Consider the following 144,179-nt stretch of genomic DNA (forward strand, 5'->3'; position numbering starts at 1 on the left):
ATTAGCTCACAAAAAAATCCCATCACCGTAAGAGATCATCCTTAAGATCCAACCATGTTTAATAATAATCAAGAGGGAATTGACTATACCATACATTGGTTGTATCCTCCAAGGACACAATGGGATATGTGTAAGAAAGCATGGTCCTTATCAACCCCTTTGGCATTGTAAGCTACAAGAAACCTTCTAATATGTTCTTACATTTCCTCATGTACTTGATGCAAAGCACTAGTGAAAAAATAGACTCACAAATTCATCAAAGTCTCTTATTGTGATAATGAAGTTGAATACAAAACAAATGCGGGAGTTGAATGCATTATGAAGCCAATTTTGATATTAAGAGGTAGTTCATATGCAGATATACCTGATAGCAAAATATAGTAGAAAGAAAAAATAGAGACATTATAGAATCAACAAGAAGTATGCGTAATGAAAAGAAACTTTTAAGGTCATATTAAACTGAATGTCACATGGAACTTTGACAAACAACCATTAAAGGTCACCAGATGGAATGCATTTATAGGTGTCCTAACCCAACTATGGCATTCGTAGAATATGAAGAGTACTCATAGTCTCAGCATCAAACTTCTAAGAGGGGGGGGGAAATCTAGTCAAGTAATTCTCTTTCATTAGCCTGATAGCCTTTACCATAGCGCATTGCTTTGGAAATTTGCACTTTATGACTCTAAGGGACATGTGACTTATCCCAACAACTCATGCCATTCTCTTTTTTAGATACTCTTGCTCTCCAAAATGCAGCAAACACAAATTTACTATTTCTTGTTTCAAGATTCAAGCCCTCAACTTTTGAAGTCTCCTCTTCTGAATCCTCGTCTTCTATGTCCTTTACTTTTCCATGTCCTTTTTTTCCATCGTAATGTCCTCTTCTCGCCTTGAGGTAGCTTCTTCCACGAATGCTAATATCTTTACTTCTTTCTTCTTTATGCTATGACACTTTATGTGATAATGACCCTTATCATTACACAAGTGAGACCCTTACCATGACACAGTTTAGTCTTCTCCCTCATCAAAAACTTCTTTAAGGGTCAGACGGAGCACATTTGTGTCTGAGTCGACCTCTCTGTCCTTATTAACGAATGGATCCCCATTTAATCAATCAACGTCCACTTCCACCGACCGCAAAGACTATTATTTTTTCAAAAGACGAGTTGCAGCAGCTCAAGAAAGACACTGAGCTTGAGTGTTCTACTTCACTCTTCGCTTGCATCCATGGGTCCCACCCTTTCAGATTACAGGCCAGGGACTGGATGCTTTCCGCGTTACCTGGAAATCTCGCAAGTCACCTTACAGATGTACGACTACTTGGATGAGGTCTCTTCCAGGCGGTCTTTGATTCTACGAATTTAGCAGCTATAGTGTTCAAGGACATCCCCTTGGCACTTAGTTCCAAGAGGATTTTATTGATTCCCTTTTCATTGGGATTTGATCCTGTGGAGGAGGATAGCTAGGTCACTTCTCTTTTCATCAGGTTCTCCGGCCTCCTGCAGGTGTACCAATTGACTCCTTGCATCTATTGGAGCCATGTTCGGTTTGGTCACAGAGATCCCACCCCTCCTTGGCATGCCCTCGTCGGCCGTAGAGGTAGTCAGGTCTAATGGGGTGCCACGAGTGAGGATCATTGTTTTCAACCCTAACATGAGGATGACCATATCAACGTCCCGATGGCTCATTCTTCAAATAGAGAGTCAAGATTGCAAGGAGACACGACCAATGTAAGATCTACAAGGTTCTTGGGCGTTCGTTAGAGACTGCTTGAGGAAAGAGAAAAGAGCCAAAAGGTCTTTTGGTGCAGCTCGTCCTTGTACCACTACTTCGGCACCAACTGCATGTTCTACACCTTTGACACGTGCTACCATACCTTCAACAAACCGTCTTGGACCTTCAACACTAGCCATTTGCCCGGGACCTTCAATACTAACATGTCCTCCTCATGTTATCCCCAGTTGGATACTAGTGAGGGTTATCGCTCCTACTTCACCTAAGGAGGAATCCTAGGTACCATGGATCATCTTCTTTGTAGGCAAGGGATTTCCCTGCTGTCACAGTTTCAATGCTGATATGGTCACCCCCATCCCCCTAGTTGTCAGAGAAGGAGGGGTTTTCCACTCATGGTTCACCTGTGGATAGGGTTAGAGCTGACACTCATGCTTATATTCAATCCCTTGAGTAATCCCCTTCCTCTTCTCCTCGTTTTGTTACCTCTTTCAATAGAGGTACAGGGGTTATTTCTTCCACACACTGAGTGCAAGTATTCTTTGCACTCCAATGCCAAACACGATTCACAGAACTCTTTTGTAGCCCTGGTAGAGATGGAGGAGTTGGTACCCTCCACTTTAGGGGAGGCTGTTATCGGTATTCCTATCAACAGAGCCCCCCCCTTTGCAGGTGTGGGGTTCCTTTCCCCCACCACTGATTTTCCTCCACTTTACAAGAGTTTTTCTCAAGAGAGGGTTGTCTCCGCCACCAAGTCGGGTAAGGTTTTTCACCTGAGTTCCTCTCATCGATGAGGATTATCAGCTTGAACGTTCAAGGCCTAGTTGCTATGCCATATTGCCGCCATAGGTAGCTTATTCATAACCAACATCATCCAGGTGTTACCGGGGGGCTGATAGACATACTCCTTCCGCAAGAACACAAAATGGATGCTAGAGATTGTGCCAAGCCAGACAAGTTTCTTTCAGGACATACGTTTTGGTCGCCCACCTTGGACACTAGGGGAGTTACTTGCATTTTTGTTTCTTCTATGCTCCCCTTGGTGGTTGAACACGGGGTTATTGTTCCCTCTAGAGCCCAATGGATTATTAAATTGATTGGTGGGCGTAAGGTTAGATTGCTAAACTTGTATGCCCCCAACATTAGAGGGGATCGTGTCCTTCTATGGAAGGAACTGCTCTCTTGGGCCTCTGTTGCAGAGTCATGGATTATTGGAGGTGATTTCAACATGGTTGAGATGCCTTCAGACAAAAAAGAGTGCAGAAAAGGTCGCATGGAGAGAGCAGCTTGGGATGTCTTCTTGTTTCAATTCAATGGTAGAGATGTTTGGTATGATGATGATTTTAACACTCAATCACAATCACTCCTGTTTTCATGGTCGAACAGGAGGGTGGAGATGCCTATCCATGCACGGATTGATAGATTTTATGTTGATGTTGGGCTTTGGATAGAGGCCGGTCAGTATGCATTAGCACTAGGGTGTCCACTTCAGACCACTTTTTGGTTGTTTTGATGGTTTCAAAGCCTCGTTCGAGAGGCCACTCTGCTAGGATTAGGACTCTAGATGCCTTTTATGCAGAGAAGGGCATCACGAAAGCTGTTTTTTAGATTTGGGTTTCTTGCATGAAGGGTGGATAGCGCCCCCGTCACATGTGGTTGCAGCTCACTGACATTAGCGACTTTTATCACACATTTGCTTGTACCAGGAGATATGAGATTCTCAGGCAAGAGGTTGGCATTTCCTAGCAGTTGGCAACCTTCAGAGGGAAGAGCACAAACGGCCTACAAATGCTTGGATTCAGGAGCACCATACTACAACAAGGGCTCATGACTAGACATTGTTAGATAAGAGAGCAGAGTATGCCTTTCCCACCCAAGAGTCATTCTAGACTCAGATTAGAGGTAGAGTCAAAAACACTTTCTCTAATCTTGGCCCCAAACATAGTAGAGAAAGTAATTCACAGCTTATTGATTCATACGAGGTTCTACAGAGACAGATCCTGATGCCGTCATGCATATTGCTACATATTTGTATATCTCCCTTCTCACAATAGATCCTAACACACAAGCTAGAGATGATGCTAGGGATGCTATTTGGCAGTGTATACATGTGTTGGTAAAACCTGATATGAGAGTCTCACTTGATGCACCTTTCACCAACGTAGAATTCATGACTACTCTTACTGCCCTCCACAAGGGCATATGTCCAGATTCAGATGGACTTACTACCAGATTCAAATGGACTTACTCCCACTTTTTTCATTGCTTTTTGGGATTAGATTGAGGATTACATTACCTCAACCCTACAGGGCATTTGGGACTCTCGTGAGATGCATGAATCACTTACAGAGGGTCTCATTCATGTTATTCCGAAAGAGGATTGCAAGAACTTAGTGTCTCAGTGGAGACCCATTACTCTATTGGGAACTTTGTACAAGATTTTGGCAAAAGCAATCACCCTACATTTGCCGCCCATACTTCCAAATATCATTCATGATTCACAGACGAGCTTCATACATGGCAAAAGCATATTTGATAACATCTTCTCATTTTGGGAGGCTTCTGAGTGGGCCATGCACATTGGCAAAAGGCTAGCCATTCTACTCTTGGACTTTGGGTTGGACTTTGGGAAAGCCTATGACAGGATAGATTGGGAATCTCTAGAGGGAACCTCTTCGTTTTGGATTTACATGTGCCTGGATTAGAGGGGTCTCTGCTCTTTATAGATCAGCCCACGGCTAGGTACCTATTGGAGGAGTCAAGGGAGATAGGTTTAGATGGGGGAAATCTTTTGGCGAGCTTTTTAATGTGGGCTTTTTTACCATTTCCTTTGGCTTTGCGAGCTTTTTTTAGAAATCCATACATGTTTTTGCTATAAGAAAGATGGGGAGGTTACAAAGAGGGGGAGAGAATATAGGATATGTTCATTTTCATAGCATGTGGGAGGGGTGAAAGAGTGTATACTATGCACAAGGGGGGGGCGGATATGAGTGGAAGTAAGAGGCAAAAAATTATGGAAGATATGTCCATATTCAAAGTAGAAGGGAGGAACTATGGGAGATATGTACATTTTAAAACTGTATAATTTGAAACTTTTGACCTCATATTTGGATTCCTCATCGAATTCCGGTCATTTTGAGTACCAACATGACCATATTCCGATAAAAATTGAAAAAATTATATTTTTGTTATTTTGGCCTATTTTGGGCCTATTTTGAGTCTGCGAATCCCCATGCAAGAAAGCTGTCTTGACATCCATTTGCATAAGCTCCATATCCTCTGATGCCACTAGTCCAAATAGGATGTATTCCACTTTCAAGTACTGGGTTAAGATTTGACTATGTGGCCAAATCTTAACCATATGTGGAATTCCCAAACTATTTGAAAATTCTCAAATTCCCTAATATAGTGTGACATTGGATTATGGGGGATAGATTGGAACATTACCGAGAGAGTTTTTGATAGATCACATTCTAAAAAGGAATGTTTCCTCTTGCGCAGACTCAAAATAGACCCAAAACAGGCCAAAATGACAAAAATACCATTTTTTCAATTTTTATCGGAATATGGTCATGTTGGTACTCAAAATGACCGGAATTCGACGAGGAATCCAAATATGAGGTCAACTAGCGCAGACTCAAAATAGGCCCAAAACAGGCCAAAATGACAAAAATATCATTTTTTCAATTTTTATCGGAATATGGTCATATTGGTACTCAAAATGACCGGAATTCGACGAGGAATCCAAATATGAGGTCAAATCTGTCAAATTATACACTTTGAAAATAAACAAATTTCCCACATGCTCTCCCTTCCCCTTTACATTTAGTAGATGAACATAACTTTCACATTCCTCATCCTCTCTCTCCTCCTTGCACTCCTCTTTGCATACCTTATAAGTTCCCCCTCTACGTTCTCCATTATAATAACGAATATATGTTCCAACTCCCCTCCCCTCCCTTCTCCATGCCACCTTATCCATGTGCCCGTCCCTCCCCCTTTCCTTTATCTCCCCTCCCCCCCCTCTCTCCTCTTAACTGCAACCACAACCCAAACTTTCAACCCACCTGACTCCATGAAATCCCCCCCCCCTCTCTCTCTCTCTCAGGTGAATGAAAAGCTCGCAATATTCATGAAAATTGAAAAAAAGCTCATGACAAAAAGCTCACCAAAAAATCACACCCGGTTTAGATCAGTTTGTCAGGGATGCCCTTTAGCCCTCTTTCTTTTTTTGTTTGTGGCTATAGCTATGAGTATCTACATTAGATCTCGAGTTGATATTGTTGGGATGAGACTTACATTGAGGCAGAAAGATGAGCTATTGGTGGACAGTGAGTTGGCAGATTGATACGATTGTTTTTTTAGATGCTATGCCACATGCGCTCATTTCTTTTAGGACAGCCTTGGATTTGTTTTACATGGCATCAACGGCACATATAAATTGGCACAAATCGCATGTAGGAGTTGCAAGTAGGACTTTCATGTTGAGGATTCCTAAGAGAGATTATTCCTAGCATTATGCAAGTACAAGCGGAGCTTTGCCGCTACTCTACACACACATTCTGTACTCCCTAAGTCCATGTTGGCATAGAGACAACATACTCTCAGATCCATTTTATTACCCGTCCTCAGGTTATGGCTTATTGTGATCACGTAGCTGGGTTGCCATGCATGCAATCCAGTGGCCGTGAAACTTGTGTCGTGCCAGTCGATCCTGTTGTAAAGCCTTGGCATTAACTATGAAGAAAACCGCAGAGCAAGCTCAATGCAAAAGTACATCATGTCCAAAAAACATGAGAGAAATCAAAGCTCAAAAAGAGCTAGCAAATAACCAGGGTAAGGCTGAAAATGCCAAGTCAGCCCTAAGACAGAATCAAAGAAGAAAGGAGATCCCTTCCAAACTCTGAAGAAGGTGTTCCTCCTAGTAGAGGTTGCTCTTGATGACCATCAAGGTATGTTTAGTATCAGTAAAGTCTAAGAGGAGTGTACCCGATGCCTCTGTACATCTGGCTCTCCAAATATGCTAAGTTGTAATACCAGCCAGAATCTCCCATGATGTGTCTACGGAAGCATGTGCAGCTATGAAAGGAGTAAAAGCAACATCCTGTAGGAAACATGACTCTACTAAGTGTCGACGAACCAAAAAAGCCCCATCTGAAACATGTCCCTCGAAAAAAACCTGAGGCACCGTAAGAGAAAGCCAAGCCACTAAACTCCAGGTCATGAAGAAGGGTGAAGTATGGAAAGTACATAATATCCTCACAACACCCTTCCAGATCATCCTTGCTTGTCTGCACCCCCAAAAACAATGTTGAACTGTCTCAATCGCAGAATGGCAATGAGGACATGTAGGGTTAGCCCTGAACCTCCACAGGTTCACCGCAATCCCTCCATGAATAGAAAGCCAGAATAAAAGAGTAGCTTTTCTATTCCTGAGGGACTTCCAGAGTCTCCTCCAAATTTTTTTCTTTTTTCTTTTTTTTTTGCAAAAAGAGACTTCTATTAAGTATTAAAGAAAAACCGTTAGAGCAAGCTCCATACGGGATACATCATGCAATGCACGAAAAGCTCAAGAGCCAAAAAGAAAGGATTGAGGCTGATAGTGCCATCTCAATCCGGTAGAAACCTCCGAGAAAAAGGGAGAACCCCTCCAAACTCGAAGAAATATAGTCCTTCTAGAAGAGGCTGCCCGTGAGGGGCCCTGCATGCTAGCCCAAATGGCTATCAAAGTATGAACCGTGTTAGTCCAAATACCCGTGAACACCTATGATGGGTGTATCTGGGTGCCATCCAAGGCCTCAGTACATCTGGCTCTCCAAATGCCAAGAGGAAATGCTAGGCAAAATCTCCCAAGAGGTGTCCACTGAAACATGAGAAGCTCTGAAGGGAGTAAGTGGCACATCTTGCAGAGAGCAGGGCTCTATCACCTGCCGGCGGACCGAGAGTGCCCAAGAAGAAGGCTCACCCTCATAAAACACCTGGGGCCCGGTAAGAGATAACCATTCGACCGAGCCCCAAGTCATGAAGAAAGGGGAAGTGTGACAGATGCTGAGTATCCGAGCAACCCCTTTCCAAACAGTCCTCGCCTGACTGCAGTCCCAAAGCCAATGTCGCACTGACTCCTTTGCAGAATGACATCAAGGACAAGTGGAATCAGCCCCAAACCTTGATCTCCACAGGTTCACTGCAATCCCTCCATGAATAGAAAGCCAAAAGAAAAGAGTGATCTTTCTATTTCTGAGGGATTTTTAGAGCCTCCTCCAGAAATTTCTACACAAATCTACGGTGATGAAGAAGCTTTCCCAATGGGGGGCTCTAGAGGGAATCCAACCCCTACTGTTCAGCTGAAAACTCCTGGCATTACCAACCGTGAAACGAAAGAAGGGAATCCCCCTCTCTCGGTGCCCATGATCTATCCACTCCCACTCTCCTAGGTCCCACTGCAAGCACCTGATAGGTGCACCTCCATATAACCATAACCTCCAGGATCCCAAGGCCAAAAGCAGAGGGTCGGGGTCTAAGTACCACTGCAAGCCCGCTCCATGGTCCACAAAACCAGCAATCCTGACAGGCTGAAAGGCAACCTCAAGAAGAATGCCATCCTTGGATGTAGAAAGTAAACCTCCATCCCCAACATCAAAGACCAGTGTGTCTTCCCCGAGACCTCGGAGAGCGATCACCTGTAAAGGAACTGATGTCCTCGAAAAAGCCCCCATCCAAGTGGTGGAAGTAATAGGCAACTCAACTGTCCATTCCACCGAGATGGCTGCATCTATCTACTGAATCCTGCGTGCTACCCCTCTGAGGTGACTCACGGACTGCAGTCTCTGATCCTCAGGTAGCCTGATAAAAGATTTCCAAGTGCCTACTGTATAGGCGGGGCCTCTCTCCCATTTAGACCATTGCATGTAAGGGGAAGTGCCCAGTGGTCTGGCATGCTCGTCAAGAATACTATCATTCCAAATGATCGGCTGCCTATCAATCTCTTCGACGGTAGAAGGTGGAATCCTTCGAAGAGTGTTCCTGAAGCTCCCCCAAGCTTTCAGGATGGCAGTCATAAGAGGAGAGGCGGGAGATCTGAGAGGGGCTGATGTGAAAATCCATCGAGGGCTGTCCACCCAATCATCTCCCAAGGTTGGTGTGCAAGCTTGAATGCGTCCAAAAAAGAAATCCTTCCAAGGTTCCTGCCCAGGCATGAGTCCCCTCACCACCACCTTACAAAGCAATGCCCTGCACTGCAAGTCCAGGTCAATGACATTAAGGCCCCCTTCACATGTAGGGAGAATAATGGTCTCCCAGGCCACCCTTGCTTCAGCCCAACTCAGATCTCCTTCATCGCCTCTTATGGCTGCCATTCTAAAAGCTTGGGACATCTTCACGGGAGAGTTCTCCCCTCCTCTAGCAAAGAAATTGACACGCAGCCGTTATGTGGAATTAAAGCATACCTGATGAGCATGGCAAACCACTAGGCACTTCGCATTATATGCAGTGGTCCAGATGGGAGAGGGCCCCTATCTCCACTGTGGGATTTTGGAAACAGAAAGCTTCCGAAGGATCAGAGAGTTTTATCAGTTGGTCATCTCAGAGGGAGTGTAGGGAGGATTCAGCAGAATGATGCAGCCATACCTGTGGAGTGGATGGATATAGATGATATGCCTATTACGGATTCCCTATGATATTGAACATCTAAGGATATGCCTATTCATATGAAATCCTTCAAGCGGTTCCCTTCCAACCGGTCAGGATTGCAAGCTATACGAAGAGCATGGTGCAGATTCACAGTGGTACCTGGATTCCAACCCTATTCTTTTGGCCCTAGTTTCACAAAGACTTTGGCTCTATGGAGGTGTCCCCATCGGATCTTTGCAGTGGGACCATGGGGATTTATGAAGGACACCGAGAGAAGAGCATCCCCTTCTTTCATTACACGGTTAGATATGCCAAGAGATTTCAGCTTTGTTGTAGAAGTTGGAGGCCCTCTAGATCTCCTCATTGGGACATCTTTCACATTTCTACAGATGTGCAAAAAAATCCTTGGAGGAACTCTAGAAATCCCTCGGGAATAGAAAAATCACTCTATTCTCTTTTGGCTCTCTATTCACGGAGGGATTGCAGCGAACTTATCGAGGTCCATGTTCGGAGCTGACCCTACATGTCCTCGTTGCCATTCTGCAGTTGAGTCAGTTCAGCACTGCCTTTGGGAGTGCAGACAGGCAAGGACGATCTAACGGTGTTGCTAGAATCTTATGCACCTTCCATACATCACCCTTCTTCATTCTTTGAGGCTCAATTGCTTGGCTATCTCTTACGGGGCCTCGGATCTTCTTCAAGGGACATGATTCAGATGGGGCTCTTTCAGTTCGACGACACGTAGTAGAGTCATGTTCTCTCCAGGATGTCTCATTCACTCCTTTCAAAGCTGCACATGCTTCTGTAGACACTTCATGGGAGATTCTCGCTAGTATTGCAGCATGGCATATTTGGAGAGCCAGATGTATAGAGGCATTAGATGGATCCCAGGTTCACCCCTCTCAGACATTGGCTAGTATGTGGACTAATACTATACATATCTTGATGGCCATTTGGGCGAGCATGCAAGGGTCATCAAGAGCAGCCTCTACTAGGAGGAACACTTTTTCCAGAGTATGGAGGGCATTGCCTTTCTTCTTTGATTCTTCTTCAAGATTGACGCAGCATTTTCAGCCTCAACCCTAGTTATTCGCTAGCTCTTTTTGAGCTTTGGTTTTTCTCATGCATGGCATGATGTACTCCTACATTGACCTTGCTCCTACGGTTTTCTTTCATACTTGATAGAAGTATTTTTTTGCAAAAAAAAGAAAAGATCACGCTTTGTTGATAGTGATCACCAATCCCATAGGTCCTAAAGTGACTCGAGGACTTTAATACAACCTTATCATACCATCACATGAGGTTAACCAAGTTATCCGTGAGGATCTCTTACAGCTACACACATTCCGAACTTGGTTGGGACCGAGTGAACTCCAGTGAAGCTTAGCTTCTACAAAGATCACTGCTTACATATCACAAAGGAGGGTTTCATTGACCCACCAGGATACACACAGATCTACTTACCCCACTCACTGAGGATGTCTATTGGGTAGTTTCGGGCCTCTTTCCATAGACTTCGTATCGAGAGCAGCAGAGCAGAGCGCCTACCCAGGGAGAGGTGGATATGCACATTATGTGACATGCAGGAGGTTGAGACAGAGAAGCACTTCATCTTCAGGTGTCCTGTTTACTATGAGATCCGAGGGCGTTTCTACTGTCTCTTCAGATATAGCTATGGGGTTTTGGCCCAATTCCCCTCCTACCCAGACCAGAGGTGTTTGGCAGGCTTCGTTTATGAGGTACTCAGACACCGTGAGAGGATACTTCGAGCACGGAGACAGAAGCAGACTTCTTCCTTGGGTGATCCCTATCACAGCTCTATCATGGAGTTTTTTCAGCCAGATCACATGGACCCCCACGAGCGAGGCTTCAACATGACCATGACCCAAATCCATTGACCCAACAGCTCAGACAGAGGGTTGACACACAGATTACACTTGGGGATGATATCCCCTCCCTGTTTAGAGTCGGAGCTCAACTGACAAGGGTTCTTGTAACCCTTGTTAGGCGCAGAGCGTATGAGTGGCCAACAGCACTCTATCGCTGATTTCATGCCTCCATTGCCTCATCCACCCTGATTTCCTGATGATGATGATGATGAAATTGATATATAGCCGACATGACTATGTTGTACTTAGTACTTAGTACTACCATTCTGCATTTTCTGCATTTTGCATTGGTGTGGATGCTCGTTTAGTAGCTCCACCACTATAGCTCATTTGTACCTGGATTTTCACAGTCTCATAGACCCATCGGTCTTCCGCAGACTTTAATAAACTCTCTCTCTCTCTCTCTCTCTCTCTCTCTCTCTCTCTCTCTCTGATTTCAAAGCAAGCTTGATCCACATGAGCGGATCTACTTCCTACAACAAGAACTCAGAGATGCAAAGCTCCGCATTGCTTCCCTGGAGAAGACAGTTTCAGAAATGAAGAATGAAGGCAGAGAGGAAGTAATCCAAGGAGTCCTATAGCAATGAAATACTCCAACTACTACACCACAGCTTGTATTGATGAGGAAAAGATTATCCAACTCAAGAAGGCAATGCCACAAATCGGTTGGGATGAAAATGAAGTCTTATCACTCGAAAGGGAAACCAACCACAGATTTATTTCAAAGAAAGGATTCTAAGAACCAAGATCCTTAGACAAACCAACAAGCTCAAGGGTACTAGGATTTGGATATTTGAAGAGCTCACTCCAACCCAACTCAAACAAAGGGCAAATGAACTTATCAAAGTGAAAGAAGCAAGGAAATAAGGCAAATGGGCGGTTTATCGAGACGGGCAAGCACTCATTAGAGATTTCAAACCTAAACTCAAAGACTCTCAGTCTTAAACTGATGTTATTCAGACCACCTTTAATATAGTACTTGAATGTAGTTATGCTATAATAATTTGGGGCTGAGCTGCTATACTCCCCCATAGACTCTCAGTCTCTAACTGATGTTGATGATTTTGGTGTGCATTTTGTCCCATAGACCCGTGAGGTCTCCTATGGACGTTAATCTCTCTCTCTCTCTCTCTCTCTAGACCCGTACCCGTCGCTTTATTTCTAGACGACGGAGGATGATGGCAGATTTTCGAAGGAGATTGCTCCATGGAGACTTGGCACCACCAGCAGCCCATTTGACACTTGCCCAGATCTTCACACCCATGGCAGAAGGCATGGTCGATGGCCATGACTTCCATCATTTCTTTGGATCACAGACCCCTTAGGGAAGACGATGTTCCTCATATTTCATATTTTACATTTTGTATCTAGGCATTTTTGGTACTCTATTTCATTTCATTTTGTATCTAGGATTTTTGTAGCCATTTTTGGCATCTTAGCGGTATTACGATGAGGCCACCTAGTTGGCGCATCGTTGATGATGTATTTTCCTTTCGGATGATTTTGTGTCCCATAGGCCATGTATGGCCTTCCGTGGACCTTTAATAAAATTTCTTTCTTTCTTTCTTTCTCTCCACTAGTAGTTCCTTGGTGTGATAAGCACCTCTAGTTCCTTCCATGGTGAATTGTCATGTTGATTCCATTTTCTTTGGGTCTCATAAGCTGTTTTAACATTGATAAACCTTTGTTTATTTTTTCTTGCTCACACATGATCCATGGAGTCCACATGATATCATACTAGCGTATTTCTTCCTATACTTCTAATATTGACATCAAATGCTTACATGTCTTCCGGACACCTCTAGATCCACTATCAAGAATGTCTTTTCCACATGATGTGATCCGACTTGGTCTCATAGACCTCTTTGCCCTTCCACAGAGGCCTCAAGATTCATAGCCTAGATCAGTCATGTTCTATCTCCGAGATGTACTTGTTTCATAGTTTCTTTCCATTTACATATCATAAAGGTGTAATAGACACCTGTAGATACACTAGAATTTCTCTTTCGAAATGCGTGGGAGGGGGGGGGGGGGGGAACACCTCTAATTCGCCTACATGGGGTGTATAGGCATGATGTATTTACTGCTATGGAACGCCTATTTGGCCTTCCATAGGCATCAATAAATATCCTTCTCTCTAGGCTGGGCTGAGCCCTTTGGCCCAACTCAGGGATTAACACTCATCTAGGAGGCAAAGACAGACCAAGGCCAAATGGAGTGCCCCAAACTGAAGACCCTTGCTGCAAGACACCTGTAAGACTGTCATAGCTAGTCACTGCCGACATGCCTGCTGTATTCTGTTATGAGAAGACGTATCAAAAGGGAAGCACCTTCTTCTTGAGCCCGCATGAGTAGATATTTCAGCTATAGCATGAGATTAGAGATCTCAGGTTACCACCAGCATCACTATAGCTGAGACTTCAGGACATGAAGGGCACTGGTAAGCAGGACAATATTCAAGGTGCAGTGAAGAAATGCTTCCTCTCTCGATAACGACAGCCTTCGCAAGAGCCACTGTTGATCATCTCTTCTAACCTCAGCCAACCAGCAGATTTGGTTCCCCAAACAGCATTCAGAGGTTCCAACACCTTGGTGGATAGCTGACTGACTGGATCCCCTACAAGGGTCCCCCCTGGCCATGGCTCTCTTTTTTCATAGTTATGCTAGGCCGTGTGACCTCCCACAAAGATATTGTGATGTACTTCTCTACTTGTTCCTCTCGTCTCAGACATCAGCCTTGGAAGTGGATGCCCGCTTTAGTGGCCCCATCCCTTATATTTTGTTGTATTTGGTACTCTTGAGTCTCATAGACCCTTTGGTCTTTTGCAGAAATTATGTCTTTATTTCATTATTTCTGTTTATATTTCAGGTTGCAGATTGAACATATATGTAACAAAAGGGAATTTCCAAAGCTTTTATTCAAATCATTGTTTCACAACAGTTCTTGCTATTCCGCACTTTGTTTGAAGATGTCAAGTTAGCCAAGGCACTTGTATCACTGGGAAACTACTAGTTACAGGTCAATATAAAGCATTGTAGAGCTATATTACAAATTATCTCAGAAAACCAGGAACCGTTGACAATTATACTTGACGGAATACATTACTTCTACTTGTCATGAGTTCACAATGGTCAGGACTGAATGTAACATCTTTAATTCTGTCATCACCATATTGGAAACGTCTTATCAACCAACTAGGCGAATGGGAGCACTTTGCCTCCTAAGAGATTGGTGAGAAGGATGATCAAAATCAATTGGCACGCACTGATGAGTAGCTGCTTCAGGATTAAACTGGGGCACTTGAGTAAACTGTACATGACAATTGAAAAAAACTTTGTGAATGCATATCCTTTTGAAGACATCCCCCTATAGAAAATCAACAATTTTATTCCAATATATACCACAGCTCTCTGAGATATTGATACGTTCAAAGCATTGTTTATGCTAACCTTAAGAAAAAGGTCTAAAATTCGTTGACGTAACCCCAATAAAGACTTGGTTGGTCGATTACGATACATAAGATCCGCTTCTCTTTCTATGAGTTGGACTAATTCTTCAGTCAATGGGCTATCAAACTCTTGTACAGTCCATTTTATGTATCCAAGCACACACATTCTTTCGTCAACAGTTCGAGAACACTTTTCCAAGGCAGTGTATAACTGCATACCACAGATAATTTAGATTTTGATTTTTATGTATTAGATATTATTTGCAACATTATATGATACACGCTTCTTAACTAAGAGCACAAAATAAAGCAAATGAAAATCACATGCAATTCAAATGTACATTAAACCAACATGTTAGTTCTATTCTCAAAGTGCCCTTGAGAATCCCACTATCAAATTAAAGTCTCTCGTTCGTAAATGATCTTCAAAGCTTCATCAAATCATCTTTGCTGGACTTAAAAATGTTGAATTCTATGTTATCATGTACCTTTTAGATGGAAAATCAAGTTGGAAAGATAGAGTGAAAATAGAATCGAGGAAGCAAAAGAAGAACTCAGATACGTAATGCAAGCTTGTGTGCAAGGAAGGCTGATGATCAAGGCACGACAAGGTTTTACAAGGAAGGAAATCTCACAAATAGATGAGCATAAGAAAACTTGGGAAAGCTGACAGTGTATGAGCAGTGAAGGGCAGACTAAATTCTGCTACTGTGTGCCAAAAAATGACCATTTTTGGTCATGCAACACTGACCGTGCACTTAGTCCATATGTAGGCTCCTAAAAGTACTCATGGCAGACTGTGCATGCCATCTGGGATCTTGGAGTTCCACCATCTTGCAACGACTAACTTCTAGAGCCCTTGTGGTGAATCAAGTACTTTTAGCTTCTACCTAGCACATCACTTTATAACAATGTATATGGGAATTCCCTGGGTGAGGATTCATTTTCCAGGTAGGAGCTGCTGCTCCCCGTGACGCCATGCCGCCCCTGACTGTTTCGCTGCCTCTGCCCCACGTCCGCCCCCTCTGCACTCCCCCACCCTCCGCGCCGCCTCTTCTGCTCCTACCGCCCCTCCTACGCCCGCTGCTGCACCCCCGCCCGCCCCTTCTTCTCCTACCTCCGCTGCCTCCCCACCCGCTTGCTGCACCCCCCTCCGCTCGCTTCGCCTCCCGCCACCCCTCTTCCCTTCACCTCCGCCTTCTCTTCCTCCATCTCCTCCACCTTCGCCCCCCACCAACTCCACCTCTTCCGCCTCCCGCACCCTTCTCCTCTCCCCCGCCGGCTCCCCTCTCCGCCTCCTCTCCACCCTCTTGCCTCTCCTCGCCTTCTTCTCTCCTCCTCCTCTCCCCCCTCGCCTTCTCACCCTCCGTCCTCTTCCGCCCTCCTTGCCTTCATTCTTCCTCTTATGTCCTTGCCCCCTCCTTCGCCCCGCGTCTCCACCTCCCCCTCTGACGTTCTTTCCCCCTTTTTCTTCTCCCTCCCTTCAGCGGGAGCACTTGTCCTTGTGAAGGCGAAAGAAAAACCTTGGTGGTGACTCTTGGTCTGGCCAGAGGGGCTCTATGGCAGCACCCTTGAATCCCACAGCCGTTAAGGTTCTTCTTTCCCCAGCTGACAAGCAACAGGTACTGCAGGCAGTTTAGTCCCTCCAGGACAGGGCGCTTGTGGGTAGAATTGTGGGCCTCACACCTACACAGGCACAGGTGCGAGAGTGGATCCAAGCGAGCTTGGCATTAGAGGGAGATCACATCCAGGAGGTCACCATCTATGGACGAGGCGTTTTCCTCATCCAGCTGAGCTCCCTCGACACCACCTCGACACTTGTGGAGCAGAGCCCCATACTCCTTGGCCTGCATCTTGTCTACCTCTTTCCTTGGTATCATGGGTTCACACTCGAGGACATGGATACGACACACCAAATTCCACAGTTTCCGGTTACACTCCGCTTCTCAGGGCTCCCCAAGGAGTATCGAGCCATCCTCCCTTTCATTGGTCGAGCATTTGGCACAGTGCTTGAGTCCCCGCCAGAGACGGCCGCCTCCGTTCTAGCAGATGATGGAGTCCCCAGGATCAGACTGGTGGTGGAGAGCCCGGAGTCCCTCCCAGAGTTGATCCTTCTAGAGACCCTGGAAGGGGGCACACTTCGCCACAGAGTGGAGATCTCCGGGTTACCAGGCCAGTGTCTTTGGTGCAGACAGATGGGTCACCTCGCCAGAGATTGCCCCCGTGGCCTCCCCCATGTGCCTCCCCCCCCTCCTCAGCAGAGTAGGCAGAGTTAGCAAGTCCGAGTTTAGCGCCCTCTCAGGCAGGAGCAACACGAGTCTCCGACCCCATGGGTTACCCCCTCAGCAGGGGACTGGACAGAGGTTAAAAAGAAAAAGAAATAAAGTAAGTAGGCCCGCAAACGCCGCAGGCAGAGGGCCAATTGCAGAGAGAAGGATAGGGTTGACCAAGAGGCCTCAAAGGAGGATCAGCAGGAGCCACCTCCTCCAGCGGCAAGGGCCACCGCCCACTCTGCCGATCTTCCAGCTTCGGATGTTCAGCCTTCGCACCCACCCTTGCAGCAACAACGAGCCCCAAGAGCTCCAGACTCGATGACGACGGAAGCTACAGTCGCTAGTTCAAGAGGACTGCGGACGGATCCAGAGCCCTCCATGAATAGAAAGCCAAAACAAAAGAGTGATCTTTCTATTTCTGAGAGATTTCCAGAGCCTCCTCCAGAAATTCCTATGCAAATCTGCAGTGATGAAGAAGCTGTCCCAATGGGGGGCTCTGGAGGGAACCCAACCCCTACTGTTCAGCTGAAATCTCCTGGCATTACCAACCGTGAAACGAAAAAAGGGAATTCCCCTCTCTCGGTGCCCATGATCTATCCACTCACACTCTCCTAGGTCCCACTGCAATCACCTGATAGGTGCACCTCCATACAACCACAACCTCCAAGATCCCAAGGCCAAAAGCAGAGGGTCGGGGTCTAAGTACCACTCCAAGCCTGCTCCATGGTCCACAAAACCAGCAATCCTGACAGGTTGAAAGGCAACCTTTAGAAGAATACCCCCAGCAAAATCACACAAAGCAGTCTTTCTGGGAAAGGCACCCACTCACAGGAGAGCCTTGTTCCCGACGTCCCCGTCCTCATGAGCTGGACCATAGTGAGTTGGAACGTACACGGGCTCCACGACTATGTTCGTAGCCAGCCGCAGTACCTGATACTCCGGCAGGAGTTGCAGAGGGCCGTGGTAGGACGGGCAGTGGACATCCTTATGATTTAGGAGCACATGTTTTCACCTTCAAACATCAGACGACGCCATCACCTTCTCCCAAGGAGAGGTCCAGAGAAGTGGTCTCTTGCGGTAGGACGGAGTGGAGAGGTCTGCATCTCAGTCTCATAGACTTTGGCCCCAGAGGTCTACGAAGGACGAGCTCATTCCAGGACGGGCAGTTTGTATGGGAGTTTGGACGGGAGAGTCCAGGATCGGGATCCTGAACGTGTATGCCCCAGCATGCAGACAGCACCGCCCGGCCTTTTGGAGGAGGCTGTCAGAGTGTCTTCTGGATGTAGACTCCTAGATTGTTGGAGGTGACTTCAACAACCTGGAGTTTGGGGAAGACGACAAGCAGGGAGGAGCCTCTTTTTTTGAGGTGCCATCATCAAAGCATAGCACCTGGGAGCAGTTCATTTTCATGATCAGTGGCAAAGACCCGTGGAGAGAGCCAGATTTCAGCAAGACACCTGGCAGCCTTCTCTTCTCCTTTGGATAGAGGAGACACGATGGAATGCTAGAGAGACTAGACCGTTTCTATGTTGGAGACTGAGCACTACACAGAGGCAGATCTACCAAGATTCTGGCAGGTACCACAATGTCAGACCACTCTCCAATGGTACTTCACTTGGATCAGCCCCGCCGAGGTCTCCCCCATAAGGGAGTCCGCATTCCAGAGGACCTCCTGCAGGACGAGGAGATTCAGCAGGTCATGGCAGGGATTTGGGAGCAGTCAGAGACGGCACCATGTGAGGGCTAGGCTATGTGGGTGGCCAATGCGATTCAGAGGAGAGCAGTGAGGAGCTGCAGGCTCATGCCCTTCGGCGGAGGAGTACCCTTCAGGAGCGAGAGTGGGCTTTGAGGAGAGACCTCGCCTCCATCGAGAGGCTCAGGGAGGAGGACCCAGTGTCTCAGTGGCTTAGTGACAAACTCGACAGCGCTCGTCACGAGCTCCAGGACACGGAGGTGCGGCGGGCTGAGTTCTCCTATCACTCCTCCCGGGCCCGATGGGTGCAACAAGGGGATAGGATGACGAAGCAGTTCTTTCATACCACTGGGCCCCGATCGGCAGGCACACAGCTATAGCGTCTCCGAGACTCGCAAGGCATCATGCACATAGCTACAACGTCTCTGAGACTCGCAGGGCATCATGCACACTGACCCACAAGAGATTCTGGACATGACCACAGGTTTCTACAACTAGCTCTTTCAAACGGAGAGGATGACCCCAGTTGGTCTTGTGGCCCGAGAGCTAGTTTGGGATCACATTCCGCCAGTAGTCTCGCAAGACTTATGCAGTAGACTTGAGGAGCCTTTCACAGATGAGGAGCTCTGGGAAGCCCTCAAGGCTCTCCCGACCTAGAAGTGCCCGGGTGAGGATGGCTTGACTCCGGCCTTCTTCCGAAACTTCTGGGAGATTATCTCCACCCCTTTCCGTCTAGCTTGCCAGGAGATTTTTGACACAAGCCTTCTCCCTCAGTCTTTGAGCAGGGGGTGGATGTGTTTGATCCCGAAAGGGGAAGATAGGTCAGACATCCGACAATCCTTGATACTGCATACAAGATCCTCGCCAAGGTCTTGAGTTTGCGGTTACGGCCCCATCTTACCGACATCATCCATGACACACAGACTGGGTTTGTCCAGGAGCGTAGCATCCTGGACAACATCTTCACGTTCTGGGAGGCAGTGGATTGGTCCAGATAGGAGTCACAGCCGTTGGCCATCCTTCTCTTGGACTTTGAGAAGGCCTACGACAGGGTGGAGTGGTCTTTCTTGGAGGGCACTATGAGGAAATTGGGTTTCTCAGACAGATGGGTCAGAGGAGTTTCAGCGCTATATGCAGGGAGCTCTAGCCAAATGCTTATCGGAGGACACATAGGCGAGGCCTTTCCTCTCTCTCGCTTAGTCCGCCAGGGCTGCCCACTTGCTCCCTTCCTCTTCTTGTTTGTGGCGGAGGCTTTGGGCTACTATTTGAGATCACAGGTGGCCGGTCTCACAGGGTTGAAGCTCCCAATCAGACAGGAGGAGGAGCTACTTGACTCGGAGTTTGCAGACGACACGGCCTTGTATGTTGAGGGCACCACAGCGAGTTTGGAGAGAGTCAAGGGTGCCCTGGCTATTTATTGTGAGGCCTCGGGGGCACGGATCAACTGGACGAAATCTATAGGTTTCTTCACAGGCTTTGAGGAGACACAGGAGATCCGGGAGTGAGGACTTTGGCTTTAGATGGATACCGCGGGGCCAGACAGTGAGATACCTCGGATGCCAAGTGGGTATTGACATTACAGCAGAGCAGCAAATTGCCTCGGTCCTTGAGAGTGTTCGGCGCAAGCTTCTCTATTGGAGCTCGGCCAAACTCTCCTTAGCAAGTCGCGCCTTAGTGGCAAACCAGGTCCTTCTTGCCACGGCCTGGTATATCGCCTCCTGCTGGTGCTTTCACACAGGTTGCATTGGGCTACAATGACAATTGGTACGGAACTTCCTTTGGGCAGGTTCAGATGGCACGAGGAACACTAGGGCCCGAGTAGCTTGGCAGATAGCCGCAGGCACTGGGAGGCTTGGGTGTCATTGATCCGGACATGCAGAGCAAGGCCCTTTTGGGCAAGTTGGTGGTTCGTGGCCTCACCCCAGGTGCAGAGCCTTGGAAGCTCCTCTTACAGCGAGGGCTTCTGAGGAACACCCCACGCACTGGGGACATTGGAAGCCTTCACATCAATGGATCTTCTTAGAGGCCCCCCTTACGGGGAAGGGCTCCCCCCTGATGAGGAGTCTTCACAGGGTATGGCAAAGACTGGCAGGGGGTCTCATCCGTGCTCCACCCAGATGTAGAGAGGAGTTTGAGCGCCGGCCCCTTATGTGGCATCCAGAGATCAAAGATCAGGAGGGCCGTATGCTCGGACAGCGGACTCACATTGGTTGGGCACAGTGGGACAGTGGTCCAGCAGGGTCCTTTGGCCGTTGGAGCAGACTACCTATGGAGACAGAGGCTAGGCTTGATGCCCTAGCACATCTGCGAGGGGCAGGGCAGCGGGGCAAGATTAACTTAGCCATTCCGGAGTCCTTGTGGGAAGGACTTCACGTTTGGAGAGACAGCAAAGGGTTGGCATGTTACAAGATTCTGGCCAAGGCAATCAGCCTCCGATTGTAGCCCCTTCTCCCAGATCTTATTCATGACACTCAAACGAGATTTGTGCATGGCAGAAGCATTTTTTATAACATTTTCTCTTTTTGGGAAGCTTCAGAGTGGGCCATGCAGATCGCGGCCAGAATCTAGCCATTCTACTCTTGGATTTTGAGAAAGCTTATGACAGAGTAGATTGGGGTTACGTTTTGGCTTTACTGATGCTTGGATCAGAGGTGTTTCCTCTTTGTACAAATCAGCCCACAGACAGGTACTTATTGGTTGAGAGATTTCAGATTTCCAGATCAATCCGTCAAGGATGCCCCCTTGCTCCTTTTCTTTTTTTGTTCGTGGCTGAACCTATGAGTATCTATGTTAGATCTCAAGCTGACATCTTTGGGCTGAGACTTCCCATCAGAAGGGAAGAGGAGCTACTTGACAGTGAGTTGGCAGATGACACAGCAGTTTACTTGGATGCCACACCACAAATGCTCACTTCTTGCATTGGATTTATTTTGCTTGGCGGCGGGGGCGCAGATAAATTGGCATAAATCCAATGGCTTTTGGATCAATGATGAGGACACTCCAGTTTGGGGGCTTGACATAGGATTCACTTGGGTTCAGAGGGGTGTGCCTGTCAGGTATTTGGGCTGCCAGGTTGGCTTGGATATTTCTTCCACGTAGTAGTTTGCTCCCGTGTTTGAGAGCATCAGGAGGAAGTTCCTTTTTTGGATCTCAGCCAAGATGGATCTTGCCTCTAGAGTTGTGGTGGTCAACCAGGTCCTCTTGGCCATGGCCTGGTTTGTTTGTTCATGCTGGTGCCGTTCTAGGGACTGCATCACTCAGCTCAGGAGACCGATCAGAAATTTTCTTTGGAGTGGGCTTGATGGCACAGCAGATGCATTAGCCAGGGTGGCTTGGGAGACCCTCATCCTCCCTACACAGAAAGGGGGTCTCAATATCATTGATCCAGATTTGCAATGCAAAGCTTTACTCTACAAGATGGTGGTGCGGGGACTTATGCCAGGGCAGGAGCCATGGAAGGCATTTCTTATTAATAGCATATAGATGTCCACACCTTCTTCAGGAGGAGACTGGATGAGCAGTATTAGGTGGATTTTCACCACAACACACCTCATATCACCTTCGTCCCCTCTCATGGTTGCCATACTGAAAGCATGGGCCAGTTTCAGGAGCACTCTTCGGAGGATTCCTCCTTCCTCTCATGAAGAGATTGATAGGCAACCGATCATGTGGAATGACACTATATTGCATGATCATGGCAGACCACTTGGTGCCTCACTCTACATGCAGTGGTCCAGGTGGGAGAGGGGACCCGCATTTTACAAGAGGCGGTGTTCCTCTTCAAGTTTTGGCCTTTCGAGATGCACATGAGGATGCTTTAGTCTTTAGTGTGCATGATGGCGGTAGATTGCTCAGGTCCACAGAGGACATCTTGCTTGAGTCTGCTTTTCAGCCTATCAGGGTTGTAGGTCTTTTGGTGCCGGGATCAGATTTAGAGTGGTTCCTTGACCCAGACCCCCGGCTACTCTCCAACGGATCTTGGAAGCTTTGGCTCTACGGGGGAGTTCCCATTAAGTATTTGCAGTGGGATCCTGGAGAGTGGGAGTGGATTGACGCAGGGCATCAAGAGAAGAGCATCCCCTTCTTAAGTTACACGGTCAGTAATGCCAGGAGATTCCAGCTCAGTAGTAGAGGTTGGAGACCTTCCAAAGTTCCTCATTGGGAGACATTTGATATCACTGCGGATTTGCACAGGTGGTTCTAGAAGAGACTCTAGAAATCCCACACGAATAGAAAGATCACTCTCTTCTTTTGGCTTTCTATCCATGGTGGGATTACAATGAACCTTTGGAGATCCAAGTTCGGAGCCGACCCTACTTGCCCTCATTGCCTCTCTGCTTTGGAGACTATTCAGCATTGCTTATGGGATTGCAGACAGGCGAGGATGATTTGGATGGGGGTAGCCAGGATTTTCAGTCACTTTGTCCACTCCCCATTCTTTATGACATGGGGCTCAGTGGCTTGGCTTTCTCTTACAGGGCCTTAGGTATTCTATAAGAGACTTGACTCCTGTCGGGCCATCTCAATTCGACGTCATCAGGTTGAGTCATGTTTGTTGGATGTGATACCACACCTTCCTTTTGCAGTTGTACATGCCTCTGTGGATACCTCTTGGGAGATTCTTGCGATTATAGCATCCTGGCATATCTGGAGAGCCAGATGCACAGAGGCATTGGAGGGAACTCAAGTTCATCCCTCGCACACATTGGCTAGTATCTGGACAGACTATCTGGACAGACAATGTACATACCTTGATGGCCGTATGGACGAGTATGCAGGGAGACTCCCGTGCAGCCTCAGCTAGGAGGGCTTCTTTCTTCAGGGAATGGAAGGATTCTCCTTTCTTCTCTGAGACTCTTTCAGGGTTGAGGTGGCACTTTCAGCTCAGCCTTGGTTGTTTTCCACCTCACTTTGAGGGGGTTTATTTATCCTCATGATTTCATGATGTATTCCACTTAGAGCTTGCTCTCGCGGGTTTTTTCTCTTACTTAATAGAGGTCTATTTCTTGAAAAAAAAAAAAAAAAACTTGACTTTTAGGTCAAAAAACACAGTTTCTACTGTTTCTCTCAGATTTCAGCACTGGATTTGCTGTTGAGAGTGTCGTCCAGCAGCAATAGAGGTGGGCAACTGTAGAGATAAAGGAGGAAGCTGAAAAACGACCTCAACCAAACCCTAAATCGTCCAAAATAGTGTGGCGGCTAGTAGAGAGGCCCTAAACTTGAAAAAGGGGTCTAGAGTGAAGTTTTTGCGATGAAGAGCTCCAAGACCAGCAGCTTCACCAATGGCAGCAGCTCCAAGCTTGAATTTGTTGAAGAAGAGCACAAGATGGGGAGAAAGGAGTGGAAGGGAGCTCAATCATGGAGGAGAGGATGGCTTCCATTTGCGAGCTTCCCTCATCCTCTAGATTGAGCATGGAGAAGGGAAAGATAGGAAAGGAGGCTCTGATACCACATGAAGGTACATGGTGGAGAGGGAGAGAGAGATAGAGGGTAGGCTAGGGAGAGAGATAATGATACTCAAAGAGAGACATAATGAAATGAAAATGAAATAGCAAGAGCAATGAACAAAACGAAAGTACTCAAATGTAGACCAAAGAGCTTGTAGGCTTGATACTTGATTGATGTGACAAGTGACAAGTACATCTCTTATATAGAGCACGCACACACATATGAGTACCAATGCATATGGGATAACTCCCAATGTGACACATGGCATCCATAGGACACACTAGACACTAGGACTCACTAGAACAAACCAAAACTAACTCAACTTGACTCCATTTCCTAACAGTATTTGATGCCTTGTGTACTTGGCTCTTTTTCATAATTAATAGAAGTATTTCTCATGAAAAGACAAAAAACATGATAACCTTTACTTAGATATTTGAAAGGTAGCTAAAGAAAGAGGCATCTGATGGAGATAATAAACTCCTATAGTTGGCATTAATGTTCAAATACCAGAACTTAGTAATAGTAGTATTATATTCTCAAAGGGAGCACCTATAATAGTAATATATTCTCGAAGGGATCACCCATAGTTGGTGAGATGAATACAGTGTATACTAACCAAGGACTTATTTAGGGGAAGTTACTCTCTGAAAATAAAGTATATGCTCAAGATTGCAGACTTGATGGCTACATTACTTGGGGTTCTGTGGTTTGGCTCACACAGTGAGGTCCTCAGGTGTTTTACGAGGAAGCAAATACAGACAAAGCCATCTTGATCAACTCTTAGGCTACCAGAGACAATGCAAAGACATCTCTCGGATAAGTGGCATCGTTTTCCATTCATTGCATGTGGCATGATGTCATACTACAAACCGACTCACTGGTTTATTTTAGATATTGCCATTTGGCTCTCAACAATGCTATATATTCATTTTATCTGTTATCAATAACTGGGTTGAATACACCACTTCAAATAAATCTTCTAACGAGTCTGACACTTCAAGATTTCAGCTCTTCCTCGTTGCACTTCACTACGTTGAGAAGTACTTTGACACAAGTTCTAAACAACTAGGAGTAGTACTTATTGAATCTACAGGTTCTCCCATCAAATTCTGTTTTGTTGTTTCTTTGCAAAAAAAGTTCATGTTTCGTTGTGGGACAAGGTTTCTCCTGCATTTAAAAAAGTCCCATGTCTAGTGATCGAGCAACAAAGGTAAAAGACGGTTGGGTTGTAGCCAGAATCGAGCAACAGAAAAGAACATTAAAAGAAAATCACGTCAAATTCAAACAAAACCAAATTCAACCAACTCTACGTTTCATGTTCAAAAACAAATCTGAATAAAGATGCACACAAGATGAATACTTTTTACAATTGCATACCCTCATGAGATCAGATGCACGTAGAGTTGCAGGTGTCTGCACATGGACTAATCTTCCATTAGACATTTCCCAGCTTTTAGGTGCGCTCATTTTACACATTGTCGCCCTGATGTGCTCATCCCGATTTTCTTTCGCAGCCACCAGTTTCATCCTTCCAATTGCTTGCAAGAATTTGATTTCCTAAAATAAATAATAACCATTGATGTATGCAAACACAAAACTGCAGATTTATAATCTCAATCACTCATGCAAGCTGCAAACCTATAGAAGTGACTGTCTGTTTTTAAGGGAGTAATGAAGTACAATGGCACTCAATACATGGATCAGATTCCTATCCCTGATATTAAAGTCCATGAAAGGAATGAACAAAACGCTTTTCATGATTTACTTTCTCTAGAATTCTGTTTTTCTTTCTCGTTATGAGTGTTAATAGTGCAAATCTGGAAAACAGGTTTCGGAAAGCATTTCACTGTATCCCAACCTTCTGCAAGAGTTCTTGTAAGGCAATCTTTCGTTCTTCACATTGTAGACCTTTTCCGTCAAGAGATTTCAGCTCCTTGCCATGGAGATCACAATAAAAATTCTACTCATTAAAGTATAATTTTACAGCGTCTATGGTATTTTGGGCTCACCATTTCAATTCAAAAATATGGTAAACATAATTAGAGATAAAATCTATAACATATTGTGCACATAGGCATGACTAATGGGGACGATGATGGAAATAGAGCATTATATTCGAAACTTCATTTGTGACCTTATATCTTAAATATAACTGATTCAATGTAATTTGCACAAAATATTGCCATCACAGTTCATTCAACACAAAGAAACAGATTGGTTTGAACCTGAAGGTGCCAATTTACAAGCTCCATGTATAACACCCCAAAATCTGTCTTTGTCCGCGGGTGCCTATGCTTTTGTATTTCCTGTTTTAAATGCAGTTCTTCTTCCAATTTCTTTTTCTTTTCTTGTTCGGCAAACAACTGTCAACAATGATTTGTCTATTAAAAATGGCATGTACAGTCAGTCCCTTTTTCACCAATAAAGTTTACAATTCATTCACAAAGATCCATACAGACAAGGAAAACAGACCTTTTTTTTGTTGTTGCAAAAATAGACTTCCATTAAGTATGAATAAACCGCCAAAGCAACCTGAATGTGGTACTACATCATGGTGTGCATGAAAAAAAACTCCTCAAGAAGAGGTACAAAATAACTAAGGTTGAGGCTGAAAATGCCATCTCAACCCTGTGGAAGACTCAGAGCATAGATGCCTAGTGGCTCCGGTCCTACAAATCCCACATATACCCACAATCCAAGTGTTGGATATGCTCTTGATCCTAGGCATAATTGGATAAGACCATTAAAAAACAGTGTCTTAAAATTGTAATGTGTCTTTGAAATTCGGATCCGATCATTCATAGCAGAGACAATACCTACCAAATTCTGCAATACCTCCATACGGACTAAAAGCATTTTTCCATGAGATGAGCAGTATGTTCCATATCAAAGACTATCAAAATTGTGTTGCAAAGCCAGATAAAAAGTTCAAAGGTTATCTTAAAACTAGTGATATATCTCAAAATCTGTGTTCCTTTGAGACATTCTTTGAGATGGGAAGTTGAGCTTCTGGATAGCGAGCTGGCAGATGACATTTGGATGCCATGCCACAGGCGCTCACTTATTTCAGGACAGCATTGGATTTATTCTGCATTGCTGTGGGGGCACATATTAATTGGCATAAATCCAATGGCTTTTGGATCTGTGAGACGAGGACATTTCGGTTTGGGGGATTGACATAGGTTTCACTTGTATTGAGAGGGGTGTTTTTGTCAGATATTTGGGGTGCCAGGTTGGCTTGGGCATCTCTCCGACACAACAATTTGCTCCGGTGTTGGAGAGTATAAGGAGAAAGCTCCGCTTTTGGGGCTCTGCAAAGCTTGATCTTGCCTCTAGAGTAGTCGTGGTCAACTAGGTCCTTTTGGCCATGACGTGGTTTGCGTTTTCTTGATGGTGCCATTTAAGGGATTGAATCCTTAGCTAAAGAGACCGATAAGGAATTTTATATGGAGTGGACTTGATGGCACAGAGGATGTTACAGCCAGAATTGCTTGGAAGACTCTCATCTCCCCGCTTCGGAAGGGGGTCTCAATATAATTGATCCAGATTTATAGTGTAGGGCCTTGCTCTGCAAGATGGTTGTGAGGGGACTTGTGCCTGATAGGAGCCGTGGAAGGACTTTTTTATTCGCAGCATACAGTCATGCACACCATCTTTGGGAGGAGATTGGATGGATAGTACTAGATGGATCTTCACTTGATTGAGCCATGTTCTCTAGACGATGTTTCTGCCTCACTCTTCAGGGCTGTGCATACCTCAGTGGACTCTTCTTGGGAGATACTAGCGAGTATATCAGTGTAGCACATATGGAGAGCCAAGTGCACAGAGGCATTGGATGGATCCCAGGTTTACCCCTCTCAAAATATGGCTTGTATATGGACAAACACTATACATACAGTGATAGCCATCTGGACAGGAATGCATGGGTCCTCTCGAGTAGCTTCTACGAGGATGGCTACTTCCCTCAAGGAATGGAGGGACTCTCCCTTCTTCTCTATCCTCTTTGTGTGGTCTCCTCCGCCTTGATGTCTCCTGTTGTGAGCTGCCCTTCTTCTCAGTCACATTCCTCTAGAGCATTACATAGTCCTGTTGTTAACCTCTGTTAGTCACACTATAGTTTGTGCTGGTCTCCCTTTTACCTTCTTGAGTAGCGCTACAGCTCCCTACCACCTGATGTGTGTAGCCATTGTCCTAGTTGTTTGTTCTTAATTGCTCTAGGCATTCTAAGCGGTCAACACCTGATGTGTGTAGCCATTGTCCTAGTTTTTTTTTCGCAATTGCTCTAGGCAATCTTAGCAGTCAACAGTAGCTCAAGTACAGTGCAACAAATGACCAACAACAGTAAAGCAGATGAAAGCCAGTAGTGCGAGCAACTAGCAGCAACATTACGCGAACGGCTTAGCAGTGCCGACAATTATGTAGTATACAAAGAGAAATCCAGCAAGACTGAGCAGTACAAACAAAGTGCAAGCGGTGAGTAGCAAAACAACAGCTGTTGCAAAGTAGCAACAAAGCCAACGTTGCAGTAGCCATGCAAATGCCAATACATTTAGCGCATCATACACAGCAGAAGCGCACCATAAAGCAAGTGCAAAGCACCGACTCAATTGCCAAAGAGCAGTAGTGACACAAGAAGCAGAGACGAGCATAATAAAGTAGCTTACTTGGACGTCTTCTTTTGCTGCCCATTTTTTGGCCAATCTGTAATAAATAGCTTCATCGATATATACTATCGGAAGCTTGTGTTGTCACATTCGCAGAAGTTCTTTTTGCCTTGCAGCCTCAGAAAATTAGTCTATGCTACTCCTTTCTTTGTGACACACTGAGCTTTTCTGTAGACAACCATCTATCATCTTGTTGCTGGTTTTTACAAGATTCTTTCCAGTTTTTTGGGCTGTTTATTGCATTTTTGGCCCTGCATAGAGTCTTTAGGATGGTGTTGCATTTAGTTGGCTCGACATGGAGGTGTGAATAGGTCGGCTCCTAGGCATTGACATGCCTACTCCCACTACAAATGTGCTGGTGATAATGGGGGTATAAGGTAACCCACCAGTACCCTTGGCAAATGTTGCAAGTTGTGAGGCAATTTGATTTTGCTGGGTTCGTGAACTGGCATATGCTGCTCTTGCGGAACCTGCTAGGACTCCATGGGCATGCCATATAGGGGGTATTTCCCTTCTTGAGTTGGCATAAACTGTGTGCCCTATTGTGTGTCGTACTGCAATGTAGGTGTCATTGTGTTTAGGAAGCTCGGCAAATACCCGCCTCCAAGAGTCACTGTGGGTCTTGTCGCGATCCAAGAGTCACTGTGGGTCCTTGTTCTCTTTGCATGGGTTCAGATGAGGAGGTTGGACAATCACTAGATATTCCATTTGTGCTACTTGTTGCCCTGCAAATGGGTTCACTAGTTCTAGCTTTTCTGACAAGCCAAACCTAGCCTCAAGTCATCCCATCAACTAGTAAAGGGTTCCAATAGTCGACTAGTAGTCGAAGGTGTGGGAGATTGTGGTGCTGAGATGTTCGAGTTTGGTGTCATTGTGGTTGTAGTGTCAGCTAGTTTTCCCATGTTGCTATCCATGCTCATAGTATCGTCAGAACTAGAGCAGTCCCCTTGGTTTGGTCGTGCATTGAGTAAGAACTGACTTAAAGCTTTTTGACCTCAAAGACGCAAAGCTAGGTATGTAGATCGACAAGATTGTATTTGAGGCACTATCCTCACTAGACTCAGGGTCGACTCCTAGGACTCATCCTGTTCTCAAGTGCATGTCTTGGTCAACATAGTTGAGGCCCCAAATAAGGTTGATTCTCGCTCAACACTGGTCAAGGGTCAAGGGTCTGCATGGAAATTTCATCCTTTTTTGGACCTAAGGGTGCCAATTTTCAGGCCACTTTTTCTACGGGTGCAGGTGAGGTGTGTGTCTAGAAATGTCACGATTCAGGATGCTGAATTGTGCTATCTTCGTGCCCTGGCTTATCTCAATGCCCTGTGTTATGCCAACGCCTTGGCTATCCCAACGTCCTTTGTAGACTATCCAAGCGTCCCGTCTAGAGTAGATATTCTAGCAGGTTCTATTTTACTTTAGGGTTGTGGCCCTCCTTTTTAGACATATTTATGCTCCTCCAAGCACTGAAATCTAAATTTTTGTATCATGAGGTAACCCAATCAACTTACCCCATTGACTTAGCTAAAGTAGTGTCCCGATAGGCTAGATGTCTGGTACAAATACTTTGGCTGACCCAAGTGTTGATTCATGGATGGAGGCCACTTAGTTAGACATATTGATATCCCCCCAAGTACTGAAATCAAGATCATTGCATCATGAGGTAGCAAATTCACATCACCCCACTAACTTAGCTATCCCAGCGCCCTTATAGACTAGGTCAGCACCCTTTTTGGTTGGATGTTATTCTAGAGGAATTTTGAGCCAATATATGATTTATCTCTAAGTGTGGAGATGAGGTTTGATGACATCAGTTAATTTTGGAACCTATGCCATCTCAATGCCCTGAGATGCTATCCCAGCATCCAACCTTGTTTTTTGCATTACTTTGATCTGCCGGTCACATGAACTGATGTACTTATTTCCAATGGCAGGTCTAGCCTATATACTTGATCGGGCATAGTGCTAGTGGGGTTTCCCTGAGCAAGTTGAGTTAGCTGCTATCCCAACGTGATGATGTGTTGAGGACCATAGGTTGTACCAATAACTGATGTGAAGTGCCGAGGATACTTTTTAGGTTGTATAAAGAGTGTGGGGACTGTCAGATGACCCTCTAGAGTTTCACCCTAGGGCGTTGGGATAGGCCTATCCCAATGTGATGATGTGCACAGCTGATTTGGGGGTTTTTTTCTGTAGTTTTGGTTGGTCACACACACTGGGGATGAAATGTGACTAGGGCAATCAGGGTGGAGATGCTATCCTAACACCTTGGTTGGTATCTCCACGTGATGATTCCACAAGCAAATTTTCCAAGTTCTAATCAATTTCCGAGTGATTAGCATGAATCCCAGCATCCTGAGATGTTATCCCAACGTCTTGAGATGCTATCTCAGCCCCCTGGGATGCTAACTAAATGTGATGGCTGTTTTGGTGTAATTCAAGGTTCTATGTTGATATTGCAGCCAAAATTGACAAGATAATTTAGTTTTAATTCAATGGGTGACTTTGCTATCCTAGCGCCTTGAGATGGGGTTGTATCTCATTGTCCTGATGAGCTGGCATGCCATCTATGCACATTTAATGTCCAGCTGTTGGATGGTAAATCCATCAAGGGTTAGGTGGTAGTAGGCTAACTCAGCGGCGCTGTGATATATCCCAGCACCCTGGAATGGTAAGTCAATGCCCTGACAACGTCCTAAAATGCTAAGTCAACACCTTGACTTTACCTTTGTCACCGACGAGTTTTTTTTTTTTCAAAAAGATCACTTCATTAAGTATGATTGAAAACCGCAAGAGTAAGCTCTAATGCGGGAGTACAGCATGTCATGCATGAGAAGAAAATAAACAGCTCAAAAAGAGCTAACAAAAATCGAAGGTGGAGGCTGAAAATGCCACCTCACCCTAAAGAAGACTCAGAGAAGAAGGGAGATCCTCTCCAAACTCTGAAGAAGACAGCCCTCCTGGTAGTAGCTGCTCTGGAGGATCCCCACATGCTTGACCAGATGGCCATGAGAGTATGTATAGTATCAATCCATATACTGGCCATAGACTGGAAGGGATGAACCTCTCTTCTACTCTAAATACTATGCTTCCTCTCCTACTGGTGTACTCCTCTTCTACTCTGAATACTATGCTTCCCTCCGTCTCTCTTCGCAACTGTAGCTTTCCTTCACCTCGTGTATTTCCCTCTTCATCCCCCTTCACTTGGTATAACAGTCCTTATGTTATGTGGCTTGAGTTCTCTTGCCTTCATGTTGAAGGATGGCTCTAGTAACTTTGTTTGCTAGGCTTTCATCACTCTTGCACTTGCTCGCACCTTCAGTGATACCATCGTCCTCACGCATTCCGTCGTTGACAACATCGTCCCGCAGGCACCATCGGTGATATCAGTGGCACTTCCCTACTTGCTCCTTGCACCAGTGGCCCTAGGCGTCCGGTAACACTTCCGGAAGTGGAAGGAACCCCCCCCCTTAGACAATTTATGGCGATCACGATGGGCCACTGCTGGTGTTGATTAGCATGAGTGACGTGGTGTTCTAGGGTCCTAACGAGAGAGGTATTATGCCAAGTAATTCTGAAACGTTTGAAGGAGCTAGTGAGAGAACTAGGAGATACTTGAGAGAGTGGAGAAAAGACTTCCTGTAGACCACACCCGGTACAAGAAGCATTATGTGCGATGAAAGTTCGTGAAGTCCTCAGGGTGAGCACAAAGTGAACCCATTGGAACGGTAGCCACAGCAAGTAGCTTCATCGACACTCTCATCGACTTGGATCAATAGGGTCTCTGGTGGTTAGACCCAAACTCCGGAGGAGAAGAAGTCCAAAGTGGAGAGCAGGTGAAAGAGGAAACTACAAAGGACGAAGGCTCCTCAGGGACTCATCAAGGTGAGGACAGCCCCTCTCCTCCTCTTGCAACGATGTCTTCACCAACGACCACTTCCGCGGGGGGAAACTGCCAATTGCTGTCCTCAATCTCATCTTCAAAAACATAACTCAAAAATCAAGAACCCATCCTTTATGTAAGCCTTCATAGAGAAAAACAAGCATCACACATAGAAGATAGTTGCCTTGTAGACTTCAAGGAGGCCTTTCATTCTATGTGCGAGAAATGTTTATGCACCCTTTAGAAAGCTTGCAAATTTTTGGGGCTATGCATCATTAGATTCAAGGCCTAGTTGATGCAACAAGCTTACTTGGATGTACTCCAATTTGAGGACCTCAAACTCTTAGTCAACTTGCCTAGGGCTAAAGTAATGATTTCAGCACCTCTTATGCACAATTGAAGAGTTTCCAGTTTTCTTTTCATGGAAAACCCATTACATCCCACAACTACCTTCATGTGGAGTCTGATGGCTCTGGCTTAGCACAATTTCAACAAGGACCACGTGATTGGGTAAGGGATATAAAGCCCTATCTATGCTGTAGAAGCAATGTTTTGCAGGATCACTTGCAAAATCTCTTTATTTGATTCAGTGTGAGATTAGCAGCCATATATGTTGTTGCCATTGGCGAACCAAAATACGATGCCACTGATGGGTCACATCTTGAGAGCTTGAGGATTATTCAAAGCAAGCACTTGGTACCACATTTGGTAATTACGGTAGAGTTATCCGCACACCTAGATGCAAACTTCAGATGGTTACTTTTCTCGAAACATGAGGGACTCCACCTCGGAACGATCTAGGCTCTTGTGGCTGTTACCTTATCACACGACCACCTGTCGACAGGCGTTGACCACATGACGACATCTGTTGACCACATGTTGACCATGTGTCAACACAAGTTAGCCACGCGATCACACGGGTTCATCCAGGAGTACTATCCGAGGCTGTCAACCACAGGTCGACACATGTCAACCACAGGTCAACCAGGAGTATCGTGTCCAAAGTGATCCCATCAAGAGATGCGGTGAACCAGCTCACCTGCACATGGAGAATTTACACCATCAGGCTAGCGAGTCAGGGAGTCAGAAAGTCGCCGAAGCCATCAAGAGAGACAGCGGCGCAACGGCTATCCTCAACAGCTAAGGAGATAAGAGGATGACCAATGGGAAGAAAGGGAAGGGATTCTCAGCGAAGAAGGGACCCTCCAAGGTGGGGGATGAGGATGAAGGAGAAGGGAGAGAGAGAAAAAGGGGCATTCGGCATTCGGCAGGGGAGCGAAAGAGAGGAGAGTGAGGAGAGATAGAGGCTAGAGCTACGAGCTCGCCAAGGAGAGAATGTGGAGAGACTTGTGTGTACCCTTTGTCTACTATGGGGATAGACCTGTGTATTCTTGTGATTTGTGACTTGTGTATTCTTGTGACTTGCGACTTGTGACCTGGGGACACGTCCAGTGATATGTACATTGGCCAACTCGGTCACTTTCTCATCTCTCTTGTCTCTTCCCGATATGGGGATTGTTCACCAGTGTAGGATTTTCTTATTTTGCTTATGTTGTGAAGTTCACCGGTGATTGTCATTTAGCATAGTGCACTCGTACACGTTGCCGTTCACTGCAGTATAGCATACGACACTCGCACACTACTGCACGGTGCGCTCTGCACGATCCATTGCATTAGAGCATTGCAAAACTCATGCTTCTCATGCCAGTGGCCTTTGGCCTCCGGAAGGATAGGAACCCCTCCCCTCAAACAGTGGCTCTCATGAGCACTCCACCAAGATGGGACGATTGGTCCTTCGAGAAACCATTCATTGGTTTAGTTGCAGGAATGTTCAGTAAAATCTCATATTAGATTTTACTTGAAACAATTCACCCCTCTGGCTTGTATTATAGTATTTTCTTGAGATGTGAAAACTTTGCTTTAAAGCCCAAGAAAAGAGTAAACACGTGCAAAAGTATACCTCAGACCTCTCTTGAGCATACTTTCGTAGTTCCATTGCTTTACGTATTGCAGTCCTTCTACGAGCATACCGCTGAATTACAGTTGCTGCTCTGATTCGCTTATCCTCCCAAAGTTTGGAGTCTTCATAGCATCCTGGATTAAGTATATAATCTTGGCTCCTATCAAGAACAAGGTCACGACGATCCATCTGTGTCCATGTCTCTCTTCTTGTATTCCAACATTGATTTCTATTTTCACACAGTTGAGTCTCCCGTGAGCACATATGTACTGATTCCCGCATTTCTTTATTTCTTTTTTCAGTTTGCTGAGAAACATTGAAGTAGCAAACTCCTGCATAAATTGCAGTAAGCAGCTAAAAATGTATCTAATGAAATAATTATAGCAAAGATGAAAAACTTGTTCAATCACATTCAACTCTTTTCTGTAGAATCCATAGTAATTGCCTGAGCAAGCCTCAAATAGCTTGTCTCAAAACTCAGCATACATACATGATGGGGGCAGGTTAAACTCAACCAAATATGAGAAAGGAATAAAGTAAATCAGGTATGGAGAGACAAGAAAATGGTGGGTCTCAATCCTAAGGAATATCAAACAACAAAGAATGAATAAAAGAGGATGCCACTATCCAACACTTTCACAAAAGCCTTTTTGTCTTGTTCTGCCTCATTTCTGTATAAGCGACGTAGGCTAAACATGAGAGAAGCAGCCTTGGGGAGGACCAAACAGATGAGGAGGGGTAAGTGGGCTGCAGAGAGTCCATTGGAGTTTAAGCAGGAATGCAAAGTCGAGACAGATATGGAGCTGGCAGCACAACCGTAGTCTGATTGGAGCTGCAGGAGAGATTGAAAACAAGCTACAGGAGTCTCATCGAGCTTTGTCACCCTTGTTAGAGGAGCAGTAGAGCATGAATAGGAGGTCTCAGATCGTTACACAAGGAGAGCGAGAATCAGCACAAGAGTCACATCCTCATGCAAGCAGCATGAGGTGGAGTTAGCATCATGCATTCAAGATGAAGCTTACTGAAGATGCTACGGAATCTTTTGACACAACAGGGAATTGGGAGCTATACTGAGAAGAGTGGCAGAATAATGGAAGCTCTATCAGATGAAGGACGAACAACAGTGAGGAGGGATCAAAAGGGGAAAGGAGGGCAATTTCTCTTGTTCTGACGAAGTGTAGGTGACTAGCAAAGTGGGTGCAGACATTGCAGAGGGGACGAGTGTTCGAGGTGGGGTTCAGTACCGGAAGTATTAACAATGGCCAGATACAGTAACACAAAAAGCCTTACCTACTACGTACACCTCCCTACTTCCTCCCGACTATTGTTAAGTAAAAGGTTTGAAAGTGGTGATATGTGTCACAAAAATGTACCAATAGAGGAACATTTTGGCCACCCCAGCTTTGGAAACAGACAAGGAGGGTTGGTCTCACTATAGCTCAGTGAAGCAAGGAGGTCCCGTGTCACCATAGGATTGGCGAACACAAAGACAAGGAGGTTTGCTATCACCATAGGCTCAGTGAAACAAGGTAAGTTTGGTGTCACTAGAGGTGCAGTGAAACTAGGAGGTTTGGTGTCACCACCATAGTCTCAGTGGAACAAAGAAGGCTTAGTGTTAGGCTAGGCACGGATATCAAGGAGGTTTTCCGTCAAGCTAGCTTCGGAATTCAATGGGCTTGGTGTCACACTTTAAGTACAATCCAATAACCTCCCTTTTCTCTTTATCATCTCTATACTCAGCCCTTCTCTCTCCCACTCCCTCTTGCACCCTCCTGCTCCCTCCCACTCCCTCTTGCTCCCTCCCCTCCGCCTGAGGTTTCACCGCCCATCCCTGCTCTCTCCCCCTCACGAGGTGCATTTCATGATGTATTCTGATTCAGGTCTTCATCGGTTGTTCTGGCCTTCCATAGACGTTAATAAAGCTTTCTTTGTTTCTTTCTCCCCCACCCCTCCCAGCCCTCCCCCTCCCGCCCCGCCACTCCTTGCTCTCTCCACCGCTCCCTCCTATCCTCTCCCCTCGCCTGCTTTTTTGCTGCCCTCCCTACTCTCCCTCTAGCTCTCTGCCCCTCCCTACTCTCTCCGCTGCTCCCTCCTGCTCCCGCTCTTCCCCCCCCTCCTGCCTTTTGCCACTCACTTCTCCTACCTGCCACTCTTAGCCCCTCCCTGCTCTCTACCCCCGCCTATTCTTTTGCTGCCCCTCCCTGCTCTCTACACCACTCCCTCCCAGACCCTACCTGCCACTCTCAGCAGCAGCCTCCTGCTTCCCCCTGCTGCTTCCCAAGCAGCTTCGTCCCCCCATCCCAACTGCATTCCAACCTTTTTCTGTCTCTCAATTCCCACAACCACTCCCCCAGCACTTGATCTCCCACATAGCTTCATCGACCGTCATTGCAAGCACTGTCTTCTGGTCTGCAACCTTTGTTTTTTGCCTATCCTTCTTTTGGGCCTTACGACTTGAGGAATGGTCCGAGAAATGATAAGCTGATATATCAAAGAATCAGAAAGATGGAAATTCTCCCCTCCACCTAATCTTCTGATTTGGAGTATTTGACCAAAACCTCCCCACATAGCTCGAGATATGGAGAAAGACAAAGAAAACAAAGAAGATAGAGACAGACCCAAGGACAAGAAGGGCCAGGAGAAAGGAAAGGGTACGGACAGTACAAAAGACCAGCTCAGCACAAGAATGACTCAAGCTGATAGCACTACATACGTACCAGGACGGCAGTAGACTCCTCTAGCCCTAGGGCCCCTTTGGTGATCCCTCTTGGCTCAATCCCCAAACCCCATCCGCACTACCTTTCATGAAGTGTATATACACCCCCCTCCCCTCGTCCCACCCCCCTTCGATACCCATGCCATACCAGACTCCCTCGATTGGATTTTCTACAGCTCACCTTTTTCCATGTTCTATGCATACACACCATGGTAGCCCCTAGCCTTCCCGTGTTGGGACCCTTCCACTAATGTAAGCAGGATAAGTGTATTCACATGCCTAGCAAAGCATGTGTGGTAAACAATGTAGTATGTGTGATCAAACAATGTAGTATGTGTGGTCAAACAATGGAGTGTGTGTGTGTGTGTGTGTGTGTGTGTGTGTGTGTGTGTGTGTGTAGGTACGGAAGAGAGCACTAAGAGGGCAGCCCTGTCTGACTGATCTACCCAATGTCCATGACCGAGATAGATGACTCCCAAGAATGCACTGAGAGGTAGAGCCAAAATAAAGCCAATAAATTGCATTTGCTATCTTGGGACCAAAGCCCAACTTTGTCATGGTTTGAGATAAAATCCCATTGAACAGTGTCAAATGCCTTAGTGATATCTACCTGCAATATGGGCACATCTTGATGCGAGTACTTAGCATATTCAATTGCAGTCAATGCATTGGAGATATTGTCATGGATTTGTCTTCTATGCCATTGCGACCCATCCCCTCTTGATGTATCTTGATCATTTTACAAATACAGGACAGATGACTAGTCTTAAAATCCCTGGGGCTGCATCTTTTTTGGCACAGGCATATGACGATGATTCCTTCTTTATGCCACAGAACTCTCCCCGGGAAGTCCGCATGCTTATGACCACATTATCATTGTATGGATTAGCAGTGGGATTGCATGTCAACTTTGACAAATCCAAATTGCTTCCCCTGAAACAATGTGACTAGCATTCTATTCTCTGGCTAGGTCAGGTAGTGCATTCCAAAGATGTAGTCAGGCATTTGGGATATCCTATAGGATGGCATATCACCAGGAAGCAGCAGCTAAAATGGATCTTCCAAAGACTTCAACATAAATTGGAATATTGGAAAATTTCCACTTGGCCACTTCATGTCAGGCTCAGAATAGTACAGTCTATTGTAATGTCTTATGTCCAGTTCTTTTTGCCTTTGCTACATTGGTCCTCTAGAGATATTTCAGCCTTTGTGTCTCAAGCTATGGAGCTGTTATGGAGGACAAAAACTACTGTGAAAGCATTGAGACTGCTGAAGATGGAAATGGTGTGCTCTCCTAGGATGCATGGGGGACTTAATGTTCTCAATATCAGATATCATGTACTTGCAAGGAAGGCGACTATGCTCCATACTTTTTTCCGTCAACAATAGCCATGGACTTGTATGATAGCATCCATGTGTGTCAACATGAGGACATCTGCTTATGGCCATTGGACTACTGATCATTGGGAGGTTGTCATTGGGAGATTTGTAGGGAAGATTCCTGGCTGCCCTTTCTCTACTACTCTGATACTTGACTGAAAACAAGTACTTTCCAAGGTCAAATGGGCTCCTGATAATCGCTCGGGGACAAACTCAATGAGGAAAGAAAGTATTCATTGGAGTGCCATCTTTGACATTCCACTTGCTTTACAGGAACCTGTTCGGGCATATAATCTCATGAAATTGGGATACATCAATGATGTGGTAGATGATCAGGGCTATGTCTTATCTTTTCCTCAGGCCACTGCCTCCTATGCATTGGGAATGCATCATAGGTTGATATGGAAGAAAATTGCTGATCTCTTACATCCTTTTCTACCTATTCCTCCTGTGGCTGACACAGATAGGCTTATGGATTGGCAATTGCACCCCTCTGCTACATGCTCTCATCCTTTTCCTCTGCCTGCTTTGACCTCCATCAAAGCCTACAAGCTTCTTCAGCCTGCCCCATGGATTCATCAATATGCTAATACTCTGTGGCATATCAGGCAACCCCTCTCATGGTGGCGGAAGAATCTCCGAATATTATGGAGGTGTAAAATGCCTTTGAAACAAAGACTTTTTCTTTGGAGATGCATGACCGGCACATTGTCAGTGGGAATCACACTTGCCAAACGTCACATTGCACCATCCACATGTTTACGGTGTCAGGCTCCTTCAGAGACTGTCCCTCATTTGCTTTGGCACTGCCCGTCTTCTCGGAACCTCCTTGGGAGAATTTCAGATCATCTTCGCCTCCGTTTCCCGAGTCACAGATTTGGGAAACATTTTTGGTTATTTGGCAGATTTATGAGGTCTTTATCTCAATACTCACTATTTCTCTCATGGGTGAGATATTGGGCTCTTTGGACAATCTGGAATGAGCATAATTTGGCATACTTGGGCTGCCAGATTCACAAGTCATATGAATCTTTCAGAGCCTCATTGCGGCAATCTTTATATGATGCCTGCCATGAGGGTGATATACATGCTTCTTGCATAGAGTTTTTCTTTTTATGCTTTTGATCTTTGGGATACTCTCCATTTTGGAGACTTCCCATCTTGTAAAGTTATGAGAATATAAATACAATGCATTGGATTTTACCAAAAAAAAGTGTGTAGGTACGGTGTGTGTGTGTCCTCCGTATATCCGTACAGTCCCGTCTTGCCCGTACAATCCCGTACCTTTTCCATACAGTTTACCCCGTACAAACCCTGCCGTACAGTTCTGGTTTTTTGCAACTTCATCAATCCTGCCCCGCTTACCTCCATGGAGGACCATCTTAAAAGTTATTCCCGAAAGGACTTGTCCCGGGACCCCAAAAGACAGCAAGTCGATTTCTCTACCTCAGCCGTTGTAGATGCTCACTATGTCTTCGACATGCTCAAGGATGAATTTCACCACAGCCGGAAGGAGTGGGCCAAACCTCCCCCGGCCCTTAAGTATAAGCTGAAGCTGCCCTCATTGGTCACTCCTCTCCGGAAGTTCTCTCAGCAAGCAATTATCATTTTCTTCCCTGGGAAGTTACCTTCTGCAAATGATGTGGCTCAGTGGGTTCAAGCTTTGTTGGGAGGTTGCTTTGTTGAAGGAGTATATTTTGCTTCTCGAGGTTTTTATGAAGTGCACTTTTTGGATGCCTCATATCGTCAGCAGATATTGGAGATGTCCCCTCTATTCTATGGCAGACAAATGGTGCATGTCATGCCATGGTCGCCAAATAAGGATTATCACGGTCTCATTCGACATCACTGCCCTGTATGGGTTGAGGTAGTGGATTTTCCGGATTATATGAGGGCTGAGTTACCAAGTCTGGCAGCTACTTTGGGGCAAGTTGTATGCCCACCCCGTCCTTCGGGTAATCGAAATCGGTTTTGTGTTCTTTGGGATACAGATCACCCAACCCCTCCTTCCATTGCGGTAGAGGTGGAGGATGTTCCCTTGGGCGAAAAATATTTTGACTTGAAATGGGGAGTATTTGCAGGTGCTTGTTTCACATGTCATAAGTTTGGCCGACTAGCTTCACAGTGTCCTGCAGTCCTGCATCAGCTCCCACCTATAGCTATTGCTCTAGAAAATACTTCCCCTCCAACTTATGGTCCGGGGCCTAAGGCTATGCCTAGCAAGTTGGGTGATGTGGCATCTAAATCTATTCCTCCCAAAGAAAGTGTGGTCCAGGTTTCAGCCAAGCAAAAGGATAAGGGAAAGGGCAAAATTTTAGAATCTAATGCCTCTCCCCAGGGTGCCTGGCAGCAACCCAAAAAGGTATTTGCGCTTAAGCCACGACCGTTACAATCTTGGCATTGGGATGCCTCTACTTCCACCCCTGGTCAGGCCTCTACCCCTGCTGATAGCCTGACTTCTCGACCGTGGGTTGATGTGCTCAAGAAGGGTATTCCTGTATGTGACAATGATGAGGACTATAGAGCTAATGATCTAGGAGGCCAGGTGGACGTCGATGTCATGGCTGAGGCCTGACAGCTTATACCTTTACTATGTTTTTTGGTTCGGCTGTACATATCTTCTATGTCTGCTTCAATTACTTGCATTACATACAATGTTCAAGGTCTTTGCAATGTCAATAAGTGGAGACTTTTTTGGCACTATGTACATAGAATGCACCCCGATGTAATTTCCTTACAGGAACACAACCAACACTTCTTGGCTGGCCAGCAAGGCCACTTTGCTGGTTATGACATTTTTTATGCTGGTACAATGCACTTTTCGGGGGTATGCATGCTGGTGAAACATGATATGCAGCCCACGGTTGCTCACAATGACCCCCAGGGTCGATGGATGGTGATCAGATGCATCTGTCATGCTGATCTTTATGAAATAGCATCTGTTTATGCCTCTCAAACTTCTGTGACAAGAGCTCAAATGTGGGCCTCCCTCAAACAATATCCATGGCTGTCTAATGCCTTTTTGTGTGGAGACTTTAATAACTCGCCTGCCATCCAAGACAACACCACTCATCGTTCTCACATGATCCCCACTGAGCTTCGACATTGGGAGGATATGCTTTCTTTCTTGCATGCAGAAGATTTATGGCTCTCAACAAGGGATAGAGATATGGGTTATACATACCGTCACAATGCCTTTACTCATTACTGGGCTCGACTTGACAGATGGTATTTGTTGCATGCTCAGCAGTATGCTAGTTTCACATGTGCATTATGGGTTGACCACTCCCTCTTGCTATCTGATCACTTTCCAGTATGCTTGACATTATCTATAGCACGTTTGACAGATGATATGCCTTTTTTTGGTCGTCGCCTACTCCATGTTAATAGTGCTTATTTGCTTCATCAACAATTTCAGAACATGGTGAGAGTGGCTGTCCGCCCCCTCCTCTTACATGCTCAGGAGGACATGGATTTCGCTTGGATCAGTCTTGCCCATCGCTTGCAGGCTGTTATTCAAGATTATGGATGGAGTTACATGGAAAACCTCAGGCTTAAGCTGAAATGGGCTCAATCTCACAAGCAACAAATGGATGTAATCAGCTCTTATAGGCAGCTCACCTCCTCTGAACAAGATTCTTGCGCTTATGCGGTTCATATCATCCATCAAAATGATCTTCGCAAATTAAGAAGTGGCAAATCCGAGCTCGCATGAAACCCCTTTTGGATAAGGGCTGCTCCTCCAAAGCCTTCTTTAAAAGCCTGCATGCGGATAGGCGAAAGGAGGATATTTGCAGGATCAGGCAAGATGATGGCACCTGGACCACCTCCAAATCAGAATTGGAATCGCAATGCTCTAGTCATTTCCAGCATCTCTTTTCTCCTCAGCCTGATTATTCGATGCAAGTGAATGCAGCTAGGTCTCAATTTCTTATGCATGTTCAGCCTATATTGTATCGGGAACAGGCTCATGCATTGGAGCAGCCCTTTATGCTTAATGAACTAGATGATGCTTTGAGTCATTTACGTAAAGGCAGATCTCCTGGTTGGGATGGATTGACTGTTGAATTTTTCCGTGCATTTTGGGGTGATCTCAAGAACACTCTTCTTCTTATGATCAATCATGCTTGGGCAGAACAATCTCTTCCTCCTTCTTGGAAACATGGCCTTGTCAAATTGATCCCCAAAAAAAGGTTGTGTGAGACAATGGCTGATTGGCGGCCCATATCTCTTATGCCAATCATTTACAAACTCATTGCCAAAATGATTGTCCTCAGGGTTCGATTTATCTTGCAAGCAGGACTTCATCCCAGGCAGTATGGGTTTGTTCCCAAAAGGCAGATTACTGACAATATCTCCAATGTTTTGCTTGCAATTGAGTATGCCAAATATTCTAAACAAGATGTTCTCATTCTGCAAGTGGACATTGCGAAAGCATTTGATACTGTCCATTGGGATTTTATTTCTCAGACTATGCATAAGTTGGGATTTGGCCCTCGGCTGGTCCATATTATTAACTGGTTCTATTCTCATGCCACTGCGCAGTGTTTGCTTGGTAGTGGGTTGTCAAGGACATGGACTATGACCCGTTCAGTGAGACACGGTTGCCCTCTTAGTTCGCTACTGTATGCGATTGTTACTCATCCGTTATTGTTGCATATGGACCATCTTGCAGATACAGGGCAGCTTCATGGCTTGCAAATTCCAGGGGCACAGCTGTTTCTTGCACAGGCATATGCTGATGATTCATATTTCATGCCCAGGAATTCTCAAAGTGACCTCTCTCATTTGATGCATACTCTGAATGATTTTGGCATAGCTGCTGGACTGCATATCAACTTTCAGAAATTGAATCTTCTAGCATTGAAAGAAGCTGATTGGCATGCACTTCTCTGTCTAGGCCACATTATTTCTTCCCATACTATTGTGAGGCATTTAGGGTATCCCATTGGCTGGAATATTACCCCTTAACAACAGCTCAAATGGGTGCTTCAAAAGATTAACAGGAAGCTGGAATACTGGCACTTGTCCACTTGGCCTCTACATGTTCGACTTCGGATAGTAAGTCTATCATTATGGCATATGTGCAATTTTATTTGCCTCTTCTTCCCTGGTCTTTTAAGCATTTGGCTTCCTATATGTCCCAGGCTATGGAGATATTTTGGAAAAGCAAATCTCACAAAAAGGCTTTGCGACTACTTCCCATGCAGTCTGTTTGTTCTCCTAAGACTCATGGGGGACTGAATATTCTCAATCTTCAGTTTCATATGTTGGCAAGAAAGAGCACTATGATTGCTGATTTTTTTCAGCAAAAACAGCCATGGGCTATTATGTTAGCAGCTATGTGTGGAAACATGACGTCCCATGCATATGGGCATTGGATTACAGATCACTGGGAAGCAGTCATGACCACATGTAAGGGGAAAATTCCTGGCTGTCCTGTTTCTACTGCTTTTATTCATGATTGGAAGAGAATTCTCTCTTATGCTAAATGGTCAGGTGCTTCTTCCCATCATGGTAATTCTCTTCGCTTGGAAAGCATCCATTGGAGCAAGGTGTTTGAATCGCCTCTTGCTTTACAGGCACCTATTAAAGCATATAATCTTATGAAATTGGGCATAAGATTTGTCGGAGATGTTGTGGATCAACATGGTTATGTGCTTTCATTTCCACAAGCTTGCAGGACATTCCCCTTGGGTCTGCATCATAGGCCCATTTGGAGAATACTTACAACTATGTTGCAGCCATTTGTTCCTGTTCCTCCACTGTTTGTACAGGACAGATTACTGGACTGGAATCTGACTTCCTTATCTCTTGCTATCTGTTCACTTTCAATGCATAATTTGGCCTCCTCGATGGTCTACAGATTTCTTCTTCCACCGCCATGGATTGATAACCATGCCAACACTCTTTGGAATTTGGATAGGCCTTTATCTTGGTGGCAATCACAACTCATGAAAATTTGGAAAGCTAAATTGCCATTGAAACATAGGCTTTTCTTTTGGAGATGTATAGTGGGAGCTTTTTCCCATTGGGGTGAAATTGGAAGCACGTCGTATTGCTTCCTCTTCCTGCCCCCGTTGCTCTCATCACCGTGAGACAGTTCCCCATTTGTTATGGTCTTGCCCGCACTCTCGGATATTGATCACTCATGTCTCTCATTTGCTGCGGCTTCGGTTTCCCTCTATCAGATTCGGGAAACTCTTCTGGATGTTTGAATGCTTCTCATCTCAGATGTCTCCATTCCTCCTTTTCTTTCACTGGGCTCGTTTTTGGGTACTATGGACTATTTGGACACAGAGATTGCATTTTAGGATGGGACAACAGTTTCCTCAGCCATATGCTTTCTTCAGAATGTCCCTCAAGCAATCTTTATATGATAGTTATGCTGCGAGGGACTTGGATGCTACTAGCCTTGAAGTGTTTTCTGATTGTTTTTGAGTTCTTCCATTAGGCTCTCTTTTGGAGTCTAATGTCATGTACATTGATTTCATGTTAATTTTATAGTTACTGGTTTCACCACAAAAAAAAAAGTGTGTGTGTAGGTGTGTGTATTGCCAAAGCCTTTGATACTGTTAAGTGGGATTTTATTTCATCGACTATGCAGGCATTGGGATTTGGCACAAAAATGCAGCAAGTTATCACTTGGCTATATCAAGATAGTAAAGCTGCCTCCATACTTTCAGGGGATCCTGGACTCTTGGTTGTTCTGTTAGGCAAGGATGTCCCCTAAGTGCTTTACTTTTTGCCATAGCCACTCATCCAATGCTTCAATATCTAGACCACCTTTTGGACACTGACCAATTGCACGGTTTGGAGATTGCTGGCAGTCATAGCACGATCGCTCAAGCATATGCTGATGATTCATTCTTTACCCCAAAAAATACTCGGAGTGATCTGTCCATGATTATGCAGGCTCTTTCTACATATGGATTGGCCGTTGGTCTTCGGCTAAATTTTCAGAAATCAAAATTGTTGCCTTTGCATGAACAAGAATGGCACCGTCTTCTGTGGCCTGGGGAATTGTCCCCGCTTCTCAATTCATTCGACATCTTGGCTATCCTCTAGGTTGGGGACTCACCCGTTCCCAACAAACTGATTGGGTGTTAACAAAGTTGAGGGCAAAACTTGAATATTGGAAGCTTGCAACTTGGCCACTCCATGTTCGTTTGCAAATCGCACAATCCATTTTGATAGCATACATACAATTTTATATGCCTCTCATTATGTTCACTAAGGCAGAGCTGGTTTCCTTTATGTCAGCTATCATGGAAATCTTCTGGTGTGCAAAAAATGGCAAGAAAAGTCTCAGATTACTCTCTATGCATCTTCTCTGTTCTCCAAAGATGCACGGGGGTCTGAACATTCTCAATATTCAAATGCATTTACTTGCTCACAGAGGAAAAATGATGTTGCAGTTTATGCAAGGAGATCAGCCTTGGGCTTTCATGATCCGCTCTCTCTTATTACATATTCATACTTCTGCCTTTGGGCATTGGCAGCCTGCTCAGTGGGATTTCATCTATCCAAGGCAAGATGAGAGGCTGCCCTTTTGTTTCTCGCTTGCTTCTCGATTGGAAACATATCTTATCCCACTTGGAATGGCATGGCCGAGATTCTCTGTCGGGAAACTCTTTGAGGGCTGAGAATATTTATTGGTCTAAAGTATTCCACCCTTCTTTGGCCATTCAAGAACCCAAACGTTCTTATTTTCTCTCCTTCAAAGGCATTTCATCTGTGGCGGATGTACTTCAGGATGATGGCACACTTTTATCTTTTTCTATGGCTGCCAACAAATACGGTTTGGGAGCTCATTATCGTCCTTTATGGCATAGGATTTCAGCAATGCTTCAACCGTTTTTGCTAGTACCTCGCTTGGAACTTCAGAATAGGCTTGAGGATTGGATTTTACACCCTTCCTCCTCTTCAGCCCGTCCCTTGAAGCTCTCACATATCACAATGTCATCTCTGTATAAAGTGTTATTACTTCCGCCTTGGATTTCTGATAGAGCAAATACTGTTTGGCGTATGGATCATCCATTAAAGTTGTGGAGAAAACGGATGCGTCTCCTTTGGCATTACAAAGTCCCTCTTCAGCAACAACTTTGCCTTTGGCGAGTTCTGCTTGGCATTTTTCCATCTGGCCAGTTACTCGCACACAGACATATTGCTCCGGCTGTTTGTCACAGATGCCTGCACCCTACTGAATCTGTGCTTCATATCTTTTGGTTCTGTCCACATACTTGTGACTTCATCGCTCTCATCCGACAGAGGCTTCGAGCGAGATTTCCTACTGTTACTTTTGGTAGGCTTTTTTGGTTGTTTGGTTTTCATCCAGCGAGACAGGGTTTTGACTTATTTTTTGTATGGGTACGCTACTGGGCACTATGGACTTTATGGATGGACAGAAATCATAGAGTCTTTGGTGATCCACTTTTTTCATCCTTTATTTTTTTCAAACGATCACTGCAGCAATCATTCTATGATTGTGTTTAGACTCGTTTGATTAATGAGGATGTGTACATAGCTTATACTGAGATCTTTAGTTGAGTAGTAGTTACTCCATTTTCGAAGTAACTATGAATGTAATTATTTTACAGCAATAAAAGATTTCTTCTCACAAAAAAAAAGTGTGTAGGGGTGTGTGTGTGTGTGTGTGTGTGTGTGTGTGTGCACGTAGTCTGTGAGAGGAGAGAGAGAGAGAGAGAGAGAAAGAAAGAGAGAGAGAGAGAGAGCTCTAGAGCCTCCCGCAACCAGCCCATAAGCCTCAGCTCCCTGTTGCGCTGCATCAGAGCCCAAAAACCAGAGTTTTGGAGCAGTTATTACCTGCCGTACAGCCCACCAGAGTTCCGTACAGATTCTGTACAGGCGTACGGCCTGTACAGACAGTTCCGCCTGCTGCAGTTTGCTGCTCCCAGTTCCTCTCCAGTTCCTGGATCGTTTCCACACAGGGATTTGCTTCCGAACTACATCTACGCGCTGATTTTGAAGGCTTTTGCTCCCGTTTCTCTCCTCTTGAGTCTTGGGGTCTGGTTAACCTTTCCCATCGCCAAAATCTTCCCTTTTCCTCTGAAATATAGTTCATCTGGGTTTTTTTACTGGTTTTTTCTCTCTTTTTCCTCTACAAAACTGTTTTTTATCTTCTCTCGACCTCTACACCCCTCTTTCCCTTCTTTCTCCTTACAAATATACTCTTTTTCTCTTCTCTGTGGGCTTTTTTTGGGACTGGTTTTTTTCCTCCACTATCACTTTACAGGTACCTCCTTTCTGGGTTCCACTTTTTACAAAGCTATGGCTGAATATTCCTATGAAAAAACTTTTCAAAAGGAGCGTTCGGTTCACTGCAAGAAGCAAAAGCAGGCTGAGGGTCAGCATGACCCGGTACATGATACTCTTGAGGCTCAACTGGTCTATGATGTCATGCATGAAGGATTTGCAGACACAAGGAAAGAGTGGAAAGACTCGGTTCCATCGGTTGGCCTCATGGTTGAAGTAGATGAAATTGTGGATCCAGTCAGAGAATATGCTAAAAATGCAATCATTTTATTTTTTCCAGGCTGGATGCCACCTACTGCAGAGATAGGCAACTGGTTGACTCGCACACTGGCTGGCTCTTTTGTTCGCAAAGTACACTATGCAGCCAGGGGTTCTTTTGAGGTTATTATGGTGGATGAGATACACAGACAAATGCTTTTGGAACATTCGCCCCTCTTTTTTGGGCAGCAAATGGTGCATGTATTGCCATGGTCTCCCACAAGGGATTTTCAGGCTTTAATCCGACACAGATGTCCGATCTAGGTTGAAGTTGTAGACTTCCCACAATGCATGGCCTCACTCTTGCCTAAAATTGCAGCATCTTTAGGCAAAGTGGTCTGCCCACCACGGCCTAATGGCAACTCGAATCGATTTTGCATTCTCTGGGATACTGATAATCCCACACCAGACTCTTATTCAGTCACGGTGAATAATGTAGACATGGAAAGTGTTTTTTATAAACTGAAATGGGGATTATTTGCAGGGGCTTGTTTTGACTGCAAAAAATTTGGACACATGGCTTCACAGTGTCCAATGAATCAGCATAAAATGCCTCTTGCTACTTTGCCGGTTCAAATGCCTACTAAAGATGCTCCTACCTTCATTGCAAATAAAAACAAAGGTAGTAGACAGTTTTCTGCAATTCAGGATAAAGGCAAAGCTCCAGTGGTTTCAAATGGGAATGTTTCTTCACATTCATCTCCTGCTATTCAACCCTCGACAAAAGGACAGAAACCTCCAACTGATGGATGGAAAAGTCCAAGAAAAGTTATTTCTGCTCGAAGACTTTCCCCCCCTCGCACTTGGAATGGTGCGTCTTCTAGTGGAAACACCCCAAAGGTCAATACAGGAATTGGGATCACATGGTCTGCAGTGACAGCTAGCAGAACACTCTTCCCTGAAGAAGAGGTTGCTGCTTTGCTGTCTACTCCTCAAGTGGATACTTCTTCTCAGGGAAGAGGCCTTGACCCTGAGATAGAAATGCAGGGCTGACATCATGAAGTTTGCTGTTGTACATAGTTGTTATATTACTATAAATATATGTAAATATGACTGCTCATATCAAATGTTTTACACTCAATGTCCAGGGGATGTGTGACAGTAGGAAATGGAAATCTGTATGGCTGTATATCAATAGATTTCAGCCTGACATAGTGGCATTACAAGAACACAACCAACATGTCTATGCAGGAAAGACAGGACACTACTGTGGCTATGATATTTTCTATGCTGGGGAGCACTCTTTCTCAGGGGTAGTCCTTCTGATCAAACATGAGCTTCAACCAGTTATTGCTTTAAATGACAACAAAGGCAGATGACTTGTTCTTCAATGCATCATTCGAGGAGAGGTGTTTGAATTTGCTTCTGTTTATGCACCTCAATCCTCTAGAGAAAGAACTGCAATTTGGGATGCCATGCAACAATATCCATGGAGATATCATGCCTTTATATGTGGGGATTTCAATAATGCTCCACAACAGGGTGACAATACCTCCAGACATACTCATATGTTAACCCCTGAAAGGCATGCATGGTCTCAATTACTGATGCATCTGGATTTGGTTGACCTTTGGAAGGAATTGCAGCCTTTGTCACCTGGATACACCTTCCAACATAATGCCCTTTCTTCTTATCAGGCACGTCTAGATCGATGGTATAGTGTAGCTCCGCAACAAAATGGTGATTTTACATGCAAAATGTGGATTGACTATGCCTTTGTGCATTCAGATCATGCACCTCTATGGCTGCGGTTATCCTTTCATACTATGCCAGATGATAGATTGCCACAAAGGCGACATCTGATCGTGAACAATAGCTATTTGCAACATGCTGCTTTCAAGGCTATGGTTACTGAAGCATCTCATTCTCTGTCTTCTCGCAGCCATATTCATATTGATGATGCCTGGGATTCTTATGGGCAGCATCCCGTTTTGTAAGAGGATATGCCTCTCCTCTACTTGGAAGGCAGAAGATCCTCATCCATATGGACTTGTGGGTAATCCCGAAGAGTTGCACCCTTGCGGAGTATCGCCAGTTGAGCTTAGCCATTCGTGAATTGTATCACTAGGGGCTAGTCTCTAGTGGGGTCACGCCCTATGTGCCAGGCACCCTCAGTACGGTGGAGGTCACAAAGGTAGTAGCATTTGTGACAATGGAGGGGGTGTGGGGAATCCTACGGACTTTGATGTTTAGAGCCTTAGTGGCTTTCTGTTGCTCAAGTAAGATGACTGAAATGGTTGCCTTTGCAGGCTCACATTTCATGACATCCACCCACTTGGAGGCCTTCTCGATTATGGCTGCATCATGACAATCCATTCCTCAACAACTGGGCTACTCATGGGGCAACTCTGCTCGACGTCGAAGGTCCGCTACCTCATTCCGAGGATCAATGGTCTGAGCTTGGATCAAGAGAAAGTCACACGGGAGGATGTTTGTCTCTTGTCATGCATCTCTGTGAGGAGCGTTGTAAGAGATCCGGGGTGGTACAAATAAGAGAGGAGTGAAAGGGGATGGACCAAAATGTGAGAGTTTGGAAGAGATAGCACTAAGAGCTTGGGAGAGAGAGCCATATCCAAGAGAGGAGAGAAGAGCTTGCACCAAATTCTTTGTACAATTTCCATTCTCTACCACACTTCACAATATATACAAATGTTAGGATATATATCCCCCCCAACTTCCAAAGGATGGTTCAGTGAGGGCCACTCAAATATTGCATCTTGTGCATAGTGATATACGGACCCATGAATGTTCCTATGCATCGAAGGGCAAGATACTTTGTCATTTTTATTGATGATTACTCTTGATTCACATGGCTCTTTCTCACGAGATAAAATTATGAGGTATTTTATTGGTTTTGTGAGTTCAAGGCTTTTGTTAAGAACCAAACCAATTCTAGAATCAAAGCACTTAGAATTGACTAAGGGGGATAGTACATGTCAGATGCCTTTAAAGGCTATTTGCCAGAACATGAGATGTTGCATCAGAAGACAATAGCTCACACACCACAATACAATGGACTTGCAGAGAAAGAAAGAAAGAAAGTTTATTAAAGTCTTCGGAAGACCAATGGGTCTATGAGACTGTGAAAATCCTGATACAAGCGAGCTGTGAGGTTGGAGCTAATAAACGAGCATCCACACCAATGCAGAATGCAAAAAAATGCAGAATGGTAGTATAAGTACTGAGTACAACATAGTCATGTCGGTAGTTGACTACATATCAGTCACATCATCATCATCATCATCATCATCATCATCAAAACATCAGGGGTGGGAAGCATAAAGTCGGCGATAGAGAGAAAGAAAAAGTGACTTATGGAGATGACACGGTGCATGCTCAAGCATAAGAAGTTGCCAAAGGCATTTTGGGGAGAGGCTATAACTACAGCACATGCATACATAATAGATGCCCTACAAAAGCACTAGTTAATGTTACACCTTTTCAAGAATTCTATGGCTATAAGCCAAAGGTCAGGCATTTCAGAGTGTTTGGTTCAATGGCATATGCTTGGGTTCCAGAACAATATAGATCTAAGCTTGATGATAAAGGTATCAAATGCATTTTTGTGGGATATAGTAAGGAAGGGCTTCATACTTTACAATCTTGCTACAAGAAAGATCATCATTAGCAGAGATGTTGCCGGGAAAGTGAGCGAGCAGGAGGAACAACCCTTGATTTCTCCTAAACGGGCACCTATTGACACACCCACCTAGGGAAGCAGGGTCTACAAGACTTGCACCATTTAGAACTGTAATGGAACCTTGTGGTTAGAGACATGGAGCTTCCCGAGTCATACAAAAAATGAGACATTGTCTTCTACATGGAAACTCACCAAAGCCCAAAGCGTCTGCTGCTACCACCAGTCTATGGATATATATATATATATATTTTTTTTTCAAAAAGATTACTTCATTAAGTATGAATGAAAGCCGCAAGAAAAGCGGGAGTACATCATGTCATGCAACACCCCAGGTGTAATGCATACTATCCAACCTCTGTCCAGAGCCTAATCATCTACATAAAATCTATCAGTCCATGCATGGATAGGCATATGCAACCTCCTGTTCGACCAAAAAATTAGAGTGACTACGGCTGAGTGTGGAAAGCATCATCATGCCAAGCATCTCTGCCACTGTACCGAAAAAGGAAGGCATCCCCGAGACTGCTCTCTCTAGGGAATGGATGCCACCTTCCCTACCTCCTCTTTTGTCTGTGGGCATTTCAACCATGTTGAAATCACCCCCAATGATCCAAGACTCTGCAATGCAAGACCAAAAAAGCAGCTCCTTCCATAGAAGGACATAGTCCCCTCTTGAATTGGGGGCATACAGGTTTAAGAAACCAACCTTATGCCCACCAATCAAAATAATGATCCACTGAGCTCTAGAGGGAACTATGATCCCATGTCCAATCACCAAGGGTAGCAACGAAGAAGAAACAGAAATGCAAGTACCTCCCTTGGTGCCCAGGGTGGGTAACTAAAAAGTATGGCCTGAGAGAAGCTTACCCGACTTGGCACAATCCCTGACATCCAGTGTGTGTTCCTGAATCATAAGAATATCAATCAGGCCCCTAGTAACACCTGGATGAAGTTGGTTACGAATCAACTACCTATGGTAGTGGTGAGATACACCCTCGAGGCCCTAAACGTTCCAACTGACAATCCTCATCGGCAAGAGGAAGAGGCCGGATGAAAAACCTTACTTGACTTGGTAGTGGAGATATCCCTTTCTTGGGAAAAATTCCTCCTATCAAGAGGTGTGAAGTCAACTAGGGAGAGCACTCCCACACCTACAGAAGGGGAAGCTCTATCTATGATGGTCTGAACAAGCTGCTCCCCAAGGGTAGAGGGTACAAACTCCCCTAACTCAAACTTTGCCATCTCTGCCAAAACTGCAAAAGAATTCCTAAATGATGCTTTTGGCGCAGGACTGCGGAGGATCCCTGCGGATGGTGGAGTAGAAGCGATAATCCCCTTGCCTCTGTCAAGAGGTGAAGAAAGAGGAGCAGAAGAGAAAGGGAGCTACTGACGGAACTCGGTCTGGTGCTGATGAAGCTTGGTCAAATAAGTATCATTAGCATGGAGTATGGCATGGGCTCCATATATGGAAGCTCCTTCACATGAATATCTGAGGGGCCAGGAGAAACCACATCAGTACTAGGAACTAGGACAGGAATATCTCTTGCCTGCAAGGAAGGGTCCGTGGCACCATCAGTAACCTCTTGAGGTGGAACTGGCTCAATAACTCTGACTGGCACCCAACGTGGGACGACTGGAACAGGACGTGTTGACGGTCCTCTGGTCACACTCTAGAAGAAGGTCTAGGACAAGAGGCTGTAGCCGACGGTCCTGGGCGAGAGTTGGAAGGTCGAGCGGCACGAAAAGTGGTAGGATGTGCAGTAGATCGAGAAGTAGGTCCAACTAAGGTGATGCTATGAGGCGCTACACCCATGGACCTTTTAGGCCTTTTCTTTTTTCTCTTCCTTGGGCAATCTTTGGCAAAGTACCCAAGGGTCCTGCAAATCCTACGCTAATCCTGTCTCCCAGCGATCTCGACTCTCTGCCTGAAGAATGAGCCATCTGGACGCTGGAGCATGATGTGGTCATCCGTGATGTTAGGGTCGGAGACAAAGACCCTAATACATGGTGTCTCGTCCGACCTGACTGCCTCTGCTACCAAAGAAGGCATCCCAGGGAGGGGAGGGATCTTGGTGACCATCCCAAAAGCAGCTCCAATGGAAGATAAGAGTTGATGTGGTACACTTAAGGAAGCCGGGGAATCTAAGGAAGGGTGAAAACGTCTGGCCATCCTCCTCCACAGGGTCAAAACCCAACGAGAAGGGTGTAAAGAAAATCCTCCTGGAGCTCAATGCCAAAGGACTAGCCTGAAGCACTGTACCTGCTGCATCTGAGGAATAAAAAACAACCTTAAAAAGACCTCAACCAAGCAGCAGACGAACATCTATGAGGTGCCCTATGAGGTCTCTAGATAAAGCGGCGAGCATCCAGTCCGTGGCCCTGTACCTGGAAGGGTGGTACCCATGGATGCGAGCAAAGAGCGATGTCGAGCTCTCTTGCTCTGTATCTTTTCTGAGCTGCTACAACTCATCTTTTGAGAATGTGATGGTTTTCGTGGCCGATCGAGGCGGGCAAATATTGGCTGAAGGCAGAGCCAATGTCAATAGAGGTGGAAGGCCGACTGGAACACTGTTGAGCTCCGCCCGACAAAAAAAGCTGCTAGGATAGAGAAGAGGGTGCTGAAGGGACTAGGAGGAGGGGCTAGAGAGGGGCAGAGGAAAGGATGCAGGGAGAGGGGCTGAGGGAGGAGGGGAGGGGTGAGGCAAGGGGTGGGGGTAGGGAGGCGGAGAAGAGGGACTGAGGGGGTGGTGGTAGGGGCCGAGGGAGGCGGAGGTAGGAGGCGGGGCTAGAAGTTGAGGGAGGTGGGTGTAGGGGCTGAGGGTAGCGGGGTTAGGGGCGAGGGTAGGGAGGCGGGGAGGGGGCTGAGGGAGGCGGGAGAGGGGAGAGGGGAGGCAGGGAGGGGGCTGAGGGGAGGGAGGAGAGAGGGGCGCGGAAGGGAGGCAGGGAGAGGCTAAGAGAAAGAAAGAAAGAAAGATATATTAACGTCCACGGGAGGCCTCACGGGCCTATGGGATAAAGTACACAGAAAAGCGAACTCATACAAGCCTTAGTGGGCTGAAGCAAAGGGTATGCTAGAACCCTTGCTGAGTACTAATCTATGCTAACAAAATCATAATCATAGAAAAAAAAGTCAACTACAACTGCAGAGTGGGCCATATCAATCAATCAATCTATCCATGCGCTAGGACGAAACCGAAGCCTGGTATAGTGATGGCTCTCTAGTGTGCTGCGAAGATATCTCGTATTTTCGTCTGTCTAACCATCCCCTGCTGCTCTCTGATCTGTCGTAGAAGCATCTCCCTGTGTTCCACATCTCCATCAGATAAAGCCCGCCGATACAGACCTGGTCATGGAAATGGATCAGTCGTGACAAAGGACCGAAGCCACTCGCCTCTAGGTAGAGATAGTGGTAGCGTCCCCGAATCTCATAGTAGGCTTGGCAAACACAAAGAAAGTGCTCCTGTCTCAACCGCCCCCAGCGTACATAGCATGCAGACCCGTTGCTCTCTGGGTACACCCGCTGCTCTCCCTGCCTCGATCCTCAACTGGTGGGATAAAACCTGCATCTGACCAATGGCAATCCTCAATGCATGGGAGACTCCTCTATCCTCAAGACACTGGGGTCTGATAATGAATCCCTCCTCTGATACTCTCAGGAAGTGGTCGCGATAAAACTAGGTCTTGGTGGGGAGCTCCTGGTTCTCCCCCCAAGTCCGGGATGTGTGAAGCTGAAGGAGGTCTAACCGTATGATACGGTTGATCTCATCTCGCGGTATCAACTCAGGAGGTGCATCCATGCTGTACTGAAAGGGGGGAAGCCTGTCCATCTGGATACTGTGCCTGGCAAGCCATGTAGATATGTGTGCATACCATGTGTCTGGCCTGCTCTTTGTGAGTCTTCTAGATGACTCTAGGGCCAACGTCAGAAGTCTCCAATGGGGTAAGTCCCAGACTCTGTGGATGAAAGTCACTGTCTGAAAGATGGTATCAACCTAGAGAGGTGTCATGGCGAACTTTGCCTATACTATCTCATGTGGAACTGAGGGCTTACATCGAATTATCCTGGATCCCATCGTCACCTGTAGCCGCTCGAAGCTCCTCCAGTCTGTCCTTGGAAGATCGCATCCTCAGAAATGTGATGCATACATGACAGTCGGCCACACTAGTGTGTCGAAAAGCCAGCCCTTCATTGGTGGATCCTAGAAGTGCACCTCAAAACACTGCCGCTCTAGTCTAGCCAAAGCACTACGCCCTCGTGTGAGCCGTGCCTGGGTTGCATGTTTCATCGTGGAGATGGGTCCTGTGAAGACTGCTCCCAAATATGTGTATGACTACACTATCTCCACTCATTCACCACGATAGGTGAAACTAAGTCGGTGAGTCACTGCTCGTGAGGTGTTGAAGATCATAACCTTAGTTTTCCCAAGGTTGACCGTCATATCTCTCTCTCTGCAAAACACCTCTAATGCCTCCAGATATCTCTGCAGCCCCTCCGCTGAAGAGGATATTAGGACTATATCATCAGCATATAACAATATCTGTATGAGGAGATCCCCTAGTAATGAGCCCTCGCCACCTAGGCGATCTATGAAAGATGTGATCTCATCAATGTAGAGTCCAAAGAGAGTCGGTGAGAGAGGGCAGCCTTGCTTCACCCCAATGGTGCTCTCGACCCAATCAGATAGACCGCCTGGGGCACGGACCCTGCCTCTGACTAACTCATATAAGCTCATCACACCCCAAATCAGCATCTGAGGGATTTGCATCTCCTGTAGTCTCCTGATCATGCGGGATCGTGGAACAGTGTCAAAGGCCTTTCAAAAATCTACGAAGCATGTGTAGACTCTCTAATGTCTGGACCTTGCCTCCTCAATGATAGCCCTCAGAGTGAAAATGTGGTCTAGAGTAGAGTGATGCCTCCTGAATCTTGCCTACCCTAGTGCTCGTTGCCCTCGCGCCTCTGTATGACTGCTGATCTCTCTCTCTAGTACCAATCCATAGATCTTGGCCAGTGTGTGGCCAATCATGAGGGTGTGATAGTTCCCGGTGTCCATGAGGTCTCCTGCTTTGTGTATCGGTACGATAGTAGTGGTGCTCCATGCTGGTGGGAAGCCGTGACAAACTGCAAGGTTAAACATATGTGCAAGGATCGGTGCTAGGACCTCCTGGCCATGTGCAAAGTCCTCTTTCCGAAGGCCTTTGTGATCCTGTGCTTTTCGGTTGTGGAGCCGGCGAAGTGCAGCCTGCACATTTTACGTAGAATAGATGACAGATAGTGGGCCTGGGCATAGAGGACATGTCAGGCGGTGTCTGCCTCAAGATATCATATAAGTAGCATGCATAAGTGTGCCACACGCTTGGATCAGTGATGGGGATGGGTGGCTTCCCCTCCGAGAGGAATCCCCACCCAGTGGTTGGGTCTCCTCCGCAAAATGATCTGATGATCTCATCCATCCTATGTGTGAGGAGGCTCGTCTCTTGCGGCATGTCAACCGCTGAAAGATCTTGTGTGCCTTATGTGACGTCAACTGACCCAAGGCTCGCGGACAACAAGGGGAAGGTAGGGAGCAGCAGAAACTCCCTACCATCTATTTGACGGTCCTTGCAATAGCTAGTATGATGATAAGTGTAAGGCCTTGTGCCATCTACTTGGATTTGAGACCAAGCATCACCTTCCGACCGAGACATAGACTAAATGAGAATATCATCATCCGGTCCATCAGAAAGAGAGGAACTTCATCTGCCTAAATGAGGAAAACTTACTAAACATTCTGTTTAGCATTAACTCCAGCAACTTTTGGTGGAAGTTTATCAATCGAAGGTCGGGGTCGCCTACTTCATGTATCGATACTATGGTGGTGGTACTCCACGCGCGGAGGAAGTCGCAGCACACAATATGATCGAACATCTATGCAAGGCTCGGGCCAAGCCCTCCTACCCATTTGTGAAGTGCTCGTCTACAGTCTTTTATAGTCTTGGGCTTTCCTGTTATGGAGTCAGCATAATGCAGTCTGCACATTCCATGTGGTAAACAAGGTGGATGTTGTGGGTATGGGCAAGGAGGACATCTCAGATGGTGCCTAGTTTGAAGCACCATAGAGTGATATGGTGTATGTGCACCAGATTGCTGGGTCCATGATGGGAATGAGTGGATTCCCTTTTGATAGAAGCCTCCCCTACTTCGTGTATCGATACTATGGTGGTGGTACTCCACGCGCAGAGGAAGTCGCAGCACACGATATGATCGAACCTCTGTGCAAGGCTCGGGGCCAAGCCCTCCTACCCATTTGTGAAGTGCTCGTCTACAGTCTCTTATAGTCTTGGGCCTTCCTATTATGGAGTCAGCTTAATGCAGTCTGCACATTCCATGTGGTAAACAAGGTGGATGTTGTGGTATGGGCAAGGAGGACATCTCAGATGGTGCCTGGTTTGAAGCACCATAGAGTGATAAGGCGTATGTGCACCAGATTGCTGGATCCATGATGGGAATGAGTGGATTCCCCTTTGATAGAAGCACCCATGCAATGGTGGTGTCCCCTCCCCGAAAAAAGCGGACCACTTCATCAAGCCTATGTGAGAAAATCCTGCATCTTATGACATGTAAGGCAGCATAAGATACGTTGTGCCTTGGACATTGTCAAATGGCTCAAAACTTGCACGCATGTAAGATGGGATCTCATTTCTCAGCAATTGGCAGCATTAAACCATGAGTTTTGGGGCATCTTCACGGCTACAAGGAGTGTTGTGGATTGAGTTTTGCATGGGAATGATCTAGAGGCCATCCTAAACCTATGATACAAGAGTGTCTGAGACATGGACAGGTATGCATTATCTCCAAGGGAGGTCGATAGTTCCTGAGACAGGTGGCTCTCATAGAGCGCGTCAAGGGCATGATCAAAGTGTATCTAGACATTGGTGGTGGCAAGAGATTCGGGCCCTATTTTTGATGTGGCAGCTGAGATAGCGAATGCCAAACAAGAGTAGTCAGCATCTAGTGGGGGGAAGACTATAAAGTCGTCTACACTAACACAAAGGCTGGGGGTCCTCTCAAGAAAGCCATTGTTGAAGGCCGTTATAGATATCAAGTCCTATATTGTCTGAATCTCCAATAGATAGCATCCATACCATGTCACTTGTAGTGTGTCATCCGAGTGCCTCACTATACCAAGCTCTGTTGGGTACTCTGAGGGGGTCAGATCCAAAATCGAGTAGGCCCACTTGTCTGCTCTCTGTGCGTTGAAGTCTACTAAGAGAAGGATCTCCCCTTGCCTAGAGAACTCCAAGATGTCATTGTGTATCGTCTAATATGGACTGTGGCACTCTGTGGTGACCTCATGCACATAGGACGATGTATCAGAGAAAAAGTGCTGCAATGAAGATCAGACGTGCAGTCGCATCAAGTGTCTAAACTCGTATCCACATGTCTAGCACAGGCTCCTCTTTTTGCATCACAGATATGAGCGGTCTCAGGTGCAATCTGTAAAGAATTGCTACACCTCTAGGGTCTTCTATCCCATTGTCTCTCCTCATTCCCTCCTATGGGCTGACTCCCATGTGTATCCAATCTCTATGGGTAGCCTCTTGTGTGTCTCACAAAATAAAGGACCACATCTTTGCCAATGTCCGTCTTTGAGAAACCCCCTAGATCAAACCATAGGGTGCCATTACAGTTCCACACAATCATGCACAACCTGTCTTGTAACCCTACCCCGTAGGCCCGTCATGTGCTGGTTTTATCCCATTCTCCTTTTTGTCCTTTTTCTTGGATGATCACCTTATTCTCTTTGTACGCAGCCCAATTCCCTTCTTGTCTTGCTACCATCAATCAAATCATTCCCTCCCTTCTATGGTCTTGCTGTAAGAGTGTGAGGTCATCATCTAAGTATGTCCTAGTCCCCTTACCATGGCCCTGATTCCCATGAGGTAGAACTGTCCGCTGCTGCAGTTCTGAATTTGATCACCATTAGCCTTGTTTGTGCATCAGCTTTACCCACTCTCCAAGTTGCCTAAAAAATTCAAATCAATACACATTTTGTTAATCAAGTCTTTAGCATTGCCCATCAGGGGCTGTCACCCAATTCCAGCCCTCTGACAAGTACATTCAAAGCTTTGATGTTCCTCCTCTTATCTTCCTTTAGAGCATTTGATATAAATTATTTTTTAGGAGCTCTTTTGACCACCTCCTTCAACTCTAGCATCTCTTCCTTTCCCTCAATTATTTGCTGCTGCGAAAATTCAGTGTGTTTGTCAACTATTCCTTTCCCAATTTTGTCGTGTTTCCCCTATATAGTCTGCATGGCTGTCATTCCCTGTCTTAGCTGTGCTCATTTTCTGATTTCATCTCCTCCATTGCCGTGCATGCAACCTCTGGTGACCCAATTCATCTTCTTGAGTTGTTTCAGCTCCGTTTCAATAGCCTGCATTTTCTCATTTCTGCTGGTCCTTTCCAGCTCCCATTCAACCTATTCTTTTTCCAATTCCTATTTCTTATTCTTCTCTTTCCTCCACTCCTCCTGTATCTTCCCTCTTGCTTATTCATTTCAGCAAGGACTTTACCCACATGCGTTTTCTCACCCATCATTACCATATTTGTGGCTTTCCATACTATCAATCTTACCAATTAACACCAAAAAAATTTTCTGAGACATGTGAGGACATCAAAGGTGGCCTAAAGCGGTGACCCAGCCATGAAAATGGTCGTTGCCTGCTCAAGTGCCTGCCTTCCACATTTGTCCTCTATGCAGCCTTGTGTCATGATGCTGTGGACACACAATCCTGCACTTGTCTTGCTCCTTCCTCCTCTTCCCAAAACCCTGTTCTTGCAGGTTTCTTACATGGAAGATTACTTACTGATTGAAACTTCTGAGATTCTTACATGGTTTGTTGATTGTGTGACTGTAGTGGAACCACATAGCAATCTCAGTCAGCAGTAGTGGCTTCAGCAGCAGCTTCAGCAACCAGCAGAGGCCCCACATCTGGCAGCAACACCAGCAGCAAGTGAAGATTGGCCTGCAGAGGGGGGAGAGGCGCAATGGGAGGGCAGGGGATGAGGGGTTGGGAGGGTAGCTATGATGGGCCTGGGGGTGGGCTGGGGAGGGGTGGGGAGTATCACGACTGCAGGGGGAAGGGCTAAGAGGCTGCACCATGGGAGAAGGAGGGCTTGAAAGGCTGCACGATGGGAGGGGCAAGGGATGAAGCTGTGCAAACTGAGAGGGAGGGGCTGAGAGACTGTGCAGGGGCTGAGGGACTGCATAGGGGATGAGGGTGGGCTCAGGAGGGCTGTGAGAGGCACGATGGGAGGGTGTCATGTGCACGGATTGGTATCCGACGTGTACTGGGTACACAAGACTAGCTCAGGTAGCCTGGGGAGGCTTAGAGCTAGGCAGGCTTGATTCTCGGGTTGAGTGGCAAGGGTACGAACCAGTTAGAGGTCTTCGCTATTTTTGGCGCTTGGGGCCCGAGTCTATATAAGGGCCCAGGGGTTCAGTTCTCAGGGAGCCGATGGAAGCAAGTTTCGTTCCCAAGTGCTAGGTCTGATCCCTGATTGAGTCGCAAATGCACGCCTGCATCATAGAGTAGCCCAAGGCCCAGCAGCAGATCCCAGGCTTCACAGCGCCACTTGATGGTATGGGACACCAGGCTGGTTAGGATCTGCTGGTTGGGAGTTTGTGCCAGTAGCTCAGCTCGTGGCTCGGAGGGGACATCTCCTGATTCGGGATCACATCCCGTAGATGTCATGGTTGGGTGGTGAGCAGCCTGCTCAGTTTTCTCACGTTGTGTGTGTTCTTGTGTTTGCTTGCAGATCAGAGGTTTCAGGAGTGCTGGGACGTGTCAGCAGTGAGGCGCTCTTTGTTCAGGCAGCCATCTCGCATGCTCTACTTCGCAGTTCATGAGTGCGCATAGCCAACCCTCCACCCACCCTCACCTAGTACCACCCGTTAGCTCAGGTTGCTATCTCGCACTTCTGAGTTCGGAACAGCCCTTCTCTCCTACCCTTCCAGTTCGCTACCTTGCTGCTCCTCTGCTTCACAGCTCTCCCCTCTAACGAAATCTCCAGGCAGATCGTTATTTATTGCCTGCTGTGGGATTCTGTTTTCTCTGCTCCTTTCCTCACGACTCTCTCCTTTCCCTTTGGCCTTCCGAGCTCCTTCGCTCCACATCCTTTATGGCTGATTCTGTAGACCCTGAGCTTGCGATGGGAGACCAGGATATGAACTACCATGCGGAGGATGACCAGGGTCTCTACGATGATCTGATTACGAAGAAAGCCTTCAATGAATTCAACACTGCTCTTGATGGAAAGTTTGAGCAAGTTAACACGAATCAAACGGGGTTGACGTAGCAACTCCAAGGGATTCAAACTACACTCACACTTTTGACTAGCACTGTTCAGGTGCTCACGCATGTGGATGCCATGGCTTCAGTGTTAGGTCCGAACATCACTTCAGATCCTTTTCCCGGAGATCAAAAGTCTCGTACCAAGGAGGTTGTTGACACTTGGTTGCACAAGTGGCAAGTACACTTCTAGTTTCACCCTTATCCAGATGACAAGAAAATACAGCTTGCAGCCGGGTTTATGTCGGGAAAGGCTTTATTGTGGTGGAAGGAACTCCAAACCAAGCCTGCAACATGGATAGATTTTGAAGGGGTCTTCAGGAAAGAGTTTCTGAAGAAGGAGGAGGAAGATTACAATATCGTAGGCAAGCTCAAAGCCCTCGATATGTCCAAGCTGAATTTGACTTTTGACGTTTATCTTCAGAGGTTTTGGGATTTGCAGACCAGAGCTACAAAGATGGATCCAATGACCTTGTTAGGTTTCTTTGTGGATGGTTTGCCTGACTCGTATAAGCTACAGATCAAGAACAACAAGTGTACCACGTTGCAAGAGGCCATGAATTACGCGCGTATTTATGATGATACCATGGCCAGCGCAAAGGGAACCACAGTTGCCGACACAGGTGGGAAGAACAAGAGGAAGTTCTTCCAGTCTACCACTGGTACCGGGGAGTCGAAGTCTATTGACAACGCCTCCAAGAAACACTTGACTCAGGCGAAGAATGGTCGTGCCTGTTTCCTTCGTACCTTGAAGCTAAAGAAGGAAGGACGTTGGTTCTTCTGCGAGGAGTGGGGCCACACTAAGAATGATTGTCCTAAGCGCAAGAACCACAAGCAAGCGCTGGGACCGAAGCTCCAGGCGGGTCCGAGTACCAAAGCTAAGGGAGCTAATAAAGTTGCGATGACAAGTATTTTTGTAAATGTCATTACCTGCCCACTTTCTTGTAATTGCACTTTTAATACTTTGTTATTTGATTCCCATGATCTTTTCCGAGTTTATGGAGAAGTTAGGAAGCAAAGAGTTCACATTCTCTTTGACCCGGGCAGCTCTCACAACTTTGTTAATAACAAACTTGTGCACAAGATGGGGCTGTCCACGATACCTAGCGATCACACCTATGAGGTGCAGCTTCCAACTGGGAAGCAGTTTTGGGATCGCAAGATTGAAGCCCTTTCTATCCGGATTCAAGAATACACAGCGGCTCTTACCAGCGGCTCTTACGTGCTCTGTCATGCACTTGGAGCATGTGGACTTGTTAATCGGAATAGAGTGGTTTAAAATCCACAATATTCGGATTGGATGGAAGGAACATACTCTTTCTTTTTTGGATAAGGACACCCAATTTTGTATTCAGTGTGATAATATTCCCTCTTCTCAGGGACCGATTGTATCTGCGATGCAGCTTCGGAATATATTAAACACTTCTCATTATGATGTCTATCAGTGTGTTTTGATTCCGCTTTCTTCATTTGTTGTCTCTATTAATAACAAGAATGATTTAAGTGTGTTTGAACACCATGAATTGAGAACGTTGTTAGATGATTTCATGGATGTATTCCTTGCTCAACTGCCGGAAGGTTTACCACTAGAACAAGCAGTAGATCATCGCATAGACTTAGTACCTGGGGCTCAACCTATTAGTGTTCCACCTTATAGGATGAGCCAGCTTGAGGAGGATGAGTTAGCTTCACAGCTACAGGATTATTTGAATATGGGCTATATTCACCCAAGTAAATCACCTTGGGGAGCACCTGTCCTCTTAAGAAAGAAGAAAGATTCTACATGGAGAATGTGTATAGATTATAAACGATTGAATAAAGTGACAATTAAGAATCGATACCCTCTACCTCGTTCCGATGATCTAATAGACCGTTTGGCCGGAGCGAAGTATTTCACTAAGATTGATTTGCATACGGGTTATCACCAAATCTGTATCTATGCTAAACACATAGATAGAACCGCATTCCGAACTAGGTATGGCCACTACGAGTTTCTTGTATTACCTTTTGGTTTGACTAATGCTCCTGCCACCTTCCAGCAAATGATGAACGATTTGTTCCGAGATTTCTGGGCAAATTCGTTGTAGTGTTCTTAGATGACATCTTGGTATATAGCCGAACGCTCGAGGATAACATAGGACACCTCCGGATTGTTGTCTTAGTTATTCTAAGACAGCATAAGCTCTATGCCAAGATGAGTAAATGTGACTTCTTTATGAAGGAGATCATTTACTTAGGACACAAGATTTCTTCTAAAGGTATTAGCATTGATCTGGATCGTATCCAAAACGTTTTAGAATGGCCGATCCCTCAGACTGTGAAACAACTTCGTTCTTTCCTAGGATTTACGGTATTTCTACGGAAGTCTGTGTGTGATTATTCACACATCACGGCACCCCTGACAAACATATTGAAAGGTCGTGGGCGCAGGTCTACCCAGCCGATCTCTTGGAATGATGCATTGAACAAGGCTTTTGAAACCATGAAGTTTTCTATCAAGGAAGCACCCGTTCTTGCATTACCTGGCCCTATGTTTTAGAGGCCGATGCGAGTGATTTTGCGATTGGGGCAGCTCTATTCCAAGAGGGCAGACCTGTAGCTTTTGAGAGTAAGAAGCTAGACGACACCCAATATCGTTGGCCCACACTAGAAAAGGAACTCTATGCTCTAGTGTATGCCCTTAAGGTTTGGAGACACTACTTGTATGGTTCGAAGTTTCTGGTATTGACTGATCATCAGTCAATTAAGTATGTGTGTGATGGGTCTGAATTGAGGGGATGGAAAGCTCGATGGGCTCAATTAATGCAAGATTTTGATTTTCAAATACGTTATCGAAAAGGTTCGTTGAATAGTGTGGCGGATGCCTTAAGTCAAGTCAAGTTTGTAAATGCTATGTCATTTACGGAAATATCCTCATACCTATTTCAATCCTTGAGAGGGCTTTGCACAACTGATAGTCATTTCAGTTCTTATTGGCAGAGAGTCCAGGATGGGAGCTCCATGGTTGACCAAGACTCAGGGATTGTGCCCCCTACGGTACAGGCGGCGGGAGGTCAGTGGTGGATGATTAGGAACGGTTTGCGATTCCGGAATGGAAAGATTTGTGTGCCAGTCCTTTTATGCTTATGTACGGGTTTCAACCTAAGTCACCAGTTATGGTTGGGTTAAAGGGAATCCAAAATGATGCTGCAAAGACCTTCTTACTAGACATGCAAGAAATGTTGCAGTTTGCCAAGGAGTCTATTAGAAGTATCCAAGATAGACATCGTTCACCTAGAGAGTTCTCTGAAGGAACGATGGTATATTTGCGAATTCCCAAGGAATCCAAGAGCCTAAGTACTGGTTTGGTTCGGAAGTTATCCCCCATATACTGTGGTCCATTCAAGGTCATTAAAAGAATTGGACCAGTTGCATATCGACTAGAATTGCCTCCTGATGTTAAAGTACATCCAGTATTTCATGTCAGTAGACTGAAAGAAGTATTGGGTGCGGATGATCGACTTGTTTCTCCTCAAGAAATAATAGAAGTTACAGATTTGACTTTTATTCCACACGAACCTAAGTGTATTCTTGAATTTCGTGAAAGACAGATTCGTAATAGAACTATCACGGAATACAAGATCAAGTGGAAGGATCGTGTTGAGGAGGATGCAACATGGGAGACATTACAGAACCTCCAGAGGACATTCTCGGGTTTTTTAGCGAACTCAGGAGTGAGTTCTTAGAGGAGGGGAAGTATGTCATGTGCACGGATTGGTATCCGACGTGTACTGGGTACACAAGACTAGCTCAGGTAGCCTGGGGAGGCTTAGAGCTAGGCAGGCTTGATTCTCGGGTTGAGTGGCAAGGGTACGAACCAGTTAGAGGTCTTCGCTATTTTTGGCGCTTGGGGCCCGAGTCTATATAAGGGACCCAGGGGTTCAGTTCTCAGGGAGCCGATGGGAGCAAGTTTCGTTCCCAGGTGCTAGGTCTGATCCTGGATTGAGTCGCAGACACGCGCCTACATCATAGCGTAGCCCAAGGCCCAGCAGCAGATCCCAGGCTTCACAGCGCCACCTGGTGGTATGGGACACCAAGCTGGTTAGGATCTGGTTGGGAGTTCGTGCCAGTAGCTCAGTTCGTGGCTCGGAGGGGACATCTCCTGATTCGGGATCACATCCCGTAGATGTCATGGTTGGGTGGTGAGCAGCCTGCTCAGTTTTCTCACGTTGTGTGTGTTCTTGTGTTTGCTTGCAGATAAGAGTTTCAGGAGTGCTGGGACATGTCAGAGGGGGAGGGGCTTAGGCGAGGGATCACGAGAGAAAAAGAAAGAAAGAAAGATATATTAACGTCCACAGGAGACCTCGCGGGTCTATGGGACCAAAAAAACACACACCAAAAACATCAACATCAGTTAGAGACTGAGAGTCTTTGGGGGAGTATATCAGCTCAGCCCCAGTTTATTTAGATGCATAACTAGCTACTAAATTTAACTTAGAAAAAAAAGGCTTGAGCAACATCAGTTTAAGACTGAGAGTCTTTGGGTTTAGATTTGAAATCACGGATCAAGGCTTGTCCATCCCTATATACTGCCCATTTTCCATCTTTGCATGCATCCTTCACTTTAGTAAGTTCAACATTCCTTTGTTTGAGCTGATTCAAGGTAAGCTCCTCAGATATCCATACCCGTGTGCCTTTCAATTTGTTTGTCTGTTGGAGAATCTTGACTCTACCTGCCCTCTCTGTGAACTCAACTTGTACTTGTGTTCCCTTCTGAGAGATCCAACTGATGTCAGATTCATCCCATTCTATCTGTGGTATCTCCTTCTTGAGACTTGTGATCTTCTCTTCTACTGTGTATCCCTCCATAAAATCATCTGCAGGACAGCCCATACAATCCTCTGGCAGCCCCCCTATGTGCAATCTCTTCTTGTTTTTTGCTATGGCTACCTGCTCTTTTACCTTCCTATACAGATCTGCTTTGTTGATTTTATTGTTGGCTAGAATAGCCATCTCTTTCTTGGCTGAGCTTACCTGACTGGTGATCATCTCGTCAACCGTGGAGACAAGTGTTGGCGCTACTGGAGATGTGTTGTATTTTTCCATAACCTCTGTAATAATTTCTTGATTGCCTTTGCTCTCCATCTCCTTCACCTTTCTTCCAAGAGCTGCAACCATAAGCCTAAGCTCTCTCACTTCTTGTTGTAGAAAGTATATTTGCTCTTGTAGATCAGATCCAATCCTTCGCTTGTAGTGCAATGCATAGGGGCTGGGTGTCGATATGGAGGCTGCAACATCAGAGTAGGAGGGCTTTCTAATCGGTGTAGAGGCGAAAGTCTTCATCTTCGGGAGTTCCATAGTGGCCTGTGCAAACTTAGGTGAGAGAGAGAGAGAGAGAGAGAGAGAGTTTATTAAAGTCTTCGGAAGACCGATGGGTCTATGAGACTGTGAAAATCCTAGTACAAATGAGCTGTGAGGGTGAGAGGAGATGAAATAAATAAATCTCGATAAACGTTCATGGGATGCCTCAAATTGTTCATTACATTCCACTTCGTGTGTGCTCATCGGCACAAGCAAAACAAAAATCAAAAGACTAATACAAGGCCCCTAATTTTGGAGAACACATATAATTACATCATTACCTATTTAGAGCTCAAGTCTTTTCTCTGCATTCATCACGAAAGCATTGCAGAAATTAAAGTGTAAGGTGAACTTCTAAATCTGATTCCCAACGTTCTTACATGGTATCTGAAATAAGTAACATATGGGCCATGCATCTACCTGTTCTTTTATCTTTGTATCCACGAATTCGTGGCCGTTGTGTATTTTCTCCATTGTGGACATTTTGCAAACAGGATCGATGCCCATTCTGGTCAGTTATAGATGTTAAGGTTCCATTCCCTGACTGTGCGTCATCATCCATCTATCCAGCTCACCTTCTTGGCAGTCCCTTACAGCTTCTTTTGATCAGGTTCATGTCTATCTTTTATGCTTTGTCAAGGAGGATTCGAAGATGATAATGCATTCACAATACTTTTGGTCCTAGAAAATAACCCAAGCCTCCACTGAGAAGTATTTTAGGCCTCCTTGGATGGATGATTTTTCAACTTTAGGCATGTAGGTATGAAGAAAAGAAGAGTATGAAATGAATTGTATCTATTAAAGAACAGCTTTTTTAATTTCTAAATGCATCAGATACACATCGGAGTGATTCTCCTCCAAATGACAATTTTAATTGTATAGACTAACATCAGTGACCTTTAAGTTAAGGATGTCTACCCTCTCCTACCTTTGCCATCCTGCTCCTACCACTTGCCTGCCTCCCTGCCTCCATTGTTATCTTTTCCTCATTGCCGAGGACCTTACCCTCTCTCACCTTTTGCCATGCCTCTCTTTTGACGTCTATGATCCTGTCACCCCATTTTCCCCCTTCTTGCAACCTTATCGTCCCTCTTTGCAATTTCCTCAACCCCCTCCAGCTCCTTTCTATCCCCTCCCCACTAAGTTTTCCACTCCTATTCTCCACTTCCTAAAAGGTCATCCTTCCTCCGTCTTGCAAATGCCTATGCCCCTCCTTGAAGCCTTCCAATTCCATCTATGTTTCTTTTGACAATTGTTCTGTGTTCTTTTCCCTCAACCTCACTGCTGCCTACAGAATTTCTAGGGATATGAACAATCACCTCACCTTTTCCACTCCTTTCCTCTGTCCACATGTTTTCTTCACCACCCTCCTCCCTCAAGCCATTCAAGAGCCTTTGGTTTTTATTTTTCTTGTTTTCTCTTGATCCCTCTTGTTTTTAAGTATTTTTCCATTAGTTTCTTTAATGTTCAGCACCTGAATTATCTCTCATAAGATTGTTTCTCCCTTTCTCCACACTCATCCTATTCTAGCTTCTTTCACTCTCACGATGTTTTTTTTGTTTTCTCTTTTCTTTCTATACATATTCCCCTCTTACTGCTTTCTCCATAGGTTTCTCTCTAATGGTACCTCAATGTGCTTCCCACTGCATTATATGACACAAAATTATACAATTATATCAGGGAATTGAGAGGCAAAGGAAAGCCAAATCTCTTTAAGACTGCATTCCTTCAAATGGTCTGGCATGACACAACATTATATGATTATATATTTTCTTGCCACATTGCACTTGTTTGGGATATCTAATTTTGATGACGTGTATTGTCGGAGGGGGGAAAAGCGATGACCAAAATTTTGCTACCCCCACGAATTTCAAATTTTCACACCTCCTGCCCAATGGCATCAAATCTTGGAAAAAGTTCTTGCAACTTGCCCCTGCTTTGCAAATGCCCACAACCTGCATGCACCTCGACGTGACCTTGCACAAACATTGGTTTGCCATTGTCTTCTTTTGGGTAAGTTGTCTTTTATTCTTTGCTTGCCTCACCAGCAACTAGGTTCTCTAGTCTATTCCAAGCTGATCGTGTCCATGGAGTCAATGGCAACATGCAACTCGCCATGGCTTGCAAGAGTTGTCCATCAATATGATGTTAAGAATTCCCTTTCCAAGCCAGTGATTCTCAAATGTGATTCTTGCAACCGAGACAATATACATGTTAGGATCTCTAGGTGGCTCCTAATCTGCATCAAGAGGTTCAAGAGGCTCTTTGCCTGCCCTGTGAGTCGGTTAAGCAAGCCACTCATCAAAGTCAACCAAAGTGGCATTGAAGTACATCTTCTTCCCAAAGTAGTGGAACTGATCTATAAGTTTGTGGTAATCAACCATGAAATCAATACTGTAACATGTAACAGTAATCAAATTGTGTAATCACAGCAAGACCATCTTTAAACCTTTAGCAAGGAATTAGCGTTATGCACCATAGAGAGAGAAAGTAGATAAAGGTAGAGAGAGAATGGAGTGGACAACCGATTGGGTCCTTGTACCCACTGAGGATCCCTCGGGGAGAATTTGCTTTATACTTGAAGAACTGAGAGATACAAATAACACTCTTCGACGAGAGAGCACGGAAATGCGCTTCTAAAGAATACATTGTGCACACGTATTGCAGACCCAAAGACCTGAGAGGCAACGCTGACCAATACTGAAACCTTGATGCTGTCCACATTGACAATGTAGGGCACTTCTGCAAGGCAAGGAAGAGGCTTGTGCTATCCACCGGGATGCAGGGTTGAGAGAGTGAAAGCTGGGAGCAATCGATTCTAAAGAGAGCTGAGAGATGACTGAAATATAGAGCTGAGAAGTGAGCTGTGCAAAACTGTAAATATAACTGAAAAGAGCTGCTGAAACAGTTACCCAAACCTTACTCCGTTTGCTGGTCCAACACCCTGCTGAAGGGCTGCATGTACTTCTCCCACGGATGGCTGACTGATGGCCAAGGAACTGAGGCTGATCAGGGCCAGCAGATGGAAGGCACAAAGGCTGCTCCGAGGACTGAAGGATGGCTAAGGAAGTGCATGAAGATTGGAGGGCTTCTGAATGAGGAAAAAGGGCAGCCAAGGGCTCTATTTATAGGGCTGGCTGGGCCAACCAGCAAGCTGTAAACAGACGACTGAGTCGGCTGATTTACAGGCTGGTTGGCTGAGTTTCCAGCCTATAAATAGCCCCCTTGGCTCATTTCCCACGGGACTTTTTGGGCAGCCTTTGCAAGCTGCCTTTTCTGCTTGCCCTGGGTCTTCCTGGTCAACCTTTGGGGGGCCCTCTAGCGCTCCTAACCTAGGCTATGACCTAGACTTAACTAAACCCTAAGATGGAAACACTAACCTATTGTTCTCCAGTGGGGGTACCAGTGAACAAGACTAACTATCTGACTTGACCTAAGGCTTAGAGACTGACTTACGTAGCTTGTGCCTGACTGTCCTTGGGGACAAAGGCTCACAAAGGGGTCACAGCATCCGACAAATCTCCTATTAGGGAACTATTATGCACTAGTCGATGTAGCCATTGTGTCACATTGCACCCAACTGTAGGGGTGCATGTGACAAATACAAAGTGCTTTGACAGTAGGGAAAGGGGATGCTATCAAAATCAGCTAACTACATGCTTCAATCACCCACCGGAAGAAAAGATGCAAGCCTATAATCTGGGTCTCAACCTGGTCCTGAAACTTCAGAGACAGCCACATGAGCTGAGGAAACTCTGCCTCTGCATGAGGAAAAACCACACAAGGTTGGCATTTACACTTAATGCCCCTCGGTGCCATGTAAAAAGGAGGAGTCTAGCGAAAAACCCAAGAAGGGAAGGACTGCAAATCGTAGCGAGGAGTGTAGAGGCTCCTGAAATGTAGAGACTCGGGAAAGACTGGTGGAAACAAAAGGGGATGGGGGAGTCACCAGAATGGGCTGTGCAGCAGGAGGGGAGGGTAGAGTGTGAAAATATGAGGGCGAGTGGGCTGGTAAAGAAAAACAGAGAGAAAGAAAGACATCTTCTAAAGATGGAAGGCTCCACGAGACTGAAGAAAAACCAGATACAATAAAGCTAAGGGGTGGGGCCACTAAAGCGGGAATACAAATGACTAAGACAAGCTAGGTTGGCACCAGAAAAGAAGCGCAAACCCTCGTTTGCATGGGGACTCGTCTTTGTCATATTTTGAGCGTATTGGGTGGACAGCTTGACGCCTCAACAAATTCTAAGCTCTGTGCTGTCAATACGGGCTTCCAAGATATTTACCACATAGAAATCCAAAGTGACTGACAATGCAATCAAAGACAACGCTTGCATAATTATATCGTTGCTGCTGCTCCTCGACTCAGCCTCTCCCTGTCTCCCTCCCAGCCCCTCTCTCCTCCCTCCCCTCAGCCCCCTCCCTGCCTCCCCTCTCCCGCCTCCCTCAGCCCCCTCCTCGCCTCCCTACCCCCGCCCCTTCAGCCCCTTCCCCCGCCCTCTATCCCTGCCCCCTACCCCCACCCCCTCAGCCCCTACCCCTGTCCCCTACCCCCGCCTCTCTCAGCCCCTACCCCCGCTCCCTAACTCTGCCTCCCTTAGCTCCTTCTCCCGCCCCTTCAGACCCTCTTCTGCGCCTTCCTTTCCCACCCTCGCCCCTTGCCTCACCCTCCCTTCCTCCCTCAGCCTTTGCCTCACCCCTCCCCTCCTCCCTCAACCCCTCCCCTAGCTTCTCCTCTCAGCCCTCCCCCCCCCTTTTTCCACCTCTCCTTCCCCCCTTCCTAGCTTCTCCTCCTCTTTTCACCTCCTCACTCTACTCTTTTCCCAACCTCACCCTTTGCCTTCACCTTCTTCTCTATCCTAGCAGCTCTTTAGTCGGACGGAGCTCAATAGTGTTCGTGTCGGCCTTCCCACCTCGATTGACAATGGCTCTGCCTTCAGCCAATCCTTGTCCGCTTCCACCAGCCGCGAAAACCATCACATTCTCAAAAGACGAGTTGCAGCAGCTCCAAAAAGATACAGAGCAGGAGATCTCGACATCGCTCTTTGCTCGCATCCATGGGTCCCACCCTTCCAGGTTACAATGGATGCTCGTCGCTTTACCTGGAGACCTCGCAGGGCACCTCATAGATGTTTGTCTGCTTGGTCGAGGTTTCTTTCACGTTGTTTCTGATTGCCCAGATGCAGCAGGTACAGTGCTTCAGGCCAATCCTTTGGCACTGAGCTCCAGGAGGATTTTCTTGACGGTCCTGGGCGAGAGGTGGAAGGTCCAGCAGCGCAAGAAGTGGTAGGATGTGCAGTGGATCGAGAAGTAGGTCCAGCCAAGGTGGTGCTATGAGGCGCTACACCCGTGGACCTTTTAGGCCTTTTCTTTTTTCTCTTCCTTGGGCAATCTTTGGCAAAGTGCCGAGGGGTCATGCAAATCCTACACTGATCTTGTCTCCCAATCATTTCAACTCTCTGCTTGAAGAACGAGTCATCTGGATGCTGGAGCATGATGTGGTCATCTGTGATGTTATGGTCAGAGATAGTGACCTTAACACGTGGTACCCCGTCCGACTTGACTGCCTTTGTTGCCGAAGAAGGCATCCTAGGGAGGGAGGAATCTCGGTGACCATCCTGAAAGTCGCTCCATTGGAAGATAAGAGTCGATGATACACATGAGGGAGGCCAGGGACTCTGAGGAAGAGTGAAAATGTATGGCCATCCTCCTTCACAGGGTCAAAACCCAACGAGAAGACTTTCATTTACAATGCAACCAGGACCGTCAGCACGTCCTGTTCCACTCGTCCCCTGTTAAGTGCAGTCAGAGGTGTTGAGCCAGTTCCATCTCAGGAGGCTACTGATAGCGCTATTGGAATTTGAAGCCAAAGTGAGTCTAAAATGAGTGTTCCAAAATTGGCTAGGACAGGCTGCTGCTCCTCCCCGCTCCCTTGCTGCTCCCTCTCCCTCAGCCCGTCTCTCCCTCTCTCCCTTGCCCTCGCCCCCTCCCTGCTGCTCCGCCCCCTCCTTGCCTGCCCCCTGCTCCGCCTCTCCGCCCTCTCCCTGCCTCTCAGCCTGCCCCCTGCTCCCCCGCCCCCTCCCTGCCTCTCCGCCCCCTCCCTGCCTGCTGCTCCCCCGCCCCCTCCCTGCCTCTCAGCCTGCCCCCTGCTCCCCCGCCCCCTCCCTGCCTCTCCGCCCCCTCTCTGCCCCTCAGCCCGCCCCCTCCTCTCCCTCTCCTCCCCCTTCCCTTCACTCCCCGCTCCCTCTCCTCCCCCTCTCAGCCTACCTCGCCCCCTCCCTGCCCCTCCCTCTCCTTCCTCTCCCTCTCCTTCCTCTACCTCTCCCTCTCCTTCCTCTCCTCTCCCTCTCAGCCCTCCCCCTCCCTGCCCACCCCCTTCCAGCTCCTCCTTCCTCTCCCTTTCCTATTCCTAGCCTGCCCCCTCCCTCCCTCTCAGCCTACCCCTTTCCCTTTCAGTCTCCCGCAGCTTTTTTGGAGCGGAAGGAGCCCTTAATTTGTTAGAGTCGGCCTCCTCACCTCGATTGGCGATGGATACTCCGTCAGCCAATCCTACTCCACCTCCACCGGCCGCGAAAACTATTACCTTTTCTAAAGACGAGTTGCAGCAGCTCAAGAAGGATGTAGAGATTGAATGCTCTACCATGTTGCTAGCACGCATCTTCGGGTCTCATCCCTCCAGATCCCAAGCCAAAGACTCAATGCTTGCGGCTCTCCCCCCAGACCTCACTCCACGATTGTTAGATGTCCGTCTTCTGGGACGAGGTTTTTTCCAGGTTGTTTTTGACACTCCAGAGGCTGCGAGCACTGTGCTCAAGGCTGAGTTTTTACACCTGGGACACAGGAAGATCTTCTTTGAAGCCTTTCATATTGGTTTCGACCCAGTGGAGGCAGATAAGAAAATCTTCTCGCTCTTCATCAGATTCCCCGGGCTTCCCCAGGTTTACCATCGACTTCTTTCTATTATTGGGGAGCATTTTGGCGCAGTTGCTGAGATCCCACCCCTCCTTGGGTTGCCATTGACTGCAGCAGAGGCAACCAAGGCTGATGGGGTTCCTAGAGTTAGGGTCCTTTGCAAGGATCCTAACCTCAAGATGGATCATGTTATGATCCAGCGCCCGGATGGTTCCTTTTTTCGCCAGAGAGTAGAGATTTCAGGTGGACAGGACCAGTGCAGGATTTGCAAGACCTCTGGACACTTTGCCAGGGATTGCCCCAGGAAGAAGAAAAGGCCCAAGAAGCCCTCTGGTACAGCTACCGCCCCATGGCCTCGACAGGGGGGACAGGGGGTTGGTATAGGTCCAGCACCTGCTCCTCGGCCTCGACAGAGGGGTGGTATAGGTCCAGCACCTGCTCCTCAACCTTCGCATGGCGGTCCTCCTCAGTTTGGTGATGGTACAGGTTCAGCACCTGCTCCTCGGCCTCGACAGGGGGGTGATACAGGTCCTTCACCTGCTCCTCGACCCCCTCCTACCTCAGGAACACGCGATGCTCTCCAGTGGGTTCCAATACGTGTGCAGATCCCTCCTTCAGTTCACGAGGGTACTTTAGTGGACTCTACTTCACCTCGAGCTGTCCCTCCAGTCTCACCATGCACAGTCCGAGACGCTGAAGCTTCGACCTCCTCCCCGGTTGCAGCTTCTTCCCTAGATCCAGCGGTGCCAGATGCTCTTCTTGAGGCAGGAGAGGTCTCCACGGCTGGGCAGACACAGGATAGAGAGCATTCCTCACTTTCTCCCTTGGATAGGGGGAAGGGGATAGCTTACACTATTGATCCTCTTCCCTCACAAGGGATCATTTGCACTCCGGTGTCTGGCTTGCTCCACAGGAACTCGTTTTCAGCCTTGGCAGAGGGTTCAGATTTCCCAGAGGAGGAGTTTGTGCCCGCTACTTTTGGGGAGCTAGTGATTGGGTTTCCTGTTGACAGGGCTTCTTCTTCAGGTGCCAGGATTCTTTCCCCTATTGATTTTCCACCACTTGGTTCCATCCCTCCCTCCTCGAGCAGGAGGTATTCCCCTGTTGAGGGGTTTGTTTCCGCCACTAGGTCGGGTAAGGTGTTCCACTCTACATCCTCCCGTCGATGAGGATTATTAGTTGGAACATACAGGGCCTAGGTGGCGTCCCACATCGCCACCGTAGATAGCTGATCCAGGATCAGCTTCATCCAGGTGTTACTGGGGGTTCCATTGATATATTATTTATTCAAGAGCACAAGCTGGATTCTAGAGATTGTGCCAAGTCAGGCAAGTTGCTTTCTGGACATACTTTTTGGTCGCCTGCCTTGGGCACCAGGCGGGGCACTTCTATTTCAGTTTCGCAGTCGGTTCTCCCCTTAGTTGTTGGGCACGGAGTCATTATTCCCTCTAGAGCTCAGTGGATTATTCTTTTGATTGGAGGGCGTAAGGTTGGTTTCCTTAACCTGTATGCCTCCAACATTAGAGGGGAACGTGTCCTTATGTGGAAGACTTTGCTCTCCTGGGCCCCCATTGTGGATTCATGGGTGATTGGAGGTGACTTTAACATGGTCGAGTTACCGTCAGACAAAAAAGGGGGTAGAGAAGGCAGACTTCACTCTTTGGAGAGAGCAGCTTGGGATGCCTTCCTTTTTCACTTCTGTGGCAGAGATACTTGGTGTGATGATGCCTTTCTTATTCAGCCACAGTCCCTCCTGTTCTCTTGGTCGAACAGGAGGCAACAGATGCCTATTCATGCACGCATTGACAGATTCTATGTAGATGACTGGGCACTAGACAGAGGTGGATCGGTATGCATTGCTGCTGGGGTTTCCACTTCAGATCACTTCCCTGTTGTGCTGGCTATCTCAGAACCTCACTTGAGAGGCCGGTCTGCCAGCATCAGGATTCCAGATGCCTTTTACACAGAGGAGGACCTTACAGAGGCAGCCCTGCAGATATGGTTTGCTCATGTCCAGGGTAGGCAGCCATATCCATCACATGTAGCCGCTGCCCTTTCTGGTATTAGCGACTTCTACCGCTCAATTGCTTGTACCAGGAGACGAGATATTCTCAGACGTGAGATTGGTGTTCGCCAACAGTTGGTAGCTTTGCAGAGGGAAGAGCAGAAACGGCCTTCAGATGCTTGGATTCAGGAGCGCCTTGTTGCAGCAAGGGCTCATCTGCAGTTATTGCTTGATCAGAGAGCAGAGTATGCCTTTCATGCACGGGAGTCCTTCTGGATTCAGATGGGTGGTAGAGTCAATAAACACTTTTTCTCTACTCTTGGCCCTAGACATAGTAGAGAGAGTGTATCCCAGCTTATTGACTCACATGGGGTTTTACAGACAGAGCCTGATGATGTCTTACGCATAGCTTCAGATTTCTATGCCACCCTTCTTACTGCTGATCCTGAGACACACGATAGAGAGGATGCTAGACAGGCTATTTGGCAGAGCATCCCTGTGTTGGTGAATCCGGGTATGCATGTTCTACTCGACGCACCTTTCACCAACACAGAGTTCAGGACTGCACTTTCAGCCCTTCACAAGGGCAAGTGCCCAGGTTCAGATGGCCTCACCCCGTCTTTTTTCATTGCATTTTGGGATATGATTGGAGACTATATTACTTCAGCCCTGCAGGCCATTTGGGACTCTGGCGAGATGCCTGGGTCGCTTACAGAGGGTCTCATCCACCTTATCCCAAAAGGAGGTAGCAGAAATTTAGTGTCCCAGTGGAGGCCTATCACACTTCTGGGGACTTGTTACAAGATTCTGGCCAAGGCTATCAGCCTCCGATTGCAGCCACTTCTCCCTGATCTCATTCATGACACTCAGACGGGATTTGTGCATGGCAGAAGCATTTTTTATAACATTTTTTCTTTCTGGGAAGCTTCAGAGTGGGCCATGCAGAGTGGCCAGAATCTTGCCATTCTACTTTTGGATTTTGAAAAAGCTTATGACAGAGTAGATTGGGGTTTTTTGGAGGGCACCCTTCTACGCTTTGGCTTTACTCATGCTTGGATCAGAGGTGTTTCCTCTTTGTACAGATCAGCCCACAGCCAGGTACTTATTGGTGGGGTAAGGGGTGAGAGATTTCAGATTTCGAGATCAGTCCGTCAAGGATGCCCCCTTGCTCCTTTCCTTTTTTTGTTCGTGGCCGAAGCTATGAGTATCTATGTTAGATCTCAAGCTGACATCTTTGGGCTGAGACTTCCCATCAGAAGGGAAGAGGAGCTACTTGACAGTGAGTTGGCTGATGACACAGCAGTTTACTTGGATGCCACTCCACAGACGCTCACTTCTTTCAGGACAGCATTGGATTTATTTTGCTTGGCGGCAGGGGCGCAGATAAATTGGCATAAATCCAATGGCTTTTGGATCAGTGATGAGGACACTCCAGTTTGGGGGCTTGACATAGGATTCACTTGGGTTCAGAGGGGTGTGCCTATCAGGTATTTGGGCTGCCAGGTCGGCTTGGATATTTCTACCACGCAGCAGTTTGCTCCCGTTTTGGAGAGCATCAGAAGGAAGCTTCTTTTTTGGAGCTTATCCAAGCTGGATCTTGCCTCTAGAGTTGTGGTGGTCAACCAGGTCCTCTTGGCCACAGCCTGGCTTGTTCGTTCATGTTGGTGCCGTTGTAGGGACTGCATTATTCAGCTCAGAAGACCAATAAGAAACTTTCTCTGGAGTGGGCTTGATGGCATAGCAGATGCCTTAGCCAGGGTGGCTTGGGAGACCCTCATCCTCCCTACACAGGAAGGGGGTCTGAATATTATTGATCCAGATTTACAGTGCAGAGCTTTACTTTGCAAGATGGTGGTGCGGGGACTTATGCCAGGGCAGGAACCGTGGAAGGACTTTCTTATCAGCAGCATACAGAGGTGCACACCTTCTTCAGGAGAAGACTGGATGAGCAGTGTTAGATAGATCTTCACCACAGCACACCTCAGGTCACCTTCGTCCCCTCTCATGGTTGCCATTCTGAAAGCTTGGGCCAGTTTCAAAAGCACTCTTCAGAGGATTCCTCCTTCCTCTCGGGAAGAGATTGATAGGCAACCCATCATGTGGAATGACAGTATTTTAGATGATCATGGCAGACCACTGGGTGCCTCACTCTACATGCAGTGGTCCACGTGGGAGAGGGGACCTGCATCTTCTATGGGGTCTTAGAAAGCTTTCCGCAGGCTTCCAGAGGAGACCAAATTAAGGTTGACAGGACATCTCAGAGGGAGTGCAGGGAGGATCTTGCAGATTGAGGCAGCCCTTCCAGAGGTTTGGGTAGACACAGATGATATGCCACTCACTTCCTCCACTTGGGCAGGTACTTTTTCGAGAGGCGGGGTTCCGCTTCAGGTTTTGGCCTTTCGAGATGCACAGGAGGATGCTTTGGTTTTTAGTGTCCAGGATGGTGGCAGATTTCTCAGGTCCACAGAGGACATCTTGCTTGAGTCTGCTTTTCAGCCTATGAAGGTTGAAGGCCTTTTGATGCAGGGATCAGATTCTGGTTCCTAGACCCAGACCCTCGGCTACTCTCCACCGGGTCTTGGAGGCTCTGGCTCTATGGGGGAGTTCCCATCAGGTATTTGCAGTGGGACCCCGGAGAGAGGGAGTGGATTGACGCAGGGCATCGAGAGAAGAGCATCCCCTTCTTTCGTTACACGGTCAGTAATGCCAGGAGATATCAGCTCAGTAGTAGAGATTGGAGACCCTCCAGAGTTCCTCATTGGGAGACTTTTGGTATTACTGCGGATCAGTAGAGATGCTTCTGGAGGAGACTCTGGAAATCCCACAGGAATAGAAAGATCACTATCTTCTTTTGGCTTTCTATCCATGGAGGGATTGCAGTGAACCTTTGGAGGTCCAGGACCCTACATGCCCTCGATGCCTTTATGCTTCGGAGTCTATTCAGCATTGCTTATGGGATTGCAGACAGGCGAGGATGATTTGGATGGGGTAGCCAGGATTTTCAGTCACTTTGCCCATTCACCATTTTTTATGACATGGGGCTCGGTGGCTTGGCTTTCTCTTACAGGACCTCAGGTTTTCTATGAGGGAGTTGACTCCTCTCGGGCCATTTCGGTTCAACGTCATCGGATTGAGTCCTGTTCGTTGGATGTGGTACCACACCTTCCTTTTACAGCTATACATGCCTCTGTGGATACTTCTTGGGAGATTCTAGCGAGCATAGCATCCTGGCATATCTGGAGAGCCAGATGCATAGAGGCTTTGGAGGGTACTCAGGTTCATCCCTCGCACACATTGGCTAGTATCTGGACAAACATCGTACATACTTTGATGGCCGTATGGACGGATATGCAGGGGGACTCCCGTGCAGCCTCAACTAGGAGGGCTTCTTTCTTCAGGGAATGGAAGGATTCTCCTTTCTTCTCTGAAACTACTACAGGGTTGAGGTGGCACTTTCAGCCTCAGCCTTGGTTGCTTTCCACCTCACTCTGAGGGGGTTTTTTATTTATTCTCATGATTTCATGATGTATTCCGCTTTGAGCTTGCTCTCGCGGGTTTTTTCTCTTACTTAATAGAAGTCTTTTTCTTGGAAAAAAAAAAGAGTGTTCTAGGTGTGTTTTATAGTCTAGTGAGTCCTAGACATGCCACGTGTCATATTGGGAGCTATCCCATATACACTATGGCTTTCTAGAGTCTAGTGTCACACTATATAGTGTTGTACTTGTCTATTGTCTATGACATCAGTCAACATCAAGCTCTTTGGTATCATGTGAGTACTTGTCCATTGCTTTCATTTTCTTTCCATTTTATTTCCATTATGCTTGTTATCTTTCCTTTCCATTCCTAGTGTTAGCTTGCTTCTCTCTTTACCACTATGATCTTTCATGTGGTATCAGAGTCGTGTTCCTAGCCATGCTCTCTCTTTCCCTTTCCCTTTCCCTTTCCCTTTCCCTTCCAAGAGGTTGAGGTGATGGAGGCCAATGAAGCTACTCTACCTCCTCCTAATTGGAAGGCTGCCCTCTTCTCTCCTTCCTTGAGCTCTCTTCTCCACGCCATGATCTGCCACCTCTCTTCTCCTTCCTTCAGCTACATCTTTCTGTGACCTGCGGACGATGTGACACTTCTATCCGGATCTAGGAGCAGAATCATAGCTTTTTGTCTTCAGCAAAGTTGTAGAGGACCTTGAGTACTACAAATTTCGTTTTTACATCATTGCAATCCGAGTTTTATGTGAAAAGTTACAGCCCTTGCAAAAAGTGACGAAATTTGTTTCTGCACGCGAATTTTATTCTGGAGCTCAATGATTTGACAGCCCAAGCATGATGCAACCAGCTCAACGTGGAGCTATCCATCCTCTTCATCGTTGACCTCTGCTCCAGCCCGCAATTCGCAACTTCTGCCCGACATTCTCTTGGAGCTACTGCCCGCAAGTTGGTGCCCGTATTCTGCCCGCCATTCTGCTCCACGTAGCTCTGCTGCCCACATAGCAATGAGCTTTTGACATTACATTGCGGTGACTCCTTCATGTGACTACTCCAAACTTTGGTGAAGACTTCGCGAGCTAAATGTGAGTTTTTCGATACTAGTCCGACACACTCTACTACAGTGATCTCTCTGATTAGTGCATTACATCAAGCTTGATGTAGACCACTCTACATCAACAAGTGACTTCTTCAACATTGCTTATTTCATTGGTGCCTAAGGTACTTCACATTGATTGACTTTCCGCTTGGTCGTGGTACCTGAGGCTTCTACTTCGACATTGGTGATTCTCCTTTTGAAAGTCATCATGTAATTGCTCCATGTAGCTACCCATGGACTTCACCAACACATATTTTGGGGCATTCCAGCCTAGCGCTTCATCGACGTCGTCATCGACTTGCAGGGATGTGCACACATGTGCATTAGCTACTTGGAGGACATCTCTTTCACAAAGAGATATTTTTATTTATTACTACACGCTTGATGTATTTTGGGGTCCTCTGCCCTGGGTAGTCCCCCTAAATGATATGTATTGAGTGTTTGGTTTTCATTGAGTCTAAAGGTTCTCTGCCTTGGATAGTCCTCCTAAAAAGATCTATTGGTTTTCCTATTTTGGTGTGTGGCTTCCTAACATGTCCTATTATGAAGCCAAGGGGAGATGTACTGTGGGAGCCATGTATTGGCTTTGATAGGTTTAGAGGGGGATGTATTGTGGGAGCCATGTATTGGCTTTGATAGGTCTCGTTATCAGGCCTGGCCGAGTTCCAGGATGTTGGTGTATTCCTAGACCTATGAGCTGGTCATGTAGCCATGCTATAACGTGAGCCTCTGAGCATGTTGAGTCTCAATCCATGAGAGTGCTTGGATCAACCTCTGAACACGTTCACACTTTAGCCTCTGAGATACATAGGGTGCACAGTTTGATGACCGTTCTGTTCTTGGTTCCATTCCAATAGTCCCTCACCTTAGACCGTCATTGTCACGTTCTGTTCTTGGTTCCATTTCAGTAGTTTCTCACCTTGCCTTCATGGAGGGGTGTTGGAATATGAAGCCAAAGTGAGTCTAAAATGAGTGTTCTAGATGTGTTTTATAGTCTAGTGAGTCCTAGACATGCCACGTGTCATATTGGGAGTTATCCCATATATACTATGGCTTTCTAGAGTCTAGTGTCACACTATATAGTGTTGTACTTGTCTATTGTCTATGACATCAGTCAACATCAAGCTCTTTGGTATCATGTGAGTACTTGTCCATTGCTTTCCATTTCATTTCCATTATGCTTGTTATCTTTCCTTTCCATTCCTAGTGTTAGCTTCTCTCTCTACCACTATGATCTTTCAGGCGCCACGGAGCCTCCCTTACAGACAGGAGATATTCATGTTCTAGTTCCTTGTGCTGACGAGGTTGCTCGTGTCCCTTCGCATGTTCATGTAAAGGAGCTTTCTCCTATGGAGCAAGCCATTGAGCCTATATATGCTTGGGTTCAGGAGCGCTTTGCTACAGCAAGGACTTAGCAGCAGCAGTCATTATTAGATCAAAGAGCAGAGTATGCCTTTCATGCCAGAGAGTCATTTTGGACTCAGACGGGAGGTAAGGGTCAACAAGCAGTTCTTCTCTACTCTTAGCCCCAGACATACTAAGGAGATTGTTTCACAGCTTGTTGACTCAGACAAAGTTTTACAAACACATCTAGATGCCGTCTTGTAGGTAGCCACAGATTTCTATGCCTCCCTTCTTACAACAGATCCTAACACACAGGCCAGATGAATGCTCGAGTTGTTATTTGGCAGCACTTACCTATGTTGGTGACTTGAGATATGATAGTCTCACTTGATGCACCATTCACCAACATAGAGTTTAGGACTACTCTCTCTATCCTTCACAAGGGTAAGTGCCCTGCTTCATGGGCTTACATCCTCTTTCAAGAGCTCACCCGCCGCAGGTGCAATGCAGTACAATGCCAACCTGTGGCTGTGCCAGTGATCAACTTCCAGTGCTATTCTCTTGGTTCCTTTCAATAGCCATGCATAACACAAGTAGAACAACCTGACAGCATGCCAAGCAATGCATCCACGTAGATCAGAGCCATTACTGAGCCCAAGGCTTGCCACTGCACCCCCTAGAAAGAGAGTATCACAACCAATGCCCCAATCCTCTTCCGGGCCAATGGCAGGGCATCCAACCTTGTAGAATCTCAGTAAGAATGACAGTAGCATAGAGTAGAAAGAGAGGATAAGAATCCAACTAACAGAAAGAGCCTATTTCAGCTCAAAACAGCCCCAGAAGTTGGGTGAACAGCAGACAGCAGAATCTGGTAGGAGGGAGCTGCCTATGAGTGACTTCCAAGTTCCAGCACCAGAAGAGATCAAGAAAGAGAGGGTTCAGCAAGCTGAAACAAAATGGTGATTCCAGCCCACCGGCACCTCCGTTTTCAGTGCGCCTTGCACCAGGCAGGAGCAGGAAGAGAGGCGTCCAAGAATATGGCCTCAGAAAGACTTTTGTCGCGAAGAAAGTTGAGAAAAGCTCCAAAAATGGCCCAGAATGGAGACATCCAGGTCCAGGAAGCATGCCAGCAGCAGAGAGCACCAAGGAGAGGAGAACCGTCGCGAAGAAAGCTCGCAAAACGACTTCAGCCAGCAAGAGGGAGGCTGCAAAAATCTGCCATCTTCAGATTGAGGCTCCCTACCATGCCATCTTCAGAATGAGGCTCCTCTGGTAGGGGAGAAGACTCAAAACAGCCAGGAAGGGCTCCAGGGGCTTCCAGGGGTGACACCTAGGTGCCACAAGGTAAGCAGAGAGGCCACACATAGACACATGGAAAAATGAGGCATGGGATTTTAATGCCCCTAGGGGAGTCAAATGGCACACCATGACCCTAATGCTTGGGAACCAATGGCCCTAGTTTATAGGATCTCTAGGGGGTTAATTTTTAAAGGATGACCCCACTGAACCAAACCAATGACCTTAGAAATTGAACTTGCAGTGTATGGCCTTGCTCTACAAGTTTGTAGTGAGAGGATTAATGCCTGGACATGAGCCTTGGAAAGATTTTTTCTTACACAGCATTCGGTCTTGTAAACCTTCTCACGGGGGAGATTGGATGGACAGCTCGAGATGGATTTTTACTTCAGCCCATCTTAGATCTCCCTCTTCCCCTCTCATGGCTACCATTCTGAAAGCTTGGGGCAGCTTCAGGAGCACTCTTCAGAGAGTTCCACCCTCCTCTTGCGAAGAAATAGGCAAGCAGCTAGTCATGTGGAATGACTCTTTTGGATGAGCATGGCAGATCACTAGGAGTGTCACATTATATGCAATGGTCTAGATGGGAGAGGGGACCTGCTTCCACAATAGGTGCTTGGAAGGCTTTCAGGAAGCTTCTAGAGGATCAAAGACTCTTATCAGTTGGCCACCTCAGAGGGAGTACAATCATGATGCAGCAGATAGATGCAACCATACAAGCAGAGTGGATAGATATAGATGACATGCCTATCACAGAGTCCACTTGGTTGGGAGAATTGAAGGGGACAAGTATTCCTTTACAGGTTATTGCCTTGTCATTGATGTTCAGTTGGGAGGCAGACTTCTTAGATCTTCAAATGATATTCTTTTCGAGGTTGCCAGTGGTATCTTGATCCTGACCCTGTTCTCCTGGCACTTGGGTCTTGGAGACTTCGGTTATATAGTGGTTCCCAAATTAGGTTCTTGTAGTGGGACCCCGGGGAGTGGGAGTAGATTGATGAAGGGCACTGAGAGGAGCGTCCCCTTCTTTCATTACACAGTCAGAAATTCTAGGAGATTTCAGCTTAGTAGTAGAGGTTGGAGACCCTCTAGAGCTCCTCATTGGGATAGTTTTCGTATTTCTGTAGAGGTGTAGAAAAACTTTTGGAGGAGGCTTTGGAAATCCCTCAAGAATAGAAAGATCACTCACTTCTTTTGGCAACCCGATTGAAACTCGAAGCAACTGCTGCTGCTCCCCGCTCCTCCTGCTCCCCTCCTCACTGCTCTCCCCGCTCCCTGCTGCTGCTGCTCCCCCGCTCCCTGCTCCTCCTCCTGCTCCTTCCCTCGCTGCCCCCTTTCTTCCCTCATGCTGCTGCTCCACCTTCTGCCTCTCTCCCCGCTCCCTGCTGCTTGCCCCCTCCCTTCCCTCCTCGCTACCTGCCCTCTCCCCCGCTCTGCCCCTTCCCCCGCGCTGCAGCCTCCCCCCCCTGCGCTGCAGCCTCCTCCCCCCCCTTCCCCACCCGCTGCTGCCCTGCGTTGCAGCCCGCTGCTGGCCTGCGCTGCAGCCTGCTGCTCCCCCCCCGCACCCGCTGCTGCTCTCCCCCCGCTGCAGCCTGCTGCTCCCCCCCCGCACCCGCTGCTGCTCTCCCCCCGCTGCAGCCTGCTGCTCCCCCCCCCCCGCTCCTGCTGCTGCTTTCACCCCGCAGCAGCCTCTCCTCCCCTCTCCTTCCCCTCTCCTCTACTCCTCTACTCCTCTTCTCCCCCTCTCCTCCACTCCTCCTCTCCCCTATCTTCCCCTCCTCTTCCCTCCTCCCTTCTTCATCACCCTCTCCTTCTTTTGGATTACCCCTATTCTCCTATAGGGATTCAAGAAAGCGGACGGAGTTTCTATTTTTTTGTGTTTGAATCGGCCAACACACCTCGATTGACGAATGGGTTCCCATTCAGTCAATCCGTCTCCGCTCACACCGGCCGCAAGAACTGTCACTTTTTCAAAAGACAAACTACATCAGTTGCAAAAGGATTTCGAACATGAGTGTTCCACGACTCTCTTCGCACGCATTCATGGCTCACACCCTTCCAGGTTACAAGCTAGAGATTGGATGCTGTCGGCGCTTCCTCAGGACCTCGCCCCCCACCTCAAGGATGTTCGTTTGTTGGGACGGGGTTTCTTTCAAGTGTGCCTAGATTCCCCGGACGTCACGAGAGACCTGCTACAGGCCGGGTTTCTACTTCTAGGCTACAGGAGGATCTTCTTGTTTCCTTTCCAACTGGAATTTGACCCAGTTAAAGAGGACAAGTAGGGAGTTTCTGTTTTCATCACGTTCCCTGGTCTTCCCTCAGTTTATCACCGGCTTCTTTCAGTTATTGGCGAGAGGTTTGGTGTGGTGGCAGAGACCCCCCCTCTCCCTGGCGAGCCCTCTTCGGCTGCTGAGGCGGTCAGGATGGATGGGGTTCCCAGGGTTAGGATCATTGTCCAGGACCCCAATATTTCAGATGACCACATCATGCTACAGCGACCCGATGGGTCTTTCTTCCGCTAGAGATTTGAGGTGCAGGATTTGCAGATCCTCGGGGCACTTCGCCAGAGATTGCCCAAAGAAGAAAAAGAGGCCCACAAAGCAACCAGCTCGTACTAGTTTACGACAGAGAGCTAGAGGAGGACATACCACTCCACAGACACAGCCTCAGACACGGGCTCCCCCCTCTCCTAGGGCTACTCGAGTCCCTTCGGCACCCCGCGCCACCTCTGGCCCACGGTGGGTTCCGGTCGCGGCTAGGCCCTCTACTCTAAATCACTCCACCTCTTCGGAGGCTACCCCCTTGGAGCCTCAGGAGGAGACTACTGTTCAGGAGCCTTGTTCGACTCCACCCTTGGATCAGGCTGTACCTTCCTCAGCAGCGCAGGTTGTTGGCACCTCGTCTGCACCACTTTTTGATCAGGATCCAATATAGGTGCCTCCCTCTTTGGACAGAGGGAAAGGGGTTCTACATTCTCTTCCTGCTTCGGTAGGAATCCTTCGTACCCCCTCTCCAGGACAAGCTCAGCGGAACTCTTTCTCCGCTTTGGAGGACCTCTCTAGCCTCCCAGATGATGACTTTGTACCCTCTACTTTTGGAGAGCCAGTTATCGGCTTCCCGGTTGAGAGATCCTTCTCTCTCTCACCTGTGGACTTTCCTCCCCTCGGACCTCGTGTGTATGGCAGGAGGTCTGCTCCGGTAGAGGCTTCTGTTTCTGCCACCAGGTCGGGTAAGGTATTCCAACCCACTTCCTCTCGCCGATGAGGATAGCCAGTTGGAATATACAGGGATTGGGCAACATCCCTCATCGCCGTCGCAGACAGCTGATCAGGAATCAGCTCCATCCAGGTGTTTCAGGTGGTTCCCTGGACATTCTTTTTCTTCAGGAACACAAACTGGATATCAAAGATTGCTCCAAGTCAGGTAAGCTGCTCTCAGGTCGGACTTTTTGGCTTCTTGCCTTGGGAACCAGAGGAGGTACATGCATTTCAGTTTCAGACTATGTTCTCCCTCTGGTCATTGGACACGGTACCATAACCCCCTCCAGGGCCCAGTGGGTTTTACTTCTGATTGACGGACGTAAGGTTGGTTTCCTCAACCTTTATGCTCCGAACAATAGAGGGGACCGTGTTTTGTTTTGGAAAGAGTTGCTCTCGTGGGCTGACACTGTGGATTCATGGATTATTGGAGGTGACTTCAACATGGTTGAGGCACCTTCGGATTAGAAAGGGGGTAGAGAAGGTGGTATCCACTCCCTTGAGAGAGCAGCCTGGGATGCCTTCTTGTTCAAGTTCAGTGGCAGAGATGTTTGGTCAGATGATGCATTTCTTGTTCAGTCTCAGTCACTTTTGTTTTCATGGTCGAACCATAGGGTGCAGATGCCTTTCCATGCTCGGAGTGACAGATTCTATGTGGGTGACTGGGCTCTTGATAGAGGGGGGACAGTTTGCATCGCACTCGGTGTTTCCACTTCAGACCATTTTCCGGTAATTTTGTCCATTTCAGAGCCTCATCTGAGAGGACGGTCTCACAGTATCAGGATCCCAGACGCCTTATACATGGATGAGACTCTCACAGAGGCAGTGTTGGAGATCTGGGTTTCCCATATGCGGGGAGGGTGGCCGGTCCTTCACATGTGGCCACAGCACTTGACAGTATCAGCGACTTCTATCACTCAGTTGCTAGTGCTCGGCGTGGTGAGGTACTCAGGCGAGAGATCGGTATCCGCCGGCAGTTGGCAGCCCTTCAGAGGGAAGAGCAGAAACCACCTTCAGATGCTTGGATACAGGAGCGCCTTGCTGCGGCAAGGGCTCACTTGCAGACCTTGCTTGATCAGAGAGCAGAGTATGCCTTCCATGCACGGGAGTCCTTTTGGATACAGATGGGAGGGAGAGTCAATAAACACTTTTTATCTACACTTGGCCCCAGACATAGTAGAGAGAGTGTCAGGTAGCTTATTGACTCTGACGGCGTTTTGCAGTCCCATCCGGCGACCGTCATGCACTTAGCGACAGATTTTTATACCTCCCTTCTTTCCGCAGATCTGAACTCACAGGCCAGAGAGGTGGCTAGAGATGAAGTTTGGCAGAGTTTACCTGTGTTGGTCACCCCAGAGATGTTATGCTCACTTGATGCACGCTTTACCAACACAGAGTTCAAGACTGCTCTTTCTGCCCTTCATAAGGGCAAGTGCCCTGGTTCCGATGGTCTTACTCCCTCTTTTTTTATAGCCTTTTGGGATATGATAGGTGATCATATTACTTCAGCCCTGCAGGGCATTTGGGACTCGGGCGAGATGCCTGACTCACTGACTGAGGGACTCATTCACCTTATCCCGAAAGGTGGCAACAGGAATTTTGTATCCCATTGGAGACCCATCACTCTTTTGGGCACTCTTTACAAAATCCTTGCCAAGGCGATCAGCATCCGGACTACAGCCCTTTCTTCCAGATCTCATCCATGATACTCAGACCGGCTTTGTGCATGGCAGGAGCATTTTTTATAATATCTTTTCCTTTTGGGAAGCCACAGAGTGGGCTATGCAGAGTGGACAAAAGCTAGTAGTTTAAATCTTGGACTTCGAGAAAGCCTATGACAGAGTAGATTGGGGTTTTCTTGAGGGCACTCTTCTACAATTTGAATTTTCAGATGCTTGGATCAGAGGGGTGGCCCCACAGCCAGGTTTTGATTGGAGGGGTAAGGGGTGACAGGTTTCAAATTTCCAGATCAGTTCGTTAGGGATGCCCTTTAGCCCCCTTCCTCTTTCTTTTTGTGGCAGAAGCTATGAGTATCTTCCTTAGATCTCAGGCTGAGCTTTTTGGGCTGAGACTGCCCTTGAGACAGGAGTAGGAGCTTTTTGACTGTGAGTTGGCTGATGACACTGCTATTTTTATTCAGGCCTCCTTGCAATCACTTGATTCTTTCCGGACAGATCTTTTGCTCAACTGCAGGGGCACACATTAACTGGCATAAATCCTTTGGCTTTTGGATCAGTGATGAGGACACTCCAGGCTGGGGAGTTGACATTGGTTTTTCTTGGATTCAGAGGGGTGTTCCTATCAGGTATTTGGGATGCCAGGTGTAAGAAATAGAATGAGTGAGAGAGAGCAAGAGAGAGTGAGAGAGCAGGAAGCTTGGAAGCTGAAGGCTTAGTTGCAATAGAATAGAGAGTACAACACACTGAAGGAAAAGATAAGGTTTTGTCCTAGTGACAAAACCTTAGTAGTCACTAACCATAGTTAGTGAACTAACTGCGGTTAGGGGGAAAAACCTCTTAAAGAGGGAAAAGTGCCCCTAACTAGCTTATTATATTACATTGGTCACTGCTGAATTATGTCTATAATTCTAACACCCCCCTGCAGTGCCAATGTCATGTACAAGGCTGATCAATCACCAAACGGATATAAGTTCAGGGCACTGCGAAATGCCTCAAACTTTTCACGTGGTAGTGCTTTGGTGAAAATATCTACAACGTTGTCATGTGTGGACACAAAGATCATACTGATCTCTCCTGCATGCAACTTCTCTCTGACGTAGTGATAGTGAACCTCAATGTGTTTCGTGCGAGCATGAAACACTGGATTCTTTGCCACTGCAATGGCACTCTGACTATCAGTGAGAATTGGAGAGGGACCCTCCAAAGACAGATGAAGATCAGCAAATAGACGTCGCAGCCAGACACATTCAACTGTTGCTGTGAAAGCTGCCCTGTACTCAGCTTCACATGATGAGGTAGCCACTGTAGATTGTTTCTTGCTCAGCCATGAAATACAAGATTTACCCAAAAAGAAACAATTGCCACTAGTGGACTGCCTAGTGTCATAATCACCAGCCCAATCTGAATCACTGTAGGCATGCATCTGCTAGTCACCCCCCCTGGGAAATAGTAAGCCAAAAGACTTTGTGCCCTGCAAATAACGGAAGATGCGCTTAACTGCCTGCCAATGCATAGTTTTTGGGCTGTGCATGTACCTGCTCACCTGAGATACTGCAAACTGAATATCAGGTCTAGTGTTGCAGAGATATATGAGGCATCCAACAGCCTGACTGTAAAGTGTGGCATCAACTGATTCTCCTGCATCATGCATTGTGAGTTTCAGCCCCGGTTCCATAGGAGTGGATATGGGCTTACACTCTTGCATGTTAAATCTGTCCAAGAGTTTCTGAACATACTTGGACTGAGACATAACAGTGCCACGTCTCTCATGAGAGAACTGGATCCCCAAATAAAAGTGAAGCAGCCCCAAATCTGACATGTCAAAGTTGGTCTGCAAATCAGCTTTGAAATCTGCAATTTTTTCTTCATTGGACCCTGTGAGCAGTAAGTCATCGACATAAAGAAGGATGACTAAGATTTCCCCCCCATCCATCTTGATGTAGAGGGTGCTCTCAGTAGGACTATTGTGCAGCCCCTTGCTGGTCAAAAAGGCATGTATCTTGGCATACCATGCACGAGGGGCCTGTTTCAGCCCATATAAAGCTTTATTGAGCTTGCATACTTGAAGTGCATTTGCTGTAATTTCAAAGCCCGGAGGTGGTTTGACATACACCTCTTCCAACAAGTCCCCATTTAAGAAGGCTGTTTTTATGTCCAACTGATGAACATTCCACTCAAAATGTGCAGCCATTGCAATTACTGATCGAATGGTGGTCATCCGGGATGTAGGAGCAAATGTCTCCTCATAATCTATGCCCTTTTTCTGAGCATAGCCCTTAGCAACCAGCCTGGCCTTATATCTGTCAATGGAGCCATCTGGCTTCCGTTTGACTTTAAATACCCATCGTGTGCCAATGGCATGTTTACCCTATGGCAAGTCCACAACATCCCAAGTCTGATTTTTTGCAATGGACTGCAACTCATCGTGCATGGCATTCATCCAATGCACATTATCCTTTGCCTCTTCAAATGTGGCAGGCTCCTCCTCATCAAGAAGAGTACCTGCATATGTTGATTCCACTGAATTAGCACCTTCCATGTGCCTTGCTGCACTGCGACTCCTGCCAGGTAACGGAGCATCAAGTTTACTCTCCCTGAGAGTCTGTAACAGCCAGTTTGGGACTGTTTTTGCTGCATGTATGTCTGCAATTTCTTGCTGTACCACCTGTTCCACTGCCTGTGGAGGGGGTAAGACATCCTGTGGCGGAACTGAAGCATCAGGAGGTTGCTGTAAATTCTGATTTGGATCAGAAAAATGAGCAGGGGAACCCAAAGCAATGGGTAGCAATCCCTCAAAGACATCCTCTGAAGACGAAGGCATTTGAAATTCAGCCTGAGTGTGAGCTGAATTTTCAGAAAATATCACATCTCTACTTACTATGATTTTGCGTGTAGCAGGATTGTAGAGACGATACCCCTTGCTTTCTGCACTGTATCCAACAAATATACATTTGATGGCTTTATCTGACAATTTGTGCCTAAATTCAACTGGCACATGTGCATAGGCAAGGCATCCAAAGACTCGGAAGTGTTCCACTGAAGGCTTCCTGTCATTCCAGACCTCAAAAGGAGTTTTTGTTTTTAAAGCCTTAGTGGGAGCCCTGTTCAAAATGTAATTGGCACACATCAAACCCTCTAGCCAGAATTTATGAGACATGTGTTTGCTTTTCAGCATACATCTGTCCATTTCCATGAGGGTTCTATTTTTCCTCTCAGCTTTGCCATTTTGCTGAGGGGTCAGCCTAACTGTGAGCTGATGCACAATACCCTTGCCCTTGAGAAAAGCATTAAATTCTGCAGATAGGTATTCTCCACCTCTATCCGTGCGTAATGTCTGTATCCTGAGTCCGGTTTCATTTTCAACCATGGCTGAAAAATGTTTAAACACCGTGAACACTTCAGATTTCTTTTTCAGCCCATAAACCCAGGTAAAATTGGAGTAGTCATCAATAAATGTAACAAAGTAGAGATGACCACCCAAAGACGGAGTCCTCATGGGACCACAGACATCACTGTGTATAAGCTGCAATTTGCGAACAGCTTTAACTGAACCATCCTTCTTGAAGGGGAACCTATGCATCTTACCTAAAATGCACCCTTCACAGGCATGTGGAGGAGGTATCTCAAGAGGTGGCAATGCATCAACCATTGAAAACTTCTGCAGTGTCATCAAGCTGTTGTAATGCATGTGACCATATCTGGCATGCCATAATTCTGCATTTTGCATGGCAGCTGTAGGGGTAGAAACTGCCAGAGCATGGGCTGCTCTTTTCTCAAAAATATCAAGCTGAAAAAGTCCACACAGCAGAGTACCAGATAACCTTAAGGCATAGTTAGCTTCCCTGTCTCGGACAGCACATTTGTCATCCTCAAAGATGACCTGAAATCCCTTTCTGTTAAGAGTGGACACTGAAAGGAGATTTTTGGTTATGCCAGGCACATATAAGACATCAGAAAGTCTGAAAATGGAGCCATCAATGGCAGTGAGCTCAACCTCTCCTGTGCCACATACTGAATATGAGGAGTTGTTGGCACAAGTGACTTTCTTACCAACAGGAGGTGGATGCAAGGAAGTAAAAAGACACTTCCTAGAAGTGATGTGCTTGGATGCACCACTGTCAAAATACCATGTGTTCAGTGTTTCATTAACACTGAAAGCAGATGCATCTGTAGAAGAGTCAAAGCTGCAAGTCAAAAATGCATATGTATCATCACTGCAAGAGGCTGTACTATCCCGAGCATCTGGAACAGCCAATCTAGAATCTGAAATACAAGATAGAAAGGCATAATCTTGACCAACAAAGTTGGCTGCAGCATCCCCACTGTCAGATGTATGAGGGGCTGAATCTGAAACAGCCATACCTGAGCTGTTTTTCTTTTCTTTTGCAATCCTTTTCTTGCATTCTGCTATGTGATGACCTGGCTTTTTGCAGTAGTGACAAAAACCCTTCTTTTTGGGTTTACTTGCATCACTTTTAGCCTTTTGTGAAGGCTGTCCTGACCCACTGGAAGACTGATTTGCTGCTGTCTTTGCCTGTCCCTTTGTTTTTTATTTAAATTTTGAGAGCATGGCTTGTTCACCTGCACGTGAAGCCAAATTTTTCCTGGTCTGCTCTTCCTGAAGCAGAAGTCCTATCAACTCATGAAAAGTGAGGGGATTTGCACCCCCCCTCATTGATAAGTTCAGCGAAGTGTGAAAGCTGAGATAAGACTCAGGAAGAGAATTCAGAGTGGTTGTAATCATCTCTGAATCAGGAATAATTTCATCTATGTTTAACAATTGCTCTCTGAGATCCTGTAGCTTTGTGAGGTGGACTGACATGGAGTAACCCTCCTCCATATGAGTATTGCTCAACTCTCTTTTTAAGAAAGATACCCTGGCATCATTCCGTGCTGCATACATGCTTTCCAAGATATCCCACGCTGCCCTGGAGGTCTTACACGACCGGATATGCGGAATGATAGATCTTTTCACTGAAAGAGAGATGCATGACAAAGCTAAGGCATCCCGTGAATCCCATCTCTTCTGCTCTGGAGTATTGACTGTAGCTGCACCAACAACTTGTCCTGCAGCTGCACCCTATGCACGACCTCTTCCACCTCCTTGCTGAGGAGGGGTAGCAGGTGCAATATCTGCTGGTCGGATCTCATCCCCATTGACATAATCCCATAGATTCCGAGAAATCAGAATATTACGTACCATAAAACTCCAGAGGGAGTAGTTGGTACCATCCAACTTGTCTTCTTGTGAAAGACCACCAAATGGAAACTCATTCTGATTTGGATGGGCCATTCTTGAGAAAAAGATTGAAGCAGATACAGAGCTGAATTCCCTTACTGGGAATGGAATGCACAACTTCCAAAGAACACAGCCAAGCACGGGCTGTATATGCAACTTAGATTTCTGTACTTGCACTGTCAGAAATCTGTCCAAGCATCAAAAACTCTCCAAAATCTGCCAAAAGTGTTTCAAACACTCCAAGAAAGGCAGTATGTACTGAATACTCCAAAAAATGCTCTCTCAACACAAAAGCCCCAATTTGTGGCTAGAAATTGCAGCCAGAAAGGGGCAAAATTACTAAAAGCCCCAAATCTGCAATTTTTAAACAAAAGCCCCAAATTTCAGACTAGATCTGCACATCTGTCTGTAAAAGCCCCAAATTTTAAACAAAATCTGCAATTTTGCTCCAGATGTAGCTCCAAAACTACACAATGATTGCAATGTCTGCAATATACAAAATGCCCCAAATGTACTCCAAAACAACTGCACCAAACTATGGTTTTCTGCAAGATGAGCCTGCCCAAGAACACCTGTGGCTGAAGGCAACCAGTGTAGATCTGCAAGTACAGATCTGAAAGTACAAAAGTGCACGCAAATCTAGGAAGGGTACATGTGGTACGGTACAGTACGGACTGTACGGTAAAGTTGTACGGATGCTCCTGCGTCAGGCACGACGACCTGTACGGCGCTGTACGGTAAGTGAACGAACGATGTACGGACACCTTTTCGGGAGTGTACGGCGCTGCAACGAAGTGTGTACGGACACCTTTACGGGAGTGTACGGCGCTGCAACGGAAGATGTACGGACGCCTTTACGGGAGTGTACGGATGCCTTTACGGGAGTGTACGGGGCTGCAACGGAGGATGTACGGACGGTGTACGGCTGTAGTACGTCGAATTCCGTACAGTCGTACGGACTGTACGGACGAGTTGGAGCAGGCTGAAAATGTGAAGCAAAGGGGTGCCTTGAAGGGAGCAGGGAGCCCGAGGCTCTTGAACCCGCTCTGATACCAAATGTAAGAAATAGAATGAGTGAGAGGAATGAGTGAGAGAGAGCAAGAGAGAGTGAGAGAGCAGGAAGCTTGGAAGCTGAAGGCTTAGTTGCAATAGAATAGAGAGTACAACACACTGAAGGAAAAGATAAGGTTTTGTCCTAGTGACAAAACCTTAGTAGTCACTAACCATAGTTAGTGAACTAACTGCGGTTAGGGGGAAAAACCTCTTAAAGAGGGAAAAGTGCCCCTAACTAGCTTATTATATTACATTGGTCACTGCTGAATTATGTCTATAATTCTAACACCAGGTAGGATTGGACATCTCTCCAGCACAGCAGTTTGCCCCAGTACTAGAAAGTATAAGGAAAAAGCTCCTTTTCTGGAGCTCTGCCAAACTCGACCTTGCATCTAGAGTTGTGGTAGTGAACCAGGTTCTCTTGGCCACCTCTTGGTTCGTGTGTTCTTGCTGGTGCCGGTCTAGGGATTGCATCACTCAGGTCATCAGACCAATCAGGAATTTTTTATGGAGTGGACTTGATGGCACAGCAGATGTTGTAGCAAGGGTGGCCTGGGAGACTATTATTCTCCCTACATGTGAAGGGGGCCTTAATGTCATTGACCCAGACTTGCAGTGTAGGGCTTTGCTTTGTAAGGTGGTGGTGAGGGGACTCATGCTGGGCAGGAACCTTGGAAGGATTTCTTTTTTGGACGCATTCAGGCTTGCACACCAACCTTGGGAGATGATTGGGTGGACAGCCCTCGATGGATTTTCACATCAGCCCCTCTCAGATCTCCTACCTCTCCTCTCATGACTGCCATCCTGAAAGCTTGGGGGAGCTTCAGGAACACTCTTCGAAGGATTCCACCTTCTACCATCAAAGAGATTGATAGGCAGCCGATCATTTGGAATGATAGTATTCTCGACGAGCATGCCAGACCACTGGGCACTTCCCATTACATGCAGTGGTCTAAATGGGAGAGAGGCCCCGCCTACACAGTAGGCACTTGGAAATCTTTTATCAGGCTACCTGTGGATCACAGAATGCAGTCCGTGAGTCACCTCAGAGGGGTAGCATGCAGGATTCAGCAGATAGATGCAGCCATCCCGGTGGAATGGATAGTTGAGCTGCCTATTACTTCCACCACTTGGATGGGGGCTTTTTCAAGGACATCAGTTCCTTTACAGGTGATCGCTCTCCGAGGTCTCGGGGAAGACGCACTGGTCTTTGATGTTGAGGATGGAGGTTTACTTTCTACATCCAAGGATGGCATTCTTCTTGAGGTTGCCTGTCAGGATTGCTGGTTTTGTGGACCTTGGAGTGGGCTTGCAGTGGTACTTAGACCCCGACCCTCTGCTCTTGGCCTTGGGATCCTGGAGGTTGTGGTTATATGGAGGTGCACCTATCAGGTGCTTGCAGTGGGACCCAGGAGAGTGGGAATGGATAGATCATGGGCACTGAGAGAGGGGGATTCCCTTCTTTTGTTTCACGGTTGGTAATGCCAGGAGGTTTCAGCTGAGCAGTAGGGGTTGGATTCCCTCTAGAGTCCCCCATTGGAAAAGCTTCTTCATCACCACAGACTTGCGTAGAAATTTCTGAAGGAGGCTCTGGAAATCCCTCAGAAATAGAAAGATCACTCTTTTCTTTTGGCTTTCTATTCATGGAGGGATTGCAGTGAACCTGTGGAGATCACGATTTGGGGCTGATCCCACTTGTCCTCGATGCCATTCTGCAGAAGAGTCAGTGCGACATTGCCTTTGGGACTGCAGTCAGGCGAGGACTGTTTGGAAAGGGGTTGCTCGGATACTCAGCATCTTTCACACTTCCCCTTTCTTCATGACTTGGGGCTCGGTCGCATGGTTATCTCTTACCGGGCCCCATGTGTTTTATGAGGGTGAGCCTTCTTCTTGGGCACTCTCGGTCCGCCGGCAGGTGATAGAGCCCTGCTCTCTACAGGATGTACCACTTACTCCTTTCAGAGCTTCTCATGTTTCAGTGGACACCTCTTGGGAGATTTTGGCTAGCATTTCCTCTTGGCATATTTGGAGAGCCAGATGTACTGAGGCCTTGGATGGCACCCAGATACACCCATTACAGGTTTTCACGGGTATTTGGTCTGACACGGTTCACACTTTGATAGCCATATGGGCTAGCATGCAGGGCCCTTCACGGGCAGCCTCTTCTAGAAGGACTATATTTCTTCGAGTTTGGAGAGATTCTCCCTTTTTCTCGGAGGTTTCTACCGGATTGAGATGGCACTATCAACCTCAATCCTTTCTTTTTGGCTCTTGAGCTTTTCGTGCATTGCATGATGTATCCCGTATGGAGCTTGCTCTAACGGTTTTTCATTAATACTTAATAGAAGTCTCTTTTTGCAAAAAAAAAAAAAAAAGAACCTATGGAGATCCAGGTTCGGGGCTCTGACCCAACTTGTCCTCGATGCCACGTAGTACTTGAGTCAGTTCAACATTGCCTCTGGGAGTGCAGATAGGCGAGGACGATCTAGGAGTGCAGACAGGCGAGGACGATCTAAAGCACTATACTAGTGGAGCACATGTGTGGCATGGCAGTGCTGTATTCCATGCAGAGTGAAAAACTATGCTTAGCTGTTAGATTCAAGTGCTTTCCATCTCAACAAACTCACAAGCCTTTGAGCTATTTTTCTCCACCCAACCAAGCCACCTTCTGTAGCATGCTCTTATGACTCATCTTGAATCATAGTCCAAGTGTGGACACAAGGTGCCCCAATTCCCTAGAAGGCTCCATGCTATAATTTAATCAATTGAATGCCTTTGGTCCATTCATTTATTCTTGCCCCCCTATGCATGTATCCCTAGGTGCATGGTAAACTCATAGCTTCAGGCACAAATAAGAACAAAAAGGGGGCTAGAGGGCATCCCTGGCGGACTGATCTGGTAATCTCAAACCTATCCCCCCTAACTCCACCAATAAGAAGGGCTGATCTGTAGAGGGCTGACACCCCTCTGATCCATGCATCTGAGAAACCAAAGCGAGTAAGTGTGCCCTCCAGAAAGCCCCAGTCTACCCTGTCATAATCTTTCTCAAAGTCTAGGAGTAGAATGGCCAGCCTGTGGCCATTATGCATGGCCAAGTCAGAAGCCTCAAAAAATGAGAAGATGTTGTCAAAGATGCTCATGCCATGCACAAAGCCCGTCTGCATATCACGGATAAGATCTGGTAGAAAGGGCTACAGACGAAGGCTGATAGCTTTTGCTAAGATTTTATACAAAGTATCCAGCAAAGTAATCGGTCTCCTCACTGAGACACTAAATTCATGCAACCCCCTTTCGGAATCAAATGAATGAGGCCTTCCGTAAGTGAGTCTGGCATCTCACCCGAGTCCCGAACACCCTGCATGGCTGAAGTAATGTGATCCCCAATCTGATCCCAAAAAGTAATAAAAAATCAGGGGATAAGTCCATCTAAACCAGGACACTTGCCCTTGTGAAGGGAAGAGAGAGCAGTCCTAAACTCTGTGTTGGTGAAGGGTGCATCAAGTAAGACAATCATATCCCCAGTCACCAACCCAAGTAATAACCACTCTAGCATCATCTGTGGCCTGAGTGTCAGGATCTGTTGTAAGATTGGAGGCATAGAAATCGGTGGCAACCTGCAAGACGGCATCTGGATGTGTCTGAAGAAATCCACCCGAGTCAATAAGCTGTGAGACGCTCTCCCTACTATGTCTGGGACCAAGAGTAGAGAAGAACTGCTTGTTGAACCTACCTCTCGTCTGAGTCCAAAATGACTCTCTACCATGAAATGCATACTCTGCTCTCTGATCTAAAAGTGACTGATGCTGGGCCCTTGCTGCAGCAAGGTGCTCCTAAATCCAAGCATCTATAGGCCTCTTCTGCTCCTCCCTCTGGAGGGCAGCCAACTGCTGGCGAATACCTATCTCACACCTGAGGATCTCAGCTTAGTTTGGTTGATCTCTGGAAGGAATTACAACCCATGCTACCGGGCTACACCTTTCAGCATAATGCCCAATCTTCTTATCAGGCACGCTTGGATAGATGGTATTGAGTTGATCCGCAACATTGTGATAATTTTACTTGTAAACTTTGGATTGACCATGCCTTTACACATTCACATCATGCACCTCTTTGGTTAAGGCTCTCCCTACATGCCTTTCCAGATGACAGATTGCCTTGCAGAAGGCTACTATTAATAAATAATACTTATTTGGAGCATGCTGATTTTAAAGCAATGGTTTGTGATGCCATTCAACCACTTTCTCATCAGACACATATAGATCTTGATTATGCATGGCAGGATTTTGTTGCCATGCAAGCTGTTATTCGGGACTATGGCAAATCTCATATGAAAGCAATACAAGAGACTGTTGCTCATGCCAAATACACTTGCCAGTTTTTGACAGAGCTTGGTCATCTTCTGCCTTTGTCTTCAAAAGAAAACATGCTGCTATGCCAGGCCAGATTTTGTCTCCAATCTAATGATAAAATAAACCTCATTAAATGGGAAACACGCTCTCGACAGAAAGCTTTTCTCGATAAAGGTTGCTCCTCAAAGCAATTTTTTAAAAGCTTGCATTACAAGCGACAGGCAGCAAATATTTGCCGAATACGGATGCCTCATGGTGCTTGGTCTTCATCTTGCTAAAAAACTTGCTGCTGCATGTGTGCAATACTTCTCCTTTAATTTTGGGCATGTGGATCCTCCTTCTTCTCAGATTGTGTCTGCAAGGCAACTTCTATTACAGTATGTCCATCCTATTCTTTCTGCTACACAAGCTTTGGAACTGGAAAGCCCCTTCACAAAAAGTGAATTGTCTGATGCAGTTAAATCTTGTGGTAGATGGAAATCTCTAGGATGGGATGGTCTCACTGTTGAATTTTTCATGGCTTTTTGGGATCTTTTGAAATCTACTCTGCTGTGCATGGTTAATTCAGCTTGGGAAAATCGGCACATGCCAATGTGAAGCTCCTTCCTAAGAAGCAATTATGTGATTCACTCTTTGATCGGAAACTAATTACGCTTATGCCGATCATTTACAAACACATAGCCAAAATGCTTACAAACCGTATCAAAGGTTATTTGCATGAGGGGCTGCATCCTTGGGTTTATCCCTTGTAGGCATATCACATACAATATTGCAAATGCCTATGTTGGGATGGAATATGCAAAATACACGCAGCAAGATGTTCTACTCTTGCAGGTGGATATTGCAAAAGCTTTTGATACAATTCAATGGGATTTTATCTCGCAAACCATGCGAGCTTTGGGGTTTGGAATAAAAATGCAGCAGGTCATCTACTAGCTCTATGAGGACAGCAAAGTTGCTTGTATTCTCTCTGGAGACATTTCTGAAGAATGGTCTCTTCTTTGTTCGGTCTGTCACAGATGTCCCCTTAGTGCTTTATTGTATGCTATTGCTACGCATCCTATGCTGCAATATATAGATGTTGTCTCTGTGCCAACATGGACTTCGGTAGAACAGAATGTGTGTGTAGAGTAGCGGCAAAGCTCCGCTTGTACTTGCATAAGGCTAGAAATAATCCCTCTTAAAAATCCAACTTGCATGTTCTACATGCAAGTTCTACATACAACTCCTACATGCAACTCCTACATGCGAGTTGTACATGCGAGTTCTACATGCAAGTTCTACATACGATTTCTACATACGACTTCTACATGCAACTCCTACATGCGAGTTGTACATGCGAGTTCTACATGCAACTCCTACATGCGAGTTGTACATGCGAGTTGTACATGCAACTCCTACATGCGAGTTGTACATGCGAGTTCTACATGCGACTTGTACATGCAAGTTCCACATGCAACTCCTACATGCAAGTTCTACATGTAAAGAGAGAATGTGTTACACTTCCTACATGCAGAGAGAGAAGCTCTCCAACTTGTATAAATACCCCATAATGGAATGAAGTCCACACTCTTTGGGGCATTGTGTTGAGTTCTACTTTGGTATTCCAAGCAATTGTCTCAAGTGTCCATGCTTCCTTGCACTCCACGTCCAAAAGCATGTCCTAACCTTGCAACTCCTCCTCCCCTCTCCTCCAACCTTACAACCCATCCTCTCCCTCTCCTCCTCCCTTCTCCTCCTCCCTCTTCCTCCTCCTCTTCCCTTCTCCTTCTCCTCCTCTCTTCTCGTCCTCCCTTCTCGTCCGGAGGAGGAGGAGAAGGGAGGAGGAGGAGGAAGAGGGAGGAGAAGGGAGGAGGAGAGAGGAGGAGGAAGAGAAGGGAGGAGGAGGAGGGAGGAGGAGAAGGGAGAAGGAGGAGAGAGAAGGAGAGAGAGAGGATGGGTTGCAAAGTTGGAGGAGAGGGGAGGAGGAGTTGCAAGGTTAGGACATGCTTTTGGACGTGGAGTGCAAGGAAGCATGGACACTTGAGACAATTGCTTGGAATACCAAAGTAGAACTCAACACAATGTCCCAAAGAGTGTGGGCTTCATTCCATTATGGGGTATTTCTACAAGTTGGAGAGCTTCTCTCTCTGCATGTAGGAAGTGTAACACATTCTCTCTCTACATGTAGAACTTGCATGTAGAACTCGCATGTAGAACTTGCATGTATAAGTCGTATGTAGGAGTTGCATGTAGAACTTGCATGTACAAGTCGCATGTAGGAGTTGCATGTAGAACTTGCATGTACAAGTCGCATGTAGGAGTTACATGTAGAACTCGTATGTACAACTCGCATGTAGACCTCGCATGTACAACTCGCATGTAGGAGTTGCATGTAGGAGTTGTATGTAAAAGTCGTATGTAGAACTTGCATGTACAACTCGCATGTAGGAGTTGCACGTAGAACTTGCATGTAGAACATGCAAGTTGGATTTCTAAGAGGGATTATTTCTAGCCTTATGCAAGTACAAGCGGAGCTTTGCCGCTACTCTACACACATTCTGTTCTACCTAAGTCCACACACATTCTGTTCTACCTAAGTCCATGTTGGCACAGAGACAACAATAGACCATTTGGTGGATACAGGAATCCTTCATGGCTTGGAAATGGCAGAAAATTGCAGCATGGTCGCTCAAGCCTATGCTGATGATTCCTTTTTTACCCCAAAGAATACTCATAATGATCTTTCAGCTTTGATGCAAGCTCTTTCGCTCTATGGTTTGTGTGTGTGTGTGTGTGTGAGAGAGAGGCTGATGTTATAGATGATGCTAGTACTGTGCTCCCCTTTTCTCTAGTAGCCACTACATATGGATTAGGCTCTCATTATCGTCCTTTGTGGCGACAAATTACTTCTATGCTTTCGCCTTTTGTTCCAATTCCTCCTTTGGAACTCTAGGACTGGCTGGAAGATTGGACTTTGACTTCTCCAGGGTCCTCTTCTCATCCTTTGAGGCTATCTCGATTACTGTACCTACAATGTATAAAATCCTTTTGCCTCAACCTTGGGTTTCAGAGAGAGGTGATTCTATTTGGCGACTGCATCACCCAGCCAAGTGGTGGAGGAAAAGATTATAGCAACTTTGGGCCTATAAAATACTGCTTCAGCAACAGGTTTTCTTTTAGCGAGTTCTTTTGGGAGTGTTTCCATCTAGACAGCTATTAGCTCATCGACACATTGCTCCTGCACTTTGCCACAGATGTTCTGCTTCTTTAGAGACTGTGCCTCACTTGTTTTGGCATTGTACGTGCTCTCATGAATTTTGTTATCTCCTTCGACAGCACCTGCGAGCGAGATTTTCATCTGTTCCGTTTGGGAAGTTCTTCTGGATATTTAGCTTTCATCCATCCAAACCGGAGTTTCATCTTTTCTTCATTTGGGTTCACTACTGGGCACTATGGACTTTATGAACATATAGGAATTGTAAAGTCTTTGGTGATCCTACTTTCTCTCTGTTTGGCTTTTTTAGGTGTTCTCTGCAGCAATCTTTCTTTGATTACTTGCAGACCGCTGCATAGATCATGAGGTCTTTTTGGCATATACTGAAATTTTCAGTTGATGAAATTGTAGCACCTTATTTTGAGGTTGCTACTCATATAATATAATCAATCAAAGATTTCACCCAAAAAAAAAGTGTGTGAGAGAGAGATTTCTCAGCAGAGAGCCTTGGTCAACCAGCTAGGAAGAAGATAATTGACGCTATTTCCAATTACATTGGTATTAGAGCAAAAGGCTCAACCCTTTCTCAAGGGCTGACAATCTGAAGCAGTTGGCATAGGAAATATTCATGCTTGTGATGTGCAATGTACTATTGTATTCCATCACTGGTCTATGAACAACCAAGTTGATGCGCAGAAGAGTGTTACTGCAAAGCGTGCGGGTGAAGTTCCAAGAGCAGAGCAAGATCACGAGATGCGTCAACGTCTGACAGAACTGGATCGCCCGAGATTGCGTGTGATAAATTCACGCTCACGAACGTTTGACAGAAGTTTTTTTGACAGGATTCATCCAGTTGCCATGAGCACCGGTGGAATTGTCTGGCACTACCGGATAACGCCTTTCTGAGCATCTAATCATGGCGGAAAAATGGCAACGGGTAATCGGGAGATGGTGGAAGGCTTGGACGGAAGAATCCCAACAGGATTTTAAGACCTGGGGCGCTGGAATTAGCGCTAGCCATTCGGGAAGGGCTACCAAGAAAATCACGTGGAGAAGGCCACCATCTGCTTCGCCACTTTTCCCCATTCACGAAATCTGCACCGGAGTCAGCTAAAGTGGTGTTCTCAAGTCAAGTGCTGATGTGGCACATAGGTGGCAGCTTGCTGACATGGCAGCATATGCAGGTGACACGTGGCTGACACGTGGGGTGACGTACGTATCAGTCAACCCTGGTCAGTTGACCATGGCTACAGACTTGGTTAGAGGCTCAGTTGGGACAGCCCAACCAGACTGGTCTAGTTACAGACTGGTTGAGTTACTCAGTCAATTATTGTGAAAAAAAAAATACATGTTATTGGCAGAGAGTGGCTTCACAGCAAGAAGCCATGCCCTCCCATGAGGAAAGTGCCAAGAATGATCAAGCTATGCAAGAGCAAAGTGTGCAGTCAAAGGCTGAAGCGACTTACAGATGCTTACTAGCATAGCTCATGGAAGCTAGAAGGGATCCATTGTTTTGCACGCTCGTAAATCCTCATGTAGAGGAAGAGCAGCAAAAAGTTTCTTTTGGGGCAACCTAGAGGGTGACAGCCAAAAAGAGATCCCTAGACACAGTTCATGTTCTTCCTATAGATGATGTTTCCAGGAAGAGCAAGAAACCTCGAAAGAAGGACAACAAAAAGAGGAAAGCAGGTAGCCAGGAAGGGAGTATGCCTTCCAAGAAGAAAAAGGCTAAGCATCATCATAGCTCTTCAAGTTTTCCTTCTTCTTCCAGCTCTACCTCTTCATCCTCATCATCATCTTCTTCTTCTGGATCATCAAAGCCTGAGCATAAGAAGAAGAAGTTAAGAAAGAAAGCAAAGACCAAGGAGTTCAAAGAAGGTGGGAGGTCTGTCTGTTTTGATACATTTAATGGCTAGTATGGCCAAATAGAAAAAGCCATGCAGTTCATTAGGCAGTTTGATGCAACTTTTGGCATGCAGAAATTTTCTGAGTCCTCTAAGCTGCAAATGGTTAGTTTGCACCTGACAGGAACAGCTAGTGCATGATGGAGCACATAGACTACAGCTAGTACTTCCCCAAGGAAGTGGAAGGGGCTTCAAGAAAGCCTTCTACAAATAGTTTATGCCCAAGCACTTCAAAGACCATGTCCTTGTTGCCTGGGCAGTTTGCATATGGATGCAGGAGATATGGTAGAGGCCTACAACCAGAAATTTTGGGATGCATACTTGCAGATCACTCCCTTCAAGAAGGTGTCAAAGAAGACCTAGGTAAGAAAGTACAAGTCTGGTCTCACTCCAAAGATACAAGTTGTGGTTAATACCCAGCAACATAAGGGCATACAAGACATCATGCACGCAACCAATGTGGCAAGCTTAATGCATATGTAGGATTCCACCACAGTGCCTTCTCTTTCTGTCGGGACAACCAGCAAGAAAAGGCCAGCCACACCTTAGACTTAGAAAAAGGAGTTTCCCAAGGCTCAAAAGAGGGAATTTCAGCCTCAGAAGCCGAGGGGAAACCAAGTACCAAAAGCCTTCAAGGGTAAATCCCAGTTTTCCCCTGAGCAGCAGATAGCCATTTTTCGCAAAGAGGAGAACTGCTTTAGGTGTGGGAAGGAAGGACATGTAGCTGCCTAGTGCCCCGAGAAACCTTCAGGTTCTAGGGAGCAAAGAAAGCCACCAGGACAGCAAAAACCAATGGCAAGAGGAATTCCAAACATTTTGGACAGAGTGACAAATCCGGAGGAAAGGGAGTTGCTACTTTCTCGGGGCACGATAAGAGACCAGTAGGCGCTTATATTATTTGATCCCGGGGCTACAGATAACTTCATCTCGAAGGATTTAGCCCTCATGCTAGGGATAAAGACGGAGGAGTTGGACATGGCACTGGATGCTGACCAGATGAACCCTGTGCCAGTTACTCCCTTGATAGGGAAGCTCCATCTTCATGTACAAAACTATGTTGATCAGGAAGATTTCTTCATCTCCCCATTAAAACATCATGATATGGTTTTGGGTATAACTTGGTTCCATCGCAAGGCAGTGAAGCTAACTTGGTTCCATCGCAAGGCAGTGAAGCTAACCCTTCTTGAGAGAGTGCTTGAGTTTGTACATAGGGAAGCTCCATCTTCATGAACAAAACTACGTTGATCAAGAAGATTTCTTCATCTCCCCATTAAAACATCATGATATGGTTTTGGGTATAACTTGGTTCCATCACAAGGCAATGAAGCTAACCCTTCCTAAGAGAGTGCTTGAGTTTGTACATAGGGGGAAAACGCAACGTGTGGTTGCTAGGAATAGAGAGGAGACCATCCCCATTGTATCTAATATTTCAGTTGGAAAAGCAGTAAAGTTTGCAGTGTCAGCATATATGGTTTTTATAAAAGAAAGAGATGTTGAAGTGCATGCTGAAATAAATGAGGCAGATAAAGATAAATTAAATTTCTTGTAGACTTTAAAGATTTTTTTCTAACGCTTTGCTAGGGGAGTTACCCCCTGAGAGACATGAAGATTATGGCATAGAGCTTATTCCTGGCAGTGAGCCACCTAATAGACCCCCATACAGAGTTAGTGCAACTCAGCGAGAAGAAATCATGGCCCAAGTGCAGGACTTGTTGTCCAAGGGGCTGATTCAGCCCAGTTCCTCTCCATTTTGTTCCCCTATACTGCTTGTACAGAAGAAAGATGGTTCATTTCGTATGTGCATCGACTATCACGCACTGAACAAAATGACTATCAAGAACAGATTCCCAATTCTGCGCATTGATGATGTGCTGGACCAGTTAAATGGAGCCTCAGTTTTCAACAAGATAGACTTAAAGAGTGGTTATCACCAAGTGAGGATATAGCCACAGGATGTGCACAAGACAACGTTTCGCACTACTTTTGGGCTGTATGAGTATCTGGTGATGCCTTTTGGGTTGACGAATGCCTCGGCTAGTTTCAACAAAATGATGGATTGTATCTTTCAACCTTATAGACAGTTCACAGGAACCTTCTTCAATGACATCATTGTCTTCTCTAAGTCTGAAGAAGAGCATAAGGAACATCTTGCCACTGTTTTCCGAGAGCTGTGAAATCATTAGCTCTATGCAAACAGCAAGAAGAGTGAATTCTTTTTGGAAGAGATCCACTATTTGGGCATAAAATATCCAAAGATGGGATACAGATGGATCCGCAAGCCATCCAGGAACATTTTGCAAATATAGCCGCTCCACTTTACGACCTAACCAAGAAAAATGCAGCTTTCAGATGGGATACTCCACAGAAGAAAGCATTCACTACACTCAAATATAAGTTGAACGCAGAGCCAATTCTGATAGTTCCTGATTTGTATCAGCCATTTGATGTAGATTGTGAATCCTATGGGGAGTGTGTTGTGGCTGCATTGCACCAGAATGGTCATGTAGTGGCCTATGAGAGTCGGAGACTTCGGGATGGCGAGAGATATTTGGGAATCTATGAGAAAGAGTTGTTGGCTGTGATTCATGCCCTCCGTACATGGAAGCATTATCTTTTGGGTGCAAACTTTACAGTAAAGACAAATCACCAAAGTCTGAGATATTTCCTGACTCAAACTAAGCTCTCCGAGAAGCACATGAAATGAGCAAACATGCTGTTAATAAAATTCTGGCATCAGAAGTTCCTACCTCAGGAGTTGGCTCTGATACCAACTGACACGTCCCAGCACTCCTGAAACCCCTAATCTGCAAAACAACCCGCAAAACAACCACACACAACATCAGAACTGAGCAGGCTGCTCACCACCCAACCATGACATCTACGGGATGTGATCCCGAATCAGAAGATGTCCCCTCCGAGCCACGAGCTGAGCTACTGGCACGAACTCCCAATCAGATCCAAACCAGCCTGGTGTCCCATACCACCAGGTGGCGCTGTGAAGCCCTGGATCTGCCACTGGGCCTTGGGCTACGCTAAGATGCAGGCGCGCGTCCGCGACTCAATCCAGGAACAGACCTGGCACCTAGGAACGAAACTTGCTCCCAACTGCACACTGAGAACTGAACCCCCTGGGCCTCTTTTATAGACTCGGGCCCTGGCGCCAAAAATAGCGAAGACCTATAAATAGTTCGTACCCTTGCCACTCAACCCGAGAATCAAGCCTGCCTAGCTCTAAGCCTCCCCAGGCTAACCTGAGCTAGTTCTGTGTACCTAGTACACGTCAGATACCAATCCGTGCACATGACAAGTTAGCTAGGCATATACCTCAGTGTGTCCAAGATCGCTTACTCCGAGCACTCCATACCTGCAAACACTGCAGAACCACATAGAGGGAGCTGGCAAGCTCACCTTCCAGATCTCCCACAGAGCCTGAGGCTACTAGAACAGCACCAAGCCCACATCCTCTCCCAAGCATCTGCATCCCAAACCACAGCAGATACCCACCAGTCCAAGTATAGGGATTGACTAGGCTTAGGCCTGCTTTAGGTCTTAGTGTCCCAGGGAGTCCATCCCCGTGGTATCCCCATATGAGCCCATAGCTCATATTTATACTCACCCATGGTGTCCCTAACATAAGGGTACCTGCACACTAGTGTAGTATAGCTTAACCTTACAGTTAACTAACTATAAAGGACCCCTTATGCGCTAAGACCCAATCCCATTCTAGTGCCAGCTCATATTATGTCCTTAAGGGGACATGACAGCCACCATGTGCAAAAAACATGTAACAATTCAATCGGAGCATTTCTTCTGCTTATGTTCCAATAACAGAAGGTGCTTCTGATGAAAGGGAAGCATGCATCTGCTTTTGCAATCTAGTTTCCAAGCATCTACTCAACTGTCTCATAGGCTACTTTATATCCGCTGATTGATAGTAAGGCCCATCATTCATTCTTATAGCTTTCCACCAGCATATATTACCTCTATGAGCGGCAGGCAACTGTAGAGATTGAACGTCTTCAAACAATATCATGTAGGAAGGTCAGACTAATTGCCATACTAAACTATGCTGTCTCATACGTGTTGACATCAATTCTAACCACATGCCTGCAGGACTGTAGCTCTCTATTCTTATGTAATGTTCATTAAGCTTGCATTGCTGATGTGGATCTGAAGATAAATGCGATGGCAGAGAGTTCTGGGCTCACTGATTCTTTCAACGCGTTCCATCAATCACCTATTCTTAATGGTGCACTTGTCATTTCCTCCTTTCAAATTCAAGTCTTGTTTCATTTCATTATAGCTTTAGAATTTGAAACGATTCTAAATGTCATAAGAATTCCATCCGTTCAAATCCACAAAATAGGAAATCCTATCACAGCTGGCTTCATAAATATGTAAATATTTTCCTTTGTTTTCCTTGGTCCATCATCAGAATTATGATCGGAGACCTTCTTTTTTCATTAAATCTCATTTTCGTATGCCTTACATTTATTCCAGTAAAGTATCGTAACCATCATCAATATTGACATTTGCGTGATCCGCATTACACCGCTTCGATCCACTTTCACCTGAATCACAACCCACTTTCGAAATAGAAATAGCTCACACTGTTGCGTAACCTTTTATAGAAGAGCATGGCTCAGACCAATGTAGATATCTGTCCACAGAACTTATAGACCGTCTAGACAGATTCCAAGCCACTGCATTTAAAAGACCATCTTTACATGAACGACTGACTTTAACTCCAATCATAGTTCGCGTAAACAGGAATGTTACTTGGAGTTCCTACATTCATCACGGCACCAGTTTTTTTATCTGCAACCTCCCTCGCCAGAGTGCTTCTCCTCGGTGTTTTCTATAAGTTTATATTAGGCTTCCATTTGATTTTGTCCACTAGCAAACCCGCCAACGGCTCACACATTCGTAACAAAATTGCGACTAGTTACTTACGTGATCTTCGGATTATAACAAGGAACTTGCGTAAAAGGAAAGGAAAGGTAGCCTGGTCTCTTGATATTCAAGAAAAAGAGGAAGAGATATTCGTGTTCAAAGTGAAGATAGCGTTGCGGCACGTAGTAGCGATCCATTGTTTCGTATCTCATTGGATGACAATGAATCGCTGCATGCAAACTCGGGCAATTTGAAATGGAAGAATGAAATTCAACCATAATTGCGTACCTGAGAGCCACGACGACCGCTCGTGTAATTGGAGAGCGGGTTGGCAGAGTACAGACTTTGTATAAGAGCATCACCCAACCATGGTTAGAACTGGTCGCACCAAGCTTGGTTCTACCCAGGTCATCACACCCCCCCACCTTCCGCTCATGGTTATTCTATAGGCAAATACTTTGTGTGCTCCAAGACAAGCCACAGGCTCTACTCCATGACGCCCTCACACGTGGTCATCACGGCATCAATAGTACATTGGAGAAACCAGGGCAATATTTTTACTGGCCCAAAATGCGGAGGGATGTAGATAGCTATGTGCAGAGATGCCAAATCTGCCAAAAGGTAGAAGTGTCCCATCAGAAGGCGGTAGGATTGCTTCAGCCTTTACCAGTCCTTTCCAAGACATCATGATGGATTTTGTGGGACCCCTTCCCGCATCTGCATGTACGCAAAACACTCAATGTTTAACCTTTGTTGATCGTTTTACCCCACAACGGTGTGAAGGTATGGCAAGCCCAAAGTTCCACATAAATACACATCTATAGCACATGGATGGGGCTAGAATGAGTTTAGAATGGGAATTTATTTGCCATCATTACCCCAATTGGTCTGGTTTAGGATCTGAATAACCAACTTTTTTCCCATCCTCGACCTTATCCTCCAAACCTTGGGAGCTAGAATGGAATCCCCTTTTTACTTGGAGCATTTTATGAAATTCTCAAATCCTATGATACCATCTGGCACATTAAACCGTTAGATCTCAACCAAAAAAGCCACAATACATCTTTAAAAAGCCTTATAATTTTGAGGATTCAAAACGCTCACATTGTACGCAAATCTCTCTCAGTTTCCACTCCCCTAGCACTATATTATTCACTTATACTCTTCCTTCCTATCATTTCTCTTGTGCAAATAATCAGTCTTTGATTGGCTACAACCTATAACAAGGTACGTCATCTTCTTGGTGACCTCTCGCTTTGAGCAAGCTTCATTCACATATTGTCTCTGTGTTGATTGCAATGATTGGGGCTCTCATTTTGATCCTCAGCTTTGCATTATTCTAGGTTTCCTTCTTGAATTGCTATCAAGAAAATCCATTGCTCTAAGAAAGGCTATCAAGAAAACGCATTGCTATAAGAAAGGCATGCTAGGATTGGCTTCTCTCTGGCCAAACAGTGTCTAATTGAAGGAGCATTTCTGAGCTTGACACATGTCACTACATGAGCAGTTCTACCCTCCTTTGCACAGTCTCTATGCTGTATCTTTGCACATCAGGTTGTCCATAGTTTGTCCTGTCATCTACCTTCAGCTCGCCACTTATTCTCTACCTGTAGCTCGCCACTTATCATCTATCCATAGCTCACCATCTGTCATCTACGCACAGCTCTCCTACGTTGATCTAGATTCGCAACAATTGTGCTGATGTTGGCTTGGTGCGACCACCACGCTAGTTCTTGGAGGTGGTTGTGGCCACTCCTAATTAAACCAAAGAAAATGTATTTATGTTAATTGGTTGGGTCACGTGAGACCCGCATTGGAGTCCCACAATTGTTCATGTATTTTGCATCGAGTTTAAAACAAGTGGTTAAAAGTTACTCCTAAACAAAGGGAAATGTATTTCCTTGTGCAACCACCACAAAAATGGAAAAAAACCATCTTAAGTGGTGAGAAGAAGGTTATTTACAAGGATAAAATTTTATGGCAATCTTGACTTTAAGGGTATTTAAAAGATATATCTTGAAAATCAAGGTTAGATTAATAACCTGTCTTTGGAATACCGGTTAATGTTGCTTAAAGATTTTATAAACTAAAGGTTATATTATTATTTTGTTATATTATTAATAAAATTTTAAACAAATTGGTCCATGTGGCTTGCACGATAACCCTTGATAAAATGGGTATACCTTTGATTGCTCATTAGATCTGTGGTTCTAGGCTCTTATCCTTTAGGTCTCTTTTCCAAGTTCCAAAATCCCCAATTTTGCCGCCTTCCAAAGTCTAGACTCCTTTCTCAAACTTTGCTCATGTTGCGACATCATGATTTTGTGTGCTCTATGCCTACTAGTGCTTTTAGCTAACTTACTACTTAGCCTTTGCTTGTGAGTCATGATTCATGAGTCTGTTTATGCCAATCTTCAAACAAAGCCCCAACTTTCATAGAAGAAAGTTTGTAGATTCGACTTCACATTGCCAGTTGTGGCTTGCCAACTCAAACCAAGGACTCAGGACTCATGAAGAACTAGCTACTTTCACTTTCATGCGCATTTCGCATTGTGAGTCACAACTCGAGTCTCAAGAGTTTTGGGAATTAAAATTCAGGACTTGTCGTTCAGTTGCACTATCCTCCATTCGACCTTCAGGCTCCCACAATCGTTGCCTCGTGTCCTTGAGGCTTGCATCATTGATTCTTTCATTGTACATTCATATGTGTGTGTAGATTCATTGTTGGAATTGTTGATTACTAGCCTCCCCTCTTCGCTTTAGATTCGGTAGATATATTCATGGAAATACAAATTCTACCATTGGTGTAATCGTTCGAGCTACTAGTAACTACAGCCCGCTAGTTGCTTGGCCAGAGCAAGGTAGACAATGGACATGACGCAAGAGGGAGGGCAATTTATGTACATCACCAATCACTCTAGAGTCCAGGGCTCCAAGACCCTCACACGCACAGTCAGTTCTACCTTGTAGATGGTCACACTTTGTCGTCCACCACAAGACCTCTTATGGTGTTGGCAACTAGCTACTAGCTGCTGCTAAATTAATTCACTATGGTGAATTTTTGCTCTTTGGGTGCATCAGTTTGCAAATAATGCTCATCTCCATGGTAGCCTTTAGCTTGCTGCCAAGTGGTTCACAAGGTTTGTGAATCAGCCATTACTAGCATTTACAAGCACTGAGAATGTAGCTTTTGTTTTAAAAGATTTCCAAGTTTGAATTCTATTGTCTTCATTTTATGGTGGATATCTTATCCAGAATTACATTTTTAAGCAAAAAATCTCAACACAATTATGTAGATGTTTCATTTGTAGTGAGGTGTGTTCAAGTGGAAATAGATTCAGCAATAGAAAAAGATTTTATTCACGAGTACGAAGTTGATATGAATGCTTCAGTTGATGATTGCATGGAGTTCCCTATCAATCCTGATTTTGGATCTATAGATGGTCAACTCTATGCCCTTCATTGGTAATATGTATAGGTCCATTTTGATAATGATATTTTAGGTGCTTTAAGGCTTTGACACCTTCTAGCTTTCCACCTAGGTTAGAGATTATGGCCATTTGGAAATCCAAAAGCCAGCATCATTTTATGGTGAGAAGAAGAGAGCAACTAATGGTGAGGTTTTTAAGGAATTGATTGACATTATCCAAGATAAGCGAGAGTATCAGTACTTCAAATTACAAGCTCCTCATGAATGGAAGGCATGGAGCTTGTTAGATACATGGGTTTCCATTGGAAGGAAAGCAACAATGCATCATAAGTATCCCACTGTTATTGAGATTGGCTCAAATTGCCATATTGCAATGTTGTAGCACAACATCATGTGAGAGAGGATTTAGTGCTCAAAATATAACAAAATCTAGATTGAGAAATTGCTTAAGCACAAAAATGGATGCTTTGATGTGTATATCAATTGAGGGGCCAAGCTTCGATGGTTTTGATTTCTCCAATGCAATACAAAAGTTGACACATCTATGGAGACACTACAAGGTAGCCTCAACTATTTATTTCTGACTTTTTTGGTTGTATCTTTCTATTAGTATATGTGAAATATTATGTTTAATTATTTTGACAGCTCAATGCTTATAATTATGTTTATCTTTTTGTAGTCTAAATGATAATGAATATCTTCAAGGGCTAATTGATGCTCACCAGTGGTAAATTACTTTCTAATAATCTTATCAATCGTACTACAAGTATCTACTTACATATACTAATATATTTCAATATCATTACTAACATGTTTTCTTATACTTATGTACGATCATAATGAGCTTGCATGTTGAATACTCTGTGTGTGTGTGTGTGTGTGTGTGTGTGTGTGTGCACGCTCATGCATGTGTGTGCGTGTGTGTGATGCCTAGTGTGGGCATGGTGTGTTTGTGTGCATGTGTGGTTTTTGTGTGTTTATGTACATTGATGTTTCTTTCTATGAGACTTTACTTAGACCATGCACAGTATTATAGTATGATTATTTGGACGTCTTGCTTTTGTTTATGTGTGTATGCTTGTTTCATTTATTAAAAAATTTCCAAACATATACGGCCAATGATGACAAAAATCTTGGATCCTTAGCTAGTTGTAGTTAAGGATCCTATAGAAAGTTCATATTTTATGATGCTGCATTTTGTACCATAACTCCATCGTATTATGTACAACATTGTTTTTCTTCTTCTTCTTCTTTTGATACTTATGTATGAGCATGTTTTACATTGGGACCTTAGATATAGAATGAATCCCAACTATGCAAAACAAGTCGAAGAGGAAATTGATAAGTTGTTGAGAGTTGGTTTTATATATCCTCTCACCTATGTTACATGGCTTTCACCTATTATCATTGTGCCCAAAAAGAATGGAAAACTCAGAATATGTGTGGACTACAGAAAGCTCAATGCTGCCACCATTACTAACCCTTTTCCTCTACCATTTTGTGATTCCTTACTAGATGTTGTAGTAGGTCATGAAATTTATAGTTTTCTTAACGGTTTCAGTGGCTACAACCAGATAAGAATGGCACCTGAGGATAAAGACAAAACAACATTTGTCACTGAATGGGGAGTATTTGCTTCTAATGTCATGACATTTGGTCTTAAGAATGCTCCACCAACCTTTCAAAAGTACATCCAGGAGGTATTTGCTGAGTATCTTACATCTTTTATGAAAGTATTCCTCGATGATTTTTCAGTATTTGGGAAAAGAGTGGAACATCTACAACACTTGAGTTTATGTTTTGACAAGTGTAGAATGTAGCTAAATGTGTATTTGCTATGAGTAGAGGAATACTCCTAGGGCACATTATCTCACAAGATGGAATGGAAACCCAGCCAAATGTGTATTTGCTGTGAGTAGAGGAATACTCCTAGGGCACATTATCTCACAAGATGGAATGGAAATAGATCCAAACAAAGTGCAAGCCCAACCACCCAAAAATAATAAGTAGCTTCAAAGATTTGTAGGCTAGATTAAATGGCACTGCAGATTTCTTAGATACCTTGCTACTGACATATGCTATTCTCTCTCAAAACTCACATAGGAAACTGAGCCATACATTTGGGGTGATGCACAGCAATATGCTTTTAATATCCTAAAGAAAATGTTGATGATAACACCTATACTACAATCCCCTAACTGGAGTCTTCCATTTGAGTTTTTTGTTGGTGCTTTTGATGCAGTAGTAGGGGTAGCGCTTATGCAGCAAAAAACGCCTGAGTGGTTCAGACCAGTTTACTATGCCAGTAGAATCTTAACAAAGCATGAAAAGAACTATGCAGTCACAGAAAGGGAAGCACTTGGAATGATCTATGCATTGCACAAATTTCAACATTATTTATAGGGCAACAAAGTGAATTTTCATGTAGATCATCAAGCTCTCATTTACTTCGCGAATAAACACTACGTCTCTAATCCGACTACTATTTCGCCATCCAACATAGCTCCGACGTACAGATGAGTCTCCAATAGAGCCCCGACCTTGCAACAATGCAATATGAGCTCCATCATAAAAAATACCTCCCATAGTGCCAAATGAAAGATGATAAGTAGTCCCTCACACACACCAAAAACCATTGCCTGTTCATTGCATGCGGCACTAATGGACCATCCATTGCAACAACAGATTAACACTAGCTTTTCCCACGAGCCTCCTCTACTTATGGTGCCCAAAAGAGGCCATCGGCTCACATTTCCCAACCCAGCAGAATAGCCAGAGCAAAACCTCCAACTCTTAAGCACTGCAGTGCTCCTTAACGCAGCCATGGCTCTTAAGAAATCTCTCACGCCTGCTCGAAAAAGCCCATGCCAAAGCCCCGACCGCTGTGGAGAAGACTGTACACATCCCACATTTGGAGGAGATGAAATCGGATGAAGAAGCACCACTCCCATCACAAAAAAAGGAGATGCTCACAGCAAGCATCACAAATTTCAAGGTATCATTGGACCTCTCCAAGCATCAGAAATGGCTCAAGAAGATTGGCTTATTGCAATACGCTAGCTTACCCTGGGTGTCATGGAAGGCTTCCCCACATGCTCTGACATAATACAAGAGTTTCCAACACAACCAAGGTATGCTTGGTGAGAATATCATGCTTTTCCTTGAGATTATAGCACAGGTCTTTCAGCTTCCTATCATCACAACAACGAGGAGGTTGTGTACAAAAAAGATGTCGATTCCGACATGCAGAAGGAGTTCGACCACTAGAGACACAAAAGAACTACTTTTTCATCAATAATGTTCAAGATTTGAGAAGACGACAATAATTTGTTTGGTATCTCAAAAGGACGCAGTTGCTCGTCAAAACTAATAAATACTATGAGCAGATATTCTTATGCTACGCTAAGTGCAGCCAGAAAGGGAACCAAGATATCATGGGCACATCTGTTGCACTCACACCTAATGAGCGAGATCGCCAGAAAGGACTTGAGCACCTCCAATGCTCATTCAAAGATAGGGCCATTCATTGCTGCGTTACTTGAATTTGCTAATCAGATGGGTACAAAGGCCCCGGAGGTAGTCCATCAATACAGTGAAGAGTGCACAAAAACAAAGCACGACAACTAGCATGAGGAGGAAAAGACAAAGAGAGACATGCTACAAGCGTTGGAAGATGTCTAGTACTCCAAGGAGGAAGCCACTATGGCTGTGTATGGCCAATCCTTGGCAGAACATCTATGGGATATGCCCCTAGCAAGAGAAGAGCTGCAAGCCACACCTGCAGAGCCCAAATCTTTCAAAAAGATCAAGTTATATCCTTAGCCAAAATATTTTCTTCAAAAGCCCGAAACCTGGAGCAAACCAGAAGATAACATTGCCAGCATACTGCTTACAACGCCTTCCAGAAGCTCCTTTTTGAAGCATTCTTCCCTATCCACAACATGGCAAACTTACAGGCAACCCCAAAACAAAATATGAACAGTCCAACTACAGAGGGAATACATGCCAGCATGGAGCCAGAACATGCACTCTGAGTTTTGCAGGACTATGTTGATCAGCAAAGAAAAAAACAGGTACAGTTGAAGCAGCAAGTGCAGGAATTAACAAAGGAGAAGAAGGCCAGACATGAATACATGCTTAAGCAGGTTGACATGTAGAAAAAGTTCCATGCCACACCGTTGGAGCTAGAGGAAATCAAGAGGGAATATGCCCAGTACAGAGCTATGCAAGAGAAGCAAGTCTCCAAACTCACTGCCCAGGTCATAGAGCAAAAAGAATGCCTACCAACTATGACAACTTGGTTGGAAGAAATGAAGGCATAATTTTTTCTGCAATTGGATCGAATGGGTGTAGCCCACAGTGACTTGAACATTGAGAATCTTATATTGAAGGAATGAATAAATGCCTTGGAAGGAGTTGATCCAACAACTCAAATAAATGGCAGAGGAAGTTGATGGAGTTTTTTTCAGCTCCTCCGATCTCATGGATATGAAGACACAACTAGTAAAGACATCTTAGAACCTATGGTCCAATCTTTAAAAATGCTTATTTGTTATTGCGCAAAGACCTTATGAGGCCTTTGCATGTGTTGCTTACGCATATGAAATCATGGCACAGGAATTGGAAATGCTCAGAGCTACAGCAAAGGGTGCAAAACAGAGTCAGATTCCAATGGATGTTGAGACAGAATTATTTGAATTGAAAGTAGAGCTTGAGAAGCCAGCTACAACATAGCAGAGCCAGTCCACATAGTATTCTACAAAGCATGCCGCTTTCAAGGATGCAAAATATCAGGATACAAAACTCATAACTACCCCCAACTAGGCCTTAGCCCCCAGTGCAGATTTTGAAGAGGCACAAACAACACTTGAGGAGGAACCAAAACTAAATGAAACCAGAGAAGATACAGATGAAGCAGACCCAATTGCTGCTCACGAAGCAGTAATAGATCTGAACTCAACCCCCACCATCAAGGTTCATCTGATGGATTACTTCCAGTAAAGGGTTTGAGTCCTCCACTTTTTTGCAAAAATGTTTACCTCCAGGTGTGCCAGGTGTTGAGGATGACCTCTCCACCCACGTGGACCTCAACCAAGGAGGGTTAGTAGACCTATAGTAAAGGGGGGTTACAATAGTAAGTAGTGGATAATTGTGTAACTGAAGGGATAGTTATAATTGTCCCTAATAGCCCATTGGTAGTGGCCTTATCCACACCACATCGTTTTTGGAACTATGTATGTTTTTTACTGTTACTCAACTGAAATCAGAACACTATTGGTTGTTGCTATCTACTAAAATACAAACTATTTGCAACATTTCTACTCTACAAACAGTTGTCTCAGTTCTTTGTATGTTTTGCACTATCTTTTCCTTTTCTGATATTAGTCAAATTGAAGTCCAAACCTTGGCATTCCCATTGCCAGGAGTGGATATGTGTAGGTGTTTTTCAGTCTTTTAGAGACACCACTAACAGGTTTTCACTCTTTGAATTTAGGGTGCAATCCAAATTTAGTGAAGACTTGAGACTGGTATTCACTTGAATGTCCTAATTTTTTTGCTTTGAATTCTCCCACCAAATGTGAGACCATAGCCCGTGTTCTTCGCTTTGATGGCAATGATTGAATGTGTGTATCTACAATCGCTTCTTGCTATTGCTCTACAAGGAGTATTATGCTTTCTCATTGTTTCTCCTTGTTGTTGCATAACCACGTGGGTTAGCAACATTGACCTAGAGGGGCGTGCGAGGGTAGGTTAGCCGCAAGGGTTGATGGTTCGGATCTCTAAGCGGTTGTAGTCTTCAACGACTGCTTCTCTAACCATCAAACGGTTCTATATGCCTATTATTACTAGCATTTCGAAGTCATTGTGTACACAGATGTTGTGCGAGCTATTGCTCCGGAATACAGTGTTCTTCAGCGTTCTATCAGTCTCTTGCATATCTATATTCCATTCTCGTGGATGTTACGCATATCGTTTGTCTATTGTTTCTCATAGCGTCTGCATGTATTTATGATGCTACACATTGGCGATCACAATGTGCATTCTTACCATCATGCAAGGAATTTGTGATTGGGCAATTGAGCGCTCATGTCCTCGGCTCCTTGCTATCTTTGTGGAGGCACTTCACATGGAGGTTTGCACACAGTTGCACTCACTCCAGAGGAGATTCGAGAGGAGATTGCGATGAGGAGGCACATCCGTGGATTTCAAGATGAACTCCATCGGATGCGATCTGACCCCCAGCATCCTGCTTACGGTCGAGCGAGTGCAAAAATTCCAGTGTGAAGAACCTCCTCCGATGGTCATGGCAGCACATTTTGCGGTTGTTGGCTTCCCAGTAGGCATGCATGCGCACACGCTCAAAAGAACCTCTTGATCCCTTGACACTGACAACGTGGTTGCGACAGCACAACAGTGATCTTGAGCATGGAGACGATAGCCTGCAAGACGCTCTGGGAGGGGTCAATCCTGGTCACTCCGCGGTCGAGTGTGCTCTTAACATGAAATGGTGTGCGATTTGCTTGACTAATACACACAACATGGTGGGATGCCATTATAATGGGCATGGCTAGAGAGCAGTTGGTCACAGCCGCGGCAAGATGCGGCTGCATCTTATGTGCAAGAAGGTCCACAGCAGCAAGCGTTCCAACCCTAGCAACAGACATTCCAATGAGGCAGAGGCGGTAGTGGCCGTGGAGGTAGGGGTCGTGGTTAGAATCACTCGAAAACCTGTCTGTTTTGCTTGGGTGAAGGCCATTGGCGGAACAAATGCCTGGAGGCTCAGGCATGAGATTGGCAATGCCCGGAGCAGCAAAAAATGTTCGAGAAAATGCCCAACACTTTGATGGTACACATTGTTGATGATGATCCGCTGGTGTGCCCAGAGATTAGCATAATCACTTGTGCTGGTACCAAGCTACGAGGATCGACTCCCAAGAACGGTGATAAGATGTTGGATTGTTCAACAGCTCAGGAACACATGTGATGCCAAGTCTGCGAGTTGGTGATGAAGGAGCCACCATTGATGTCTCTGCCAGAGTCCGCAACGACTCCCAGTGAGGTATGCAAGGTGCAGTTTGTGGAACCAGTTGTTCAAACAGAGAGGGAGACTCAAGCCAAGTTCAAATTACACTTACCACTAGGAAATGGTCCAACGGCAGTCGAAACAACTCCGTTGTTGGTCTAACCAAGCCAAGAGGAGGGCAAATTCTCCTCAAAGGGAGTCAGGGTTGGAGTTCATTTTGGAGGCTCCTATCCAAATTTCATTGGGTCGATTACTTAATCTAGTTTCAGGATTTGACTAGCAATTGTTGCATTCCCTGTACACAAAGTCTGAACTAGAAGAGGTGGAGCTATGTCAAGCTAATTTGTGTCCAATTTCGACAGTTCCTTTGACCGACATGAGAATTCCGGTGATTGCTGCAAAGGCACAAGGTCGGACTTTTGCTGTGCTGGTAGATGGCGGTTGGGGTCAATATTGTCACTTTGAAGACCTACCAAGAAATGGACTGGATGTCTTGGGAGCCAACGCCATTCTTAGTCTGCATGGTTGATCAACGTCGGGTTCAACCACTCGAAATCTTGCGGGCCATTGTTTTGGAGGTGGCGGGCATATCATTCGTGGTGTCCTTTGTTGTGCTCAACATGGAATATGCAACACCAAAGTATAGCATCCTTTTGGGCAGGCCTTGGTTGCACAAGCGAAAGTCAAGCAAAATTGGGAGTAGAACGTCATTTCATTGCGGAGAGGGAAGAAGAAAGTGCAGGTCACAATGGGAGTGGTGGCACCATTGGTGGATGCGGTCCAACCTGTGCTGGCCAAGACGGTGAACATGGTGGACAGATTGGAGGATGATGAGGAGGAAGCCTTTCTCAAGGCAAATTGGTTCCTATCTTTTTTTTTTCATGAAAAAGACTTCTATTAAGTAAGAACAAAAACCCGCGAGAGCAAGCTCAAAGCGGAATACATCATGAAATCATGAGGATAATAAAAAACCCCCTCAGAGTGAGGTGGAAAGAAACCAAGGCTGAGGCTGAAAGTGCCATCTCAACCCTGTAGTAGATTCAGAGAAGAAAGGAGAATCCTTCCATTCCCTGAAGAAAGAAGCCCTCCTAGCTGAGGCTGCACGGGAGTCCCCCTGCATGCCCGTCCATACGGCCATCAGAGTGTGTACGATGTCTGTCCAGATACTAGCCAATGTGTGCGAGGGATGAACCTGAGTACCCTCCATAGCCTCTGTGCATCTGGATCTCCAGATATGCCAGGCTGCTATGCTCGCTATAATCTCCCAAGAAGTATCCACAGAGGCATGTACAGCTGTAAAAGGACGGTGTGTAACCACATCCAACGAGCAGAGCTCAACCCGATGATGTCGAACTGAAATGGCCCGGGAGGAGTCAAGTCCCTCATAGAAAACCTGAGGTCCTGTAAGAGAAAGCCAAGCCACCGAGCCCCAAGTCATAAAGAGTGGGGAATGGGCAAAGTGACTGAAGATCCTGGCTATCCCCATCCAAATCAATCTCGCCTGTCTGCAATCCCATAAGCAATGCTGAATAGACTCCGAAGCAGAAAGGCAACGAGGGCAAGTAGGGTCGGCTCCGAATCTGGACCTCCAAAGGTTCACTGCAATCCCTCCATGAATAGAAAGCCAAAAGAAGATAGTGATCTTTCTATTCCTGTGGGATTTCCAGAGCCTCCTCCAGAAGTACCTCTGCTGATCCGCAGTAATACCAAAAGTCTCCCAATGAGGAACTCTGGAGGGTCTCCAACCTCTACTACTGAGCTGAAATCTCCTGGCATTACTGACCGTGTAACGAAAGAAGGGGATGGTCTTCTCTCGATGCCCCACGTCAATCCACTCCCACTCTCCGGGGTCCCACTGTAAATACCTGATGGGAACTCCTCCATAGAGCCAAAGTCTCCAAGACCCGGTGGAGAGTAACTGGGGGTCAGGGTCTAAGAACCACTCTGAATCTGATCCCTGCATCAAAAGGCCTACGACCCTGATAGGCTGAAAAGCAGACTCAAGCAATATATCATCTGTAGATCTGAGCAATCTGCCACCATCCTGGACACTGAAAACCAAAGCATCCTCCTGTGCACCTCGGAAGGCTAAGACCTGAAGTGGAACCCCGCCTCTCGAGAAAGTACCTGCCCAAGTGGAGGTAGTGAGAGGCATATCATCTGTGTCTATCCAAGCCTCTGGAAGGGCTGACTCAATCTGCAAGATCCTCCCTGCACTCCCTCTGAGATGTCCTATCAACCAGACTTGGTTTCCTCTGGAAGCCTACGGAAGGCTTTCCAAGATCCCAAAGAAGAAGCAGGTCCCCTCTCCCACCTGGCCCACTGCATGTAGAGTGAGGCACCCAGTGGTCTGCCACGATCATCTAAAATACTGTCGTTCCACATGATGGGCTGCCTATCAATCTCTTCCCGGGAGGAAGGAGGAATCCTCCGAAGAGAGCTTCTGAAACTAGCCCAAGCTTTCAGAATGGCAACCATGAGAGGGGATGAAGGTGATCTGAGGTGTGCTGAGGTGAAAATCCATCTAACACTGCTCATCCAGTCTCCTCCTGAGGAAGGTGTGCACCTCTGTATGCTGCTGATAAGAAAGTCCTTCCACGGTTCCTGTCCTGGCATAAGTCCTCGCACCACTATCTTGCAAAGTAAGGCTCTGCACTGTAAATCTGGATCAATAATATTGAGACCCCCATCCTGTGTAGGGAGGATGAGGGTCTCCCAAGCCACCCTGGCTAAGGCATCTGCTGTGCCATCAAGCCCACTCCAGAGAAAGTTCCTGATCGGTCTTCTGAGCTGAATGATGCAGTCCCTAGAACGGCACCAACATGAACAAATAAACCAGGCCGTGGCCAAAAGGACCTGGTTGACCACCACAACTCTAGAGGCAAGATCCAGCTTGGCTGAGCTCCAAAAGAGAAGCTTCCTTCTGATGCTCTCCAACACGGGAGCAAACTGCTGCATGGTAGAAATACCCAAGCCGACCTGGCAGCCCAAATACCTGATAGGCACCCCCCTCTGAACCCAAGTGAACCCTATGTCAAGTCCCCAAACTGGAGTGTCCTCATCACTGATCCAAAAGCCATTGGATTTATGCCAATTTATCTGCGCCCCTGCCGCCAAGCAAAATAAATCCAATGCTGTCCTGAAAGAAGTCAATGTCTGTGGAGAGGCATCCAAATAAATCGCTGTGTCATCAGCCAACTCACTGTCAAGCAGCTCCTCTTCTCTTCTGATAGGAAGTCTCAGCCCAAAGATGTCAGCTTGAGATCTAACATAGATGCTCATAGCTTCGGCCACGAATAAAAAAAGGAAAGGAGCAAGGGGGCATCCCTGACGGACTGATCTCGAAATCTGAAATCTCTCACCCCTTACCCCACCAATAAGTACCTGGCTATGGGCAGACCTGTACAAAGAGGAAACACCTCTGATCCAAACATCAGTGAATCCAAAGCGTAGTAGGGTGCCCTCCAAAAAACTCCAATCTACTCTGTCATAAGCTTTTTCAAAATCCAACAGTAGAATGGCAAGATTCTGGCCACTCTGCACGGCCCACTCTGAAGCTTCCCAGAAAGAAAAAATGTTATCAAAAATACTTCTGCCATGCACAAATCCCGTCTGAGTGTCGTGGATAAGATCAGGGAGAAGTGGCTGCAATCGGAGGCTGATCGCCTTGGCCAGAATCTTGTAACAAGTCCCCAGAAGTGTGATAGGCCTCCACTGGGACAATAAATTTCTGCTACCTCCTTTTGGGATAAGGTGGATGAGGCCCTCTGTAAGCGATTCAGGCATCTCGCCAGAGTCCCAAATGGCCTGCATGGCTGAAGTAATATAGTCTCCAATCATATCCCAAAATGCAATGAAAAAAGACGGAGTGAGGCCATCTAAACCTGGGCACTTGCCCTTGTGAAGGGCTGAAAGTGCAGTCCTGAACTCTGTGTTGGTGAAAGGTGCGTCAAGTAGAACATGCAAATCCGGATTCACCAACACTGGGATACTCTGCCAAATAGCCTGTCTAGCATCCTCTATATCGTGTGTCTCATGATCAGCAGTAAGGAGGGTGGCATAGAAATCTGAAGCTATGCGTAAGACGTCATCTGGCTCTGTCTGTAAAACCCCATGTGAGTCAATAAGCTGAGATACACTCTCTCTACTATGTCTAGGGCCAAGAGTAGAGAAGAAGTGTTTATTGACTCTACCACCCATCTGAATCCAGAAGGACTCCCGTGCATGAAAGGCATACTCTGCTCTCTGATCAAGCAATAACTGCAAGTGAGCCCTCGCTGCAGCAAGGCGCTCCTGAATCCAAGCATCTGAAGGCCGTTTCTGCTCTTCCCTCTGCAAAGCTGCTAACTGCTGGCGAACACCAATCTCACGTCTGAGAATATCTCGTCTCCTGGTAGAAGCAACTGAGCAGTAAAAGTCACTAATACCAGAGAGGGCAGCGGCTAAATGTGAAGGATGTGGCTGCCCTCCCTGGACATGAGCAAACCATACCCGTAGGGCTGCCTCTGTAAGGTCCTCCTCTGTGTAAAAGGCATCTGGGATCCTGATGCTGGCTGATCGGCCTCTCAAGTGAGGCTTTGAGATAGCCAAAACAACAGGGAAATGGTCTGAGGTGGAAACCCCTGCAGCAATGCATACCGATCCCCCTCTGTCAAGTGCCCAGTCATCTACATAAAATCTGTCAATGCGTGCATGAATAGGCATCTGTTGCCTCCTGTTCGACCAAGAGAACAGGAGGGACTGTGGCTGAATAAGAAAGGCATCATCACACCAAGTATCTCTGCCACAGAAATGGAAAAGGAAGGCATCCCAAGCTGCTCTCTCCAAAGAGTGAAGTCCGCCTTCTCTACCCCCTTTTTTGTCTGAAGGTAACTCGACCATGTTAAAGTCACCTCCAATCACCCAAGAATCCACAATGGGGGCCCAGGAGAGCAAAGTCTTCCACATAAGGACACGTTCCCCTCTAATGTTGGAGGCATATAGGTTGAGGAAGCCAACCTTACGCCCTCCAATCAAGAGAATAATCCACTGAGCTCTAGAGGGGATAATGACTCCGTGCCCAACAACTAAGGGGAGAACCGACTGCGAAACTGAAATAGAAGTGCCTCCCCTAGTGCCCAATGCAGGCAACCAAAAAGTATGTCCTGAGAGCAACTTGCCTGACTTGGCACAATCTCTATAATCCAGCTTGTGCTCTTGAATAAATAATATATCAATGGGACCACCAGTAACACCTGGATGAAGCTGATCCCGGATCAGCTGTCTGCGGCGGCGATGTGGGACGCCACCTAGGCCCTGTATGTTCCAACTGATAATCCTCATCGACGGGAGGATGTAGAGTGGAACACCTTACCCGACCTAGTGGCGGAAACAAACCCCTCAACAGGGGAAGACCTCCTGGATGGAGGGAAGGAACCCAGTGGAGGAAAGTCAATAGGGGAAAGAATCCTGGCACCTGAAGAAGAAGCCCTGTCAATAGGAAATCCAACCACTGGCTCCCCAAAAGTAGCGGGAACAAACTCCTCCTCTGGGAAATCTGAACTCTCTGCCAAGGCTGAAAATGAGTTCCTGTGGAGCAATCCAGACACCGGAGTACGAAGGATCCCTTGTGAGGGAAGAGGATCAACAGTGTAAGCTATCCCCTTCCCCCTGTCTAAGGGAGGGAGTGAGGAAGGCTCTCTACCCGGTGTCTGCCCAGCCGCGGAAATCTCTCCGTCCTCAAGAGGAACATCTGGCAGTGCTGGATCTAAGGAAGAAGCTGCAACTGGGGAGGAGGTCGAAGCTTCAGCGTCTCGGACTGTGCAAGGTGAGACAGGAAGGACAGCTCGAGGTGAAGCAGAATCTACTAAGGTACCCTCGTGAACTGAAGGAGGGACCTGCACACGTACTGGAACCCACTGTAAAGCGTCACGTGTGCCTGAGGGAGGTGGGGGTCGAGGAGCAGGACCTGTACCACCCCCCTGGTGAGGCCGAGGAATAGGTACTGAACCTGTACCACCACCTGACTGAGCAGGACCGCCACGTGAAGAATGAGGAGCAGGAGCTGGACTTGTACCACCCCTCTGTCGAGGTCGAGGGGCAAGTGCCGGGTCTAATCTCCCCCCCTGTCCCCCCTGTCGATGTCCTGAGGCGGTAGCTGTACCAGAGGTCTTCTTAGGCCTTTTCTTCTTTCTGGGACAATCCCTGGCAAAGTGTCCCGAGGTCCTGCAAATCCTGCACTGGTCCTGCCTGCCTGAAATCTCCACTCTCTGGCGAAAAAAGGAACCATCCGGGCGCTGTATCATGACGTGGTCCATCTCGAGGTTAGGATCCTTGCAAAGGACCCTAACTCTAGGAACCCCATCAGCCTTGGTTGCCTCTGCTGCAGTCAATGGCAACCCAGGGAGGGGTGGGATCTCAGCAACTACGCCAAAATGCTCCCCAATAACAGAAAGAAGTCGATAGTAGACCTGGGGAAGCCCGGGGAACCTGATGAAGAGCGAAAAGAATTTCTTATCTGCCTCAACTGGGTCGAAACCAAGGTGAAATGCTTCAAAGAAGATCTTCCTGTGTCCCAGGTGTAAAAGCTCGGCCTTGAGCACAGTGCTCGCAGCCTCTGGAGTGTCAAAAACAACCTGGAAGAAACCTCGTCCCAGAAGGCGAACATCTACCAATCGAGGAGCGAGGTCTGGGGGGAGAGCCGCAAGCATCCAGTCTCTGGCTTGGGATCTGGAAGGGTGAGACCCGAAGATGCGTGCTAACAAAGTGGTAGAGCACTCAATCTCTACATCCTTCCTGAGCTGCTGCAACTCGTCTTTAGAGAATGTGATAGTTTTCGCGGCCGGTGGAGATGGAGTAGGATTGGCTGACGGGGAATCCATCGCCAATCAAGGTGAGGAGGCCGACTCGAACAGGAAAAAAGGCTCCTTCCGTTCCAAAAAACTGCAAGGGGCAAGGGAGGGGAAAGGAGGCTAGGAGGAAGCAGGGGGGAAGGGGAGGGAAGGAGGAGAGGGGCTAAGGCTGAGAGGGGAGAGGGGCAAGGAGGGAGGGGAAGGGAGAGGAGAAGAAAGGGAGGAGTGAGAGGAGGAGAGGGGGCGGGAGAGCAAGCAGGGAGGGGGCGGGACAGCAGGGGAGGGGGCGGGACAGCAGGGAGAGGGAGCGGAGCAGCAGGGAAGGGGGCGGGACAGCAGGAGAGGGGGCGGGACAGCAGGGAGAGGGAGCGGAGCAGCAGGGGAGGGGGCGGGACAGCAGGAGAGGGGGCGGGACAGCAGGGAGAGGGAGCGGAGCAGCAGGGGGGAAGGGGCGGAGGCAGGGGGAGAGGGGGAGCAGCAGGGAGAGGGGGCGGAGCAAGGGGGGAGGGTACGGAGCAGCAGGGAGAGGGGGCGGGACAGCAGGGGGCAGAGGGGAGCAACAGGGGGGAGGGGCGGAGGCAGGGAGAGGGAGCGGAGCAGCAGGGGGGAGGGGACGGAGGCAGGGAGAGGGGAGGGGGAGCAGCAGGGGAACGGGGAGGAGCAGCAGCTCGTTGCAAAACAGCTATTAATATCCTTGGCCGCTGGTTCCTATCTTCACCATCAATGTGGAAGGAATTACCGATAATTACATGCATCAAAGTTGCCTAGTGGACATGGTCAGCCCTATTCCGGAGGAGTCTGAGCCCCAGCAAGTAGCAGCAGAATTGGATATACAGGATCTCCTGCATCAGGAGAGGGGATTCAAAGAACCAATGAGCAGAGTCACATGTGTTCAGGAGGATGCTCTGTATATAGTTTATCTCAAAGCAGATGGCGCATCTAAACTAGTCAAAGTCATCACTTTGTTGTCAAATTAACACACTATTCAAAATTTTTGGACTTGTGTAAAGTCCAATTTGAGAAATAGACTAAAAAACTATCCAAAAATTTTGAATATACTAGTAATGTTATTTTTTGAACTAGATTTGACAACTCAAAACAAAAGATTTGATGATCATCTCTTAGCTACAAGAGAAAAAAACAAGAAGCACACGGGGAACACTAAACTAGAGTACTTTTATCAATAATTCTAATGGGTATGGTTGTCTGATTTTTTTGTGCATATTTGGTGCACCCTTAAGAGTTTATCTTAATGTTTCTTATGACATAAGCATATATATATATATAATTATAAATAATACATGCAAAAAATTTACACAAAAAAAAAACTTGAAGAAGAAGAGGATAAATTACACCTTGTTTCTTAAAGAAGGTATGAAAAGAGGGGAAAACGTATAGCTGAAATGGGAAGTGGCAAGATCATGATGCAAAGGCTATTGCGGAAGGAAAAAGAAAGGAGCTTCCTGCTCAAATTACTGAAGATATTCAAGATTAGGGTTTGACACGAGGGATGTGAAAGGATGCCTAGAAAATGAGCAAGATGGAAGGGTGAGATGTGGGATAGGGAGGTGCTAGCTCAATGCTAGGAGGATTTAGTCTCAAGTGAAATAGTTTAGGTTTTGCTTGAGAAATTTGGTTGGAAATTTTGGTTACAGTTTATCTAAGAGATGTAAGGGTTGGGGACATAAGGGGCCAATTGAATTAAACTTCAGGAAAATATGTCACCTTCCAAATTCCATAGGCCAACACTACATTTAGATTTATTCTCATCATATTGTTACATGTCACCTTAGGAAGGACCCCTTTTAGTAAATTTTATGTAATGTTCCTTATAGGGAAAAACCATACTAAGCCTTCATAGATGCACTTACCCTGACTTAATATTTGAATGTGTCCTTGAACGTGAAACCCCAAATTGTATGCATTTCATACTCAATTTACAAGAACCCTTATGTACTCATATTAACTATTGAGTATAAAAGGAAAGTATTTATGGCTCAATTAAACTTGTGAATGTCTTTTTACTCAATGATGAAGAACATGGAGAGATAAATACTAGAGGTTGGAGGTGAACAAAAGTCTTGTACTTGAGCTTTTCTACATTTAATATCTTGATAACACGTGGTTAGAAATCAATAAATTGATTTTTGAATAGTCAAATTATCTTTGTGCCCTCTATAAGCACTTTGATTTTGAATTTTGCATTATTCAGTTTTATAGCTCATTTAATTGTGAAATTTTAGTAGCCAAATATTAATAATCAAAGTCAAAGTGTTTCCTTGGTCAACACTCTTGCCCACTGACTTGGAATTTCATAAAGAATTACAAATGTGATGAAAATTTTACAATTTCTTACTAATGTTGTATCTACAAAGTAAGATTCACAAATTAAAAAACTTTGAAATAGAGTAATCAATGTTTATTGCCATACAAGAGCTCATAAGGACTCATACCTATTGATGATTGAGAGCATGAAATATTTGATGAGGTCCAATACCAAGGGCATCAAAAGTTTGATTAAAAACACAAACATGTGAGTTGCTATATAATAGCTACAAGGCACTTTTGGCACCAATATGTGTTGCCTCTGTGCCAACATGGACTTAGGTAGGACATCATGTGTGTGTCTCTGAGTAATGGCAAAGCTTCGCTTATACTTGCATAAGACTAGGAATAATCTCTCTTAGGAATCCTCTACATGCAAGTTCTACTTGCAACTCCTACTTGCATGTTCTACATGCAAGTTCTACATGCGATTCCTACATGCATGTTCAACATGCGAGTTCTACATGCAACTCCTACATGCAACATGCAACTCCTACATGCAACATGCAAGTCCTACATGCATGTTCTACATACGAGTTCTACATGCAACTCCTACATGCAGCTTGCAACTCCTACATGAACTTCTATATGCAAGTTCTACATGTAGAGAGAGAATGTCATACAATTCCTACATGCAAAGAGAGAAGCTCTCCAACTTGCATAAATACCCCATAATGGAATGAATCCCACACTCTTTGGGCATTGTGTTGAGTTCTACTTTGGTATTCCAAGAAATTGTCTTAAGTGTCCATGCTTCCTTGCACTCCATGTCCAAAAGCATGTCCCAACCTTGCAACTCCTCCTCCAACCTTGCAACCCATCCTCTCCCTCTCCTCCTCCCCTCCCCTCCTCCTCCTTCTCCTCCTCCTCCTCCTCCTCCTCCTCCTCCCTCTTCTCTCTCTCCTTTCCCCCCATGCTCTTACATCTTCTTCCTCTCCCACTCCTATGCTCCCCCTAAACCCTTAGTTCCTCAATCCTTAACCTCCATGAACTACGAGGGAGACGAGTTCTCCACCATGTACTCTACCCTGAACCTTGGATCCTCCTTCTAACCCTTGAACCTCTTCTAAACTCTGGAACCTCTCTCAGAACCTTGGAACCTCCTTCTAAACCCTGAACCTCTCTCTAACCCTTAAACTCCTCTTAAACCCTTCAACCCCCAATGAAGGCAAAAGTATTCATTACCCCAACCATGATGATGCACGTTCCTTTCACACATGCATGCACTATGTTTGCTTACCACACCTAGGCCTACGTCTCTCATTGGAATATGACTCGAGGTCCTAAGCTAGAGACTAGCATCTCAAGTAAAACGAGTAAACATATGCATGTATGTGTAAAACACGAACTACTACAAATTTTCATGAACATAACACTCAAGGGCCAGGAGAGTAAATTTTTTTCCAACTCTAGCCAAACATATCAACCCCAAGCATTAACCTTGGATTACTACCTTAAGAAATTTTCTCTATTTCTTAAAAATAAGACACTTGAAAAACTAATCAATCTAGGGAATGGACACGAATATGTTCAAATCCACGACCATATCCAAGAGCGCCAAATCCAATTCCTCAAGCAGTTCCAATACAACAACTGCAAGCCGAGGAAGTAGATTCGCCATTCGAGTATGAAGCTGAGTACCTAGTGTACTATGTAGAAGGTACAGAAGGTGTAATACCAGTCTATGCAAATCAAGTTTGGCCCAATACATATCGAGCGCCAATCAAGTGCTACGGTTGTGGAGAAAATCACCGGATCGCAGAGTGCCCTCATTGTGGTAGCCTCACTACTTTCCAATCACTCTGCAGAGATTGTGGCGTAAGCCATGCCTGTATGGATTGTCCCATGAAAAATAAGGTCCCACAACAAACAAAGGCTAAGCCTAATGTCCCAATCGGCATCATTGGGGTGGACCATCAAAGTTTGGCCGATAAGCATAATATCACATCCTGTGAATGTAATTACACCCTGGTAAAAAGAGGCCACCAAGGACCCTAATATTCCAATCCAACCAAGATGACTTCTTCAAAAGACTGCACAAGTGCCTCTACCTCTGCCAAGCAATGAGCAGCTAAGCTTATCCACATCAGCTCTCGAGCCTCAAATAAAATAAACTCCATAACCCAATGCAGAAGTGGAGAAGGCTTGTTTTCAGGCACTTCAGAAATGGGTACAAAAGGAACAAGCTCAATTTGAGGATGAGAAGCAAGCTCAAGATCCAATCCATGACTTGGCCCCACAGAGTATTGATATTGTACTTGAGCCTCTATTCCAACAATAGACTCTACAACATAATGTACCACCACATCAACTTGAAGGAGCCGCACTCTCTAGCATCCTAAGTTGCCCTGTGTTAATTCCCATTAGAATCCTACTACGAAATCGTCCCAATCTCTGGGAGAGTTTCAAAGGATGGATAGAACTGGCAAATCCCCCTCCACCTATGGAAGACATCGAAGATATCCCTGTATAGATAGGTGAGAGAGATGACATACACAACATTACTATGCCTTTGATCCACAAGGCATATAATGAAGTCCAAGCCATAGTGGATGGTGGAGTAGGTGTAAATGTCCTATCAAAGGAGCTCTATGATGAATGGGGTCTCCCACCAATGCAAAAGGCTAATTTCTACATATGCCTTGCCGATGATTCATGGGCAAAACCCTTGGGAATAGTGAATGGTGTGTCAAAAAAAGTGGTAGGAGTCCACTTTTCCCTATAATTCACAATCTTGGATCTCCCCAAGAAATCCTATCAAATCTTATTGGGACGTCCTTGGTTGTGGGAAGCATCAGTCCTCCATGATTGGGGAACTGATAGATTGACAATGCAAAATCACGACACCGCAGTCAAGGTGAATGTGGGGATAGGAGCTATAAAGCCAATTGTGCCTAGAGCATTGGATGAAACCTCTTCAACGATGATCTCAAGAAAATCAGCTCCCTTGTAACAGCATGCCATAGCGGGCGATACACAAAGTAATGTCAATAATTGGATACAAACATTGGCAACCATTGACAACTGCCATTCATTAGACCCCATCTTCTTACAGATAGATGCTAGGGCCATGCAGGTAGATCCTCCACTCACACATGAAGAACCAATCAATCTAGAGGTGCCATTCTTTATGGCTGACCTCGAGTGGGATAATGAACCTGAAGAAGGTACCCATACCAATGATGACTTAGATTTTCCTTGGGACCTCAAAAGTGAGGCTGAGAATGCTAAACTTGAAGATCAAGTCTTTGACAATGACTTAGCCATTCTGCATGCCAATGGCAGTTGAGCTCCCAAAAGTTGAACCTCCAAAGTTGAATAACAGCAAAACATCCCATAAGAAAGTTGGAGGAATTGCAGAAAAGCCAAGGCTGAACACTTCAATGAATTCGAACGAGTCCAAACAAGGATCATCGAATTGTATCTCACAAAGCCAGCTCCCTCAATATCTGAGCCACCTCCTCTTGAATGGGCCCTTGAGGGACTTGAAGGAGTATGCACATCAAATGAACCCTTACTTGGGAACACCTTACCAGTGAAAAAGTTACCCCACAGTTCCCAATGTAAGAAGTTTTAGAAGTATAAGCCACATGTGCAGATGAAGCTTGATCAAGAGACTTCAGAAAAAGAAAGTCAACAAGAGCCTAACAAATTGGTTAATGATACTATGCCACCCAGTACATGTAGCACACGTCAGGCTAGTTCAACACCATCAGAGGCTGATCTTCGAGAAGTGCCAGAGTACTTCAAGAATTACATAAGTGGCAGTGTCCCCATAGCAATGCCATGATCACTAAGAGAATCTAAAGTTCAAGAAACCGATAGCATTGGTGAAACTCCAGTCTATGAGGGACCGGCAAAAACTTGAAAAATAAACCTCGCCCTTGAAGGGGAGGAAGAAAAATTGGTCTTCATTGGGAAATAACTTCAACAGGAAGATGAAACCAAACTCAAAGCACTCCTAATGGAATACCCTGATGATTGCTTAGCATGGTCATATAAAGAGACGAAAGGAATTTCACCAGACATGGCAGTACACATAATACCTATAAGGGAAGGTGCCCACCCTAAGGTATGTGGACCTTATCGAACAAATCCTAAGTATGGCACCATGGTTTATGACGAGCTAGAAAAACTCTTAGATGCTAGATTCATCTATGAGATAGAGCACACTGATTGGGTTTCACCCATCGTCATCATGCCTAAATGCAATAAGAAGCTCAGAATATGCATAAACTTAAAGAATGCGAATGTCGCCACAATTAGGGATGACTATCCCCTACCCTTAACGGAAACAATTTTGGAAAAGGTGGCAGGTTCCGAGATATATAACTCGAACAAAAAGACCACTTTAAATGTCTTGAAGTAGTTCTAATCAAATGCAGGAGTATGGCATCCCCCTAAATCCAACAAAATGTCAGTTCATGGTCACCCATGGAGTTGTCTTGGGACACATTGTTTCTCAACATGGAATTGCAATTGACATGGAAAAAATCAAAATCATCATGGAATTGCTTCCTCCTACAAATTCCAAAGGCATATAGGTCTTTATGGGACATGCTGACTATTATAGAAGATTTATATTGCGGTATGCCATGATAGCCAAACCACTTTACAAATTATTCTAGAAAGTTTGCATATTTTGTAGACTTTTTGAAGGCCTTTGATATGCTCCCATGATTTCACATGATCAAATGACTTCAAAAGATACATATCCTAGCAAACATGATATGGGAAGTGATGAGCTTATATGAGTCAACCAGAGGGAGAGTATGTGCTCCTGGAGGCCTATCAGACTAGATTGAGAGCACCATAGGGGTGAAGCAAGGATGCTCTCTCTCATCGCTGGCATTATGTGGGCTTTACATTGATGATATCAAGACCTTCATTGATCGCGTAGGCTTTGACTTGATGATATAAATATTGTTGTATGTAGATGACATAGTCCTCATGTCTTCCTCAGCAATGGGCCTACAATAGCAGCTAGAGCCCCTCAAGGTGTTTTGCAAAGAGAGAGATCTGGTAGCCACAACCTTGGGAAGACCAAGGTTATGATTTTCAACACCTCACGTGTAGTTCTTCACCAACACACCTTCACTTACCTAGGGGAGCCAAGGGGAGATTGTACAATCAAGGGGAGATTTTCAACACTTACCAAGGGGAGCCAGTGGAGATTGTATAATCATACACTTACCAAGAGGTAGTCTTCGTAGGTCTAGTCCTCATGATGACTCACATAGCCAGGGCATGATTTATGCAAGGGTAGGGGGCTCTAGCTCTCGACTAGAGAGATTATGATTTCAGAGGGATTTCAAGCACACTTTTAGCACCCCCCGAGGAAGGAATGGCTATTTGACATACGAGTGAGACTGATGTCCATATATATAGCACCCTTCTGGGGGATCTATTAGCAATAAGTGAGTGGTGGCATTTTGAGAGGTTGTAGGTGATGATGGGCTCTAAGATGATTTAAGGGAAAACCCACTGTCCCCCACTAGATCATCCAAGTAGAGTTTGGCATAACACCGCTCCAAGTCGATGCCATATTCTAGATAGTCACCTATCTCCATAGGGTCTAGGTTCCACCTAGATGGAGACTACCGAGATTGGCACTAGAGTGTCTATATGCCTAGCTAAGAGGGGAATTATAATGGTTTGGTAGACACACATATTCACATGGTTTCATAGCTAGGGCATCTAGGTGGATTGTCTCTCCCCCTTTTAGTACAACTTAGATGCTCTAGATCACCTAATTCCACTAGATGAGATCAACCATATCATACCATTGGACCTACTCTAGCTCCACAGGTTGGGGACTTAGGGGGAGTTCTAGGAGTTCCCCGCCAAGATCCGATTCTATTGCAATCATTTTCTTAGACTATCGATGGATAGAGTGTGATTATCAGACCCTAGTACTTGGAGGATAGATAAGTCACACATGTCTGAGGATTGCCATTGGACAGATGTGGGTCTCGTCACATCAGTTGAGAATTGAGACAAGTAGAGCCACAAGTACACCCAGAGAGTAGCGGATCCGTAGACTATGCACCCTGAAGATGTAGAGATAGAGAAACACTGCATGTGTACTTGCCCTATATACTATGGGATTTGAGGATGATACCATTGGTTATTTCAGGAGGGACATGGGTTTGGAGGTCTACATCAGTCTTTATTTGATGGAGATGCAATGACATAGAGAGACTTGATGTGCCAATTAGAGAGCAGGATGAGACAGTCGCCCCTGTGATCAAGCTAGATCGAGCCTAGTGGTGGGTTACACATTTTAACAATTTTGAGTCTGCTGCCCCTAGACATAGCAAAGTTGAGAAGGAGATAGACAACATGAGGGTAGAATGGGCTAGCAGGATGAGATGGTGACATGGAGAGGAGTAGCCAAAGAAGCTGAGATGGAATAGGGCATGCAAGATGCAGGTCAGCCCATCATACCTACACTTAGGGGAGATTGTTCGACTAGAGGGGTCACCAAGAAAACAATTTGATAGAAGTTATGTGCAAAGGAAAGAATGACGAGGTGGTTTACAAGTTATGAGTTACGCACAAGCACTTCTTGAAGCCCTTACCAGATTCAATTGAGGGATCCCAAGAATTACTTAGTGCCTTAGAAGCATTGAAGAAAATGTGGGATGCATTTCCAAGTGGTGGTGTTGTACCTTCAGCAGCAGTAAGTGCAGCAGTAAGTACACCATCTATAACATGTAACCCTCAAGTTGTACCGCCAATATCTGTGGCGATAACTATGGTAACTCCGACAAGAGTAACTACAATATCTGCGGCAATAACTACTGTATCTCCAACTATACCTACACCATCAACTGCTGCAACTACAGGAACAAGAAGGAGTGACTTTCTTGATGCTTTTCAGAACTTTAGAAGGAGTAACTTTGTTTGTGGACTAAATCGAGAAGAGATACATGCTGGCAAAGAATAGATTCTTGGAAAGATGCAGGTTTGAGCCCATTGATGGGCAACACTTTTGTGAAGCTTGCAGGATCGCCCTTGATGAGGGAAGAAAAGGAAACTTGCCACAGATTGAGTGGATGGAAAAGTTTCGACGGGTCATTTGTCATATATGCATATTTAACGATGACTCGAAGTACATTCTAGAATCAGAAAGGCTGAATTCTGCTCCATTTAGGTTGAAAAAAAGCTCTTCTCTTTCTAAGATCTTGATAAAGGCAAGGGAGTTATGGATGGGCTGTGGAAAGCCACAAACAGTGAAGGGCAAGAGACCTACATCTGAGTACATGGCAAAGAGGACTCGATTCTATAGATGCTTGAAAGGTGTTGTAAGCAATACACAAGGCATACCAAGTAATAAGGTTGAGGCAAAGGATTTGAACACCACCGTTGCAAAATATAGGGATGTTACTTACATTGTCTTCCACAAGGACTCAGTGTTTCAGAGCATAATGGATGTTTGCCAAGCATATGAAACAGGGAAGATATCCTTTGAGGCACCAGAGCACACTGCAACTCAAAGGAAAGAAATAAAGAAACCGATGTCTATTGTTTGGTGGAGAGCATTAAGGTTTGTTCCAGATGCAATAACAGAAGAAGTATGCAAGAAGATCCTAAGTGGTGACTACTTCTTTGGAAAGAAGAGCAAGCATAGCAACTTGGATGAAGTGGTCACCCGAATGATTCAAAGTGAGGCTGCTCTCTCGGCACTATTATTTTTATTGAAATCTGATGATGAGTTAGCTGGCAACTCAATTGATGTGGATAAGAAGAAAGCACTTAGCCTAGGTCAACTCCTTGATAAGACATGGACTAGAAAGTGGTTGGCTTCAATGGATGTAGATGCCACACCAACAAAGGATCTAAGAGCTAAAATGCCAAAGGTTGTTGAGACAGAATATATGGACATTAAGAAAAAGGCCTTGCAGTCCACTACCCAAGGTAGAGCAATTGGTGGTTTAGATGATGGTTCTCCATTCAGCTTCTCCTATGATATCCTGCTATTAGAGAATGATACAAAATTTGCACACATCAATGGCATTGATACAGAGCATTTCATAACAATGAGCGGTCATGCTTGGGAGAAGCCATGCATATTTTTCATAGATGAATTGTAAGACCTTGCAGTGTCAAGGATAGTTGAACTTGTGCGGTTTATCGTAGAAGGTCCTATGGCAGATAAGAAAAGATCAACGTTGGTCCTGTTCATGATAGAATCACAAAGGGATGCCTTGTATGTGAGGTTGACATCTGCATTTGGGTATTTACTTTCAAAAGTATATCATGGTATAGTCCTACGCAATCATATGATTGTCTTGGAAGGCACTGCCATTCAAGTCTTGCAGCCTTTCTTGATGTGCTTCTTATCCAGGGGTGGTGGCAATCTAATCAAAATTCCTTTAAGGACTCTCGAGCTTCATTACTTTGAGGACAATAAGGTTAAGCTTGATGCAGCAATGGTGGATTACAGAAAGCCGATGGATCCTGATGTGATACTAGAGATGACAAAGAATTTACTGAATGATGGGTGGGAAGTAGCATTGTATCGAATGGGTTTTGCTGCTGAGAAATTGCTATGCCAAGGTAGAAATGTAAATTTCATTGATACCCCCCATCAAATTGAGTTCTTTGACACATATTACAGTTGCACTACATTCTTTGAAGAGGAAAATGTCAAAGAAGAGGGTAGTGAGAAAAATGTCAAAGACGAGGATAGTGAGTCTGAGGATGATGATTCTAGCTCAGGTGATGATGAGGATGAAAACTCTGCATCCGATGACTTACGCCAAGAAGAAATCCGCACAAAGAATAAGGGTGATCAATTGTTAACTAGAGTCAAGGAGGTTCCACTCATCATACGGGAAGGCTCGTAGTAGCAAGAAATAGTAGTACAGCATGTCACAAGAAAAGGTAAGGCTAAAGAGGTGGAAGCACTTCCCTTGAAATTAAAAGTGAGGAAGGCACCCTTGATCTTGGGTGGACATGCAAGTGGATCAAGCAAGGCAACCTTACTCAAATAAGGTATGGACGAGCATGACCAGGAGGAGTTACTAGGAGGCATAGATGGTTTTTCAACCATGACCTTACAGACTCCAGAGCAGCCTACTAGTCAGGAACCTAGTAGCTAGGTCCCTACTCACCAAGAACTTGGTCATGAGACTCTAGAGCAGCCTACTAGTCAGGTGCTTGGAACTGAAGAGCAAACTACTGAGGACCTTGCTACTGAGACTCCAGTCTTAGAGCAGCCTATTAGTCAGGACCCTGGTAGTCAAGGGCCTAGCATTGAGGACATTAGTACTGAGTAACATGATGGCTGACGGCTTTGTAATCACAAGTTTTGAACTTCTACGTAAAGTGAATATCTAATAAAAAGTTTATTACTTTTTTTATTTCTTTACTCTCATTATTGTGTATAAAGATTGTTTATGAGGTCCATTTTATACTTAATGGTGTATTTTAAACTTTATGTCATTTGTATTTTTTTAGTTAAGGGTGTTTTTTAATACCAAGTGAGGTGTATATGTACACCACTTACACATAAAAGGATTTATCTACACTTCCTTTCTAAGGGGTTTATGTACACCACCTTTCTAAAAGAAATGGTAATAAAGGTGTGTGCACACCACTTATATATAAAGGTGTTTATTTACACCACCTTTATAAGAGAATTGGTCATCTATTATTGGTCATCTATTGATGTTCTTAGGTGATAGTAGCTCAATTCACAAGAAGTTATGAAGATAAACATGTAGACCACCTTTGCTTTTGTATTTCTTGCATCAACCTTAATTTTTCTTCTTCTTCAAGCTTGAATGTCTATCCCTTAGAATATTATTGCTTCTTTCCTCTTCCAATCTTCCCTCTGCATTCCAAAACGTTTGTAGTCAATAAACTTGTGATCTTTCAAGGTGTTTCTCTTTGTATACTGCATGTCCAATGTAGTTGGAAGAATAAATCATGTAGGATGCCTATAGCTTTTAAGGGAGCACTAGATGAGATTTGTCAAGAGAAAAAGGAACGAGAACTAATTTCCAAGCAACAAATTCATTGATGCATGAAAATCTATCCTTCTTTTATCCATCTCACGTCTTTAGCAAAAATTTGATCATTCATTATTTTGAAGCATTTTAGCTATTGCCAAGTAGATTGCATGGTAATACAATCCTTTTAATATAGTAATACAATGATGATGACAAAATATAAAGTTTGATTAAGGTATTTTGAGTGAATCTCAATTTTGAAGTCATTATTAATACTGGAACATAATGCCCATTTTTAAGTTTAACAAATATTTGTATGTATTCCAAGTATATACAATGTTACTCTCTCTAGTTTAGTATGAGCTCAAAATATTTTGGAGCATTTTGTCCATTTACAAAAGCACGTTTCATTGAGAATGAGGCACCATACCATTTGACTTGGTTGCATATCAAACACATATACTCTTGCTCTCTAGCCTAGTACAAAATTAGACTTGAGAAAGACAAGTTTTCCATCCATACTTAAGTTTATATATGCAAATGTTTTGTGAGCGTCACTTTTCAAGAATTTGTAATATATTTTAGAATATGAGGAGCTGTAGTTGGATCTAAGATTCATTTGTAATATATTTTAGCAAGTGTGCATGAAAGAAGATCACACCTTCACCTTTCAAGATTTTAGATCACAAGTCTACTTTTCAATAGTCTATTTTTCAAGACTTTGCTATGCTTCATTTACATATTATAGACTAGATAGTTTAATAATGTTCATATTTCCTTTAAAGTAATGTGTGTTTTATTATTGGTGCTTGCTAAGTGTGCTATGTGCTTGGTTTTATAAATGCTTGTTTTTATTAAAAAAATTTACTTACATTTTCTGTGTTTGTAACCTTTTTCTAGTATATTTGTATTGTAGGCTTTTAATTTGATAAAGATTTTGATTTTTTTGTTGTTTTGTTTGTGTTTTCATGCACATATTTGATTTATAATTTGTTTTGTTTGTTGAGTTTTATAACGTTTTCTAAAGTTTATGTTATAGTAAAAGATTTTTGTTTTTGTATTTTTTTAAAATCTATATTATATTAATAAAGAAAATGGAGTGTAATTCTATCTTATTTTTCTTTCTACAGGCTAGGGTGATGGAAAAGAAATCATAACATTACATGTCCTCCAAGGAGTTAGTGGAAATGTAGGAAACTCTTAAGTAGACCAAGGTAGAGTAGTTGTCATGTTTGTGTTTTTATGCAAATATATGATTTTTTACTTGTATTTTTTTAGGTATTTATCATTTTCTCAAGTAAATGTTATGGTAAAATATTTGAGGTTTTTATGTTGTTTCTTGATCTTATATTATGTTTATAAAGAAAACAAAGTGTAATTTTGCCTTGCTTTTCTTTTTACAAGCTTTGGTGTGCTCATTGTGTGTGGATCAGCAAATAAGATTTGATGGTGATGAGAAGAAAGAATTTGATAGGCACAACTACTTGCATCCCCATAAGGGGCATGAAAGGAAAGAAGCCCAATTGTAACATCTACTACTCTCACAGTGATCCAAAAGGTTTTCATGGCACCACTATGCTATAGTTCTATATGGCTTGTGTCCATTCCTTAGATATTTCTATGTAAAATCCATCCTAGTATCCCCTCTCTAGAATCGCGAGGGCCCAACAGTCTTCCCTTGCCCCTATAGAATTTGTTAGAATTATTATTATAATTTAGCAGTGACCAATGTTATGTAATAAGTAGGTTAGGGGCACTTTTCCCTCATTAAGAGGTTTTTCCCCCTAACCACAGTTAGTTCACTAACTACGGTTAGTGAAGGATAAGGTTTTGTCACTTAGACAAAACCTATCCCACTTCTTGTATTACTCGCTTCTTCTATTGCAAGCACTACGTTCAACTCTCTTGCTCTCACACTCTCTTCTCTAACATTTGGTATCAGAGCACGTTACCCTGTTTGTGAGCTTGACCCTCTCCATTCCAAGCTTGGGAGAACTAGTCCGTACAACTCTCGTTACTACACTCCATTTCTGCCGTACACCCAACAATGCTCCAATTGTATAACTTGTCGTACAACCTGCCATACAACCTGCTGTACAGCTCCCACTACTTGATATTACAAACCTACAATCAGTGGCTTATCGTAGTACAGGTACCGTACCAACTTCAGTCACCATCCATACAACAAGCATCAATGTACAGTCGTACAATTGCCTATTAGTCCTCCGTACATCGCTAGCCATTGCTTGCCATATAGTACGTATGATCGTCCATACATTGTACAGACAAGCGCCTGTACATTTGCAGCTCTACACCAGGTCTGATATGCTCTAGCTCGTATAACCATACGGTTGTCAAAACCATACCAGTAGGTTCATACAATAGCATCAGCGTCATACTGTCGTACAACATTGAACCTACTTCTTGCTTCATGCATCAGTCGTTTTCTTTGCAGGGCCTTCTTCAACAGAGGATTCTTTGTAAGGGCCACTTTGCAGGTGTAGTTTGCACTTTGCATTTTGTGGATTGGACAAGTATTGCAGGCAGATTGCAAATTTATCAAGAGTTTGGGGCTTTTGGACTTACATTGCAAATTTTGTAACAGTTGGGGCTTTCAGTCAATTTGCCCTCTTCTGGTTACAATTTCTGGCAAGAAATTGGGGCTTTTGCAATTGGATTGCAATTTTGCAGTGGAAGAGCAATTTGGGAGCTTTGCAGGCTTTTTGGACTCAGTTTGAGTCACACTTGAGTATTTGGGATTTTTTTGCAGATATTTTACTGTGGTGCATTTTGAGCCATTGTTTGGCTTAGATTCAAGCAGGTGCATTTTGAGATTGTGGGTGTGCTCATTTGCACACATTGGCAGTAGAATTTGATTCTTTTGCAAATAAATTGCAAATTGGGGCTTTCAGTCAATTTTTCCCTTTTTGAGTTGCAATTTCTTGTAAAAATTTGGGGCTTTTTGCTTTACACAGCAATTTCTTGCATTTTTGGGGCTTTCAGGCAATTTGCCCTCTTTTGGATGCAATTTCCATGAAGAAATTGGGGCTTTTAGCATTCTGATGCAATTTGGCAGTGTACAAGCATTTTGGGACTATTGTAGGCAATTTTGGACTCATTTTGAGTGACATTGCAGACATTGGCAAATTTTACAGTGTTTTTTGGAAGTTTCTGAGAGCATTTGCAAGACAAATTGAAGTGCATTTTGAGCCTTTGACAGGCTGTGATAGTATTTGTCACTGTGGGCATATTATTCTTTGCAGACTTTACTTGTGCATTTTATATCCTAGGAAGGGATTTCACCTGGTCTGTCTGTTGTATTTTTTCTGAGATTATCTGGTGAAAATGGCTCAGAACAACTCAAATGAGGTGTTTGGGGTTCTCACATAGGAGGATAAGTTAGATGGCACCAACTACTCCTTGTGGAGTTTCATGGTTCGCAATATCTTGGTTGGCAGAAATCTTTGGGATTATGTCAATGGAGATGAAGAAAGACTAGATACAACACCTATACATGTCACTCCTACAGCTGGAGGCAGGGGTAGAGGTACAAATACAGCATAGGTGATTGGAGCAGCCGCTCCAGGAGCTCCCACAGTAGAGCAGAAAAGATGGGACTCTAGAGATGCACAAGCTCTTTTAGTAATTTCTCTTTTTGTCAAGAGGTTCATTATACCTCATATTCGGTCATGCAAGACATCTATGGTAGCTTGGGTAATACTTGAGAGTATGTTTGTAGCGAGAAATGATGCAAGGGTTTCCTTTCTGAAGCAAGAACTTTCCCATACAAATATGGAGGAGGGAGATTCCATGAACTCTCACCTCACAAAGCTTCAGGACCTTAGGGAACAATTGCTTAACATTGATGGTCATTCCGAATTCAGAGATGATCTCCACCACTCTGAACTCTCTTCCTGAGTCCTATCTCGGTTTCCACACCTCGCTGAATTTGTCATTGGGGGGGGTAGCAATCCTCTCTCCTTTCACGAGTTGGTAGGACTTTTGTTGCAGGAGAAACAAACACGCAAAAATATGGCAACCCCAGATAGCGAGCATGCTATGCTCTCCAAGTTCAAGCCCAAGGGTAAAGGGTAGCATAAGCCACATGCCAATCTACCCACACATCAGCATAAAGCTGATTTTGGACAGCCTTCTTATAAGGCACAAGGTGATACAAACAAGCAGAAAAAGAAGGGCATCTATCATTATTGCAAGAAGCCAGGTCATTATATTGGAGAGTGCAAGAAGCACATAGCCAAAGAAAAGGAAAGCGATTCCGGTATGGCTGTATCAAATGCATCAGGTCCACATTGCCATGATGGAGGAGATGTTGCAGCCAACTTGGTTGAAGAGCACTATGCCTTTTTGACTTGCACTTTAGATTTTTCAGTGGGTAGTTCAGATACTACAGCCACTAATGATGATGATCCATATGCTTTTTTGACTTGCAATTACGATCCTTCAAAGGATGAATGCTCTTTCAGTGTTGATGAGACACTACATACTTGGTATTTTGATAGTGGTGCTTCAAAGCACCACTTCCAAGAAAAATATGTTTGTAACTTTGCATTCTTCACCCACCAAGAAGAAGGTAACTTGTGCAAATAATTCTTCTTATTCAGTGTGTAGAGTGGGAGACATTATTCTCACATCCATTGATGGCATAGATTTCAGAATTTCAGATGTACTCTATGTGCCAGGTATAAAGAAGAATTTGCTTTTAGTGTCCTCACTCAATAGAGGAGGATTTCAGGTTGCTTTTTATGATGACAAGTATGCAGTCAGAGATAAAGCAAATGAATATGCTTTGAGGTTGTCTGACACTTTGTATCGGGGCCTTTTTCAGCTTGATTTATATGAAAAAAGATCCCATCTTGCATTATCAGTTAGCACTCCCACTGCTGCAATGCACAATGCGGAGTTATGGCATGCCAGTTATGGGCACATGAGCCATGGCAGCTTAATGACACTTCAGAGGCATGATATGGTTGATGCATTACCTCCTTTGGAGTCGCCGCCTCCTCATGCATGTGAAGGTTGCATTCTTGGCAAAATGCATAGGTTTCCCTTCAAGAAGGATGGTGCAGTGAAAGCTATAAGAAAATTACAGCTTATTCACAGTGATGTCTGCGGTCCCATGAGGACACCTGCTTTTGGGGGTTATCTCTATTTTGTTACATTAATAGATGACTTTACCAATTACACTTGGGTCTATGGTCTCAAGGCAAAATCAAAAGTGTTTATGCATTTCAAACACTTTGTGGCTATGGTTGAGAATGAGACAAGACTCAAGGTGCAGATACTTCACACAGATCAAGGGGGGGAATATATGTCTC

The 144,179-nt window shown here is 45.5% G+C and overlaps 1 protein-coding gene across 4 annotated transcripts; it reads right to left on the bottom strand.

The window, feature by feature from the left end:
* Window positions 1-14,256: 14,256 nt before the first annotated feature.
* On the bottom strand, window positions 14,257-109,642 carry LOC147882294 (uncharacterized). Of its 4 annotated transcripts, XM_087401051.1 has the most exons (8): window positions 109,564-109,642; window positions 67,988-68,248; window positions 34,623-34,954; window positions 26,344-26,481; window positions 25,977-26,051; window positions 25,496-25,675; window positions 14,703-14,912; window positions 14,257-14,562 (listed from the first exon to the last, which is right to left on the bottom strand). In XM_087401051.1, exons 2-8 carry the CDS (start codon window positions 68,127-68,129, stop codon window positions 14,440-14,442), a joined length of 1,200 nt encoding a protein of 399 aa, XP_087257177.1. In that variant the 5' UTR covers window positions 68,130-68,248; window positions 109,564-109,642; the 3' UTR covers window positions 14,257-14,439. The 4 variants fall into 4 exon arrangements, with proteins under 4 accessions (XP_087257177.1, XP_087257174.1, XP_087257176.1 ...); XM_087401048.1 differs by lacking the exons at window positions 25,977-26,051; window positions 26,344-26,481; XM_087401050.1 differs by lacking the exons at window positions 25,977-26,051; window positions 26,344-26,481 and having other exon boundaries at window positions 67,988-68,239; window positions 109,564-109,580.
* Window positions 109,643-144,179: the final 34,537 nt, after the last annotated feature.

Source organism: Dipteris shenzhenensis, chromosome 29 (genome assembly GCF_047967505.1).
Source record: "Dipteris shenzhenensis isolate YYH24624 ecotype China chromosome 29, Dip_SZ_1.0, whole genome shotgun sequence".
Lineage (NCBI taxonomy): Eukaryota > Viridiplantae > Streptophyta > Polypodiopsida > Gleicheniales > Dipteridaceae > Dipteris > Dipteris shenzhenensis.

Coding starts and splice junctions, on each gene's coding strand:
- LOC147882294 (XM_087401051.1), bottom strand. CDS start 68,129: ATGGATGATGACGCACAGTCAGGGAATGGAACCTTAACATCTATAACT. Junction 14,913..25,495: donor GTGCATCTGATCTCATGAGG/GTATGCAATTGT, acceptor TGTGGTATGCAG/TTATACACTGCCTTGGAAAA. Junction 14,563..14,702: donor TTTTAGACCTTTTTCTTAAG/GTTAGCATAAAC, acceptor TGTCATGTACAG/TTTACTCAAGTGCCCCAGTT.